Source organism: Sander vitreus, chromosome 2 (assembly GCF_031162955.1).
Source record: "Sander vitreus isolate 19-12246 chromosome 2, sanVit1, whole genome shotgun sequence".
Lineage (NCBI taxonomy): Eukaryota > Metazoa > Chordata > Actinopteri > Perciformes > Percidae > Sander > Sander vitreus.
This window is the reverse complement of record NC_135856.1, coordinates 34,141,538-34,285,716: the sequence shown is the minus strand read 5'-3', so window position 1 is coordinate 34,285,716 and position 144,179 is coordinate 34,141,538. Positions and strand designations below refer to the sequence as shown.

General features: G+C 42.0%; 4 protein-coding genes and 1 pseudogene across 5 annotated transcripts; 2 read left to right on the top strand and 3 right to left on the bottom strand.

Moving 5' to 3' along the window:
• The first annotated feature begins 15,769 nt into the window (after positions 1-15,769).
• tmem109 (transmembrane protein 109) lies at positions 15,770-19,536 on the top strand. The gene is made up of 3 exons (XM_078266840.1): positions 15,770-16,345; positions 16,783-16,885; positions 18,850-19,536. The coding sequence occupies exons 1-3, from the start codon at positions 16,145-16,147 to the stop codon at positions 19,218-19,220; spliced, it is 675 nt and encodes a 224-aa protein (XP_078122966.1). The 5' UTR covers positions 15,770-16,144; the 3' UTR covers positions 19,221-19,536.
• Positions 19,537-31,771: 12,235 nt separating this feature from the next.
• On the bottom strand, positions 31,772-53,673 carry LOC144528292 (uncharacterized). 2 transcript variants are annotated; one of them, XM_078266819.1, is made up of 15 exons: positions 53,554-53,673; positions 48,660-48,705; positions 44,760-44,907; positions 44,617-44,674; positions 43,979-44,060; positions 40,594-40,709; positions 39,438-39,606; positions 38,123-38,253; positions 37,250-37,333; positions 37,080-37,109; positions 36,865-36,933; positions 36,553-36,708; positions 35,999-36,121; positions 34,550-34,585; positions 31,772-34,188 (listed from the first exon to the last, which is right to left on the bottom strand). In XM_078266819.1, exons 2-15 carry the CDS (start codon positions 48,703-48,705, stop codon positions 34,078-34,080), a joined length of 1,359 nt encoding a protein of 452 aa, XP_078122945.1. In that variant the 5' UTR covers positions 53,554-53,673; the 3' UTR covers positions 31,772-34,077. The 2 variants fall into 2 exon arrangements, with proteins under 2 accessions (XP_078122945.1, XP_078122955.1); XM_078266829.1 differs by lacking the exon at positions 34,550-34,585 and having other exon boundaries at positions 53,554-53,672.
• Positions 53,674-81,386: 27,713 nt separating this feature from the next.
• On the top strand, positions 81,387-98,904 carry LOC144528288 (neuronal membrane glycoprotein M6-a-like). Its single transcript, XM_078266806.1, has 6 exons — positions 81,387-81,572; positions 83,596-83,752; positions 87,873-88,026; positions 91,077-91,153; positions 91,239-91,304; positions 97,817-98,904. The coding sequence occupies exons 1-6, from the start codon at positions 81,454-81,456 to the stop codon at positions 97,967-97,969; spliced, it is 726 nt and encodes a 241-aa protein (XP_078122932.1). The 5' UTR covers positions 81,387-81,453; the 3' UTR covers positions 97,970-98,904.
• A 6,465-nt stretch (positions 98,905-105,369) lies between these two features.
• On the bottom strand, positions 105,370-129,249 carry LOC144528285 (docking protein 1-like). Its single transcript, XM_078266791.1, has 7 exons — positions 129,119-129,249; positions 125,368-125,446; positions 116,014-116,153; positions 115,824-115,934; positions 113,869-113,938; positions 109,239-109,408; positions 105,370-109,058 (listed from the first exon to the last, which is right to left on the bottom strand). Exons 1-7 carry the CDS (start codon positions 129,173-129,175, stop codon positions 108,150-108,152), a joined length of 1,536 nt encoding a protein of 511 aa, XP_078122917.1. The 5' UTR covers positions 129,176-129,249; the 3' UTR covers positions 105,370-108,149.
• A 13,754-nt stretch (positions 129,250-143,003) lies between these two features.
• Positions 143,004-144,179, bottom strand: part of LOC144528985 (uncharacterized) — a 15,361-nt pseudogene continuing 14,185 nt past the window's right edge.

The window sequence follows — 144,179 nt, the reverse complement described above, 5'->3', positions numbered from 1 at the left end:
ATACTCACAAGCCCCCGGCTGAGTGCCGCTACGTTGGAGTTTAACCCGGTGGACGAGAGGGTCGCCTCCCTACGCCTGCGGGTTGTGGGGGGGAAAACTCTGACCGTTGTTTGTGCATATGCACCAAACAAGAGTTCGGAGTATTCGGCCTTCTTGGAGACCTTGAGTGGAGTCCTGCATGGGGCTCCAGTCGGGGACTCCATAGTTCTGCTGGGGGACTTCAACGCGCACGTGGGTAATGATGGAGACACATGGAGAGGCGTAATTGGGAGGAACGGCCTCCCTGATCTAAACCAGAGTGGTTGTTTGTTGTTGGACTTCTGTGCTAGTCATGCATTGTCTATAACGAACACCATGTTCGAACATAGGGATGCTCATAAGTGTACTTGGTACCAGAGCACCCTAGGCCAAAGGTCAATGATCGATTTTATAATCGTTTCATCTGATCTGAGGCCGTATGTTTTGGACACTCGGGTGAAGAGAGGGGCGGAGCTGTCAACCGATCACCATCTGGTGGTGAGTTGGGTCAGGGGGTGGGGGAAGACTTTGGACAGACCTGGTAAGCCCAAACGGGGTAGTGCGGGTAAATTGGGAACGTCTGGAGGAGGCCCTGTCCGACAGACTTTCAACTCACACCTCCGGCGGAGCTTTTTCGTGCATCCCTGTGGAGGCTGGGGGCATTGAACCCGAGTGGACAATGTTCAAAGTTTCCATTGCTGAAGCTGCGGTGAGGAGCTGTGGTCTTAGGGTCTTAGGTGCCTCAAGGGGCGGTAACCCACGAACACCGTGGTGGACAGCGGTGGTCAGGGAAGCCGTCCGACTGAAGAAGGAGTCTTTCCGGGATATGTTATCCCAGACGACTCCGGAGGCAGTTGCAAGGTACCGAAGAGCCCGAAGGGCTGCAGCCTCTGCCGTGAAAGAGGCAAAGCAAAGTGTGTGGGAGAAGTTCAGAGAAGACATGGAGAAGGACTTTCGGTCGGCACCAAGGTGCTTCTGGAAAACCGTTCGCCACCTCAGGAGGGGGAAGCGGGGAACCATCCAAGCTGTGTACAGTAAGGATGGGACGCTGTTGACCTCAACTGAGGAGGTAATAGGGCGGCGGAAGGAGCACTTTGAGGAACTCCTAAATCCGACTAATACGCCCTCTATGGTAGAGGCAGAGCTGGAGGATGAGGGGGGATTGGCATCAATTTCCCTGGTGGAGGTTGCTGAGGTAGTTAAACAACTCCACAGTGGCAAAGCCCCAGGAACTGATGAGATCCGTCCAGAAATGCTTAAAGCTCTGGGTGTGGAGGGGTTGTCTTGGTTGACACGCCTCTTCAACATTGCGTGGAAGTCTGGGACGGTGCCTAAGGAGTGGCAGACCGGGGTGGTGGTTCCCCTTTTTAAAAAGGGGGACCAGAGGGTGTGTACCAATTACAGGGGTATCACACTTAAAGTCTACTCCAAGGTGCTGGAAAGGAGGGTTCGGTCGATAGTCAAATCTCAGGTTGAAGATGAACAATGCGGATTCCGTCCTGGTCGTGGAACAACGGACCAGATCTTTACTCTCGCAAGGATCTTGGAGGGAGCCTGGGAGTATGCCCAACCAGTCTACATGTGTTTTGTGGATCTGGAGAAGGCGTATGACCGGGTGCCCCGGGAGATACTGTGGGAGGTGCTGCGGGAGTACGGGGTGAGGGGGTCCCTTCTCAGGGCTATCCAATCTCTGTACGACCAAAGCGAGAGCTGTGTCCGGGTTCTCGGCAGTAAGTCGGACTCGTTTCAGGTGAGAGTTAGCCTCCGTCAGGGCTGCGCTTTGTCACCAATCCTGTTTGTAGTATTTATGGACAGGATATCGAGGCGTAGTCGGGGTGGAGAGGGGTTGCAGTTCGGTGGGCTGGGGATCTCATCGCTGCTTTTTGCAGATGATGTGGTCCTGATGGCATCATCGGCCTGTGACCTTCAGCACTCACTGGATCGGTTCGCAGCCGAGTGTGAAGCGGCTGGGATGAGGATCAGCACCTCTAAATTGGAGGCCATGGTTCTCAGCAGGAAACCGATGGAGTGCCTTCTCCAGGTAGGGAATGAGTCCTTACCCCCAAGTGAAGGAGTTCAAGTACCTTGGGGGTCTTGTTCGCGAGTGAGGGGACAATGGAGCGGGAGATTGGTCGGAGAATCGGCACAGCAGGTGCGGTATTACATTCAATTTATCGCACCGTTATGAAGAAAGAGAGCTGAGCCAGAAGGCAAAGCTCTCAATCTACCGGTCAGTTTTTGTCTCTACCCTCACCTATGGTCATGAAGGCTTGGTCATGACCGAAAGAACAAGATCCAGGGTACAAGCGGCCGAAATGGGTTTCCTCAGGAGGGTAGCTGGCGTCTCCCTTAGAGATAGGGTGAGAAGCTCAGTTATCCGTGAGGAGCTCGGAGTAGAGCCGCTGCTCCTTTGCGTCGAAAGGAGCCAGTTGAGGTGGTTCGGGCATCTGGTAAGGATGCCCCCTGGGCGCCTCCCTAGGGAGGTGTTCCAGGCACGTCCAGCTGGGAGGAGGCCTCGGGGGAGACCCAGGACTAGGTGGAGGGATTATATCTCTAACCTGGCCTGGGAACGCCTTGGGATCCCCCAGTCAGAGCTGGTTAATGTGGCCCGGGAAAGGGAAGTTTGGGGTCCCCTGCTGGAGCTGCTACCCCCGCGACCCGACCCCGGATAAGCGGATGAAGATGGATGGATGGATGGATGTTTGTATTACAATAAATAAAAGTTAATTTCAACACGGCACTAAGCTAGAATATGTATATTACAATCAGTGGTACACATTACTATGCTAAAATAATTAACAATAAATTTAAAAAGCAATATTTAATGGAAACAAAATAAATGGTGATTTAACATGAAAATAATGGTAACCCTGCTGCCAGTTGTTTCCTGTTTTTTCAGTGATTCACAGTAAATTCCTGTTAAAAAACATTACGGGGAGTGCACTGTAAAAACACACTAACAGGAATAAACTGTTAAAATAACATGAAAATAATGGTAACCATGCTGCCAGTAATTTCCTGTTTTTTCTGTGATTTTACAGTAAAGTCCTGTTAAAAAACATTATGGGGAGTGCACTGTAAAAACATCATTAACAGGAATAAACTGTTAAAATAACATGAAAATAATGGTAACCCTGCTGCCAGTTATTTCCTGTCATTTAACAGGGAAATAATTAACAGTAGTTACCTAGCATGTGTGTCTTTGTGGTGGGAGGAAACCGGAGCACCTGGAGGAAACCCATGCAAAACACAGGGAGAACATGCAAACTCCACATAGAAAGGCCCTGCCCGGACCAGGGATCCAACTCTGCAGTGCCTACTTACTGTGAGGCAGACATGCTAACCACTGAGCCACCGTGCTGCTAACTTCACCTGGACTCCACATGTGGAGCAGGATTTGTTCTTTTCTACATCCATCCCATAGACTGTTAATATTAATAATACTAATAATATACAGTCTATGATCCATCCACAATGTCTCAGCAGGGGTGGGTCTAGAGAGGTCTAGAGCCTAAAATATGATTGCCCCCCCATTGGTGTCCCCCAATCTATTGGGCTAGAGTGCAGTCAATCTGACAAATGTGATTTCCATTGGATCAGAGTATTGTCACTTTGCTGCCTGTTCTGCAAATCGCTGCCTTTCCATTTGGTAAATCAATATATACTTTGAACACACATTGTATGGAAACTGTGTACTTTATTAAAATTTTGAGGCCAGTTTAAAAGTAGAAACATATTGAACTCACTGTAGAGCACTTGTTGCTGTAAGAAATAAATTGCATATTGCACTTTATTTTTGTTCTGTTTTCCTATTATCTGAAAACTGTGTACAGCACGGTTTTCTTTGTTGACGTTTGAGGCAAGTTTATTAAAAGTGTATTGTACTTTACTTTTTATACGGTTCTGTGAAAAAAATCTTCCCAGCCCTTGTCACATGACCAATTAATGTTTCCATGATGACTATCCACATTTTTTCCTTAAGAGTCCATAGAAAATGTGTATAGTATTTTGATACACAATTTGTTGAAAATAAAAACAAGTTAAATACAGTATTTCCTATATTTCTAAGCAGATTGTCTATGCCGTATTCTGATGAAATTCCCTGGGCCCCCCCTGACTGCTTTTTGGTCCCCCCCTGTGCCACCCCACTTAAAAAATCCTGGAATCACTTTTTTGCATTTTGAGAGAGAAGGCTGAGTCTCAGGTTTTAGTTTGCACTAGTTTAACATGCAGTTGTTCTGTGTGAAGTTTCCAACTTTATATTAAAATAAATGCTATTTGCTATGTGGAACTGGTTCACCAACCACAGTTGTATTACTCCCCATTTCTTAATCCGATTGAGGAATTATTGTCAGCTTGGCATTGGAAAGTGTACGACGGCCAACCACATGCCTGCATGCCTGTTCTGCATGCAATGCAAGGCCATAGTTCCCTGGTTTCCTGGCCAGTGTTGATATTGTCTGTGATGTGAATGAGGTGATGTTTGATGGGGGCAGACACCGTCACCACATTTAAGAGTAAACTTAAAGCCCTCCTCTTTGATAAAGCTTATAGTTAGGGAGTGAGGAGTTGCAGTGTTCGCCTAGACCGGCGGGGGGAGGGTGTGTAGCCACAGTCACAGCGCACCCCCTACCTTCTCTGCAGCTCTATGCTGTTATAGTTTTAGGGCCCTATCTTGCACCCAGTGCAATTGACTTTGTACACAGACGCATGCAGTGGCGGCTCTACATTGAATGGTGCCCTGGGCGAGACCCCCTTTGAGCCCCCCCCCCCAACAAATATTTTTTTGTTATAACAACATAAGTGTAACAAATGTTTCACACTTAAGATAATCCAGTTATTTAACTATTGCAATTACAACAGGAAACATACTTTTTAAGGTGCACAATCTCCATCTCCAACATTGCCAAAAGACAATGAACACAATTCTACACAAAATATGACAGTATAGGTTATGAGAACTTAAAATAAATATACACTATATACATAAATGTGCCAAAAATATATACAATTATAAAAAAATTAACAAGAGCAGAGAGCAACAGTAATATAAAATATTAAGAATAATATACAAATAAAATATAGAAATATTCTAAATAGCACAAATCCTTCATCACACAAATGTGAAGACACACTAAAGAGAATCTAATTATTACACTATAGCACTAAGAACAGAAAACACAAACTGAAACCTGACCTCTCTGGCCTTCCTTGACACAAAATCATCAATGATGTCATCGACAGGGACGGACTAGGACCAAAAGTCGGACCTGGCATTTTGGCCCAGAACGGTCCACCCCATAAGATCACAAATACCACCCGTCCTTGCGCTCCCCTGAATATAGCAACTCCTACTCCTTAAAACTACTAACACCATGTAACGAGTAAGCAAGAATCAGTGAGAGTTGACACATTAAATACTTTAAAAAAGTGCCATTTATTAATACAATAAAACAGTATACTCCTCATGAATCATAAAACAAGCTCTATATATACACACTTTTTTTTTTATCATTTCAAGAGGCCCTGTGTTACGCGGAAGGACAGAACGGACCCAAATGCAAAGTTCAAACAACAAAAACATTTATTAAACAAAGTGGGGAAGGAGGTGAGGGGAGGAGGACCCCAGGAACGGAGACACGTGGTCTAGGGAAGTTTGGAGAGGGATGAGAGGGCAGAGGTAGGATGGAGAGGGAAGTGGGAGCAAGGGTAGGCTGGCGAGGGAACTGGGAGCAAGGGTAGCATGGCGAAGGCAGTCAATGGCGAGGGTACTCAGGGGAGCTGAGGGAGAGACACTGGGGCAGAGGAGCAGAGGAAGCAAGGAGAGGCAGGATACTCTGGGGAGCAGGGGGGAGCCGTAGCCGAGGAGCCGAGGGAGAGACACTGGGGCTGGAGAGCAGAGGAAGTGAAGAGGGGAAGACTGGAGCGGAGGCAGGGTGGAGCAGGGAGCCGGGAGAGGGGAACCAGCCAGCCAGCCAGCCAGCTGACTGGAGGCGGGAGCGAGGTGTGGAGCTGATGACTGCGGGGAGAAACACAAGGAGAGGTAAGGACAGGCACAGGATAACGACAGGTAAGTCTACAACTATTTGAAGCGACAGCTTGTAGCGAATGTCACCAGTATGACGGCGACAACAATCCAGCGACGATAGTGAGTGGAGCCGGGGTTGAAATACTGAGCTTGATTGTAGATGACAGGCAGGTGTGCGAGGCAGGAGAGCTGATGTCGGAATGATGAACAGGTGTGCATAGTTAGCTGGCAGTCGCAGGCAGGAGGAGGGGAAAACACAGGAGGCACAGAGGCAGGTCCAACAGAAACACACAAAATAACTAGAGAACTGGAAACAAAACCCCCAAACCACAACACCCTGTGCTTTAATTTAATAGAGGTCTATCATGAGTTTTTGTCTGCCAATGCAGATAGAAAAGTTACAATTCTCGTTAAGAACGTTGTCGATGTGCAACGTTTATCTAGGCTACTAATGCAATCATACAGTAAAGCATGCCTACGTCTTTTATTGTTGTAGTGTTATCAACAGTTTGTCCACCACTCAGTTTTTGGCTCAGTTTTATCAAGGGGCAAAGTGTTTTAAGGGGAGTTCTGCTTACCGCAGGTTCTACCCTCACTCCCTCATCTCTGTCCCTCTCATTGTGCATGCCACTGCCGCCGACACCACCACCACTATCATCAACCACGGGAGCTGATGAAGGTCCTGCTACTGCCGAAAACATGTCTTTTCGCTTTTTTCTTTTATTTGAGCTGCTTGGGTAACTTTGTTTCATTTTCGCATTTAGACCATTGCCATAAAAGAAAGGTTTAGACTCGTCTTACTCTGTCTGTGTACTTCCCAGTTCTCCTGTTACCGTGTGTTTATCTTTCGCGCCCGCACCGCTACGCACTAGTCCATTTCATTTTTAAGTTCTCGTGCCGCCCCCCATGTGACATGAAAAAATGCCGCCCCGGGTGGCAGCCCGGTTCGCCCATGCCAAAAACCACCACTGGATGCATGTATCATTCCTATTTTGCACCCGACGCACAGTGGACTTTTCTCTCAACAGACTCATGTCGGTAAATTAGGGAATGAACTTGCGCTCCCGGGGGCTGTTCAGCAAAAAGAGGAGGCGTGTTCCAGCGCAAACGTTCCCTAGTGCTATTTTGCAGTTTCAGAAAACAGTTCCGCTACAGACCAGGAAAAACCTAGTCTAAAGTCAGTGGCGCGTTATTCAGATGCTATTTTAAGGGCGCATGCTTGGCTGTAATGTAGAGTGTGCACACCAGGCGTACACTTTGCTTCTCTCATCTCACGGACCCAGCAGTTCCTATTTTTGCAAACCATACATAAAAACGAGGAAAAATATGACCTTGTTTTACACATAATTTCCATGAATCATGGATGTGTTGATGACATAAATGAGGAAATATTACTGTAGAGGACTTAAGGAGATGTGATGTTGAACTGCATGTGCCGATGCCACTTAACCCAAATGCCCCAGCAGCAGCACGGGAGAGGAGAGAGCTGCATCGTCTATAGTGAGGTAATCTCGGTCTAATGTTAGACTACATTGCAAAAATATCACCGTGCATTCATAACCTCGTGATTCAGTGAGAGTGAGCCCAAAAGCGGAAATTATGTTTTTGTGACATACTTTCATATACATTTCTTTATTTACATTTTGACAAAAAGAAAAATCCATAGCAAACGTCGGTCTCCTCGGCTGTAAACCTCTCTGGCATGCGCCCATGGATGTATTAAGAGCGTGCGCCTAGCAAATCCACCATTATAATAGCAATCCACCATGGAACAAGTGCGCCTGCTTTTAAAGGGAATGTGAGATAACTCTCTGATTGGTTTATTGCACGTTACGTCCAAACCACACCTATGAGTAATGTACACTACCGGTCAAAAGTTTAGGGTCACTTAGAAATTTCCATTCCACTCCATTGAAGACAGAATACCAGCTGAGATCAGTTGGATTGTTTTTTTAATCAGGGTAGCAGTTTTCAGATTAAATTATGTGCTTACATAATTGCAAAAGGGTTCTCGACTGTTGTAGACAGAAGTGGCTGAAGAAACGCTTGAAATCCATGCTTTTTGGTCTAAACGTCATACCCAAATTAAAAGTGGTACAGCTCCCATATACTTTGACACTCTGGGGTGTGCCTGATATCATTGGAAAGGTGATTGATGTGGGTGCATTTGTGTATTTGAGAAGTATTTTGTATTTTTTTGGCTTTTTTCTTTGCAAATAAACACTTTTTTTTGGAAATAAAAAAAACGCACAGACATATCTGTAGAAAAAAAATCATATAAAATCAATTTTTGAGTCTTTTGGCTTATGGATTCTTTCTGTAGTAAGTTGAGACATGTGGCTAATGCCCTGTGTTGTCTGTCACCTGTCAGATGTGTTTACAGATGTATGACTTGGACGGAAATAAAAAAAACTCCATTCTAGCCTCTGTAACTCTGTCAGTAAGGCCTCATAATCACCCTAACACTTGTAACAAAAACTTTCCAATGATATCAGGCACACCCCAGAGTGTCAAAGTATATGGGAGCTGTACCACTTTTAATTTGGGTATGACGTTTTGACCAAAAAGCATGGAATTTCAAGCGTTTCTTCAGTCTTTTGCAATTATGTAAGCACATAATTATGTGCTTACATAATTGCAAAAGACTGAAGAAACGCTTGAAATTCCATGCACGTAATCTGAAAACTGCTGCCCTGATTAAAAAAACAACACAACTGATCTCAGCTGGTATTCTGTCTGGAATGGACATTTCTAAGTGACCCCAAACTTTTGACCGGTAGTGTAGCTACTTCAGACCAACCCATTTTAGATTTGCGTCGGGTGCAAGAGTCATTTAACCCGCCTGTATAATAGATCCGCCCACAAAGCTACTTGCGTTTGGCTTTTGATACTTGCATTTCAGATCGTTAAAATAGGGTCCTTAGTCTGCCGGGGGACTTCCTTTGACACACTGAGCTCCTCTCTCTTTCCAGATAAGAAAGTTCTCTGCGCTTCTGCAGACCACAACAATCCAGTGCAACCACTCTTTCCATCTGTGTGCAAATGCTTGTTACTAACCTAGCTCTGGGGAGCGTGTTCCCCAGAGCCCTTATGTTTTCTCGCCCCGCAGTTTTCCCTGGATTAGGGTGGCACCTAAATCATGGTTGCAGCTGTTGCCGTGGTCCTGTTAGGCGTCCTGCTACGCCTTGCAACTACTATTTCTAGTCATAGTTCCATTATCTTTATTGTGACTATAATTGCCACTGTTCATCATACTCCCAACCGGCACCGTCAGACACCGCCTACCAAGAGCCTGGGTCTGTCGGAGGTTTCTCCCTAAAAGGAAGTTTTCCTCACCACTCGAGGTTTCTGCCTCTGCTTGCTTTTGGGGGAATTACTGGAATTGTTGGGTCTTTGTAAATTATTGTGTGTCTAGACCTACTCTCTGTAAAGTGTCTTGATATAACTCTTAAGATTTAATACTATAAATAAAATTTAATTGAATGTTTCCAGACCCTAACAGAAGGCGGGATCCATAAACCATCCACCCCATCCTTTACAAAGACATTTTTGTTTTCCAATGCACTGTAACTTTACTGCAATTATTTGTATTGGTTTTTTTTATTGGTTGTTTACAGAAACATAGTATTGATAACTGTAATTCTACTTTTCTTTGTGTTTGTTGTAAAAACCTGCTATGGGGAAAAGAAAAAAAAATCAACTGTATATATTTATTTCTGATGCATTGATTGAAATGTAAGTAGATGTTCCGTACTGGAACAATCTTTCACAGAAGCTTCTATGAGAACGTATTCAGTATTAAAGAGAGCAGTGTTTTGTATTAAGTACATCAGTGTGTTGTTGCTGCTTTGAAAGAGTAATTCAAGTGATGCATGGGTTTATCATTTTGTTGCAAAAATGCCATTTTAGAAGTGAGATATTTATCTCCAAGTGTTGTTTCTTATACCTCTTTCACACCACTGACCAGGGTTGGGCCCTGGTTATCTGATCAGGGTTCAACCCTTCTTTTGGAAATGTAAACCAAGCCAGTCTACATGGGTATATCTCTGGTCATGAGAATTCAGATACGACCTGGGTCAACCTGGGAGCAATGCATAACAATTACCTTAAGTTCTAGAAATGGGCGGGGCTTTACACGTCATATTCAGTGAACAGCTAACATCACATACTCCAGTCAGCTGTACATGCCCCTGTACACCAGCAGAACTAATGTAATTTAGCTACTTGAATCTGTCATTGCACAGTAGGGAGAGAGAAATACAGCTTACTTCATGATTGTTTCGCAGCGATTACGTTCTAAAACACAAATATATAACCATCAAACACTTGCATGATGATTTTGTGCAGACGGATTTCTCCTCCTCTGCATTTCATTCATAGCAGCTGGACAAGGAAGTAGGTTACTCTAGTTGAAAAAAAACTGTGCTGATGGTGTTGGTTCACTGAACATCTGATGTGATGTGCACATTTAAACATAGGATCGAGTGCCGTTCCAAGGTTTTATTGTTGTCAATGCAGGGAAAAAGTTTACACTGGTGAATAATGAATGGTGGATGAATGGATGGATGGATGGATGATTTTGTCTAAACAAATGAATATATAAAGAAGATGTCACAGATCTAAATAGCCTTGAACAATCAATCATAACAAATTAGGTTGGATTCAGCTTGATCATTCTTGGTCATTCATCAGTAATGCATCCACAGTCTGCATTGCATCCAAAATCTGTACTTGGTTTTTCTCTTAACTTTAAACAGGATTTCACTCTGCAATCTAACATAAACCAAACAATATACATCAAACTGTCAAACATAACATTCAATGTGACCGAACATAAGTGTTATACAATGAAAAAGTCCATTAGACTCACATCACTCCTCTCTTGTTCTGCCTGCTTTGTTTGGAAGGAAAAGGAGTGTCACAGACCTGAAGGGCGGAGTTATATAAGCTTGGAAAGGGGCGTGGTTTCAGTGGTGATTGACAGTCCATGAATGAGGCAGGTCAGGTGGAAACTTGATATTTAACACTAGTATTAGTCTATATCCACGACGTTCCACTTCCGGGATTGCTCCGTTACCGCCGGAAATTCCGCCAGATGTCACTCTTTTTGGCCGGATGTCCGTTACCTTCCTCTTCCTTTGTGTTGGCATTCTAAACTCCGGTGGATTTATGAGGACTATGGTTAACTGCTCCTCAGATCTCTGCAGGGTAAATCCAGACAGCTAGCTAGACTATCTGTCCAATCTGAGTTTTCTGTTGCACGACTAAAACAACTTTTTAACGTACACGTTCCACCAAAACAAGTTCTTCCAGAGGCTATTTTGCAGAGGCACCGTTGCTTAGACGCCAAGACGTTTGTGATTGGTTTAAAGAAATGCCAGTAACCAGTGCACTTTTTCCTCCACAGCGATGTGGAGGAAGGTCTGGCAAAGCCAGACTACTCTAGTATTGATTTATGACAATTTTAAGACAAGGGGAAAACATTTCTCTTTGTTTGATTTCAATAAAAGTAAAGTTGAGCTTTGCTGTTGTTGTTCACAACTCTTTTTACGGGTGTCTCATACCAAAGAGAGGGAGTAAGAACGGTGGTGCCATTAGAATTAAACAAAACATATTTTCATAGGTTTATGTTCTTACACTGCGTGTCAAAAAGGCAGACTAGTGAACATCCAGGCACCCACTGCCAGCAGACTGTTGGGAAATGAATTGAACCGCTCCGCCCTGCTGTTGTTGAAGCTGCCCGTGAACATCCTAGTTGTATGCGAGCAAACTACAATTCTACATAAATATGAAGAACACAGACACAGTTTTACAGGCAAAACGCAATACAGTCGCTGCTTCCTAAAACAGGAAGGAAAGTTGGCAAAAAAAAGCTGACGCTGTTATGCGTAAATCACAACGCTTATCAATATCACTTCCCCATCAGTCAGACATAACATCTGACCATGATTACACTTGTCCTTTCCATAAACTGTCACTGCTTTAGCCTATTATATTATCAGTTGTAACCCTGGCAGTGGTAAGCGATCGTGAGAGAAAATAAAAAGTATAAAAACCTAATTCAAACCGATGTGCGCACTGGCAACACACGGCTCAAGAAGCCGACAAATAGCCTATATGTAATTCCCTCCGCTTTCATACCTTTCATAAAAATACCCATCGGGGAATGTTAAGAGTTGTCGGTCTCTAAATGTTTTAACTTTTATGAGCGCACCGAGCTCCACCAGATCTCCTAAAAATGGTGACGCCGTTATCAATCGAGTATTGATTGGTCAGTAGCGGTGCTTTTACACCGGTTGATCTCTAATCTCCAACATAACCTGGTCCCAAGCAGGTTCAGCGTTCAGCATAAGTTACCACAGCATTTTTAACCCGGTAACAAGTGATCCACAGTCATGATACACAAAACCCTGGGTTGAACCTGAAGTTACCTTGTTAACACCAAATCTTGCTTTGTAGTACAGGCCTCAGGTCCCTTCTCCTACCCTGATCAAACCCACCTCCCTACATGGGTTGCAAAGCCCAGTAGATGGAGGAGGATTACCCCATTCAGACACAGTCTACCTGGCTACAACCCTGGTAGAGCCCTCGGTGTGAAAGGGCTATAACTTGGCTTGTGTGAAGAGTTTTAACACAATGAGCTACATGTCGCAACATGTGTGTAAGCAATCTACAAAAAATAACCATGTTGGGCTTTGTGTGCAGCCATGGATGAAGATGAGGCATCAGTTAAAGCCATTCAAGTTTGTCTTTCACTGAATGGAAGATATGTGGGAGTTTCTGGAGGAAATTGTCAGGATTTGTAGCCAGAACCCAGAAGCAGACAAAAACACAGCTCAACGTTGAAGCAGTTTATTACTGAATCTGAGAATCTTAGCAGAATGGACTGGTGGGGAAATCCTTTCCAGGTGACAGAGCAGGTGGTGAACAAAGGCAGGGAAGGCAGTCATGCAGGGCTGGTGATTGCAGGCAGAGAGTGGCGTCAACAGGCAGGTACAGCGACAGCAGACAAAGTGGTATTTTTTTCAGGATACGAGAAAAAACAGTATTAAAGTCGGCAGGCGCCCAAAAACTCAGGACAGACACTGGCAGACCGTTCACCTACGTGACGAGACTAACTATCCGGCTCCGAACAGAGAGCAGCCACAGTTTAAGACGCTGCACTAACGAGCCACAGGTGGTTGATTAGTGATCGCCTGCAGCTGCGCGTCATCCTGAGAGCGGCCTGTCACATCCACTGCAATAAGAGAGAGGAGAAAAAGAGCAAGCAGAAGAGAGGGAGAGGAAAAGAGAGAGAGACTCCAGGAAACCCCCGCTTGTCACTTTCCACATAGTGGATTCGTGACAGAAATTGTGGTCGCTGTCCTCCTCTCTCCTCCTCTCTCCTCCTCTCTCCTTTTGTCCTCTCTCTCTCTCTCTCTCTCTCTCTCTCTCTGAGTGAATGGCGGATTGAGTGTGGCGATTGTGCTGATTTGTTTCAGCGTGTGTGAGTTTATCTTACTCTTTTTTTCTGTATTTTTGGTGTGTATGTGTATGTTTATTTCTTTTTATTAGTTAAGGGTGTGTTTAGTGTTTTGGTGTGTTGGTGGTGGTGTGACTGGTGCTTTGTTTGGCACAATGCTGGTGGCGGAAGTCGTATAGATAAAAACTCACTGGTGCATTGCTGCATTCCAAAGTAATATGATCAATGACACCGAAATGATTAAGGTGTAGTCTTCCACTAAACTAATAAGACTGTGCTAAGCTAATATAATTACAGTTTTTCTCAATTGCTAAAACACAATTTCTGAAATCATGCTCCATTTTCTAAAACATTAAACACAATACCGCATCTTCAAGCACTATTTACAAAACCTCGGACTCTTCTCGCAAAATGAAACTTTCGCCTCAAAACAGTTTTACCTGTGTTCAAAATCAAACGCTGCTCTCAAATCATAAACAAAGTGATCAAAATGATATACACTATCAAGCAGTCAGTAAACAATACACCAAAAAATAGAAAACACATTGTTCAAAACATATAGTTCTCAGGGAGAAGTAATCTCAAAACAAATTTCATATTTTTCCGTCATTGTCTTTAGATGAATGAAAACATGTTCTATCATATTAGCTCAAAATTTATCAGAAATTACTACTCTGCTTTGCTCTTTATATTTTTTGTTTGTTCTTCCTCCTCCTTGTACCCCTATTTTTACAGTACTGTACCCTGCATCTCACAAACCTATTCTTTGTCTCTGTGATACTGTAATTCTTGTTCTCTGTTGATATAAACCTGCAACCAGTAAAAATCTATTAAGCAGTCAGTACTGTTACAGTAACAAATGGAAAGCACACTGTTCAAGGCCATACAATATGTTCATTGTACAGTATACAGCCTACAATACACTGTACTACAGTATACAATACTAAAAGAGACAAAAATCAATAAACAAAGGAGTAAACATGTGATCAATGTGCTTCTTCTTGTCTTTGGGCTGGGTCAGGCCAGAGCACTTTGTCGACATCACAAGCAATATTGTCCCTCCTGAGGTAACGGGGGAAGAAGCCTCTTGTGTGGCATATCCAGCCCTGACACCTCGCATACACATGCGTCCTCGTCCTCTCACATTGTTTCTTCTATCCATTCTCAGACTTTCTCCTTCCCACCTTCAACAACCTGTTTGCTCTCTGAACTGACTTATAATGGTTGTGTCACATCATTTGAAACAAGTGAAATCAGTTTTGAGTGGTTGTGTTCAATCAGTGACATGTTGTTCTCTATTTGTATTTGATTGTTGCCACTTGTGTTTACCAGTATGGATGACGTGCATTAGAGTGCAGAATGTGTTTAGAGATTTGCTAAAAAGTCTAAGTGAGATCTGCAAATTGTGTTTGACCGTGTGAAATGGTTTAAGGTATTGACAACAGACTGCACAATTAGCTAAATGAGTTCAGGCAACTGAGAACTTGGTTCAGCCAATGGGTTTTAGTGTTTTAGCAATTGAGAAAAAACTGTAATAGTCAGTTAGAAATATTCTCTTTTCATATAACATGAAATTTAGATTTGGCATGGCGGTTAGATTTGTGTCCGACTTGATCCCGACTCGATCAACATCATACACACGTGGGCAACCTCACGAGATCAAGGCGGCCGCAGGTTTGAGACGCAGAGCAGCGCAGTTGCTTTTCACCAACTACAAGACCCAGGGCATGCTGGGAAACGCCTGTCTCTCAGCTGATCTAACAGCTGATTGGTTCAGAATCGACTCAACATGATGACGTTTTATATGAACTTTTTATTGATTTTGAATTGGAGGGATTTTAACTGCTATTTGTCTGATTTAAAGGCTTATTTTGTACAGAACACATGTTGTGTGGCTGATAGTTACACCTAGAAGTCAGAGAGACTAAATCTGTTAATATTACGGATCATCTACAGTGCGTTGTTCATTAAAATCAGCAACAGATCGCATGTAGAGCATTTTGACAGCTATTCTGTCTTAATAAAACAAACTGGAGGCTGTATACCAGCTGATATGTGGCTCTGATAACATTTTATTAAATCGGAATCGGACCTAACAGGATGTGAGTGTTTCTGTGACTTTCTGTTCAGCCTGGAGGCTGCGGCTGAAAACTGTCCGACTTGACCGCAGCTTTTTGTCTCTGCCCCCGGCCACTTTACAGGCGAGGCGCAGTTTATCTCGAACGAACCTAATGTGTGACTTCCTGTCTATGCTTTGTAGGCTGCTGCTGGAAACTGTTTGCCGCGGCTGTTCGTCTCCGCCCCCGGCTGCGGCCGTTTGCTAAGCCTAGGAGGCGGTTCCGAAAACGGCCGAAAACAGCCGAAGACTAGTCGGAACAGAACCGTCCCTGGCTGTTGGTTAGTGAGCGGGGTGAAGCCGTCATAGAGACTTGTTGCACACTGAGCCAGTGGGGGCACACTCTCTTCCATCTCCACTAACTGGACTTGGTTTTTCCACATCCTATGTGACGTCACCACCCGTCGCTGTTTAGGCTACCTGGCACGTCCACATTAACGTTAGAGTTTACTGTAAAGTTTTTTTTATCGCTCATAGTAGTCTTTTACAATACATCGCTATTGCTGCACCTACTTTTAAGATGTTTGTCCGTTCAGATGGCAGAGCTTTGAGCGGGCTGTGTGTGCTCAGCGCCTCGCTGCTGCTTGTCTCGGGGGAGGAAGTGTGGGAGAGCCGCTCCGGAATCCAGGAGCTTCGGACAGCTCTGGCCGACCTGGCCGGGGAGGGGAGGACTTACCTAAGCAGGCTGGCCGGGGAGCAGACGCTGCTCTCGGTACAGAAGGTGAGACATGGAAACAATGGAGTCAGTAAGAGAGTGCAACAGTTTACTCAAGAAGCTAATAGGCTATAGATTTGTATATGTATTTAGTGTCTGACAAGGAATCAGAAATATTTAGGCTACTTTAAGATTAAGACATAGGCTACTTTTATTGATCCCTCAAGGGAAAATTACATGTTTTAGGGTTAGGATTACATTAAATTTATCAATAAACGTTTTGACATGCAAGTTAGCTATGTGCTGGAAGATGTTCACATCCATCCATAGTTCACATGTTCACATGTATATTTGGGGTGAGTTGGGTTGGGAACGAGAGGGTTGTGTGTGTAATTCAGGCCTGTGTATAATAATAACAACAGAGTGAAAACATTGTAATTTCCCTTGCGGGATTAATAAAGTATAAATTATTATTATTTATTATTATTCCCGCCCCCCCCCAGGCTTTCTCTCAGGTCCTAGCAGTTGTGGCGGGAGCTGTGTCCGCGGCTCTGAATGTGTTCTTCCACAATGTTTCACACATCCTGCAGGCTGCTGGAGTCCAAGGTAACGTCCCACACAGCCAAGTCTCTTGTGTCCGTCACACAGGCGTGGGCGCCAGCCTCGTGGTTCCCTGTGATGCTGCAACATCAGGACAATCTGCAGTCTTAAACCAAAAGTCCAGTTTCATCATAACGGAAACGAGACACGAGCAGTCGGACTATTAGGAGGCTTTCACACCTACTTCGTTTGGTCCGGACTTTCAGACTTTTCAGTTTGATCTGAACCAAAATTACAGGTGTGAAACCTCCCCCAGACCACGGTCCGGACCAAACAGCCGAAATTTGGTCCGACCAAAAGAGGTAGTTTCGGTCCGGTCAAGCTGAACCATGGTCCGGTTTGTTTAAGACTGGGGAAGCTGCTTTAAGGAACAGCTCAGTGCTTAGTGTGTACATGAGAGAGAGAGAGAGAGACAGCTGTCGGCTATCACAGCAGATAATGAATCAGTTTACTTGTTAAGTGGTCGTAAATTTCCGGCAAATTTGAGATTTGCTCTGCAAGTCAGTCTGGACAAGAGCCCATTCAAGCACATTTTCAATTTTTCCAAATCGAGGCACCAATCACAACTGTTGAGGCGGGCTTTACACCAATCACAACCATTGATTACACGATGACGATAGCACAACGATGGCAAGCAGCATCCTAGTTTTATACAGTCTATGGTGAAAACCCAGCATGAAGCACAGTTAGATTTGTTTTTTCAAAGAGTACGGTGACCTGTGACAACTGCCCCACTGTCATTTCCAACCAATCACATCATTTGTTTGGGCGCTAAGCCCAGTAGATGGAGGAGGGTTACCCCATTCAGATACACCGGCTACCTGGGTATAACCCTGGTAGAGCCCTCGGCGTGAAAGTACCAGTGAGTACCATAACCCATAGTAATGAACTGGAGATGTTCCATAATAATACAAATAATAATTTGATTTAAGACAGACAGCTACATGGAAACAAAACCAAGAAGAAAAGCAGCAGCAGTGAGTGAGAAGGGTCCGGTCAGACAGAATCTGCTATTCTGAAATATGTGTTGAGCTGGGATTGAATGTGTGGAGGGAGTTAATTTCACAGTTGGATTGTGGGAGTTATTCTTTTACTGAGAAAACTAAAGCATTTCCTCTCCAGGGTGTCAGTGTTACCATCATGGCTCCTTGTTGTTGGTTTCAATCCAGTTGTGTGTGTGCGTGCATGTGTGCTTGTTTTACTATATTCGTGAGGTCCAAAAACCGGGGAATACAGTATACTTGTGGGGTCTGCACAGCCTTGTGGGGCCCAAAATGCTGGACCCCACAAGGTTAAAGGGCTGTTTGAGGGTTAAGACTTGGTTTTAGGATTAGAATTAGGTTAGGGTGAGGGTAAGGGTTAAGGTTAGGCATTTAGTTATGATGATTAAGGTTAGTGTAAGGGGCTAGGGAATGCATTATGTCAATGGCGGGTCCCCACAAAGATAGTGAAACAAACGTTTGTGTGTGAGAGACACCCAGGTTACAATTTATTTTAAGATACAAAATAAAAGATTGATCACAAGAAACCTAAACAAGGATTCTGTTATTTCTAACTCAGTATAATTGTTGTATGTTTTCTTTGTCTTATGTAATAATAAATAGAACTTTCTGTGTTTTTGACCAAAAGAGTCATTTAAAGATATTTACCCATTTTTTTTATAAACCAAACAATCAAGAAAGTAGTCAGCAGATTAATTGATCATGTAAATAATTGTTGGTTGCAGTCCTTTATATTTTAATATCTTCATATGAAATGTTAACGGAGACATTGTCATGTGTGGATCAGAAGTCAAAGCTGAAATCTTCCCGGGGTGGATCAGGAGGATGTTGGTTCACTTTAACACTGAGACCGTCTGTCTGACTCATTAATATGAACATGGATCCTGTTTGTCACCATTATTTGAATGAAATGATTATTTCTTTCTGATCCTGGATGAATCAGTTGTGCTGTGCGGTTTTCCTGTGCAGGTGTCCCCATCCCCAGAGTGTCCCCAGAGGGGCTGATCTTTGTGACCCAGTGGCTTCTCCTGGCTCTCATTGGCTACTGGCTGATCTCCCTTGTCTTTGGATTGGTTGCCTCGGCTCTGAGGCGAGCTCTGTGGCTGCTGAAAGTGGGCGTGGCTATACTGTGTTTTGGCATGATCGTGAGCGACCGCAGCGTGGACACAGACACCACCGCCATTCGATTGGCTGGCCTGGTGTGTGCCTGCGTGCTATTGGGCATGGGGCCGGGGTGGGGCTCTGCTGCGGCTGACAGGACGGCTCAGCTGGAGCAACAGCTGAAGATCCTGGAGAGACGGCTCGGAGACATGGAGCGCTGGAGCAGGACGGAGGAGTAATAGAGGGACTGAGACTATGTCTGTCCATTGTCTCCTGTGTCTGTCCTCCCTCATGCCACATTATGCCTTTAAGGACTTCTGGAACTTCAAGAGAGAGAGGTTTCTACAGTTTGTATGTTTTCTATAATGTCATTCATTACTCATCCCTATCTGATGACTGAGTCATTCCTGGAAGCAGTGCTTTATTAATCTACATGTTTTTATACTGTTTCTCTTCTAAGAATGTGCCACAGTGGGAATGAATAAGCATTTACGTACGTCCATGTTCTGTCCGTCCTTTACAACATTAAAGAAACATTAAGGGAACAACTCCTTACTACTCCTTCTCCGTTTCTTGAGTTAGATGAGAAGCACAGATGTGGTTAGCCTAGCTTAGCATAGAGAAACTGGGAAACAGCGTGGCTCTGTTCTTGTATCTTATCTGTTTAACCTGTGTAGAAACAAACATGAAAATGTAGAAGTGTACAGTATAACTTCTGCTAAACACAAATGACTCTTTTATACTTTCTGTATAAACCAAACCAACAGGATACAACATGTTCATTAGTAGAGGGTTCACCATTCTCCAAGGTTCCATTTGACTTTTGGTTTTAAGGTCAGGTTATTCTCTGTTCTAGATGAAGCAGGAGGGTTAGGAGCTGTGCTGCTGCCAGCGGCCCTGCTGTCTGGCTTCAGGCTACCACTAAGCTGCTCCGGTTAGGATTCCCTGTTTCCAGTGTTTAGGCTAAGCTAGGCTAACCTAGCCTGACTCCAGCTCTGTATTTAGTATGTACATCATATCAATATTGTTATTTTACTTTGGCAACAATGCATGTTCAAAACCACAAAGCTAGATTCATGGTTCCGTTTCCCTGTTGCAAATTCGGTGCATCTAATGACAGAGAAAGTGTTACCAAGGCAAAGATTTAATAATTGAAAAACTCCATTGGAGAAAGAAAATGGGTTCAGTGAGGTGAAGCTCTGCTCCTGGTGGGGGGGGACTCAGCCTCCCGCTGGGGCACCGAGCTGCCGTCTGATGCAGAGGCATCAGTCTTAAACTGAGACGGTTTCATACCCGGTTAAAAAGTCCTCGTAGTTGTGGTAAATAGCAGAACACCTCCATGTTGTGGTACAGTTGGTTTTCACACTTGCTGTGAACCGTACGGGAGAACACATGAACCATACTGAGACAGGTGGACTCAGCCCAATGAGCAAAAAGTCGTCTAGAACACGTATAATAGACGTCATTGTTTGACATCCAGAAGACGTCCTCACAGGAGCCAGAATGAAAGTTTTTTATACGTCTTTTCTAGACGTTTGTATAGACGTCAATAAAAGATGTGTTAAAGACGTAATTGTTAGACATCTAGAAGACGTCCTCACAGGAGCCAGAATGAACGTTTTTTTATATGTCTTTTCTGGACGGTGTATAGACGTCAATTAAAAATGTTTTAAAAACGTAATTGTTGGACCAGTGTGCATTTTTTTCTGGACGTTGTATAGACGTCACCCAAAAGACATCCCAAAGGCAGCCAGAATGAAAGTTGTTTTGAATGGCTTTTTTGGACGTAATATAAATGTCAATTAAAGACGCACAGACATTAAAATCCCAACTGTCCACATTTGCAAGGATTCATCTTTTAAAAAACAGTGAGTTAAAAACAAAAGAGCATTGAGAAAAAGCCAGTAATTGTAAATGAGGCTAGAGTCCCATGTCTTTACTTACTATTAGCTTTGTTGAATACCATGTTTTGGTCATCAAACCTGCATGTAGGTTATTGTTCCAATGTTGGAACACCACATGGTGTTTAATAAAACTGATTTTAGTAGGCAGTGTGCAGAAATACGTCTTTAAAACTGTACATAGAGAATTATATCCCTCAGATGCACCTGTCCAAGACATTTTAGTAGCCCTATTTACAATTGAAAATACTTGAAATCTTATCTATTAAAAATGACATTGTTTGAAATTAAGAGATAACTTTAATCTTTAATGAGGTTCTCAGCTAAATATTAACAGCTAATAAATTAAACATTCAATTATTCTAACATTCTTATAGTCAAGGTTGAAGGGACAGTTTACCCCAAAATCAAAATAAATATTTTTCCTGTAGTGCTATTTATCATAGATTGTTTTGATGCGAGTAGCCGAGTTTTGGAGATATCGGCCATAGAGATGCCTTTTTTGATTAATTACATATTTTTTGTGAGCAGTTTCGTGTACAGCATACTTTTTGTAGTTCCAACATGAAACTGCTTGCAAAGAGGTCTGCATGTAATCCTGAGTAACTGAGTCATGATTTCTGGAAAAAACATTATGAAAAAAACATTGCTGTTATGTTTTTCAACAAAACAATGTTTTTTTTTGTGCTTTAAACACCGCAAGCCGAGTGCCATATAGTGGCATTATATAAAAAAAGTCAGGCAACTCTATTGCCGATATCTCTGACGCTGGGCAACTCGCACCAAAACAATGGATACTTAAAGTAAGAGACAGAAAACATTTGTATTTTTGATTTGGGGGTGAAACATGAAGTAGAGTTATAAATTTGAAGCTTTGTAAAAGTATAATTAATGGCAGAGCTGTTGCATTTGATTGCATTACATTATCCATGTGTACCTAATGAAGTGGGTGGTTAGAGAGAGGTGTAAACAGTTTGTAAAACAGTAAGTAAAAAGTAATTAAAATGTAAAGTGACATCATTATGGTAAAGTGTCCTGTGATGAGCTCAAGAGTTCAACAGTCTTGCTTTGTCTTGGTCTGTGGGATGAAACAAGCTGAGACTGGCAGTGCAGGTCCAGATTCTGCGGTAGGCTACTGTCCCCCTGGACGGCAGCAGGCATAACAGTTTTTGACTGTGGTGATTTGGGTCTCTGATTATCCTGTTGGTTTTCTTCCTACACCACTGGATTTTGATGTCCCCCATAGATGACAGCTCCATCCTGGTGATGTGCAGTTTTAACCACCCTCTGTAGAACCTTCTGGGTGAGGGTGAAGCAACTGCCATACCAGGCAGTGATGCAGCCGGTCAGGATATTCTCGATAATGCACCTGTAGAAGTTGCAGAGTATCCTGGAGTCGATGTTGAACCTCCTCAGCCTGTGGAGTATTGCTGCACGATATTTTGTTTCATTGTCTACATCGCGATGTGTGCATGCGCAATAGTCACATCGCAGGACGTTGCGATGTTGACGCTAAAACTTTTTTGCTGCTTGATAGAAAAGTAAACTTTCACTGTTCTCACCGGCAACCCTTCCCTTTTTAAAACAGGTAGCCATGTGGGCAACGTGTGTATGTGACGTATGAGCCTAAAGAAACAAGGCGTCTATCTCAACTTAACTACAACAGCAGTCTGTGTCTGATAACGTCATTTACACTGATTAAAGTGTTCTTGGATACACAGTTTGTTGCTAGTGTGTGATATGCAGGCTCTGCATGCACAGCAAACCACCAATCACAATCAATGTTGAACAATTTATCAAATAACTAAAGCAGGCCCCGCTAGTCAACCATAACCTGAAATTTAGAGGAAGCAACATGCATGCATTATTATTAATATAATTGACTTTAGCCTGGATTGATAGTATTATATGAATACAATGGTGTCACATCAGTCAACTAGTGTATTTCTACCTAATTTCCCTCTCCAAAATCTCTTCAAAAGAGTAGTCACAGCACGTACTTGCTTTGGTTGTTTGTAAAGCGTTAAAGATCAACAACGAATGGTTCACATTAGAAACTTTCCTTTGTTAGTTTTATTTTCTATGTAGATGCACTCCCCTACAAAATCAGTAGTTGAGAATTATTTATTATTTCCAAAGAGAGCTTTTTACTGTATGTCATCTTGTGAAAATTTGTCTTTTTTCTTATCGCAGAAATGTATGTATCGCAATGTCAGTTTTTTTCCAATATCGTACAAGCCTACTGTGGAGAGGTGCTGTCTTGCAGTACAGGGACATGTAAAGTGGTCTGCCTTGGCACGGGAAATATGTTCTGCGCCCTTGCTTTCACACTTTAAGACAGCAGCTGCAATAACAAAGAAAAATGTTTCAATCAGCATTTGTTTAATCCTGACTATTATTACATACACACATCACGGATGGAAACACATGGTGTAAAAAAGTTATATACATTATTTTTTCAGTTTCTCAACAGTAATAAGTATCAAGGTCTGATTTAACCCAACTACTGTCTATTCTTAATGGTTTGTTAAATCCCTTTGACATATAAAACACATTAAGTTATATCAGTAATATTATGGTGTAACATTTCAGTGTCTGAGCACACCCTGGTACTGGTGGTAACGTTAGCTAAAATTACTAGTATTAGTTTATTATTCAGCAGGAGTTTTAATTGTATTACATAAATTTAAAGGGGACATTCTTCAAACGGTTTCTTTTCAAGATGGTAGATGGATTACACTGATAATTAAACAAGACAATGCTATCTTTATTGTTTGTAATATATATGGGTTTAATTCCCACGCCTCTAACGAGGTCTTATTTAATGAAATGGCATCCAAATTGAAAGATCTGAATATTAAGTACCAGGGTTCTTTTATAATTCTTCGTGGAGTCTTTAATGAATGTCCTGATGACGAGATGGATAGAGACCCCCCCTAGGCTTAATCATTCTTCTCAGAGCAATAACCTTGTGTCGTTTCTCTGCTCCAACCTTTCCTTGACTGATGCATGGCGTTTCTTCAATCCCAGTACCAAAGACTTCACTTGGTGTAACAGAAGACTATTTTTTTGATTTCATCATCCATCCTTCAATTTGTGAAAGAAGTTAATCATCTTTACGCCCCATTAACTGACCATGAACAAATTATTTTGAAATGAAATGCTACTCAGGAGACCTCAGGTTTTCGAGGGTATTGGAAATTCAACAACTCTCTTTTGAAGCATGATTCCTTTAATGACTCTATCAAAAAACTAGCAGAAGAATTCCTCAATGACAACCTAAACGACAACTACAGGATCAAATGGGAAAACTTTACATACAAAGTCAGATGTGTCGCTATTAAAAGAAGTAGGGAACTAAAAAAAGAAAAAAGTAAGGTAGAAGCTGAATTGATGCACAAACTTGACCTTTTACTGACAAACGTAAACATTAATTTGGAAGAAGAACTCGAAATAAGTAAGTAAGTAAATAATTTTTTGCTCTTGAGAAAAGACATTTTAAAAGAAAATCTTTATCCACCCCTTAATATTGACGGAGTTCCTTCTAAAGATCCAAAGCTAATTTCTAATTTTTTCACCAAATTTTATAGGAAATTATATGAATCACAATTTAATGCAAGTGATTGTGATAATGTACAAGCTACCATCCCTTCAATTGATGAGGAATTTAAATCACTATGTGAATCTGACCTGTCAGTCAATGAAATTAAAGATGCACTATTTTCAATGAAGAAGGGCAAATCTCCAGGAACCGACGGCCTATCTGTTGAATTGTATAAACACTTTGGGAACACATTCATAACTCTTTAATGTGTGTACAAAGAATGCATCAGTCAAGGGGCGGTGACAGCTACAATGAAGCAAGGCATTATATCTCTTATCCCCAAACCTGACAAAGACCCTCTATTAATTGATAACTGGCGTCCTATCACTCTTTTAACAATAGATTATAAGATATTGGCTTTAGCTTACTCAAACAGATTGAAGAAAGGGCTAAACTCTATTATAGCTGAAACTCAAACAGGATTTATGAAAAATCGACATATTAGTTGTAATATCAGACTCAGATCTGTTGGATTATGCAGATGCAGTTAAGTCTGAGGCACTCATTTTGTTTCTAGACTTTTATAAGGCCTTTGATACAATTGAGCACAAATTTCTTTTACAGTCCCTTAAAGCGTTTGGCTTTGGTAACAAATTTGTAGACATTGTCAGTATGTTTCTATAAAGAGATTAATAGCTCGGTTATAATTAATCTAAAAAATTTCAAATTAATAGAGGGATCAGGCAGGGGTGCCCTATCTCGCCCTTCTTATTTATTTTGGTCACCGAATTATTGTCGCTTAAAATTACATCTGACAGAAATTTTGAAGGAATCTCAATATTTGGTAAGGAGTTAAACATTTCCCAATTGGCAGATGACACTACGATCTTTTTAAAAGACAAGAACCAGTTATGTAACTCTATTCGCTTGATAGACCAATTTTCCAAGACTTCAGGTTTAAGATTGAATCTGTCCAAATGTAAAATCTTATCTCTGCATGGTTGTGATGATTGTGTAATTGGAAATATCCCAGTTAAGGATTCTGTTAAGTATCTGGGCATATTTATAACTAGAAATCTTATTGCTAGACAACATCTAAATTTTTCAAGTAGACTAAAGAAAACAAAAAATATTTTTAACATCTGGCTTCAAAGGGATTTGTCTATTTTGGGCAGAGTTCTCTCTAAAGCAGAGGGCCTATCTCGTTTTGTGTATCCATCTTTATCCTTATTTGTAAAAGATTTAACAACCACTGAAGTAAACCGAATTTTTCTGAATTTTATTTGGAAAAATAAGTCACACAGACTAAAGAAAAACGTACTTTCCAGTAGTAAAGCAGAAGGAGGTCTTGAAGTCCTAGATTTCAGTGACACTGTGAACACCTTTAAAGTCAACTGGTTAAAAAGATGTCTTAAAAACCCTGAGTCAATTTAGTATTTTATCCCATATTACATTTTTAACAAAATTGGAGGTCTTTCCTTTATTTTAAAATATTATTTTCTGCCAAATAAATTGCCAATTAAATTATCAAAATTCCATCAACAAGCCCTTCTAGCCTTTGTCCACAAGTTTTCACCGCACAAGACTTTCCCCTGGAACAATTTTAACATAGTCATTAGGAACAAATCCTTATTTTTTCTGAATTGGTTCCAAAGAGATTCACATTCTTAATCTTTTCGATGAATCTGGTGATATGCTATCCTATGAACAGTTTATGAATGTACACAGTTTTCCAATTCCTTTCAGAGAATTTCATTCTTTAACACGTGCAATCCCAAATGGTTTAATTCTACTACAAAAATTGCTTAACCTATGATGCACACGTTATATCACTGCCTTTAATATCATTGGATGGAATTGAAGTAATGCACACAAAGTGTAACAATAAGCATATTCACCACATTTTTCAGAGAAAGAATGCAGTTGTGCCAAGGGGCACGTTTGTGTGGAGATCCAGACTTGAGAAGATAAATTGGAGAAAGGCTTCTACCGTATAAGTACTGTGTTTCTAACAAAGCTAAGGAAGTACACCTCAACATTTTACATAACATATACCCTACTAATCACCTTGTTGCTACATTTACCGACATTGACTCTTCCTGTACATTTTGTAAACAGAATATTGAAACAATGTATCACCTTTTTTTTGATTGTGAAATTTCCAAAAGATTTTGGACAGATTTGGAGTCTTACTTTTTTGAACCCACCAACTTCATCTACTCCTTTAATCTTAAAGATATCATCTGTTTCTACGATCATTCAGGTAATGGTGCTCTTGAATATCTAATTAATTTTGTTATTCTGTATGCAAAATTCTATATTCAAAAGCAGACATTTTCATCAATCATTGCTTACCTGATTTTTTTTGTAAACTGCATTTTGTCAATTAAAAAAAGAAAGCAGGTGGGGTCCCCAGACCCCACCTGCTTTATGTGTTCCCCCAAAGGCAAATTCTGAGCAAGGAAAAACCCTCAAGTATAATCACAGACAGCCATAAAATATATATATATATATTGCAGAGTTAGAGAGTTAAAACAGATGAAAAGATGGAGAACCAGACAGACAATATGTACAGTGTCAACAGAGAGAAACACGGACAATCGAACAGACAGTGACAACAAAGAACAAAATACTGTAGAGAATGACAGTAACAGCATACAAACAGCATAAATAGGCAGTATGTGTAAATTAGTTATAAACGTGTGCTCTTTAAAAAGTATTAAGTATTGTTTGCCAGTTACTTACATTAAATGTTTAAAAATATGTTACATAAGGTACTGCTTATATTATTTCACTATCTGTACACAAATGTAATTAGTGAATGAACGTGTCCGTGGGTGGGGCTGCATGGGTGTGTGAATGTGGGCTGGTGTGGCTACAGTGCCAGGGCTGAGTTTTTGTCCCAGTCCGCCCCTGTCTAAACCTCCTCTATCTGTAAAGTGTCTCGAGATGTTATGATTTGATACTATAAATAAAAGTTTAATTGAATTGAAATTGAATCCGGGCCCTGATGTAAAAAAAAACTTTCTGAATTATATTATATTCCATTCTATTTTTATATTTTGAATTGTCACCTGTATTTGTGTTATGTGTGTTTTGACTTGAGGCGATTCATCAATAAAATAAACTTCTCAATGATGTCACACCGTTACAAACAGTCCGGCGTGATGTCATGGCAAGCAGTCTAGGGTTCACCGAGAGCTGTTGGCGTTGCACCGAGGCTGTTGTCATGGTGTTGGTATGATTGGGGTCACTGGCTCAGCTGGCAAAAAGAGGAGACCAACTCACACAGGGAAGCCAAGTGGACGTTTGGTGTTCCAGTTCTTGGCAGCGTCAGACTCATTTAACTGTTCGTCACAGTGACAGCCAGAGGGAAGATGCTGGAACAGGCTGGGACGGTCTGCTGTACTGCTTCCGGCCCGTTCCCTGACTATGGAGGGCAGGCTGGACTATCCTTTGTAGTCGGTTCCTGTCTTCTTTGGCGACCATTTAACTCTAGTAAGTCCTTATTAACATTCTTGTTGGGAGCTCCAGCGGCAGAGGAGAGCCATCGTAGGAGAGCATCCTGTCCAGAACGTTGAAGAAGATTCAGGAGCAGAGCCCCTAGAGTTACCCCACTGAGACTAACCCAGCCATGATGTATTCAAATCCAGACGTGTGCTAGGGCAAGATGAAGAGTCTGGTCAAAAGATTTCTTCAAGACAACCAGTTGGCAGGAGGTGTTGTTGCTCGTACATCATTATTATAACATTCTTTATCAAGTCCTGACAGTGGAAACATTAAGGCATACAACTCAAACAAAACATAGCAGGTTAGAGTTTACTGTTTTATCTGATGTTGTCTTTTCCAGCGCTCTAGTCGCCACATCATTAACTTGTGTTGACTTCGGGTCACATTGACCCGTTTTCAATTTTTGTTTTATATCAGAAAATATGGGACGTAGAAATAAGCGCTGAAAATGTGTAGAAGAAAAATTTAACAATTTAAAACGGTGGAAAAAGCAAAAACAAACTGAAAAAAAAAGGCGTAAAAAACGTAGACATTTTTTTTTGGGTCTCTCCTCAGTAGTAGGGATAGGGATCCTGATCATGGGCCTGTAGTGGCAGATATTACAGTATGGTGCATCAATGTATCTAATACTAAGGAGATGACCATCGGTTTCCCTCTCCTGTACTGATCAATGATCAGCCTGTCGAGCAGGTGCAAAAGTATAAAGATCTCGGCACTGTGATTGATAAGTGGACCTCTCTTTCAAAAACTTTGTGCTTTTACTGTGGATAACAGTTGTATGAGGATGTTCTACTTGTGTTTTATTGAATCAATCTAAACATTTTCTTTTATCAGTTGGTATTGTTCAGTCTCTTCAAAAAAAGGGAACAGGCTGCAGGCTGTAGTGAAGCCTAACCCTAAACAACCTGAGCACACTGTATCAGGCCCGGGTGCTTCATAAGGCCCAGTCCGTCCTGTCTGAACCGAGCCATCCTGTTTCTGATGTAATGAAGTTGCTTCCGTCCGGCCGCGGATACTGTCTGCCTACTTACCAGTCCCTCCAGGATTTCGCTGCCTTTTTTATAGATTGTTGCGGCCCAAAATGCCTTATTTTGCGGGAGCTTTTGTAAAAAAAAAAATTGCGATAAAAGTTGCAATGTCTGTTTGTGCAATGAAGTTGCGGGAGACAGTGAAAGTTGCAAAAAAAGTTGTGAGTTCTTTAAAAATAAAAAGGAAACTTGTTTTGGGAAGAATAAAACTACTCTGGGCTGAGTTTTCCTAGTAACCTTACCAAAAAGGCTCAGGATGCTGCAAATGTTGGTATAATATGAAAATGGCTGGTGGATTTAAGACAAAAAATAATAATTTATTTAATGAATCAAATATGTAATAACATATCTGTCAGTGGCTTGTTGATCTTTACATTGTTAATTTCCTAACCTGAGGCCTGTACTACGAATCCAGATCAACACGCCTTGGATTTATTTCAGTTACCCGGCTTCACCTAACCTAACTACCGTGGTCCCGCATAAGCTGTGTCACGACGCTGGTTCAATCAGCTCAGGGTTTCCCAATCCAGCGGCACGCGCGTTCACATAAAAGAGGCGGTGTTTGCGCACCACGACCAATCGCAAACATCTACCAGAGCCGCATATTTTAAACAAAAAGAGCAAACTATAATTCCACATAAATATGAAGAATACAAACACGTTTTACAGGCAAAATGCAGGAAGGAAAGTTTGCAAAAAAAAGCTGACGCTGTTTTACATAAATCACAACGCTTATCCTATCAATATCACTTCCAGTGGTGTAGTCTACGTGATAGTAGGCCTAAGCTCCAGGATTTCTATATAGGCTACCCACTTAAAAATGCCCAATGACACGTAACAACATAGGCTACTTTCCATTATATTTTTGATACCTTTTGAATTGTCATCCGTGCTTTTTTTCTCAACATCTATAGGCTGAATAAAGGTATTTTTTACCGTAAAATTTTTCATAAAGATACCCATCAGTGAATGTTAACGGGGTTATCGGTTTCTAAATGTTTTAACTTTTATGAGAGCACCCCTCTCTCCCTCTCTGCACGCCGAGCTCCACCTGATCTTCTAAGAACGGTGACGCCGTTATCAATTGAGTATTGATTGGTCAGTAGGCGGTGTTTTTACACCGGTTGATCTCTGATCTCCAACATAACCTGGTCCCGACCAGGTTAGGCGTTCAGCATGAGTTACCACAGCGATTGAACCCGATAACTAATCCACCTTCGTGATACACAAAACCCTGGGTTGAACCTGAAGTTAGCTCGTTAACGCCAAATCTTGCTTCGTAGTACAGGCCTCAGGCCTGGGACACACATTCGGTTTGATAAAGTACTTATTGGACTTTAACTTATCATTGCACTTACAATAACGACCGTAGCTGTCCTCAATTTAGGTCATCGTGTCGTCTCATCATTTTTCCTGCATCCACCGTGTGTGTGCGCGTCGGTAGCGGGGGGAACTGTAAGAGCAGCGCCCCCGCCCGCTGCAGACAGCCGACAGGATTGAAACAGCAGCCGCTTTTAGTGAAAAAACGTTACAGCGTACATTGATGTTAAAATGTATACAGGTTGGCAGGACGGTCTGAAATGTTTTGCACTGTCTTTCGCTGTAGGTTTTGTTGGTAAATGCGAGATGTTCGAGTCTCGTCTTCATATCGCAAACAAGCTCTCTCACTCCCGCTTGGTCAGTGGCACTCAGACGTAAAGTCTGGCACGTGGGACTGCTGGGATTGGTTGAAGTCGCGGGAAACTCTGGTTATTGGTCAAATTTGTGGAAAAGTTGCGGTGATTGGTCAAAATTGCGAGTCGCACCAAAGTCACGGTGATTGGTTGAATTTGCGTGAATTGGCGTGATCGCGACATCGCGAAATCCTGGAGGGACTGACTTACATGACCAGTAGGCTCAATAGGTCATTGGCCTTTTAAACAAAGAAAGGTAGTTTAAACAGTGTATCTATTTATGACTTGTTGAATGTTATGCTCCATTGTTTTTTTGTTCTTTACTGTCTTCCTGTGTTTTTAGGATTCTTACATTGCTTTTCTGGTGTGTGGTACTGCTGGCTGTAAATCCAATTGCCCCTCGGGGATAATAGTTTCTTTAACCTTGACAAGTACATATTATTAGATAATTAGATCTATCTATCTATCTATCTATCTATCTATCTATCTATCAGAGCCCGACTGATATATCGGTTGGCTGATATTAGGCATTTTCCAAACTATCGGTATCGGCATTTATAATGGTTGATAAATAAAAAAAATAAAATAAAATAAAAACGGACGAAACACCCGCTGACCATGTTATGAGTGTTGGCGTTGGCATAGTTTGTCTACCAGAGGGTGCTCTACAATGTCCCTGTTGGCAACACTCTTTGATTTTTGTTGTTGTTATTGTGTTTTTGTTCAGAGGACTTTAAGTTTTATATCTTAGGTTGTATTTTTATACATTTAATTTATCAGAACTTTAATATATTTTGATGTTCCTCTGTTCTGTTGTGACAATAAATCAAACAAGTTTATTTTTAAACTGCATTATCATATTATTTTAGTGAGGACTCATAAATGACTACAAATAACTAATGTTAGGGAAATCTGTTTGTTTTGAAAAAAAATATAGGAATATAGGATATATTGGAATATCAAATTTTTAAATCACCAAATATTTGTATCGATATCGATATCTGGCCGAAGTCCACTGAAAAATAATTACAATGGTGAATTTTTAGAGTAGCCAAATTCAGCTCCGAGTTGAAAATTAACTCCAGAATTTCATATTCATAAGTAGTTTCATTGACACAAAGTTGCACTTCAATATACAGGGTGTATACTATATAATGTTAGGTATAAAATGAGAGGTATGGAACCAATGCTCATTGGCAGATCCAGAGGTGGACACAACTGGAGAGACCAACAGAAGTTTTAAAAGTCTCTCCATCAACACCCACAACCATCAACTACTTCTACACTTCGTAAATATAATTTGTTACATTTACATAAAACAATCAAAGAAAACCACATTGAACATTACCATCAGATCTAGGACACAAAGGTAAAAAAAAAAAAAAAACCTTGTCTTGCTGTTCAGAATGTGTATGTCCCAGTTTATGTGACTCTAAAAACCTAGTTGCCCAGACACCAGATGCAGGACCCAGAGTGAGTCTCACCGCTCTAAGACCCTCTACATCTACATCTAGTCTGTGGAGATCAAGCTTCACTGTATTTACGGACCTCCAGAAACACAATGAAAGACTCCGTTACTATAAAAAAAGGCTTCTGTGATGCCATTTCCAGTACAATGAATGTCTGTTGGTAGTTTTAAGGTAAACATTCAAAGGTTTATGGCAGAAGTAAGAGTTCTAACTGACAAACATGAAGTTACTACACTGTCTGACCCAGAGTTTGTGAATGCTGCTACTTCCTGCTCGGCTGTAGTGGTGATAAACGGCAGGTACACAGGCAAATTGGTTTTTGCTGTAATGGTCAGGAGGCATGAGGTAGCATTCCTACAGTTAAGCTGTTAGCATTTACAATGAATGGAAGCATTACTATCAGAGGATTCAGGCAATATCAATGTGACACACACACTGCACCACTGACCAATACAAACTCGACAAGTGTTGACCTATAAAGAGGCATAGAATCCAAAAATGAGGTAGCTATTGTTTTCGCAATTGTGTTTCATACATCTCTGCTCAGGAAGATGATCTGATGTCATGATTTGAGAGTTCTGCTCGTACCTGGGCTGTACCTGGCTCTTTAAAGGGACAGTTTAAAAAGTTCAGTTTCAAAAATACATATGTTTCCTCTAACCTGTAGTGCTATTTATCAGTCTAGATAATTTAGGTGTGAGTTGCCCAGTGTTGGAGATATCAATCAAAGAGATGTCTGCCTTCTCTCTAAGATAATGGAACTATGGCCCTCTGCTTGTAGTGCTCAAAGCGCAAAGTCATGACTTCTGAAAATGTCTCTTTCCAAATGTCATGACCCGGTTACTCTAGATCAGTGGTTCCCAACCTGGGGTCCGGGGACCCCTCAGGGGGGCGGCTACTTAGTAGGCCAAACCTCCGGGACCTCTTAACCTGGGACCCTTGCTGTCATCAGGTCAGCTGCTAGCTGCTATCATCCTCATTTTTCCTGCCGCCACAGCATCACTATTTTATGAATGAAACATAGCGGAGAAACGTAAAAGTGCTGATAACTCCTCTGTGTCAAAAAAGACGTGGGGGGCTCAGCTTTTCTTAGACATAAGTAGAGGCGGCGCCAAGGAAAAAAGGTTGGGAACCACTGCTCTGGATAATCCACAGACCTGGCTGTGAGCAGTTTCATGTAGGAACTATTTTCTCTCTACCAAACTACACCCAATACTGCTAGCTACAGCTCAGCCGAGCAGGACGCCGTTCATGTTTTTATCGAGCTGTCACGAGCCTCTCGTCCATGAGGACACTTTAGTGGGTGTAGTTTGGTAGAAAGAAAATAGTTCCTCCTTGAAACTGATTGACCATTGAACAGGCCCTGTGGGTGTTCAGACCGAGTGTGAAGCTGTACAGTAACTAGACAGGGGTACATCAGACACAGACACCCAGTCAGTGCCTAGGTACAGACCTCTGCTCAGGTCCATGGTTGTGGATAGTCAGTACACAGGCTGCTTAAGTCTAATTCATTGTACAAAAGCACACCTCAAGACAACTAATTTGTCAGTGAAGCACTTTCATTTTTTGTCCGTTAGCTGTTACTATCGAGTTATTTCCCCTGCGGACTGGTTTGTATTCCTGGCTAATCACAGAAAAACAGTAGGACAGGAATCAGTGAAGATGTAGAAACCACACAACTAAACCTTTGGTAAACTGAACCCAGCCCTGGGTTTAGGATGTACTTATGGTGTTGATGTTACAATTCTATTCCACATGCTAAAACTTGAAGAAAACACCTCCTTTCATTGTCTCTGGAAATTGGATCCCCAAAATAATTGACTCCTCCTGCAAAACCTCAGCTGTCTGAGCCAGTATATTTCATACCATACATATTTGCTTATTTAGCCTAATACCACATTACCACATTAAAGAATATAATCTACTGTCCAAATGCTGTCCACTGTTTCCAGCTGCAGCCAGTCAGCATCCCTACAAGAAGCTGCTGGAGTTTTTGCCTCCGCCGATGTTGAACTGGTAGGCACCATCGGAGGAGCTGAGGATGTCGGATCCCGGGGCTACCGGACACGATGCTGCTCCAGCCTGGGGGGGGGGAGGAAGCACGTTCACTTTATTTCCACATTCATATGAATACATTTGACAAAGCCTTTTTATTTTAGTTTTATCTGTGACAGACTGGCTCAGGGAATGTGACAAAGACAAACACCATGTATTAAACTAGAGTGTAGATCAGCAATGGAAGGCGTGTGTTATAGGTGCAGGGTGGATGTCTGCTGTAGCAAGGGATAGAGATAGCAACACATGGCCCAGCTTCATAGCCTTAGCACCCAGCGGACCCCCCTCCACTGTCAGCCACCTGCTTGTTCAGGTTGATCAGGACAGCCTCCAAGACCATGGAAAGGACATCACAGATTTCTGCTCTTGAATCAAAAACAGAACTCACATTTCCTTGCCCTGAAACCAGCCTTCTGGAAGCTCTCTGCAGAAATAATTTCAAACACGTGTCATCCTGAGTCAATGAGGAAAATGAGCTTTTGGGAAATGCTGACACATGACCGTCTACCATCTTACACATGGTCAAATCCCTTCATGTAGGTAGCTCTACATTTTCAGTTAGCATTTATAAACTGTGGCTCCAAGTTAGTTTCTGTTCTTACAAACTTTGACACTGTCTCTCTTGGAACATGGTCTCAGCTGGTTTTAGCTTCTAACCCAACCATGTCTACATTACCCACAACGCAGCTAGCCCGCTGACAGTTTGGTCAAAGATTGGGCTGTGTTACCCTAGTAGCAACTAATGTAGTCTGGAGCCTCATGCATAGATGAGGAGTGGGCTACAGAGGTCTGGTCTGGAGGAATGCAGAGTAAAGGCTGATTTATGCTTCAGTGAGGCTCCATGCAGAGCTTACTCTGTAGACTACGTAAATGGCCTGAGGTTTATACTTGTGCGCTGGTGTATGGGACAATCTCTTTAAGAGAATAGCAGGGCTGGAATGTCTGTGTGTGTGGAGTGTATGTGTATGTGTGTGTGGTAGAGTGAGTGACAGAGTGATGGTGATTATCTTCAGAGTGAGTAGTGATATTTGCGTTTTTACGTGTATCGACATCGGCCGATACGCGGCTGCTGCGTTCGCCGATAGTTTTTCCCCGGCATTATTTACAGACAGGCGTCCACAGGCAGCTCTGTGTTGCTGGAGACGCTGCAGTTCACGTGCAGACCATGCACTGCCCCTCCCCCACTAGCAGAGTGCTGCACCATGGCAGTCTTAAATTACAAATCAAGCACTTTATTTCAATGGCTACTTTTCAGGTTTATTGTTTTCTTAAGCTATTTAAATGTGTTGACAAAGGACATTTTGTGATGACCTGATTATATCTGTCTTATAATATGTCAGCAAGCAATGCATCATCAAGGCTGTGTTGTAGGTGTTGATGAAAGCCTTTTACCCTTGCACAGTTAACCATATGCAGTGCACCCATCCATATGATGCACATTGCACACATAATTTGGGTGATATGAATGTAAGACGATTGCAGAAATGACACTGATCTGCGTTTTTGTTTATTATTTTTAAAGAAATGGCAGAGCAGATTCCGAAAACAAATTCAGTGTAGCAGGGTTTACATTTTTATGATGTAAACTGAGGGAGCAAAAGCAATATCGGCTCCAAATATTGGTTCAAGAAAATCGGCAGCCCGTATCGGTCATTGGCTAAGGCTGATGAAAAAAAATTGGTATCGGCATCGGCACTAAAAAAATCCATATTGGTCGATCCCTAAGAGCGAGTACTGCCTCTAGAGTCGTAGTGAGAGAAATAAAGTGTGTCCACTGTGCTTTCTGACCACGGTGGGAAATCTGTAGCAGGAAAAGTTCAATTGTGTGTATGTGTACCTGTGGTGTGGCAGTCAGCAGGGGGTCAGCAGGTGAGGAAAGCATACTCTCCATCTTGACGTCCTGATGAACAGGTTCAACGGCTGTTGCTGGAGGAGAGCTATGCACGACTGGAGCATAACCCTACGCGCACACACACACACACACACACACACACACACACACACACACACACACACACAGGTCTTGATCACAGAGCCTGCAGGCTTTAACACAGAGCTCACAGGCCTTTCTTCCCAACCTGAATCCTTCGACTAAATGTTCAAAAGGAACAGGTACACTCTGCGGCTCACCCTGAAACACACTAATTGCTGTTTGAATAGGCAAATAATCATTACTGTTTTTCTGTAAAACAGCAACATGAATCAGCCTTTTAGACCTGAAGTAAATTAAAAATGTAATCGATGTAGCACGGCAGATCCAGCTAAATTCATCACATTACAATTACTGAACTTCATTTGTGCACACATCCAACAGTAATGGTCCGTTATCAGAGGAAAGGCTACAGTATGTTGTCAAAATGAGCAGCATTGAGTTAAAGAGACGCATCGTACCATCGGCGCTACAGGTCCGGTGGGGTACTGGCCTGGTGGTGGACCGTTCCATTGTGGAGGCTGGTCAGAGGGGATCATAGCTCCACCAGCAGGAGGGTAGGCCGGGTTCTGGGGTGGGTAGGCCGGGTTCTGGGGTGGGTAGGCTGGGTTAAAACCCTGCAGACCAAGAAAATCAGGAGTTAGATTAGTTATTACGCTGAACACTAAAAAACAATCAGCGTTGAATGAAAACTAAGAGCGTTGGGTTCCATGTTGTCAGGGCATGTTAGGCTTCTGTTAGTGATGAAAGCAGGCCTGGAGTGTGGTACTAACTGGGGAGGGTGGGGGGCCGCTCCACTGTCCTGGGCCAGTGAGCTGAGGTGGGGGGTGCACCGTAGGACCCTGAATAGGAACACACATGGGCACAAGAAAAAAACGTGTCTCAGTTTAGCATGACACATGCTGTGTGTAATAAGTAATAATAATAATGTAATAAATAAGAAGTGTGTGTGTGTGTGTGTGTGTGTGTGTGTGTGTGTGTGATGTACCATGCTGGGGTCAGTGCCGTGGTAGTACACCTGCCAACACAGAAATACAGTGAATCATTGGTATAAACACACTGGGACATGCAGTCAGTTAAATGAAGACATGTTGGGAGAAGTTAGCCTATCTATAGATACACAGACAGCACGATCACATCACATCAGTATACTCTCACCACTCCTGGGGTCCCGGGGCTGCTGTAGGGAGGACACGGTCCAATAGGACCGCTGGGAGGAGGGTGGACTGTGTGTGGGGTGGCCTGGAGACACACAAAGAGAGATATTAATATATATTGATTGTTGTGCTTTGGCAACAACGGTTGATTACCATTCTGTGACCAGTCCTAAACCCCAAGATGTTCCGTTTACAACGATGTTAAACAGAACAGTCCTCACATTTCACAAGCTGGAACTATATATGGTTCTACATTCATATAATTATCATTCTGCATGAGTTAGCTGACTGAAACGTCAGTCCTTATAAACGTGTTGTCTATAGAAACAAAATGGTTTCTATACATTTGACGCTTCCTCCTGAATAGCCAATGGGGAATTGTTTGGAAGCTAAACTTGGGATTGACGTAAACAACTGAGTTGTGTATGAACTGTTTTTAGAAACAGACAGATAGATGTGTAACTGCAAATCTTTGTGCAAATCTTTTTACACCTTCTCACATATGAATGTATTCATTGTAAATGTTTCACACAATCAGATATGGTGATCCACAGCTTCAATACTTTTGACCCCATTTTGTTTCTATAGACATGTTTATAAGGACTGGCGTTTCAATCAGCTAACTCATGCAGAATGATTATTATATGAATGTAGAATATGTACAGCATTTATGTTTGGTGTCAAGGCTCTGACCTCATCTCTTCCCACAACCAAGAACCAAGCTCAGCACATTGGTTGTAAAACATGAAGTATCCCAGGCTTGTGCCTTTACACTTTGACCGAAAGTCAAACTATGGAACATTTCCTGTAAGAAATGCTGACATATCTTCCTTTATGATGTTTATGCAAAACTGTCTGTGCCTGCTGTTAGTACCTGTAGCGTTACAGTGGTGCCGGCTTGCTTCCTGAAAATCTTCTTCCGACAGCAGCAGCAGATCCCAGCTGGGATGCCCAGCAGTAAGAGCAGAGCCATGAGAGGGTTTCCCTCTGTGTACTCATGGCGGTCTACAGGCGGGAAAGAGGGGGACGGAGGTGCTTAGCCTGACTCTGTGTGTGTGTGTGTGTGTGTGTGTGTGTGTGTGTGTGTGTGTGCGTGCGCGTGTGTATATATATATATATATATATGTGTGTGTGTGTCTTTAGTAAAGGCAATTTCAATCATTTCCCAGGTAGGATTAGGCATCGAGAACCGATTCCTACTTGGAATTGTTTAAAAAATTACGATTCCAGGAGAATCGTTTCTTTATTGGAATCGTTCAGAGGATTTGGTTTCAAATCCGATCATTGCTTCCCAACTTAACATGCGCACATTTGGGTTTCCGAAGCGACTAGGCGCTTGTTGTGTTGCAGCCTTGGAGCACAGTAAGCAGCGCTCTAGTGTGGCTTTATTTCACATTGAAAAAGCCCGGTAAAAATGCAAACCACCACTGAATCAAAATAAAACGTTCCTCTTATTTGTGAAAATAGGCAGGTGACCCGTTTCAACTCCACCCCTCAAAGAATCGGAATCGAGAATCGATAAGAACTGGAATCGAAAGGAAGAATCGGAATCAGAATTGTTAAAATCCAAACGATGCCCAACCCTATTCCCAGGTTTAAGCCCATTAACGACAAACATTAGTGCATTAGGAGTAATCACGGGTCCAGAACCTTCTACCGTATCTGAAGGCACCCATGCCTGTATGGGAAGTTTTCACAGCACATTTAGAAAATTGGTTTTTTGTCCACTGGAATGCTAGATGGCTTTTAATTTGAAACAGATATAGGAAGGGTTGAGTTTGTATTAACAGCATAATGCATTAACAAATATTTACGGGGCAAACTGAGGGGAATTTAGGAATTTACAGTATATCGGGACCAGGGTTGGGTACTGAAACCCTACATGGTGTCATCCGGTCCGCTAGATACCGATCTAGCGGACCGGATGACACCCCTCTTAAATGCCTGCACTGCCCTCTGATACTCTGAAACGGACTTTACAGGCAACAGAAGCATCGCTGCACGCAACGCTAGTTAACACTACACTTGGCAGAAGGTAATGTTTAACAGCAGCTGACTGCTGGAAGAAGTTATTGTTGTTACATTATGGCTTCGGGCAGCGTTAAGGCACCGCCACCATTTTTAAATAGTTTTAGCACCAGTATTGAAAAAACAACAACAAACAATAGCCAACCCTAAGGGGGACCCACCTGTCAGTTCCATCCTGGTAATCGACACCACCCGGTTCCTGCGGTCTCTTAGGGTGTAATGGCCCACATCGCTGGTGTTAACATTCCTGATCTCGATGTTCATGGAGTGGGTCTCAACCCGGTCCCAATAATCCGGAAGGTCCTGGGACACCCGAGCACCATCACGCACCTGAGGGAGACAAACTCCTGTCAGAGCATCACTCTGGGATCACAGGCAATTGTATACTAGCTTTTAAAATATATATTAAAACAAATAGCATCCATGAGGCGTCCATCAACTACATCCACCTGAAAAGCATTCAAGAAGTAATTTATGTTTGGGAAATTATTATTCCTTAAGGTCAGCTAACGCACCACATACAACCACAATGGAAGCATAATTACTTATTGAACAAATGCATTTTCATTTTGGTTTCCTCCTCAGGAGGTGAGTGTGCGAGGTAATAGGGGAAGGACTCCAAAGCAGACAATCAAGGCAGACAGGGACAGTTCAAGGATTTATTGCCAAAGTTAAGGTATATATTGGCTTACAGGCAGCTAAAAGAGGGGTGGGGTGCATAAGGGCTGAATGTGGTCAGGAGGGGTATCAGTTCCTAAACAACGAGGCTACCCAGCACAGCTGCCATCTCTCCCTCTCTTTGGCTCAGAGACTCAACCACACACTGACTAACCTCATAACACCGGGCAGCATTCACAACCCATTCATATGGTTTTTTTCTAAGATGCAATGAATGTTCTTTTGCATTTTAACTCATGTTTATATTGACAGCTATCTCCTGTATGAAGTAAAGAAGGCTCTGTGCGGCGACACCGGCAGAGAAGGTGGAGTAACGACCGGGATGGTTGTAACACTTGGTGTCTCAGCAGCTCTAACTGGCTGAATTGTTGTTAGAGCAATCACATTTTGGCACTAAGTACCCTTATTTGTCTACTACAATTAGCAATGTTTCCAACTTCTCCAAGTATTATTTAATCACAGGATAACAGCAAACATTAAACTGTATGAAATTACAGGTTCCACATGTATGAAGTGAATCTAGTACACAGAAATACTGAGACATGAAAACACGTATGTAATCCCCTACCTCTGCACCTTTAACAATCCATCCATCCCCCTCCCTGCTCGTTATCCATCCACCCATCCCCCCCTCCTCACCAGCGTGACGTTGGCAGCCTCCCCAGAGAAGGAGAGGACAGCGTTGGCCAGGTCGATGCCCTCCAGTGAGATGTCCAGACTCTCTCCTGCTACACGCTTCACATAGTTGTGTCTGGCTGGAAGACAGAGCACGAGAGTTAAAGCAGCTACACACTGGGCCGATAATCTGGCGAGGTCAGTGACTCGAGCTGTCGGCCTTCATTTTTGCCAACCTGACATGCTCAGTCGGAGACAGGGCAGTCGGGACACACCCGGAAATGGCAAGCGGGATGACCAAAATCTGACAAAAATCTTTTAAACTGACCTTTGTCGATCTGAAATGAGACAGATTCAGCAACTGCGTGGCCTATTTCTCGCTTAAAATGTTTTCAGAAACACGTTTCGGTGAACTATTTTAGTACAATATGAGATCATATTCTGAATGAGTCGCCATTAATGGCCGTTTGAAAAATCCAAAATCCGGAAGCAACAGCCAGAACCACGTGACGCGTTCGTCCAATCAGCTGCCAGTTTTCATTTGTTGGGCGACAGTACAGATTAGTGCCACCTGTCGTTATGGAGACGTGTTACGTCTCATTGCTTTGGTGTGTTCCGAGGCATTTTTTTTGACCAACTTGGGTAGACTGATCAGTCCAACTGCCTTTTCTGCCAACGGTCGGCCGTCGGCCCAGTGTGTAGCTGCCTTAAGATTTGTCCCTCTGTCCTAAGGGTTAAAAAGCTTCTACAAGCACATGGATTCTTTTTTTTGGAGATTATTATCACAGAGAATAATTCACTTTGAGGAAACGGAAATCAATTCTCCCACTTGTAGCGTAGTGATCAGTCACATTTTTTGGCTGTGGTGGACGTGTGTAAAGCTTTAGTCATTTATAGTGTAGTCGCACGTACTTTTATAAACTTTACAAAATTCAGTTTTTATGTTTTATCTTGGTTGAACTTCTGCTATAAGTAGCAAACTAAGCTAATTGGCTAACTTGATCATTGCTACACAGCTAAGGAGTTCATTTATGATCATTAATGAAGTTCCTTTACAAAACTGTGCCCCAAATGAGTTTCACCTCTGCAGCACAGAAGGTCACGTTTCATCACAGTTTATTCAATAAACAGTTAAAAATGCAAGTGCAAGCCTAATGAAGATGAGTGATATGGGAAACCCTGCTACGCTATCTCAAGCTTCTTTGTGTTATATCAATATAGCTAGCTGACTTCCTGGTTACTATTAACACCTCTAAGCACAAAGATATTCTCTCACCTATCTAAGCATGCACAGATGTTTGGTTTTCTTTACCCGCTTTAGATGTCCCTCTCCATCCAAATACAATAAATGAATAAAATGTCCTTTTTGGGTGCTCATACCACTGAAATAATATATCTTAAAAACTACAGGTGATTGTGGTATTACTCATTTTGGCAGACCTAACAGTTTGACATTTTGTACGACATCACATCTGTTCCATGTGTCTGAGGATGTGGGTGTTATGTGCTTCATTGTTTATTACAGTGAGATTCATAATGGTCGCCGCCAAAGATGCTCACAAGTCTCTGAGCTAGAGTCTAAGTCAAGTCTCAAGTCTCTGAGCTAGAGTCCAAGTTAAGTCTCAAGTCTCTGAGCTAGAGTCCAAGTCAAATCTCAAGTCTCTGAGCTAGAGTCCAAGTCAAGTCTCAAGTCTCTGAGCTCGAGTCCAAGTCAAGTCTCAAGCCTCTGAGCTCGAGTCCAAGTCAAGTCTCAAGTCTGTGGTGGTTATAATGAGTGTTGTATTACCTGCTGCATTCCATCCAGGCTGCTCAGAACACTGCATAACTATAACTATAGCTATAACTGACTTACTTCTGGGAGGGAGCCCTGTCTTTTTTCTCACTGGTCTGACAAAGGAATTCATATTATTTCTGATACTAAAAAAGATCACAATCTCCGTACATTTCCGGATATTCAGCAGCAGTTTAATCTACCAACTCCGTCCTTTTTCTTCTACCTGCGGTTGCATTCTGTTTTAAGTGCCATGAGAATTCCCTGGTGGGAAGAACTACCTCTGCATTAATTACATTGTATATATTCCTGTATTGGTACGCAAGGTCTGGTTTCTAAATTATATTCTCTGTTGATAAAGGCAACAAATAAACCTATGCCAATTGACAATACATGGAAAAAGACTTATCGTTAATCCATTCTGATATAAATTGGCTCAGAGTCTGGTACAACATTTTCTTTTCTACAAGAAACTCAAATCATCAGATGATATATTATAATGTTGTCTGGAGAACTTATGTACATCTAGTAAACTATTTTGGATGACAGCCAGACAATCCCCTAACTGCACATTTGGCTCCAAGGGAATCCCGGTCACTTTTTGACATATGATTTGGGAATGTCCAGAGTGTTTACATTTTGGAAATGTCTGTCAGTAATCTAAAATGCACTGTACCGTTTACTCCATTGGTTTTGCTTTTGAATGATGACTCTTCATTAAGGTTTTCTTTTCAACAACGGCGAGTGTGGCAAGCCGGCCTGAAGGCAGCGAAGAAAACTGTTGTGTTACGTTGGCATGTCCCACAGTCTCTCCAGAGACAACAGTAGCTACTTGCTTTTTTGGACATTCTCTACACAGAACATTTGGTTGCAAGATTAAACAGTGCAAAACAAAAGAACTTGATTGTTGTAGTTGATGCCGCAGAAAGTGTCAAAACATTACATTAACGTGCTATCTGTCTGCAAGTCCTGTGGGTTAGAGGGGTGGGGGGGTGGATTATAGGTGTGGTTCATGTCTCTGTTGTGGTTGTTTGTATGTTATAAATTAATTTAAAAAAAGGCACCCAATGGCTGAGTCATTTCATGGACTTTATGACTCTTCTTTGCTACTGTTTTGCTACAATTTAATCTCTACCATTGTCCTGTAAGTGTGACTTTTGGTCACAGCAGCTGGTGTACAAGAAAATGTTCGAGAAACTGCAAACCTGACATTACCCAGACACTACCCAGCAGAGCTGTATGTCAGAACACAAATGTCCAAATCAGTTGGACCGGACACCAAACAGTGTTTACCCGGTGTAATCTCCAAAGACGCCCAAAGTGTGAGGATTCATGGCGAACGAGCAAGCGTGTTGATGACAATTTATGTGGCTCATGCAAAACCAGAAGAAGACAAATATCTGAGGAGGTGAAGAAGAAGAAGAGGAAGCGTGATTTACGTGAAGACGGCAACTAAAATGTCTAACTGGGGAGACAACGAGATTCAGGAGCTTCTGTCAATAAGGGGATCTACAGACACATTTATTGAATGTCCACTTGCCTAAACCAAGTAGAGGATTTCCAGTGAGTGAGAAGGCGTCTGAAAGCTATGTTCTCAAAGTTATATTATATATAAAATACAAGCCTTGGCTAACTCACGTGTGACGGCCACTTTGACAGTGGAAATCTCTTTGTTCCAATAGTCTTTCTGGATGTATGTCCCCTGGTCCTCGTAGGTCACCTGAGACAAACATACAGACCACATTAAAACACTCTACAATCTACAACCACTGGCACACTATGATCAAGTGTTTCTTTCCACCGCTGATCACACAAAGTAACACCACTGAATGGGTCTGGACACGTGCAGCAATTTCACTTAACACACAACTCCCAAGCACCTCTACTGCCTTAAGATAAGATAAGATAAGATAAGCCTCTAGAAGAAGTTTTAGAGTGGAAATTGAGTTGTGGCAGCAGCACAAAGACAGAAATGAGTACAGATAAATAGGGAAGTCAAAAAATTATTAATAATAATAATAATAATAATAATAATAATAATAATAAGAAGAAGAAGAAGAAGAAGAAGAAGAAGAAGAAGAAGAAGAAGAAGAAGAAGAAGAAGAAGAAGAAGAATAGGTAAATACCACTAGAATAAGAGCAAAAGTAAAAATAGAAACTATACAAGAGCAAATAAAGACAAAGTTACGAGGTAAAGTGACAACCATGAATTAATTGTATCAACAGAAAGTCTTGACTTTAGATTTATTAGTTTAATTAATTCAGACTTTGGTTACCTTGTCGATGTACCAGCGTCTGTCGGTGCCGGTGCCAGACACTCTGCCTTTGGACATTCTGCGGAGGACACAACAACAGTCACATGGACAGAAGCAACAGTGGAAGCAGCGGGCAGAACACGACCGTCCCTACAGTCTCTGACCTCAGCCTACCCCTCTCCCAGTAGGTGAAGGTCTTTCCGGGTTCATCAGCGGGGATGAAGTCCAGCGTGTCCACACTCTTGGGCAGGTAGATCTTCAGCTGGCGACCATGGGCCAAACGCTCATGGAGGTCTACGACAGTATAGGACTCTGAAACATAGGGAGAGAAAATCAGGCCGAATACAAACATCATTTTTTAAATATTTGGGGCAAAATGAAGAAAATTTCCTGTTCAAGTGTGGTGGTATGCATTTAGTTTATGCTTCATAAGACACAAAAATGGCAATATACAATGTCATCTTTTCAAATGGCTAAGAGAAGTTGTGCATCTGTCAAAACGGTCTTTGTAAATTATTGTAGTGTGGTCTAGACCTACTCTATCTGTAAAGTGTCTTGAGATAACTCTTGTTATGATTTGATACTATAAATAAAATTGAACTGAAATTGAATTTAAATAGTTTATACAAGTATTTGACAATTCTGGTTAAAGTCTTTTTTGATTCTCCCGCTGCGGGCGCCAGTGTTACCTTGTAGGGCAGCTGGATTCTCTATATCATGCGAAGACCCATCCCCATCCTGTCAGGCTTCAAGTAATGTGTTTGTGTGTGAACAGCAGCGGAGCAAACCAAATGCTCCGACATGAAGGGAAAAGGAGCGCTACTCATCTGTATGTCCCGCCTGCACTGTAGTGACACCAGCGGTTGAAGTTCAGAAAGGTTTCCCTTTAACTTCATTGTGTTTTGCTGCTGTGGTGGTTCACTTTTACATTGTGATCTGTATGCTTTAGCTTCTGTCTTTGTCTTTTGAACCGGTTTTTGCTGCTGAGCCACCCTGGATATCCTTCAAACACCGGCTTGGCTGGCGTGCAGCGGTGAGCGTGTTGCGTTGGCAGTTGCTTCTTTGTTGCCGCTGGTAGCGTTTCGCTTCAGCAGCTCGACGAGGTTTATTTTGTCCTATTCTTCATAACAGTGGCTGATTAACCGATTTAAATTTAAACCTACACTAGTTCACTCAAGCACTCTCTCCTAAACCCACAGTTGTTTACACGCTCTAGCTCTGTTAGCTACTTTAGTAGCACGTACAGTGTATTCTGCATGTGACTGCGTGCACTGAACCGTGAGCAACGTTAAGAATGCACCAACAGGTCTGTGTGAAGGGTGGAGTAGGGGCATGTACTATATGAGAAAGGTATTTTATCTGATAAAATAGCTGGTGGTATGCTATAAAATCATTAAAACATTTACATGTATTCATGTGGCAGGAGATATTCCATCATATTTTAGGTGAGTAAGTTCTTGAGAAAGAGGCAGGTCTTCAATCGATTTTTAAAGACAGAATAACCCCCCACTCCTAGGATTGGGCTTCGAGAACCGATTCCTACTTGGAAAATTGGCTTCCCAATATGCGCAAGTTGTGGTTTCCGAAGCGACCAGGCGCTCGTTGTGTTGCAGCCTTGGAGCACAGTAAGCAGAGCTCTAGTTTGGCTTTATTTTACATTGAAAAAGCCCTGTAAAACAGCAAACCACCATTGCATCAAAATAAAACGTTCCTCTTATTTGTGAAAATAGGCATGTGACCCGTTTCAACTCCACCCCTCAAAGAATCGGAGTCAAGAATCTATAAGAACCGGAATCGAAAGGAAGAATCGGAATTGGAATCAGAATTGTTAAAGTCAAAACGATATTACACACACAAAAAAAAACCCGGACGCACGAGATAAAGCTGTTTTCACACAGACCGGCAATTCACTTCTCGTTCCTCGCCTACATTGCAGCATAACGTATGCGGAGCGGATGTTCCCACACTACACTTCCACTATGATCAATGAAACTGGCGACACCGGGCATGAGAGCCGGGCGTAGTGGGACATATGCTCCGTCGAGATCAGCTCTAAAAACGTAACAATAGGACAGTCTTCTATTTATATTTTTTATGCGAGGTGTGTGCGGCCCTTTTACAAAGAAATGGATCATCATGTGTCATTGTTTCTTTTAAATTAAACTACAGATATACAGGAAACGACTTAATGACTGTCAATGAGCGTATTGGCAGTTTCGTTTTGAGAGTTTCTGTTTTTATTTCTTGTTTCCCTTCCCCTGCGTCCTCTGATAACAGCTGACAGTAGATTGATGTATCACAGCGCTGTGCCGGCTCCAAAAACTGAAGAAACAACAATCCCAAAGCAAAAGCTCTCCGTCTCGCCTGTGACTCACACAATCCTACGCCGTGTGTGCGCAGCTGGCGTAGCCAGTTAAAACGTACATACGCTCCACTAATACGCATTCAATGTAGCCAAAGTCTTGCCCCTATTTTCAACTGTTGCTCAATAGTTGTGTGATGTGTAAATCAATGTTGTTTTTATTTATTCAGCAACAACACCACCCCCCCCTGGAAAAAAATCCTAGGGGAAACACTTTAATATATTTTTTACTTTTAAAGATGCTCTTACAACATTATATCACAGCTTTGTGTCTTCAATTCCAGCAGATATATCAATACTAGGGGTGGAACGGTACACGGAAGTCACGGTTTGGTTCATACCTCGGTTCAGTCATCACGGTTCGGTTCAATACAATGGAGGGAAAAGCATAACAAAAATGCAGAAGGCAAATTTTTTTTTTATGTGCATGTCTCAGGCTGTACCACCTAGTGTCATACAGTCTATCCCCTGAGCTAGCTGCAACAGCCTTTAGTGTGTAAAGTAAGATGTAAACAGTAAACAAAGAGTACCCCACATCATCTCCAGACTCCATCTGTAACTTGTAAACAAAATAAGACAATCAGCTATATTACTGGAAATATAGCATCTCTTTTTTATGAAAGTGCAAATTACATATATAACCAATAATAACAACAACAACAAACATGTGGACGGGATGGCATGCTGTAACGAGGAGGTTCGAGCACAGGCAGCAAATACTTGAAGTCCTATTTGTATTTGTATTTAAAGGCTGGTTAAGCACTGTAGGGGGGAGAAGTTGGACAGTTTTCTTTTGTCTCGTTCCGGTGATTGGCACATCTGGGTGATGGCGTCGGATATGTGTTAGCATGTTAGATGTATTTCCACTCACATACCCGACAACTGCTGAACAACGCCGACACACAGTCCTCGTCTTATCCACCACTCTCTTGCCTGTACTACTGTAACTGATCCGAAGACCGAAGTGTTCGAGGCCGGGACGGCACCAGGTGGGAGGGCATGACACGGGAGGCTCCGGGCTTCATCCATACAGTCTCGAAGTTTTCCCAAACTTGCGATCTTAAAGAGGCCGGCGGGTCCTCTAAATCTTGTGGGTCGCCACCACTCGCCATACTCGTCCTTTAGTGCTGCTATCTCTGACTCACTCACTGGACCGTCGACCTGCAAAAAACTGCACGTAGGTGGAGCTTGGCTAGCTTCAGAGCTAAGGCGGTTCTACGGATTAGGTGTCCCTAGAACCCGCGTATCTAACAGTAGTTCTGCATTGCATTAGTTCCGCATTACATTAATTAACTTGCACGCAAGTTTTATTTATTTTTATACCGTGTATTCTCCGTGTAAATTCATGTACCAAACCGAGACGCCCGTACCGTTTCGGTTCAATACGAATATATGTACCGTTCCACCCCTAATCAATACAGTGCTTCACACTCACTCAGTTCAACAGCCACCCAGAAGGGTTAAAAGAAGGAAAAAGTCCATTAAATCATAGAGGAAGTAATTGTGGACTGTAAAGAATGCAAATTAACCTGTTTGGTTTCATTCTTATAGTGTAACCTTTGCAAAACCAGCAATCTGGCAGCTACTTGTCAAACTGGCTGAGTGCATACTTACATTAAATCTAGATCCCATCTCATACAGGCTACGATAAACAGAATAGAATGTGTCAAGTAGAACAGACAGAGAGCTTTCAGAGACTCACCCACAGGGAGGGCAGCAGCCAGCAGCAGCACAACGCTCCACATCATCTGCAGGGCCACACACACATTATTATTATTTACACATATCACAGCATTCAATTGTTTGCTCTGTAAAATCACATGAACAAAGCAGATTCAGAAGAGCTTTGAATGTTTCATCCCTAGATGTATTCACAAATAAAAGAGTTGTGGACAGGGTGGGAAATTAGCACGGGTACTTTTTCAAAGTGGCGGGTGACTTTGCCTTGTATACCAGCCACAGTGGCGGGTGGATTGTAAAACATTCCTTGTACTTTATCAAACCGTATGAATGTGTGTCCCAGGCCAGGATAGAAAATTAACTAACAATGTAAAGATCAACAAGCCACTGACAGTGACAGACAAATTTGATTCATTCAATAAATTATTATTTTTTGTCTTAAATCCACCAGCCATTTTCATATTATACCAACATTTGCAGCATCCTGAGCCTTTTTGGTAAGGTGACTAGGAAAACTCAGCCCAGAGTAATTTTATTCTCCCCAAAATACATTTCCTTTTTATTTTTAAAGAACTATACAAAAAAGCAACTTTCACTGTCTCTCGCAACTTCATTGCAACAAAAATACAAAAGACATCGCAACTTTTATCGCAATTTTTTACAAAAGCTCCCGCAAAATCAGGCATTTTGGGCCGCAACAATCTCAAAAAAAGGGCTGCGAAATCCTGGAGGGACTGATTAATGCTATGTTACTGAGAGATGGGCCAATATTTCTTTTTGTTCATTAAACATGTAGGCCTACAATTACTGTAGAATATGACCAAACTGACCAAACACAATTTTATCATGGTCTCGCAGGCTTTTTTTTCACATCACTTTTTATTTGCCTATATTAATAAAATATGTATTAATAATAAAAAAAAATAATGTATTGAAGCAATTCAAAATATGCTAGTGCACTTTCTTTTATAAATTTGAATTCTGGAAAAAGTGGCTGGTAAGAAATATAAGTGGCTGGTAAAATTGAGCATCCACCAGCCACAGTGGCTACTGTACTGTACTACGGTTGGTATGTTCTGACCCGTCTTATATGTTGCCGTCGAGGGGGGGGACAGTAGTTTCACGCATACACAGCCTGTACGATACGGAGAAAGCAGCCCAAATGGAACTGCTGCAAAGTGCAAACGCTGTCTCATTAACCGGTGATCACTGGACTTCAGTGAGTAATCAACATTATTTAGAAGTTACTAAACACTATATTGACTCTGGTAAGGATAGGGATTTTTAGTTTTTTAGTTAGGTACTTGGAGGAATTGTGCAATAATAACCGATTACACATTTTTCTTTTGTTTACAGTAAATAAATAATAAACAAACACAAATCTTAAAGTCAAGTTCATAAAGTCACTTTCTTTGCATTCATTTGATTCCCAATCAAGATACACTGGTAATAAATGCTTTCCATTGTTAATATGTACTTAAAAACAGTTCTGAAATGCAAAATAATAGAATTTTAATCATGTGATAAAACATGCGATTAATCGCGATTAACTATAGAAAGTCTGTATAAATATATATGAATATGTCAATTATTATTTCAATAGTTTAGTATTGTATGCACCATGTGTAAAGGCTTTAGGTCTCCCACACGTTACTGTAGGCCCAGTTTATGATGCAACTTAATTTTATACAATATATGTATTAGGAGTCCCTGCTCTTTCTCTCTCAGTTAAGGGGTCCTTGCCTAAACAACTTAAAAGACCTCTACACTAACACAACCAGCCACAGAGGAAGCAACAAACAACAGGCCACACTCACATGACTGAGGACAGTGATTTCCTTTATGTCCATAAGGGAATAAACCAGAGGTGTAGCTCATTTACATAGTCTACAGTTATTGCAGTTTGATTACAAACTGCTACTTCAACATGCGACTGCCAAATAAACTTGACAAGGAGTAGGAAAAATGTTTTTTAGTTGACTTCACTAACAAATGTTTTATAATGTGCATACCTAAGAGTATAGTTATTTTTGTCACTTGTCCAGTGTGAACATATTATATAGTCAAAAGTTGCTGTGGATTAGTGTAGCCTGTCATCTGATTTACATCTTCTTCACACTGTATTCTGACATCACATATACGTTTCCTCCAGTGCAGTAGGTCTGTTTTTCTGTGATGTAAATATGATCTGAACTCAAACTGATGAACTAACTACCAACCACTCACTATAATCCACTTAAATACGCTGGTTTATCTTACTGGAGCAAATGGCACAATTATCAGTAGTGATGTAATGAGCTGTGTGTGCAGTCAGGCTGCAGCTGTCTCTGCTGCCTTTCTATTTTGAGGGGGCCTGGCTCTTAAATTAGTACAACTGCACCTATGTTATTCCTAAACTATGCTGCTCTTTGTACAACAGTTTCATCTGATGAAGATAAAGGACAAGCTCAAGTCTGAGATGAAGTCAAATACAAAATGAACAACGGGCTAGAAGAAATAGTGATCACGTACATTTATAATGCATAAACTAATAATAAACTAACAAATCACAGCAGCTGTTAACTCTGTCTCTGAGGGCAACTAGCTGCTGTCAATGTCTCAAAGGATTTCTGGTTTTAAAGTCTAGTATGTAAAACTCTTTCAGGCTCCATTACCTTGTACCTCACGTTATAGCTCCGTAGCAGGCGTTTTTGTAAAAACAGGCTAACGACTGTGTCATAACCAAGCGACTTACTGTCACATAGTAGAGGAATTACCGTATAGTACAGGAGAAGCTCGCAGGCAGTTTTGATGTACATTAGCTGTTTAAGTTTAATTACTAATGTTAGTGCAATACTAGTGCATTTTAGTTAGCAATAATTAGCCTGTGCCTATGTTATCTCCTTACATATACCTACGCTCTCCGTCTCTGGAAAATAGGGAATGATTGAGATTTCTCTTGGCACAGCTACCAGAAGACTTACAACTTTCAGACAGGTTGCTCACGTCATATTTACGTTGTCTCTCTCAGTTGGAGGCTGCGCAGTAACGCTCAGCGCTCACCGGAAAAGTGCTTCTAATATCCAACGGGGTAAGCCTCTCCCCAGAACGCGTAGCTCCTATGGCGCCATTTTGATGCTACCAAGCCATCACCTCCCATTAGCATTAAATTGACTGCCATTCATTTTGGCGCCACTTTGACAGCAAATAACTTTACATCTGAATCGTTTAAAGACTCTATTTGTCCATTGTTTATTTCTAAAGAAACACGACAATGTATAAAAGGCTCCATTACCTTGCACCTCACATTATGGCTCCATAGTAGACGTTTTTGTAAAAATAGGCTAACGATTGTGTCATAACCACGCGACATAGTAGAGGAATTACTGTATAGTACAGGAGAAACTCGCAGGCAGTTTCGACTTACATTAGCTGTTTAAGTTTAATTACTAATGTTAACTAGCATTTTAGTTAGCAATAATTAGCCTGTGTCCATGTTATCTCCTTACATATACCTACGCTCTCCGTCTCTGCAAGATTGGGAATGATTGAGATTTCTCTTGGCACAGCTACCAGAAGACTTACAACTTTCAGACAGGTTGCTCACGTCACATCTACGTCGTCTCTCTCAGTTGGAGGCTGCGCAGTAACGCTCAACCATCACCGTAAAAGTGCTTCTAATATCTTTCACTGGTCTTCGTCCAGAGCAACGGGATCTGTTGGTCCAGTTTACATACTGTGTCTATGTTTCCTTCACATGAATGCTGCGTTCATAGACATCGGAAAAACATTTTTCCGAGTGAAAACGTCATCATTCACGTCACATCCTGTGGGAATCAGAGGTGGGAAACTCAGGCTAGATTTTGCTAACCGAGTTTCCCAGTTGGTGACGCGTTGTTGACAACTGACGTTTGATGTAGGCGACTTTGGTTCACTGAATATGTATAAACAGTTTATTTCAATGACAATAAACTGTTTATTGTGGACAAATGCCTCTGCCAAGAAACATAACATGTTTCAAATTATTCATAAATAGGCCCATGTATAAAAAAACAACACCTTATCCATGTCCTTTCCCGTTCGTTGTCCTGCAGATAACACAAACAAACACCTGTCCATGTGCTGTTTCTATGCCCGTATAAGAAAACAGCAGCAAATCTTTTGTTATTGTGGCCTCCATGTTTTCACACACCTGATGCTCTAGGCTACGGCCCACCGTTGGTGGCAGTCATGCAACAAGTTGTTATGCCAAACGCCAATATAACAGAAGAAGAAGAACACGCATCCCGACCGATCCCGACCATGTGAACGCTAGCAGTCGGTAAAACAACGTAATCACGGGGGGCGGTCCCTGTTATTCCCAGGCATGAACGCAGTAGAAGACAACAAAGGATTCCCACCCTCTTATGTTAGGCGTGGCTCGGCCGTGCTCCGCGGAGGCAGGGGTGTGGCAGAAAAACACTGCAACACAAGTCAGACGACCCCCACCTCCCGCATTTGCAAACCCTGTCAAGTTATCCCACCGAGCGCGCGCTGACGTTGGGGAGAAAAAGCTTCAAGTGCCTTTAAAACGAGCTCACTCATTCCGAAACTTTGGAGCCATGTTGTTTTAATGAGAAGCAGAGGGGCAGCCACACAGGCACACAGGAAGGCAGGGCGGTGTCTCATTAGGACCATACTAACCCTAACACACAACATCACAACATGTGGAAAAATACTCATTATTTGTTGTTTCTTAACTAAATTCTCTCTTTTTTGCCAAAACTAGTCTCATAATGCCTCCCCTAAAAGAGCTGGAGTTTGGAGCGAAATATGCATTTGTCTGAATATGAGTCACGCCATTAATTATAGTGGACGTTTAGGAAACACGAATTCAGTGTGTTGCAGTCACCCCCACCCTACTCCATGATGGGACTGGAGCCTGGAATCCGTCTTACCTTCCAGTGTCGGTCTGTCTGCTCATGCCAGGCCGCGGTTTTGGCTCAGTATCCGGGGCTCCTTGCCGCAGCTGCCGGTCGGACTGGAAAGGAGATGGCTGGGGACGGGCCAAGACGTGCTGCCTTCAGGGTACTGTCGGAAATATTATAGTGCCAGGAGGTAAATCCAATAATGATGTAGGCTATAAACTGTATCACTACGACAACACTGTTATAATCTATTTATTTAAACATATTATTCTTGTGGTAAAATAAAATAACATGGCCCTTTGCAACAGGAATTCCTGAGAATACGGGTGCTGAGAATGCGGAGCCCCCTGGGATCCCCTGATTATATATAATCTTAACATAACATCTAAGTATAACATAATTTAACAGCGTGAATCGTGATATATCACGATGTAGTCTGCCTGTTACAAACACCTTCATCAGGGACATTAGTGATTTATACTGCTTTTATTGCTTATTTACTGCATTTCTAGGCAAAATTCATACCAAATAACAAACACAAGCCAAGCCATAGCCTACACTCCACACAAACTCATGATCTACACACATTTTATTATTACTGTTATTAATGCATATTGTAGGAACTGCAGGGATTACATTTCACTGAAGTTGTATTTATGATTTCATATGACAAATACAACTTAATTGATTGATTTACTCGAGTATTTTCATTTTTTGCTTGAAACATCTACTCCACTAGCCTACATGTCAAGAAATACTTTTTATCCACTACATTTATTTGACACTTATAGTTACTTTTTACATAAGAAAACATCTGATATGCTTAAATGATATGATGCAATACTTTACTACCCAGTAGTATACAGAGTATCTAAAACTGGCTCCACATTGACAAACCTCAACATAAGCCTCTTTCCGACCAAGTAGTTACAGGAACGTAGTTATAGAACAGTCCACTTCTAAACAGTTCTACTAACTATTCTCCCCCAAAACCGTTTTTTTTTTCGGAAAGGGACTATTAAAACACTAAAAACAGCACCATATAATATTCTATAGGCCTAATAATAGAACACTTTAAAAAAGGAGCAATTCTGCATAATGAGTAGCCTTTTTTGATACTTCAAGTACATTTTGCTGTACAATACTTCTGTACTTTTACTTCAGTAACATTTTGAATACATACATTATTGTATTCCACAACTGGTCACCATTTACTCTCAGAGCGTTTCTCAGTCTGTGTTCTTGTCTGTACTTTTTGTTTTCGTGAACCAAGAACTGTTCCAACTCAATAGTCCACATCTAGCCAAGTACAGTCAAACGCCCCGATGGGACTTGCTCTGCCCATTTTGTCAGAGGTGACCTGTGTGTACTTTGGACAGCCAGGTATCCCTGAATGCATTTAGCACTAACCTGCACCAAAGACTTGGAGAAAACACACAGCTGTGAGTTATCATTTTGGAAACACTGTTGTGTCATGTGGCGGGGGCATATCATAGTGGGGGGGTCTGGGTGGCCTCCCCCAGGAAGATTTTGAGCGTCAAAGACTTCATTTCATGCATTCTGATACACTTGTTTGCACCAGTTTACGGTGGAAATACCTTTATTTAGCCTATGCGAAGAAAAAAAACACAGATGACAATTCAAAATATATCAAAATTATAATGGGAAGTATATTGTTGCATGTCATTGTGCATTTTTAAGTGGGTATATGGAAATCCTGGAGCTTTCTTAGTGGGTATGCTACGTGATACGTGATACTGCCTGCGTATCACGTAGACTACACCACTGCTGGAAAGGCAGGGTGGCTATAATCTGAGAGGAACACAACTTTAAAAAGCTCAAAATAAGACTCTAAAATGTATTTAGCCTACATCACGATCTGTGGGCTGAGTTTGTGGAATGGTTTGGAGCAGTTGCTAAAACGTTGTACAAACATAATAAAGTTTAAAACGTTTTATAAAATCACTTTATTAAAAGGATATGAGGATGAAGAGAGATGATTGTGAGGGTGGGTTATTATACTGATCGTACTGGGGTGGGTGAGTAGGGTAATGGGTTGTTTGGTGCAAAATGTAAAACATGTTTTGTAGAAATAATAATATAAAATATATGATACATACATATACAAAATGTACAATATACAGGCACTGTTTAAAGTTGAACGAGGGGTGGGGAAAAATAACAAGCTTTGGCTTCGTCCCGCCTCCTTTTCTTTATAGATATTGTTTTTCTTTTGGTGTGTTGTTACGCACTTATTGTGTTTTTATATTTTATTGTATTGTTATTTTTATTTCAAAATAAAAAAAAATAAATAAATAGAAAGAAAGTAGTTAAAGGCGGGACCTCATTGAGTGGCGGGCAGCTAACGAGAGCCTTTTCATCGGGAGATGAAATTCAAGTAAAACTGAATGGGAGTGAGTATTAATTATCTTTTTTTAATTTTTTTTTAATAATTTTATAATAATATAATACTTTTTTAGCCTTTTTCGATAGGACAGCAAAAGAGGGGAGGGGGAAGACATGCAGCAAAGGGCTGTGGGTCGGATTTTTGCAGTCTATAATGGGATGTCTAGGGATGTCTATAACGGTTAATGGTTAATGTCTGATTAAAGTAGCAGTGTTTGGCTTTATGTTTCTGTTTAGTTTTGCTCAGGGAATGTGTTACCACTTCAGGCCTGGCAGTAACTGCCAAACTGGCCAAAAAGAAATGGAACAACCACAAAGACAAATACAAGGTGATCTGCCTGTTTCTCTGCTTTGTATTCATTCTGAGAGCTCCTTCCTTTTTTTAGAGAAAATACTTAGCTTTAATTGGACAGGCCATATATGAAAACTAACACGGATTAAAACACAGATGCAGTGGCCCTTGAAATAGTGTATTTTGGGACTGGGAATACATTCAAACAATCAGTTTCACAGTGTAGTAATTATAGCCTATTTTCAGGAGCTTAGGGACCCACCTACAGGCAAAGGGATAGCTGCTGGTAGTAAGTAAGTAAAGTCAGTAAAATATATTTATACAGCGCTTTCCACTGATACAAATAAAAAGGCTGGTTTTAAAACGTAAGGAACGACACCTGTTTCAACAGCCAATAGAGAAGTCAGCAGTGGCGGCTGGTGATAAAAAAAACTGGGCGCAGTTGTTTTGTTTGGGAGGGGGGGGGGCAAAGCTCAGCAAAACAACCAGCACTAGTTTATTTAAACAACTATGTATTTAAGAAGAGGAAGACAATACCATACACAATTCAATTTACAAACATAACTTTTTTTAACTAGAGATGAGCCGATACCGATACCAATATCGGTATCGGCTCTGATACTGCCTAAAACGCTGGTATCGGTATCGGGAAGTACTGGAGTTTATGCACCGATCCGATACCACACTAATAAAGCCCTAGAGAAAATCTACGTTAAAGTAGTTTATTTATGTTCTTTTTCCGTTATAACTGACTGTCAAACTGGATAATAGAAGAAAGTTCTGTGGCGTTCATTGTTTGTGTTTGTTCATGTTTCACAAAGAGTTTAACCTGAGCCAGGCCGACAACGAAGATAGAAATAATATCACATCCATACAGGGATAGTAGTATACAGTTGTTAAAACATAATAAAATATATGACACACTGGTATCGGATCAGTACTTGGTATCGGCCGATACGCAAGTTCAGGAATCTCTATCGGGAAGCAAAAAATGGTATCGGACCATCTCTAGTTTTAACTATATCCTTCCACCCACTACCAAAAAGCATGTTAACTATACTTGAACATACATTTTGCTCTCCTTTCTTTTTGGCCAGCAAATTTCGTAGTGACTCTCTGATTAAAGTCAGTCATCGCAGTAACAAGTCTCTTTTCCATGGACAACATGGTCAATGCATTTAGCCTCTCCTGGGTCATTGTGTTTCTGAAAAAAGTTTTGATTCTTTTCAAGGTTGAGAAGCACCTCTCAGCTTCAGCCGTGGTCATGGGTGTGGTTATGACAACTTTTAGGAGAGTCACAGTTTCGTAAAAGACTTCTTCGAGATTATTCTCCATAAACAGCACCACGGCAGGCTTTGAACTCTTCCCTGCTGTAGTTGAGACTGAGCTCTGTCTTCAGCTTGCTTCCACTGATCCATCGCGTACACCTTCAAGGTGTTGCTCAGTGCATCTTTACTCCTCAAACCTGTCCCCCTGCAACAAGGTGGTCTGTGAAGATGAAGCGCTCCCTAGTGTGTCCCAGGATGGTGTCACAGACCTAGAGAGAGAAAATTAAAAAAGATCATGCAAATGTAATGTAGTAGCCTGGAGTAGGCCACTAGGCGTCACTGTTGCACTGGCTTTCAAAAGAAAAATACAGCCATTTGAGTTTTTTGTCCACGTAGTTTTGCGATTTCTTTTCCATCTGTGTCGCCATGTTGTTAGACTGTATTTTTCACTGTTACATGAAGGTCAGCAGTATAAGCGGTGGCCTACTTTATTTTATTAAATCTGTTTTAAACAACATATTCAGTTTATTTGTTGACACTATAAGTTTGTTTGGGTGTCAGTGGTTTCATTTAATGTTAAAGAGGTTTTTCAATGTCAGATGATTGTGGCTAGCAAGTAGTTGAGTGGATCATTTATTTTTATGTTGCCAATTTATTCTTTGCCGTTTTTAATTTAACCAGGTAGAAATATTTAACAGTATATGTATTATTTTTTATGTATTATTTTCAGTAATAGTTTTTTGTCTGTGTAAGAGATTTATTTTTAAGGTTTATTTTTAAAAGAAATAAGACTGCAGACTGTATTTTTCACTGTTTCATGACGGTATTAAAGCTAGCAGACATTGAGAAAATCAAAGCCAGTCAGGTCTCAACCACAATCCAGAACCCTGCGTCCAGTGCTTCCTTCTCTCTGCACTAAACCCACAACACATCCAACAGAGGCCCGGGGGGGGGGGACAGAGGTACCAGAGGTACCATGGGGGGACAGAGGTACCATGGGGGGACAGAGGTACCAGAGGTACCATGGGGGGACAGAGGTACCATGGGGGGACAGAGGTACCAGGTGGTGGATGAGCAGAGGAAGTGGGTTACATAAACATGACAAAATGCCCATTTCACCCACATTACCTTAAGTTCCCAAAAGGAAACATTTCCATTTCAAAATAAAGTACTAAAAAGTAATTTTACTGCCACTGTCACATTCTATTGGGGCTGCATGATTTTGAAAAAGATCTAATTGCAATTATTTTGACTGATATTGCAAATGTGAAATGATTTGAGATATTATAAGGAATTTAACGACTAAAACCTTTGAACGTACACACGTTCCACCAAAACAAGTTCCTTCCCGAGGCTATTTTGCAGAGGCTGCGTGGCTCCGTGCGGCGCTCGGCGCCGCCCAAGACGATTGTGATTGGTTTAAAGAAATGCCAATAAACCAGAGCACGTTGTTCTCCCATCCCAGAATGCTGTGTGGACTAGCCAGACCTTCCTCTGCAGCGCTGTGGAGAAAGGTCTGGCAATGCGAGACTAATTTGTACCAAGCAACAAAAAAATTCTTAAGTCTGTAGAATATGATTTGTAGGCAGGACATCTGTGCAGCACAATAATAATGTAAAATGGTATTTTGACTGATTTCTATAACAACCTCACCTCTGCTGCAATCCTTTCACGGTTTTCTAGACTGAGTGTCCGACGCCTCTTTGTTGGCCAAGAGCCACTGCTTTGCTCACTAATGAAATGGAGAGTTTCTGCAAAGAACAAAGAGAATGTATAATAATATTGGAAAAAGAAAGAGAGTTAATAATGAAAGAGAAAGCAAATAATGATCACAGGAATACAGTTACCTGATCTTTTGTATTTCCTGTTGGAACTGCTGGATGCTCCCTTTCACATGGACAGAATCAATGTTCTTCTTCTGGAGCTTGGCATAGAGGAAGTCTACATATGGCATGATGTGGTGATAAAGTTCCAGAAAGAACTTAAAATCCTGATCTTCCGGTACCATGGCAAAGGCTCCTGCTTCTCTAACGGTATTGGGGTCAAAGTCACCTGAGTATGCTCTCAAAATAGCGAACGAGATCCTCTCTGTGCTCAAAAACGGCATTGATGGCACGGCTATAAAGGTACCCTTTGACCTCTTCAATTTCCTCTATAGTCAAATCTGCATCAAGGAGTTCTCTCTGCTCTTCTGTAAGTTTGGAAATAGCATTATGTTATTTTTTCACCAAGTCAGCTTACCCTTGTTTCTTACTGCATGCAGCACCAAGTCCGTCTGAGAAACTTCGCCAGTATGGGTCTGGGTCTGCCTGGGCTGGCCAGTCTGCGTGCACATGATATTGCATTTCCCCCTCTATCTCCAGTTAATTCCTGTATCACCTCCGCTAAAAACTTTACTGCATCTCTTTCTTTGCCCTCAGGAATGCCCACATAATAGCGTCTCGAACGATTCTCCATTTCTTCTTTCTTTTCCTAGAGCCCTTTACCTCTTTCTTGCTAGCTGCTGGATCAGCTTGTCCTTTCTCGGCTGCTTCCAGGTTCTCCTCACGCTCCTCATCTATTCTGGTGATTAAGGTGGAAAGCTTTGTCTCCATCAAAACAATAAGAGAGGAGAATTTCTTACAAACCTTCCAAGTCGGGTGTGATCTTGGTTAGTGCTGCAAAATTTTTACCAATGTCTGGCGTCATGTTATGAGACTGCTGCCTGTTAGATCCAGGCACAGGGCCGCCATCTTGTGCTTGCATAGCTTCAGGTCCACCTGAGTGCATATGCTTCTTAACATCCCCACAGGCCGTTGACTTCTTGCCTTTCGACATTCTTGGCCTCCGCGATGTTGCTTCTCCCAGCTGACCACAAATGTTCCTGGTTATGTATCTTTTAAAGGATAAATGCAGCAGTGCCATGCAGAGCTCTTTTTTCAGCAGCATTCTCTTGGCATTACGTCATGTGACGCCGCCCGACGACAGTTGTGACAGTAAGGAAGAATTCATCAGAATCAGAGCATACTGGGTAGGTGCGTCCAGCAGGTCTATCATCAAAAACAACAATCCTGGTTGAACTTGGAACGCGGGAAGAGAACAATGTTGTCTGATGGTCCAATGCAAGTTGGATACATAATTACCAGTAAGTTAGTAGTAGTAGCTGATTAACCTAACGTCTAGAACATGGAGGACCGAGTGTATGCACAGGTTTTCATTCCAGCACCAGAAGATTCCACTGATGAGCACATCATCCAGAAAAGGGGGAACTAGCTTAATCAGTAATGTAAATAACACTAGGGGCTTTTACAAATGAAACCCGTGAAATTAGATGATGAACTACATAAACCTCACCTGTTAACGTTATGTTTTTTATGTGTCACGTTACCATGCACATAACACCGTATTGCTCTTCCCTTTAGCGTTAACTTGCTCCCTGTTGTCATTTCATGGAATGCATCACAGTACAAATTGAAACGGAGACATTTAACATTGAGGCCCAATGTTTTAAATGTCTCAATGCCTCATTCACCCAACCGTTCTTACGAAGAAATGTGTTCTTAAACCCCACTTTCGCACTTTTTACATAGATTCTGACATTCACTAATGTTATCTTATCTTGGATTTGTTCTAAGCTAAGAACAAAATCTACTCACACTCAAGAGCACTCTTACCCACATTTGAGTGATGACAGTTTGCTCCAAATAATTGGTTACTGCATTTTATTTAATTCTACAGTCACTTACAATGATAGTATTGTACTGTAATGTATTTATGCTCATTTGTTGGAAAAAGAATCATAGTATGCAAAGAAACACTAACACTGCAATTTACATCAGCAATTAAACTGATTAAATCCTGTGTTATTTGGTGATTGATTGCGCTATTTATAGGGCCAAAATGCAGTGGTGGAATGTAACTGTACAAATACTTCGTTACTGTACTTAAGTACATTTTTCACGTATCTGTACTTAAGTAGAATCAATAGTGCATACTTTTGACTTTTATTTCGTTACATTTTGCAGCAATTATCTATACTTTCTACTCCACTACATTTCTACAAGTTCCATTACATTTTTGTTACATTTTCTGATCAGTTTTTCCCCCTGCCAAAACATCTTCCTGACCGTCACACGTTTGTCTCACCAGTGAAGTTTGGTTGCCATAGATATATGGGGCACCGCCGATCCTTCATCAGCTTCCAAGCTGGCTCCGGTGCTTCAGAGCACTGGCACAGCGCCGCTGACCCTCGGTAATACAGCCTGAGTGAAAATGAAAATGTTTGTTTTTTATTATTCCCGATTTTAAATCATAGTTGCCATCTATTTCTTTTCACAGCGTCGTTTACTTCTCCGCCAGGCTGCATAAGACGCGTTCATATCATGTATTTGGCTGGACCTTTTCAAATCTGCCTCCCCATTTTCGCTGCTTCAAACACTTTATTTGCTTACGCTCCCATGGTTAAAGGAAATAAAACCGCCTTAAAATACATCCATGAATAAAGCCAACCGCATTCCGATTCTAACAACATATTTCCGTTTTATGCTGGTTAGGATAGGAACTTTTTTTTAAAGCCAGGCCTTGTTTGTGGTAGTGAACATATTACCATTTAAAATGGTAATATGCAAATAAGATTAAGAGAATAAATCGTTATGCAAGTACTTTTACTTTTAATACTTAAAGTACATTTAAAATCAGGTACTTTTTACTTTTACTTATGTAGGATTGTCATTGTGGTGCTTCTACTTTTACTAAAGTAAATATGTCTCTGGTTATTTGTACTTTTACTTAAACAGCAGAATTGTTCGCAGGTTTGTTCTTAGGATTGATGAATCCCACGTCTTCATAATCGAAAGCGCGTGCCAGTTGTTCTTAATTAGCATAAGAAAATGCCCCACAAATTCCCATATAAAGACATGACACTTCCTGTGCACCTCCTGGGAAGCAGGAAGAGATGGTTGTCGGAGGCGCAGATGACTTGTACATTGCAGTGGTGGAGGAAGTACTGAATCTCAGTACTTAAGAACACGTCATGAATCAGACGTAGGGCGTTTCTCAATCTGTGTTCTTCTATTGACTTGTGTTCTTGTGTCCCTGTGAAACGTCCTCTCGTGTTGCCAAAGTACTGTCCCAATACACAAATTCGCATTTCAACAACAACAGTTAAGATTCCCGGAAATGTTCTTGACACGCACATTTTACCGAGGATGCATTGGTTGGTAACTTGTATAAACTTCGCAGCACCCGTATCCCAACATTCATTTCGGCATTCAATGATGGTCGCATTTCCGGTACATTACCGGTACATTCCGGACAGACCAAAAACGGGACTATTTTTACAATTTTCGCCATCTTATTCACCACTAAATTCACTTCTGAGAACGTTTTAAGCGAGAAATGAACGGTTTAGATTTCGAATATAGGCAGTCTACGGTCCACGTAGAGTCTAAGGACTAAAGACTCACAAACTTAATTGATCTCAGGTGCTACAGTGGGGCAAAAAAGTATTTAGTCAGCCACCAATTGTGCAAGTTCTCCCACTTAAAAAGATGAGAGAGGCCTGTAATTTTTATCATAGATACACTTCAACTATGAGAGACAAAATGAGAAAAAGAAATCCAGAAAATCACATTGTAGGATTTTTAATGAATTTATTTGCAAATTCCTCGGGATAATAAGTATTTTTCAGTATTGGTCACCTACAAACAAGCAAGATTTCTGGCTCTCACAGACCTGTAACTTCTTCTTTAAGAGGCTCCTCTGTCCTCCACTCGTTACCTGTATTAATGGCACCTGTTTGAACTTGTTATCAGTATAAAAGACACCTGTCCCCTCAAACAGTCACACTCCAAACTCCACTATGGCCAAGACCAAAGAGCTGTCAAAGGACACCAGAAACAAAATTGTAGACCTGCACCAGGCTGGGAAGACTGAATCTGCAATAGGTAAGCAGCTTGGTATGAAGAAATCAACTGTGGGAGCAATTATAAGAAAATGGAAGACATACAAGACCACTAATAATCTCCCTTGATCCGGGGCTCCATGCAAGATCTCACCCCATGGGGTCAAAATGATCACAAGAACGGTGAGCAAAAATCCCAGAACCACACGGGGGGACCTAGTGAATGACCTGCAGAGAGCTGGGACCAAAGTAACAAAGGCTACCATCAGTAACACACTACGCTGACAGGGACTCAAATCCTGCAGTGCCAGATGTGTCCCCCTGCTTAAGCCAGTCCATGTCCAGGCCCATCTGGAGTTTGCTAGAGAGCATTTGGATGATCCAGAAGAGGATTGGGAGAATGTCATATTGTCAGATGAAACCAAAATAAAACTTTTTGGTAAAAACTCAACTCATCGTGTTTGGAGGGGAAAGAATGCTGAGTTGCATCCAAAGAACACCATACCTACTGTGAAGCATAGGGGTGGAAAAATCATGCTTTGGGGCTGTTTTTCTGCGAAGGGACCAGGACAACAGATCCGTGTAAAGGAAAGAATGAATGGGGCCATGTATCGTGAGATTTGAGTGAAAACCTCCTTCCATCAGCAAGGGCATTGAAGATGAAACGTGGCTGGGTCTTTCAGCATGACAATGATCCCAAACACACCGCCCGGGCAACGAAGGAGTGGCTTTGTAAGAAGCATTTCAAGGTCCTGGAGTGGCCTAGCCAGTCTCCAGATCTCAACCCCATAGAAAATCTTTGGAGGGAGTTGAAAGTCCATGTTGCCCAGCGAAAGCCCCAAAACATCACTGCTCTAGAGGAGATCTGCATGGAGGAATGGGCCAAAATGCCAGCAACAGTGTGTGAAAACCTTACAGACTTACAGAAAACTTTTGACCTCTGTCATTGCCAACAGATATTGAGATGAACTTTTGTTATTGACCAAATACTTATTTTCCACCATAATTTGCAAATAAATTCATTAAAAATCCTACAATGTGATTTTCTGGATTTTTTTGTCTCTCATAGTTGAAGTGTACCTATGATGAAAATTACAGGCCTCTCTCATCTTTTTAAGTGGGAGAACTTGCACAATTGGTGGCTGACTAAATACTTTTTTGCCCCACTGTAAGTGAGTGAGTGTGTGAGGCCACATGGGCTATAAATGGGATTGGGACAGCACTTCACGAGAGCACTTGTTACCTTGGCGACGTTTAATAACAAAGATGTTGCTGACACTTGCCGGTTTGGGAATTTTCATTTTAAGTTTGTTGCTTTCCACACGGCCAAGGCACAGGAGACTGCTGCCTGATTCCAAATTTTTTCAAACTCTTGTTTTACAAGCTGGACAACAGGTTGGTCTGTGGTCGTGTGTCGTCAAAAATTCCGAAATTCTATTTTGAGACATTGCTAAGTAGCGCTGATAGATATAGTAGAAACTCATTCGTCGTTGTGTGTGGCTGTGAGTGTGCGTGCATTCTATGCGTAGGCTGAATCGTAATCGCGTCAAGACAAATCTTATTGGCCAATACACACTGAAGATAAATTTAATAATTTGAATATTACTAAAATTATCCTTCTCTTCATTCCACACCCCAAACATGACATACAAAATGTCTGGAACAGAAACAACAACCAGAGATATTTATAAGCTATCATTTTATTGTCATCGCAGTTTTAAAGCTTCGCAATCAGGGGGTTCCCGCGCCTATGAACAATACAGCAGTTAAGGATATGACCGTAGCTGCAAATTAATTTAGTGATTTCTTTGTTGGAGTTGGTCCCGGGTTAACTGAGGTGCTTGCAAAGGCTGGCAGTATGATTGATGTGGTAAGCAAAGTGTAAATATTAATGAATCTATGTTTGTTAAGGGAACTGATGAAATACATTTTGACATTGTTAAAACATTTAAAGGTGCAATATGTAATATATTTACTGTCATCAGATATTAAGGAAACATGCTAAGTTGAAATACTATCTTTTCTGACAACAATGCTAATGCCAGTATTTTCTCCTTTTGAAATTTTCGTTCTGTGACGGAATTTCTGTTTGTGTTTTGGCCTGTGTGTTCTTATCAACTGCCCAGTTTGACAGCCAGGCCGGGTTGCCAGATATACCTGTAAAAACGTAAACCCAGCGCACTACAGCTGTAGTACAGCCATGGAAGCAGCAAACAAACAAACGGGATCAACGGAGATAGATTCATTCTACCTGCCCTAAAAACAATTCTTGCCATCTTTCTAAACGGTTGTATAACCAGAGATGACATAAAACACGGGTAAATATTGGAGATGTATTTAAAAGATGGAGACTGCTTAGAGCCCAAAAGGATGCAGAGTTGACTGATTTCCTCCTTTATATCACAGCTAACATAGGGATAGTCATTTTCATTCATTTCAACATTTATGTGCTTGCATTCAATTATATAGAGTACTCCAGTTAGTTACTAAAAAAAAACAATGTGCAAAGTGTGCAGCGAACATAGGTGGCGACCTGTGACGACTGCCCCACTGTCATTTCCAAACAATCACATGATTTATCCCGCCCTGGCTGTTAGTGACCCGGGTTGTGCTCAATTCACACTGAAATGGACCCTAGTCTACCCTGATCCAACCCACCTGCTACCTGGGTCGCTAAGCCCAGTAGATGGAGGAGGGTTACCCCATTCAGACACACAGGGCTCTATCTTGCACCCGGCGCAGCTCAGCGCAGCGCAAAGCCCGATGCAAGTGTCTTTGCTAGTTTAAGACCGACGCAGTTGTCAATTTCCCGTCCAGCGGCCACGTCATTTAAATAGTAAATGCACCTGCGCCCATCTTTGTGCCCATGGGCGTGCTGGTCTTACAGGGAGGTGTGTTCAGGTGAATTATTGGCATATTGCTATCTTGAGGAAGCGGAGAAGTGATTGCACCATTGACCAACAAAAACCTGGTCTAAAGTCAATAACGCAGCATTTCATTTTTATTTTAACAGCGAATTAGCAAAATGTGCCTAGGCTTATGCACAGCACGCGCACACTATGCTTGTTACACACACACAGGGAAGCGCAGCAGCACACAAACATGCAAAAGATTACAAATAAAAATATTACGGTGCAAATCCGCCATCATAATAGCAATGCGCCAAGGTACAAACGTGCCTGGCTTTTAAAGGGAATGGGAGATGACTCTCTGATTGGTTTATTGCATGTTATGCCCAAAACACACCTATGAATTAATGAAGACACTAAGTACAACCCGTTTAAACCACGTGCCCGGCGCACGGACCCTTAACTAGCATAAGTGGATTTGGTAAACGCACCTGCGCCATGCGCTTCACGCCGTGTGCTTAGATCGTTAAAATAGGGCGCACAGTCTACCTGGGTATAACCCTGGTAGAGCCATCGGTGTGAAAGAGTTACCAGGGTGATATCTTGAACCCTTTCTTTACTTTTAGAGCTTCAGGTTAAAAACAGAATGAATTTAGCCTGCTCAGAGCTTTCTATCTCTCACAATGTATTGCTGTGTGAAGTGTGAGAAACTTACACTCATGATAACTGTTTTCATCACGTAATTTCAAATCTTTGTCATGTGATTGTGTAGAGCTGCCTTGTTTGATGGGTCCTCTTTGTCGGTGTCTTCCAGTGTGCTTTGCTCCGACCATGTCCCGTAACTTAAGGATGCTTTCAAGGTATTGCTAGTTTACCTTTATGTGTAATTATTTTCTAGGATCTTATCAGAGTGCCTTGTTGTCACGCTCACAGAGGCAATGGACCCACAAAAGCATGACTCCGGCTTTATTTGAAGCACAAATAAACACACGGGCAGCAGTTTCAAAATCGACAGGCAAAGGGGAAGTTCAATGGGAATCAGGAACTCAGGAACACAGAAAACAGGGAAAAACGCTTGAAGGCTGCACACAAGGAAAACAGACAATCTCGCACAGGAGTAAGGGGAAGACAATGAGACGCAGGTGCAAAACATAGGGACGGGGACAGGTAATCACACAGGCGGGAAAGCAGAAGACAGGAAGTAAAACAGGACATAACATGGGAGAGCAGAGAAACTACAAAATAAAACAGTAAACAACTACAACAGAAACCCACAATTGTGACACTTGTTCACTGAATGAAGACTGAAATCAACTTGTTGAAATCATTTGTTTTTATATTAAATGAAAGGGTTTCCTCTGTCATGGCTCATTAGCATACCTTGTATTTGACACTATTGTTTTGTTTCTAATAATGTCCCATCCCAATAATAAAGATTTAATTCGACTGAGTGTAAAACTAGCTTTGTCACAGGTCTGTGACCTCAGGATTTCCTTGTGTTTTCTGTCTGTTTTTCCCTGTCTCCTCCCCTGTGTGCATGTGTGGTGTGTGAGTGTGTACTCATCAGTGGAGGCGTGGCTCTCAGGCTTAACCAGACACACCTGAAATCCATTTACAATCAAGCACTGTTCAAGAAACCCAGCTCTTCTGCCACTCATCGCCAGATTGTTTTTCCACTCTCATGTGGCAACTCTAGTGGTATTCTCAGTGTCTAGTCCTCTAGAGAAGAACTTAACTTTGGATCATTTTCGTACTCCACTGAATCTAACCTCACTCGTCTCTCTCTCGTCACCAGCACCTGTTGAAGCTGAGCCTGCCTGTAAGCTGATCTACTGCTGTTACCTGCCTCATTTCCCACCTGAAACTATCTGCTCACTACCAGGATTGTCAACTCATCACCTTTTCCTCTCCCTGTCTTGCAAGAACAGCTAAGAAATAAAACAGAAACCATTGAGTTGTTGTCTGAATCTGCTACTGGGGTCCACACTAGGAGCTAGCCGTAACAAGCTTCATCCTTAGAAAACATTATATAATTTGTGGTTTTTATTCAGGTTTTCTATTTTAGATACATACACTATTGAAATCAATATGTGTATAGAAAGCTATAGATACAGAGTGCAGATGCTAGAGAAGCCCAAATAGGCAGAGAGAGAGAGAGAGAGAGAGAGAGAGAGAGAGAGCGAGCGCAGAGCATTGGAACAGGGACTTCCCTGAGCCTCCATCATCTACAGAGAGAAAAAAACACTCTCTCACACACACAGCCTCCCAAGCACACACACACACACACACACGCGCACACACGCACACTGTGCTGAGAGCTAGCAAGGGCTTTAAACAGCTTTACACTAAACAGAGACAAAGGGACTGTAAGTTGCCACAATGGAGGAAAACATGGATGAATCACAAAGCCAGAAAGGTAAGACGGAGGAGTAAATTGTTCATTTTTATCTTTAATCAACTGTGCCATTGTTCTGTTCAGCCATTCCTGTCAGTACCATGGGCTTCCTTTGTGTGTGGTGTGGGCAGAGGGAAAGAAGACAACATACGTGTCCTGCAGAAATATTTTTTTGTTTTGTTTTACTGGTAGCACATTTAATTTGCACAGTTCAAACAGACTGTTGTCCTCATCGTTTCATCCCAGCAGGAATGTAACAATAGGCTGTGAATTTTAATAATGCTGTCTATATGTCTGCTCGGATTATATAATCCATGTTTGTTGTGTGTTTTGATGAATGGATGCATAAATCAGCATATTGTTTGGGTTGAAGATGAGAAGAGATGGCAGACACTGGGAGGTTTGTGTTGTTTTGGAGGCTGGACAGACAGATGGACAGACAGATGGATGGATGGATGGAGGAGGTGGGAGTGGCAGGGGGGAGGAAAGGGGTAGAAGAGTGTGAGAGTGTGGGGCAAAACCTAGCAATAAAGCCCAAAATGTGAGGGAGGAGGGATAAGTGGAGCAGTGATTGATGCCTCCGTGGGGATTTTCTTTGTTAGCCTCCATTGTTGATGCTTCACGCTTGTCTGAACGCCTTCTCCTCTCCTCTTCCCTCGCTCTCTGCATGTCTCCCTGTCTTTCTGCTGTCTGTCTGTCGCTCCCACCCTGGCCCTCCATTTTCTTCATATCTCTCCATCACTAGCCCTCTCCTTTTATCTTTGGTTTCTGACTCACTGGATTTTCGGACTCCATCTGTCTCTCTGGGCCTTTGCAGCTCTCTATCTCTCTCTTTTTCTTTCTCTCTCTCTCCCTAACCCTCTCTTTTGACTCATCTCTCGCTCACCTCCATCCCTCCCTTTCTTCCTCCATCTAATTTTGCCTATTTCTAATCTTACACATTCTATTAAAACAATTGTCTAGCCCTCCATGTGTTTTTTTTTTGCATTCATATTTTTTATCACATCCTCCCATATTATTGTTGTTGTTGCTGTCGGTGGTGAAAATGGGCGTGTCCATTTTCTCCATTGCACCTTCTCCAGTCTGAAACAGACCTGAGCCGTGCTTCGTGCACGCAGTCAGACATGCAAACTTTGTTCCAGCAATTATTTGCTTTTATCACCGTATTAACGTTTATTAACACTGTATCTATGGAGACACCGTTATGGAATTGTCTTCTGTTGTGTGATAGGCGGATTCATGTATATTTTCTGGAAGGAACCTGTTTTAGCCAATCAGAAAGCTCGATGTGGAGGCATGATGTTTGAAGCAAACATGATTTTTCATTTCAGACATTTTCTTTTCTTTTCTAGCTGTCACCCCCACTCCTTCTGTTCATCCTTTTAGCTCCCATCCCACATTGGCTTCATTTTTTCCACTCCTTGTGTTTTTCTCACTGACCTCCCTGGGATGCACAGCTTCTTATTTTAAGAGTATGTCAGAGACCTGCTCAGGGTCCTACATCAGTTTAAATCAAGGATACCTGTCTGTTTCTTTGCTTATTATGCTGAACTTGGCTGAACAGATGACTGTGTGTTGCTCGCTAATATAATAATATATAATTATATTAATAACAAACCACTCCTCTGTGAAAAATTTAAGATTGATTGTAGTAGGATTGGTTACAACCTCTGGTTAGAGGCTACTAATTATTATACAGCATGCATACCCATTGAGTATGTCCAGCCTATCATGCCCATTTCATAATAGAAATTGATTAAATAAATGATGTTGAACGAGTTAATCAATTGAAAATTAAATGATGCAACACAATTAGAATAAAAGTGAGTCCCAGCCAGTGTGAAAATGATCACATGACCAGGTGTTATTTACCACGTTACTTTGAGTTTCTATTGGTTACTGGCAAATACATCACACCCTGTATGTTTGCTAGCTGTTCCACATGTGGTGAAGAGCTATCTTCATGTGTACTGCTGCTGTGACATGCATCTATCTATCTATCTATCTATCTATCTATGTCTGTCTGTCTGTCTACAATGGTATGTATGCTACTGTAATTCTCATGATGGACATTCAGCATGTTTCCCAAACTTTCAGTAATAACAGGGAGAGCAGCATCTCAGCCGCGCGACAGGCACAACATAATGTATTACATATGCTGAATTAACAACAAGGCAGGAATAATTATGAATTTGTTGTAGACAGTGTTTTACAAAGTTATAAAGTGTCCGCCATCTCAACAACTCGTGAAACAGCTTGATTTACGGCAGAAATCCAAGAATAGTCTACGTAATCCCCGTGCTTACTGTAATGATCCATTTACGAGTCAGAAACCAGAGTAAAGTTCGCACACTAACCGGTTTATTAAACCAGTCAAAATGGTGTTGATAAAACTTGAAATGAATTCCTCCAAGGGAACAAAAAACGTCTGCCGGCACCATTGACAGAAACAACTTCATGTGTTACGTTTACCAAATTTACAACACGGCACGAAGTTTATAGTCTTACCCCTAACTCAACAAGTCACACTATTGTGGACGGGAAGGGAGTCTTGGGACAAGTGAGCCTAAAGTGTGGACAGTCTGGTCAGTCAGAGCAAGAGATCAGAGATTGCCAGTGCCTGGAATCTGGCTTATTATTATTAATACACTCTAAAATTGATTGATTGATTGTCTCTCTGGCTTCAGCAATGTCCCTAGACAGCCTCAAACTGTCCCAGCGGCATCTAACGGGCCATGGTCGATGAGCTGACGTGATTATTTGAACCTTTTATTGAACTGTCGCAAATTTGCATCGCTGCCGGATTGAATAGTTTTGATATGAAATAATTGCAGGTGAGTAGTTCACATTTTCATGTTTATTCGTCACGCCCCTTACATGGTTCAGATGAACTGATGACCATGACATGACATGGTTTCAGTACTCCACACCACTTATTCAGTCTGTATATTTACCATTGGAAGTAATGGAGCAGGACTAATACAGAGAGGTGAACACAGCTGTCATCATTATTCACCTCACAACTCCTGCTAATTATTCAGTTACTGTTGTAACTTCGTTTAGTCATCAGGAGACAGAACACATCACTTCATGTGTGTAAGATGCTTTCACTGCTGGCTGTTTCACAGAGAAAACGCTGAGGCTTTAAAGAACTGGCTATTCTACTACTAACTAACTGTTGAATACATCAGCAATAAGAACCGTTGGTGGTATATACTGGTATGTGAGTTGGTGGTTTATCCATCAATACGTCATGTGGACACTTCCCAAACCCTGCGAAATATGTGTGTGTGTGTATATGTGTGTGTGTATATATATATATATATATATATATATATATATATATATATATATATATATATATATTACAGTAATGTAAACAAATTAGGACACCCATGCTAAAAGTTGACTAAAAGAGAAATAAAAATAATCATCTTTAGGAAATTGATCTTAATGCCTTAAAATCCAATCTTTAAGGACACCAATTTTCTTTGTGAATGAATAATGTATGGTAAATAAATAAATGTTCTTCCTTAAAATACAGGGGACATAAGTAAGTACACCCCTATGTTAAATTCCCATAGAGGCAGGCAGATTTTTATTTTGAAAGGCCAGTTATTTCATGGATCCAGGATACTATGATCCTGATAAAGTTCCCTTGGCCTTTGGAATTAAAATAGCCCCACATCATCACACATACCCTTCACCATACCTAGAGATTGGCATGGTCTTATTTCAGTTAGCCTAATAGCGGTATGTGATGATGTGGGGCTATTTTAATTCCAAAAGCCAAGGGAACTTCATCAGGATGCATAGTATCCTGGATCCATGAAATAACTGGCCTTTCAAAATAAAAATTTGCCTGCCTCTATGGGAATTTAACATAGGGGTGTACTTACTTATGTCCCATGTATTTTAAGGAAGAACATTTATTTATTTACGATACATTATTCATTCACAAAGAAAATTGGTGTCCTTAAAGATTGGATTTTTCTTAATTTTTTTAATTAAGGCATTAAGATCAATTTCCTAAAGATGATTTTTTTATTCCTCTTTTTAGTCCACTTTAGCATTGGTGTCCTAATTTTTTCACATGACTGTGTGTGTGTGTGTGTGTGTATATGTATATGTATATATATGTGTGTGTGTGTGTGTGTGTGTGTGTGTGTGTAGATATATATATATATATATATATATATATATATGTATGTGTGTGTGTATGTAGTATATATATATATATATATATATATATATATATATATATATATATATATATATATATATATATTTATTACTGACAGGACAATCAATAATACAATAATTTCTGATTTCTTGTAGCGGTCAGTGGAAAATCTGACAGGAGTCATACAACTGAAAGTGGACTTTGTGTATTTGCCTCATATCCATTTCATTATTATGACCACTAATAGAAAGCAACTTCATGGAGAGAGGGATAGGTCAATACAAATTGATTTAGCAGGCCCACAGAGGGTGAGAGAGCAGGGGAGGAGGGGGGGAGAGAGAACATAATGGAGAGGAGGAAATCTCTGAATGTAATTCCCTTACCTCCCATTGGCATAAGAAATTAAAATAATTAGAATTGACCCATTTTTGACCCACCTGGTACACCATGAACATACTGGTTTTATTAAATCTCGCCTTGCTTCAGATAATGTCCGTGGTCTCCTGCCTATCATTGAAGGTATTACTAAAGTGTCGTCACCATGTGCTGTTATATTTTAGATGCTGAGAAGGCCTTTGACAGCCTTGAATGGCACTACATTTGGCAGGTTCTGGAACACATTGGTTTTGGCCCACAGTATATTTCAATGATTAAAGTATTAGGGCGCTTTCACACCTATAGTTCAGTGAATTCAGTGCGATTCTGGGGTGAAGTTGCATTTTTCATTTGGTTGGGTTTGCTTTCACATTGCACTTTGTCAAACGCACCAAACACTGTAAACACATGTCACGCGGTCCAAACGGTCGCTTGTTTATTAGACAGAATATCTGAAACTCGCCGACACTTCTGGTCTCAGAAATAATGGAGCAACACCATGTGTGTAATGTCTTGGTTTTTCTGGTTCTGCTTTAGTGTTTCTATTATTTTAGAAGAAGGCGCTGATGTCACACAGATGACCAGTGATTTGGGGTCAGAATAGCTTATGGATCTGAAAGTTATCACCCCAAAACCATTTGTAAGTCCGTAAATTGTGTGCAAGGTTGAAATTGCAGGCTAGTAAATGCTCTGTTTTTCATTCACTTCCTGTGTTTGGCTTGGATCGCGTTCTCACCTAAATTGAACTCTAGTTGACTTGGAAGCGAACCAAAACACCCGTTTTCAACCGGTCCAGAGTTTGTTTGTTTGATCCGCACCAGAGTTCGGATGAGTTTTCACACCGCCCCAAACCAATCGGACTATCAGACTAAATGCTCCAGGGTTTGTTTTAAACAGACCAAACGAGGCAGGTGTGAAAACAACTTTACGTGCATATCCCACTGCCATGGTCTTGGTTGGTAGCACATTCTCCGATCATTTTCCATAAGTTTTCTTAGTCCTTTTCTGTTGCTCTGTCTCTGGCCCAGTTGATTCGCCAAAGTCATGATCTGGTCACCATCTACAATACTAATCACCACTTATCTTTGTATGCAGATGACATTCTTCTTTATGTTAGTGCCACTTCCACTCAGCTCTCCGTTCTCTTAGAGACTTTCTCTAAATTTAAGGACATCTCAGGCTACAAAATAAATTGGTCCATGACTGCTTTGCCCCCTCTGAATGAGGCTTCCAAAGCTGTTCATCTTTGTAGTACCATCATTCCCTCAAACAATTCCGCTATCTTGGCTTGAATAATTCTTCCTCTACTGCTAAAATCATTACCGATAACTATGGTGCTGTATTCAACACATATCCAGACAAACCTTTATTATAATGTGTAGTCATAATCAGGCATGTCAAACCCACAACAGGAACAGAGTTTGACTCCTGAAACGACAGACTGCTTCCTTACACACACACACACACACACACACACAGTCATTCTGTCATTCTTCATTCTGCACAACAAATGTATCTGAACAATAAGCGCCCAAGAATAAGTTTGGCTATTCTCCAACAATCGAAAAACACAGGTGGTCAAAATGTACCAAACTTGAAATTTGGTATATGGTATATATGGCAAACCACATTGTTAGAAAATGTTCCAATAATACTCCAATATAGCACAAAAAATAAGTTTGGTTAAGTCTGGGTCCATCAGCGCTCATCTAATGTTGTTTTGGCGATCCATAGGAAAAATGATAGTGTCTCATAAATATCATTTGCATGTTCCTTTGTTTAATAACTACTCCATTACACTGGGTGGTAAGACTATTTGTTTCCTCGCTGGGCAGAAAAGCTATACACGTGTTATCTGACAACACAGGGCAAAAGAAGCATTCCAGGACTTAAAGCATAATTAAAGTCTTTCTGGCTCGACAGTTTTCTTTTGTTTACAACTTAGAGAGGCTCTCAATGCCTATGGAGTGCCCTGGGGCTCTAATATGGACAGTCATCCAATACACAGACTTTATACCTCCAGCACTCAGTTTAGACTTGTAACTTGTAACTCCAAACTTAACTCTCTAATTACTCCGTCCACAGCACAACAATTGGCAGTTTGTAGAAGTCAGAAAAAGGATTTAGGTCTTCCCAACACCAAATGGTCCAGGGTATGGTCTAAAATTAAATTTGCATCTAGAAACCAGATCATCAAATGATCCACTATAATTTTGTCATGAGGACTTACTTCACCCCACAGAAGCTCACCAAGTTCTCACCAAATCACTCCCATTCTGTCCCTACCGTACTCCTGGCACATTTTCATATAATGTGGGAATGTACAGCGGTCTATACATTGTGGCGTTCTGTGTCATCAGCACCATCAACAATTGTTGGAAAGAATGTGACTTCTTCCAATGCATTTCTTTTTTCCAAAAGTGTACCCTTTCACATTATCAGCTGATGAATGACTATCCTAGTTTTTGGGGTTTGCTTCCATCACTGAATGTGGTTGGTCTCTCTGGAGCTTCCTCCTTCTCCTCTCTCTGTCATTGCTGCTCGTCCTCTCTCTCTCATAATCAGCGTAACGCCTGAGACGTTTGCAGAGGTACGGTGATCATGAGAGAGAGGATCGTGCTGTAGCAGACACACAGCTGCTGAGATACTACTTTATCCTACATGTTAGCTCAGCCTTGTGCCCAGATGAGGACAGATTGGGGATGCTTACATGTAGGGGATAGTGCTGTGTTCCTTGACACAAACGTCTAACAGAATGAAGTGCAGAAAGCCTTGCAGGTAGTGCACTAGGACATAGTTTACAGAACAAAAGCCTTTTGTAATCAATAGTTTTTAATAAGTATCAATACAGAATGAGTAGCTTGTGTATATTTGCTGGGTTATTTTCTTCTCTATGTGATTTCAGAGGCAACTGAACAATTTGTTGGTGATGAATAGGGTTGGGTACTGAAACGCGGTGACAATAGGGCACCGGTGCCGATGTAAATGGTAGTAACGAGACCGACTAAGAACGAAAATTACGGTGCCTCATTTCAGTGCCTGACTTTACACTACACTCGACAGCAGGTAACGTTAGCCTACCTTTAGCTAGCAGCTGGATTAAACACGGTTAAAATGCTGACAGCATACAGTGTGACTGTATTTCACTGTAGAGGATTCCAACACTGGGATGTAACAGTCTGCTCTGCAGCTGTCATTGTCAGAAAAACAACACAGACGGTGCGTTCACTTGAAACAGGTAGCCTCGTGGTACATTCAAAGTTATTGTAAAATACAATAACAGCAATTTACTGGTGAAATAAGTTAGTGTTATAAGTTATAGTTATTACATTATTATTAAATCTTTAATTGTGACCAAATGGCCTTAGCAATAAACAAGCCATTCTTTAATGTCGCCGACTGTTGTTTAGTACCCTTCTTTTTTTTTCTTTTTTTTAACTTTATTAAAAAGTATCGGTTCAGGCACCGTTTAGGCACCGGCACAGTTTTAAAAGTATCGCTTTAGCACCGGTATCGGAAAAAACCCAAACGATACCCAACCCTAGTGATGAACCCTTTCTTCATCTAGTCAGCAGCTACTGTGGCTCAACGAAGGGGAAAAGCATCCAGTACAACAACTCATATCCAGACAAACCTTTATTATAATGAGTAGTCATAATCTGGCATGTCAAACCCACAACAGGAACAGAGTTTGACTCCTGAAACGACCGACTGCTTCCTTACACACACACACACACACACAGCTCAGACTGTGAGTGATGGACAGAGGAATTGTGGACCAACAGACAATTTGATTGGCAGCTAGGAGAATCATTTGTGTATGTGTGTGTGTGTGTGTGTGTGTGTGTATTCATTCTGATGATTTGGTCCTATAGATGCTGCAGGAAAGATCAGTGATTACTGTAAAGTCAAAAAAAATAACAAAGCTGTGTACATTTGGGATTTTAATTTAGATCTCTTAAATCCTAGTCTGGAACGACGAAGGTGCATTTACCGGATACTTCCTGATTGGCTCTTGATCATGTGGCCAGACAGATTGGATAACATGGGCGCCGAAATGAAAAGAGTTCCGCTTCACGCTGCTTCTATGTCTTGTGTGTTTAGGCCGTTAATCTAACTGATGTTAATGGTGCTCGTTTTGTTGTTCTTTCTTTTCTTAATAGCCTGATAGATTATCAGGTAAACTGGAATAGTATTTTTGTATTATTGAAAATGGTCTGTTCAGTTTATCTTATTGGATTGTGATTTCATTCATGGTAAAGATCTGAAAGCCCATGTCTTCTACCCATCCCTGAATTTTTATCTTTTATTCATTTTGTTTTGTTGTTCTTTTATTCATTTTATATATATATATATATATTATTTTTAATTGTTTGAACTAAATATCTCATTCATTCATCCATTCAAGTCAAAATGATTGATCCACTTGAATGCAGCTTGTTAACTGCGTAAACTTGATCACATTCCTTGGAGTTAGTTATGATCTTGTGAATAAGAATGGTGTCCTGGTGTTGGGGGGATACTGGATTAAAGTTATCCTCTGGGAACAATGAACACTCAATCTAATGTCAGTAACCTGTGCAGGACCCATGTGTGGGACGGACGGTATGAGCATCATTAGGCAAGAGCCTGGGCTGTATTAACATCACAGTTCACTTCCAGTTGTTTTGTGCACAGAAAGCAGCAGGAATGTATCCATGATCCAGGATGCTCCCATTCAAAAACCATGAAGCCAATATAAACCATGTCTTAGATGTGTGATATAAACATCTGATCTATGTCAATATGAAACATTAACTACAACAATGTGTCAGGGAGGAGATTTTATCTAAAAAAATTAAGCCTGAAATAAATGAACAACAGAAATTAAAAATAATACGTTGTTTGAACAAACTTGGCTTGGCCTTTTCCATTGGAAAAAATGCTAAATGCTAAAAACAAACCAAATATATCCTCATCTATTATTAACTGTCATTTCACTATATATTTACCAGTAAAGGTTATATTTTGAAATGTAAAGACATTTACTAACAATAACATTTGCCACAAATTACAACATCTTCAAGCATCCTGTTCATTTTCTATGAATTATTATTTATTTATTCATGATCATATATATACACACACACACACACACCGCCAGTATATGACACCAATCATATCCATCTTTGAAACACAACATATGAGACCTGGCCAGGGACTCTGGTGTCCCTGGTGTTTTCACAGTCCACCTGCCTGTGTAAAGATGGAGGAAGGTGTTTAATGAATACATTTATGAATGATTAAAACATAATAGAAACCTCAATCATACTGTATGAGCATTCAATTCTTTGTTCCCATGAAGAATACAAGGTAAAAAAGAAAAGTGTTGTATGACATATTTCAAGATGCAAATTTTCATTAATGAAATAGTGAAATATCAGGACAGCCAATAGATGCTCGCTGTCGTTTCACGTCTGTAAATCTTCCTTAACAAAGAAAAGAGCCAACCGTACAGTGAGGCAGTACACAGCCGTGTGTGTTCAGCCTGTCCCACTTTTTAGCAGGTCAGCGGGTCTTTCCTGCGCTTACAGCCCAAATATGGAAATATGACCAGGATTATAACATGGCTGCCACACATTCACCAACACACACAGTGTCAAGGTGCACAGTCCTGCACATACAGGTGTGTCAGAAACACATTCACACATGCTCCTAACACTTGGATCACACTGCTCAGCACCAATCACAGTCTTTATGTAAGGCTTCCATGGCTTTATAAACATAAACTGACATGAAATGACTCAGCTGTGTGTATACAGAGCAACATTAGCATGTAGCACAGCATGTAACAATCTTTTAATAAATGGATTCAGTCAGTGTAAAATGGTAGCTTTCTACTGGGCAGCAGCCATCTTTGTTTTTCTGTTCCTTCAGGAAGCTGAACACTGACCGTGTGTGTGTGTGTGTGTGTGTGTGTGTGTGTGTGTGTGTGTGTGTGTGTGTGTGTGAGAAAGTGTGCATTAGTGTGACTGTAATACTTGCAGAGCCACACTGTTGCCATGACAACGCTACAGGCAAAGTGGGTCAGCAGGCTCCTGCCACACCCCGGTTGGCATGGCAACAAGGCTGGTCAATTAAACCTGCACGATGACTCACACACACACACACACACACACACACACACACACACACTTAAAAAGTCTAATAGATTAAAAGTTGATAATAGAATGTTCTGGTGTTTTATGTTTGGTGAAATAATTACGGCTCAGAGCAATGGCGGTGTGTGTGTGTGTGTGTTTGTGTGTGTGTGTGTGTGATACAGGTATCCTAACTAGAGACTTTGAGTCCATTCATCCCCAGACATTATGTGACCAACAGCTGCTGTGCGTTCACACTACAGTTATCATCCATCAATATGACAGCTAGTTAGTTTCACCTCCACCCCAATATAGTTTTATTATCCTAGGCCTGTAGCGTTCACATATAAATATCAATCCACCCTGTGTTTTCTTACTTCACTGACCCAGTCAGAGCTGGGCTTTGGGAAGGGAAGAGATGGATAGGATGAGGAGAAAGAGACCTGTAGGTTCACCTAGCATCATCATAGTGTTATTATATAGTATGATGTGCTAATGTACACCACATTTGCTCATTTTTATTTGATGTTTGAGAAACATTTCCTTAATTCAACTCCAACGTGATGCAAATAAAAGAGGGTATATAATATAATATTATTTCACTGAATCATTTTTGGCAGGAGGGACAGGTGAGACGCGCTGAGGAGACAGATGGTCAGGATTAGGTTTCAGTGGTGACTGTAGGGTGAACTTCCCTTTACTTGAACTAAACTTCAATTAAACATTATTGACAACATTCATTTTCAGATGGTTCGTGATAATTTTAGCCTCTTCTGTATTTCCAGATTGATGTCACCTGATTGACAGATCATTCATGCTACTGCCCACTGACATGGTTATAGCTATGGTTATCTAATTTTTGTTCTCCAACATCTTAATCTAAATACTGTTGTTTGAAAAGATGTCATATAAACGGTTTGCTAGATTGGATGTCTACACTAGAAAATGGGAAAAGTACCTGAGCTTTCTGGAAGACTCCTAGGAAGCTTTGTGCTGAAGAGAGACGTGTATGATAGGCTTATTGTGTTATTACATTTACATAATATGTTTATTTGGTTTACAGTTGTCTATTTTGTTGTTATTTTATTGTTTTGTATGTACTGTATTGTATTCAATATAATACAGGGTGCTTTTTTCCTGGGGGGGTGGATACGTGGTATTTCCCCCTTTCTACATATCCCTGCCTCTGCTGAATAATTTTTATCCCCAGTGACAAAATGTATCCCACCTCAAAGTGATTAATGCTACTTCACCAATAGACCATATATTACATACATACATACATACATACATACATACATACATACATACATACATACATACATACATACATACATACGAGCAGCAGTTGCTGGTTGTATTTAGCCGCTCCTGAGCTCCGGGACACCAGCTACCAGCGGCAGTTGTTTAGCCGCCAATAGATGACTGTGAGCCGGCTACAGGCACCGCCAGATGACGGTCCTTTCAGGGGCCGTGGTAGTGGAGTTTAGCCAGAAAAAGTAAATGTCATGCCACGATGATGATGAAGTTCAGGCACAAAAATGACTTGAATTCAGGAAAAAGATGGTGGTTTGGATTAAAACACTCCCGAGGAACCAACAAGCGTTTCCTGAATTAAAGTATTTTGTTTTTGCCATGAAGTGAACTCTGCTCCGGCTTGAAAGCGCTGTGTTTTATGTTGACACCACATTGTGCTATTTCATTTTGAAATTATTTTCCATTAAATATTGAAGCTCATAAACAAGTGTTTTGGCATGGCTGGCCGAGTGGCTCTATATCCATGTATTGGTATGGGGGTATAGTTCTTGCATGTCTTGTTTTGTTATGCATCATCAAAAAACGAGATGCAGTCTATTCCCTCTCATTGACGGGTTGATTAGTTCACTTTGAGTGTTAACCCTACAGAACTGTGTGTGCCTCATATCATCATGTCCATGGTGTGTATACGTGCTTTAAAACTTTCTGAATTATCTTATTCGTACACATGAACATTCTGTGGCCTGCTGTACTCATTTATAGATTCAACTTTATTTATTTCATCATACTGAATATGTGAAAGATGAATTCTGTTTGTTTGTGTGTGTTAAGGTTGTAAGGAGTGCTGTGAGCGCTGCGTGGGCAGTCTGCCCTGGGCCTCCCTCATCGCTACGGTCCTCCTCTACATGGGCGTGGCCTTGTTTTGTGGGTGTGGCCACGAGGCTTTGAGCGGCACCGTCACCATCCTTCAGAACTATTTTGAAGTCATCAGAGCCCCAGGAGAAACACTGGATGTGTTCACCATGTGAGTGACTTGTTTTTACCTCCAAGGACCCTAACCCTACTTGTGGGTTTTCATGTTTTGGCATAATAACTATAAATTGCAATCCCCTTACATTCTACTCATGCCACAAGTTTCTCATAACAGTAGGGATAGACTGATCACAGGAAAAACCTTTACTTTTGAGCTACATTACTGGGAAGGCTCTAGCATTTCTCCATCACTTTTACAAAGACCATTGCAGCCTTTAGTCTTTGTCATAGGCGCCGATTTAGTGGTGCTCGAGCACCCACGGAAAATACTGAGCACCCACGTGTGCCAGACTGCCAGTAGGCTAATTAAATTTAAACATTTTTAATGTTTAAAATTAAACATTGCAGTTGGTGCTAAGTGGAGCGTCTGTCATAGTGTGATTGGTTATGTTGCTGTCAGTCCCCTGCTCCATATCCTGTCCACCAATCACAGCGCCTCTCGGATGAAAATGCCTCTTTAGTGACCCTCCCTCCATCCCCCCAATATACAGTCGTGCATGTGCATTAGGTAATCGGAGTGAGACTAAAATGGACAGATTTGTTATTAAAAAAGCAAAATCTAATGATGCAAGTGCATCGACAACATCCACCACCAGTGCCGAGAGATTCTTAATTTCCCATGAAGCTTATCGCGGTTACGTGTCTGTTAAACTTTTCATCTCCAATCCTATCTGTATTTGTGAGAAGTGGCGCTGTCCTGAGTTGAAAGATTATTATCAAGTTAATAGGCATGTGTTCATGTCGGCCGCTGTCCATTTCCTAAGCTTCTGAAATGCAAACATTTTTTGACTACTTCTTTTTTAAAGGGCGTGCACCCGTGAGCCCCCACGGAGGAAAACATAAATCGGCGCCTTTAGTCTTTAGTCCTTTAGACTTGTTGGTTTGTCAGCTGATGTCAGGGCCAAATGTGGTCCAACCATAGACTGTATAAAAGAAGTGGGCGTGGCTACCGTGAGCATGGGCGTAACTTTTCATCTAAGAGATGGGGGGGGGTACTTGTACTATAGGATATGTGTAGTTGTGAAACTCCAGTAAATAGGCAGGAAGGCTGTTTTATCACTTTAAACATCAGATGAAGTTATTCTTTTCTCTAATACAGATGATGCTGAACTGAGAACTGCCTTCTAGCTAGCTCACTAACTAGCCAGCCAGCCGGCCACTAAATTAGTAAAGTTTAACAACTTAATGTTTCATTCACACACTCTTCTCAAAGCACAGAAAATCACAAGGCTTTCGCCAGATGAGCGACTTTGTTTGTCTCGTTTTCTATCCATTGTGTAGCATGAAAACACGGTGGGTGAAATTAGCAAGCTAGCTAACTAACTATCCATCAATCTACCAAACAAGCTAAGTAATAATTGCAAACATAGCAGACTTTTCGAATAAAAAAAAAAAATGTTGTCATGACTTTATGAATTTATTAGTGCTGTCAGTTAAACGCGTTATTAACGGCGTTAACGCAAACCCATTTTAACGGCGTACATTTTTTTAGTGCGAGATTAACGTTCTTTTTGGCATAGCAAACTTGTCCCTTGTCACATGACTGTGGAAATATGTGACAGAACCATAGTGCGCACTGCGCAGCCGCGACCAATTCCGCATGAAACATGTGAGAGAGAGGGAAAGAATGGAAGAAGCGCAAAAACAACAGCGGAAAAAAAGAGAGGCGGAGAAAAAAAAAGGGTGGAGAAAGATAAAAATAAAACGTAGTGTTGTGTGGTGCTATTTTTCTTCTGTCGATAAAAATATGGCAACATGCACCATTTTTTTCCTCATAATTGTTACACATGGAAATAAAAAGAAAGGACTCAGACAAATGTGAATGTGAGTGATCTGAGCATGCACTTTTTCCACTCATTAGTAGAGGAAAAGTGCTGGTAGCCCCCCATCCCACATCCAGACTCATCCTCCATCTTCACTTCTTATCTCTGACTGTGTGTGTGTGTGTGTGTGTGTGTGTGTGTGTGTGTGTGCGTGCGTGCGTGTGTGTGTGTGTGTGTGTGTTCTCTGCACAGTATCGACATCCTGAAGTACATCATCTACGGCCTGGCAGCTGGATTCTTTGTGTTTGGAGTGCTGTTGCTAGTGGAGGGCTTCTTCACCACCGGAGCCATCAGGGATCTCTATGGAGAGTTCAAAATCACCGCGTGTGGACGCTGCCTCACTGCATTCGTATGTCATACACGGACATTCTACATTCCACTGTGACTCTCTCAGAAAGGGTTCTTCTAGGAAGCTGTTTTGGCTAGTTGGCAGTCACTGATTGTGTAGTTAATGATAAGTCTAATAATATGATATTTCATCACAAAAACACACACACACACACACACACACACACACACACACACACACACACACACACACACACTCACACACACATAATTGAATATAAATGAGTCTACTTTGCATACTAAATGCAGTATAGAATGTAAAAGTAATTTGGTCACACATTTGATAATCTTAGACTGATATCTATATTAAGATTACTTTATTGATCCCGCAAGGGGAAATTCCATTTTTTCACTCTTTTGTTTTTTTTATTACACGCATGCCCAGACCTATACATGTACTTATGGAGACCTTTCATGTCACCGCTGAAGGGCACTAAACGACCAAACTCTAGTTTGTTTTTCATTGCTTGACCACAGTTTTCGAAAGTTTACACACTTATCCCATGACTTATCCCACAACCTGCACAGCACTGTGGATCTACAGCACTTTGTTCAAATGCTAACACACTGCTGTCAAAACCATGCATCCAAAACAGATTGGATTTCAGCCATTTCAAACACTGCTGATTGCAATTTCAGCTGAAAGCCTAAGCAGCTGTCTTGTTTTGGACTTGTTAGTGAACATATACGGCATTTACAGTTGTTTTTTTTATTGCTAAACGAGAGTGGGCACAACTGAAGCCACATGTGCAAAACGCAAACTACAGTCTGCATTACCAACAGTCACCTGAACTAAACAGTTCACATCTCCTGCAAAACTCACTCCAAGCAACACAACTCTTAACACGCGTCTCAGAACAGGCTCAGTGCAGCCAAACACTCAGAACAATCCTCACTGAGACAACACACACTGTCACTCAGAACACACAGAGTAAAAACACCAAGAAACTAAATACAGACTTTTCATCTTTACAGTTTGAGTGACTTCACACTACTCAATAGTTTATTTAAAGAAAAGATTTAGATTTTATAATATACCAATTTTACGTAAGGTAAACAAGAAGGAATGAAAATCAGCAATTTGCATCAATATAGTATAGTATAATATATTTTGTCTCTAGTAATTTATGGAATTACTGGAAAAAAAAACTGAAGGTACATAACAGTAACAAAGAATGGTGTGACTAATCCTGCCTCTCTCCAGCATCATGCGGCAAGTTTTCTTCATCACATTGGATGTCTGCATCATCTCTAAGTACAAATGAATGTGGTGTTTCCATTACTTTCTGAAAAACAGTAAGAACGCAGTTTTACTATACTAAAGATATAGTGTTTTTCACATTTTTTATAGCTGTGTATGTAACCTCAGACATCTTACCAGGACAAATTGGTATATTTGCTCTTTTACCTGTTTATAGTTTTTCTCGATTGTTTACACACATTTTCTGAAAGCATGCCTCATACTCTCAGAACTCTACACACAAATCAAAAAACACACACACAATAGGCAAAACCCCTCAATTCTCCTGCAAAATGAAACTTTACATTCTAAACAATGTTATTTCTTCTCAAAATGGTATTTTGTTTTCAAATGACACACACAAACCATCATATGAATAGACATTTATAAGAACCAGTTGAACACTGATGTGCTCAATGTAAAACACTGTGATGAATGGAAAACACTTCTTCTCCATTCATTATAATAACTTAGGCCTTTTTTTTTGTTCAGTGTTACACTTACTATAGACAGTACATACATAAGTGTGTTGTAAAATATTTGAGAATATTGTTTTTATACTCAGAACACACAAATACACGGTAACAAATATATTTTATTTTGCCCACAAAAACAATGTACAATGTACATCCCAACCAACACAAAGTTGCACATACAGTGGTCTACATACAAAACAACAGAATAATTTACTGTAAAAAAATAAAAAATAAAAAATAAAAATAAAAAACTATGCTGCATCCTCATTTCTGTCCTTTTCCATGAAAAGCATCAACTGCTATATCTCCACATGCGTCTTCCATAGCTTGGAGAAGGGGTATACACGTTTGTGGATTTCGGTCATACACTTTCCATCTCCAGATAGAAAAAAATTCTCCAAAACAGAAGAGCTCACATGTTGCCCTTTTATGCTAAAGCTCTGATTGCTAATTGTAAAACTGTGTAACAGGTGTTTGCCCATGTGATGAGTCAGTGTGCATATTTGAATGGCATTGTGTTCCTTGTGAAAAGAAGAGCTTTTTCGTCATGAAAATTGTGCCAAATGCAGAGAATTGTGTGTAGTGTTTTGAAAAAAATGTGTTTTAGAACTGCAATTTGAGTGTAAAGCAGGAATTGTGCTTGTAGTTTAGCAGAATTGGTTCAGGGGGTTGGTGCATGAGTTACATGTTGTGGTCATTGTGTCTCAAGTACCAGTATTTGTGTGTAAACAATTGAGAAAAACTGTAATGTTTCTCTCAAATGGAGCAGTGTATAATTGTTTCATTCTTAGTTGGTGTTTGAATACAAAAAAAAAAGGCTTTCTGAGCTTTCTCTGTATAAATACCGTATATGTTCACTAACTAGTCTAAAACAGGACACCTGCTCAGGCTTTCAGCTAAAATTGCAATCAGCAGTGTTTGATAGGCGCCAGACTGAAATCTATTCTGTTTTGAATGTGTAGTTAACAGTTTTGACAGCAGTGTGTTAGCATTTGAACAAAGTGCTGTAAATCCACAGTGTTGTGCACTTTGTGGGATAAGTCATGGGATAAGTGTGTAGTGAGTTTTTAAAACTGTGTTCAAGCAATGAAAAACGAACTAGAGATTGGTCCACATGAATGCTGCTGTGCAGACTCTAGTTAGAGTTTTGCACGTTACTCCAGTTGTGCCCACTGTCGTTTAGAAATCGAAAAAAACTGTATATAGAGAAAGGTCAAAAAGCCTTTCTTTTGTATACAAACAGCAAATAAGAATGAAACAGTTATTCATTGTACTGTTTGAGAGAAACAGTAAACGGGTAAAAGAGCAAAGATACCAATATGTCCAGGTAAGATGTCTGAGGTTACATACACAGCTATTACAGTTTTTTTCAACTGCTTACACACAAAATCTTTTCATGTCACACGATTTTTGAAACCTCTCACTCAAAGTGCAAAACTACACAGCAAATCTCCAAAACCATAAGCTATTTCTCAGCCGTTCACTCAGTTTTCTATCGCATAAAACACTTTTTTCAAAACACTACACACAATTCTCTACCTAAGACACGGAAATCTAACAGGAAGTGACTTGCTTTCCTTTTCTAAACACAACCAATCAAAATGCTACACTTATTTAACAAGGCACACACACACCCCTCACATGTGCAAACACATTATGTCATTACTGAACACTAACCAATCACTGCTTTAGTATAGGCCTATACAGAGGTCAAAGGTCAGATTACCTGTTTGAACAATGGATGCCAACAATAGACAGAGAGCAAGGGGAGGAGAAGGAGGAGGAGGAGGAGGAGGAGGAGGAGGAGGAGGAGGAGGAGGAGGGAGAGACAGGGGACGACAACGAGGAAGAGGAAGAGGAGGAGGAGGAGGAGGAGGGAAGAAGGGAAAGGAGAGCCATCTCTGATGAGATCAGGGCCACACTTATTCATCATGTGGTCAACCACAGATTGACCATGAGAGAAGCCCATCTTGAGTAGCTTTACAATGGCGTCCATACTGCATGCAACTATCTAATGACTATTTCAGCATTACAAATCAATCAGACTTTGTTTGTGCATACAACCCCCCCCAACGCGTGTGAAGAGTTGTGTTGCTTGGAATGAGTTTTGCAGGAGATGTGAACTGTTTAGTTCAGGTGACTGTTTGTAATGCAGACTACAGTTTGAGTTTTGCACATGTGGCTTCAGTTGTGACCACTGTCGTTTTAGCAATCGAAAAAAACTGTAAACATGAGACTAAAACACGATGTATCTTTGGAATTAGTGGGTTTTTATTACTTTTTTAACAATGTTTTATACATTTTTCATTGCAATTACAACTTTTAACAAAAATTGGTTTCCACTGAATGGCGTGACCCGTCTCTCCTGTCTGTCCCCTGCTGATGTGGTGTCTCTGTGCTCTCAGCTCATTTTCCTGGCCTACCTGTTCTTCCTGATTTGGCTCGGAGTGACGGCATTCACCAGCCTGCCCGTCTTTATGTACTTCAATGTTTGGTCCATGTGTCAGAACACCAGCTTGGTGGAGGGAGCCAACCTCTGCCTGGACCTGCGTCAGTTCGGTATGTGCCATGGTAACATCACATATATTTAAATATTAATATATTATTAAAATAGATATCCATCTCTTGAAATAAAAATAGTTATCATCTCTGCTTTATCTTATGCAATGTTCTTTAAAGTTAAGGCAGCAGACAACCTTTGCCTACAGTATGTTGGGCAAATTCACAAGTCCTGTAGCAGAAAAGTAAAAAAAGAAGGCATCTGATAAGAGAGACACCTATCTTCTATGTTCATATGCCGCAGGGCTTAAAGACTGCTTTTTACGGTACAGTCAACTTTCAACACTGGTATTCCACTCACTTGAATTTAAACCATGGAGACGACAGAGGAAAGCTTCTATCTGTCTAGGCTTTCTGAGTCTAAATCCTTCCATGCTGCTCTGGCCTGAGGAGAACTGCTGTCCGTACTGACCATTCAGATCACAACTCTAAATAATACAGTTTGAAAGAAACATCTCTTTTTCCACCCTTTGGGATTTATCAAAGTAGAAACGGGTTTCTTCTTGTCCACAGAAGGTGTTGGTCAGCTTTTGAATACAGTCTGCCATTCATTTTGTGCTAAAATACATGTTCTCATACTCCTTGACTGCAAATTCTCCCTGCACTGCCTAATTACTGACAAAACACATACTGTGTGCATCCTCCCACTTTGTGCAGGCAAGTAACTGGCACACACGATGGAAAAACCTGTGTGTGTGCGACAACATTGCCAAATTACCAGTAGAAAGCCCACAGTGTACCATGTGCCACAATGGAGCCCAGAATCTTCTCCCTACTCAAAAGGACTGATGAAGCTGAACTAACCTGGACTCTATTAGTGGTTGAACAACCCCAGCCTGTGCCTCTGAGTTTATCAGACGATGTTGCTAGACGGCCTTTGGACTTGGACATGTGTTTGTCTCAGTTGGTGGTCGTGCTATTCCAGGGATCGCACAAGTGGCTTAAAACGGTCAAAGTTGACTTTTGGCTTCACATGTTTTAGCGATCCACCACCTCAATCTTCTTCCTTATGCAGAGTCTTGGGTTCTTATAACTGGTGGATGCTAGATCGGATCCACTAGACGCGTCGACGAAAGGAACCCTAACCCTTACGCCGACATAACAACATCCTGGGCAAATTTTTCTCCATGCAGCAGCCATTCTGTTTATATCTCTATAGCCCTCAGATGAGAGGACACTGAAAGAGAATGAGTCGCTCTAGTCTCTCCGCCATTTTTTTTCTACTCGCTTCCAACACTTTCAACGGTGTAGTATGACGTCCACTGGTGGCGCATTTCGTATTACGGAGCTGATTTCAAGTGCCAGTGTGAAGGCAACGTTATTCTGCCTTATTCTGCCTTATTCTGCCTCTGATAGGCTTACACTGGTATTCTTACCCTAATCTTAACCAATCCTCACTCCCCATGCCCAAACCAAACCAAAGATCCTCTCTGACCTAACTACGTCAATCATGGTAGCAGATCCGATTTAGGATCTACCCTTATGACTATGTTGCCTTACTTCCTTATTTGCTCCCTCAATAATTACTACGGCTACTAGAGGTCGCCGGCCAACAACAAGCTGAAATATGGGTTAGAAGCGGATTGCACAATCGGCCAATTCGTCAATTTTCTGGGTGAGGATGGTGCGACTATTAAGGTGGCACTGGCACTTCTCTGACTTTGTCGTTTTACATATTTGTCTGTTTTAGGACAAAATCTATTTTCTGCTTGGATATGAGGATTGTGTGAAAGAACATACAGGTAGCAAAAAAACAAAGTAAAAACCCTAAAACAAAGGATCAACTAAGTTAAATACAATCATTTAGTCTAATATTACAAAGACTGTAGAAAGAAATGCCAGAAGATGCATATCAAATCTACCAATACAGAGGTTTATACAGTATAAAGTTCCATGTTTAGCTGTGGGCACAGTTAAGAATAATGGACGTAGCAGCAGTGACCCACCCATTGGTTTGTGGTGTGGTTGTTTCGAAGCCATGAGGTTGGCCTCTGTCCTGATTGACAGCTCGGCGTGTAGCCACGCCGTGAAGCACGTGCTTTATCGTCTATTTTGTTCAAATTGTGTTTATTAGGATAACCCCCTTGAGATGTATCATCTCGTTTTCAAGGGGGTCCCAACATATAACGCAATCACTACATACCAACACAGGAGTGACAGAAAAAATAAAAAATAATAAAAATAATTAGAAATACAATTATCAATATGACAACATCAGCACAATAGTCAAGAATCAGAAGTATAAGTTGAGAGGCAAGTTTCATACGAACACTGCGTGTGAAGCGATTTCGAGATAGATGTAAGACATTGATTCCAAAGTTGACTTTACACATCACATGATCAGTGTGTAATTTGAATGAGAGTTCAGAATCAAGCCATACACCAAGATGGCATGGAGCGTATCTAAAAGCAAATAGCGGTCAACAAAATTAAAAGCTGTAGGTAAATCAATAAAGATGGCTCCTGTGAGTTCACCATTATCAGGAGCATGGGACACATCATTGGTGATTTAAAGAAGGGCAGTAGTTGTGGAGTCATTAGACCTGAAGTCAGATTGAAATGGTGATAGGATATTATTGGTACTGAGATCATGTGAAAATTGAATATGAATATTTCATTTTTCAAAGACTTTAGCAACAGAACAGAACATATAATGGATATAGGTCTATAATTATTTGATTAACCAAAGACACACACCAAGAGGCATTGTGCAGTCTCTGGCAGCACTCCCATGTGCTGTCCACTTTAAAGTGCAGATTGGCCTGCTGTCAGCAGACTCATTACTGCATCTAATTTCTCATAGGGAATAATTACAACATTTCACTGGTTCTTGAAAGTTTGGATAATATTGAGGTCAGTGTGCATTGTCCCCAGCAGCACACTGTGCTCACACAGGACACTTCCCAGGGGCCAACAGTGCAGCACCAGCAATCTCTGCCAATCTAATTCAATAACTACAGAGACATTTTCAGAGCTGCAGGAAAGTTCTTCAGTTGATTTATCAGCATTAAATAGATGGCTAGAGTAATGAGGAGTTTGTGTTTCATCAGGAGCGGTGGCCATCTCTGAGGAGAGAAAGGTGTGTACAGGATCTGAGAAGTTCTTCAAGATGTGTGAATCCAACGAGGTGAGAAGAGCCAGCTGATAGAATGTGTGACCTGTTTAAAGACTAAGAGCAGAACAATGTAAACTCTGAATTTCTTGTGTTACAGCTGGACTTGACCTTCCATCTGTTCGTGTGCACACTGGCAGGAGCAGGAGCTGCTGTTATCGCCATGGTGAGGACCATTATACTCATATCTGGTTGGCCATGGGCGGTGGGTACTAATTGGCACTAATAGGCATGGCCTCCAACCCGTGGATCTACTTTACAGTAGGAATGAAATGGACACACCTACAGTGCTATATACTCAAAAGTCTAGTATTGTACAAAATCTCTTTAAAAAAAAAGACAATGTTCTGTCTTTGAAGGGTTTGCATTAGTTTTTGTCCTTAGAAGTGCAAATGATAGAAACCATTCTCAAAGCACCTATTTGTAGTTTTCACGTCACGGCACTATGGGAACGCCCACCTGGAGAGCAAAAAGAAGCTGCCCTCCACTGTCCGCCAACGAGTCAGCTCAGCTTTAGCCAAAATGTCAGATAGTTGTTGGTTAATTGGATGCACAAACTGAAAGGAGGCCAGCCTAGGTTGTGTTTCTAAAGAATCCCATCTCAGAACAAAAACCCAGAGAGGAGGACATTGTTGATTTGTGTAATTATACGTGCCACACTAGCGGACTGACCACCCATGCAACAAACGCCTGTGGTCAAGCTAAACGTATCTCCCATCTCCATGGTCAAACCAGCTCATTTCATTTTAATACTTTGTGGCCGAGGCTGCCATACAAGGAGCCACCTGCTCATCAGATAAACAGTTTCTCCTTATCACTGTTGCACCAAATGCTTGCACGAGGGAAAATGTTGGGTCTCTGTAAATTATAGCGTGTGGTCTGGACCTACTCTATCTGTAAAGTGTTCTGAGATAACTCCTGATGATTTGACACTATGAATAAAATTGAATACAGAGCTTTATAGCATATTTCAGCTCATCGTTTTTGAGCATCAGCAGCTGTGTTGTGTTATCTTGTTGAACTCTGGTGCACCCTAGTGACCACATACAGGACAGCACTTTTTTTCTTTGTGCCTTGTTTTCCCCAGGTGAATTATTTTATTGTATTACATTGCCAATAGAACAAACCTGTATTCTGAATGTTTTCTCTTCCACAAATCCCTTTTGCCTGCTCTACATACTCCATGTAAATAATTAGTACTTTTAGTGTGTATAAAACCAGCATATTGTCACATGTAAATGGGTGAATTAAGGATTTATTTCAACCAAACCAGAGTGGTGACTGTTGGAATAGTGGAAAGAGAAACCAAGACCAAGACGGCCTTTGGTAGTTTTATTTTGTTCATGTCGACTTTGAAAGAAGTCTTACAGTGATAATTTTTACGATGATAAAAGTATTGTTTATTTACATGGAGTCTGGTGGGTTTGGTGATTTCGGGGCTGTTTGATGTTAAGCGTAGATTCCCTCCTGGTTTCATAGCTGAGATCAAGGTGTTGTACAGTGAGGTTGAGAGTGTCCTGAAGTTTAAGGGCAGTCTGTGTGCTCCTTTTAGTGTGTAGAGGCGTCCGGCACGGCTGCGCTCTGTCCGGGATGCACTACGCACTCTCCCTGGAACCCCTCCTCAACAAAATACGCTCCAACCTACAAGGTTCTTCTTCCTCAAAGCCTGGCATGGAGATAAGATGGTTTAAAATACCTGGGAGTGTTTCTGGGGAAAGAAACCATAGTCCAGAAGAACTGGGAGAATGTCACAGAAAATATGTCAAGGGGGAAACTTTCCGAATGGAAATGGATGCTCCCTAGAGTGTTGGTTTGAAACAACCTTGTGGCATCCCAACTGGTTGCAGCGTTTAACTTGTGTAACCCTCCCTCAGGCCTACTGGCCCACATCAGGGGTGTTTGTAGGACTTGAGGAGGTTCGGGGCTTAGCCCGGACACATTTACATAAACTGAGGGCAACGCACACAGATCAGATCACAAAAACAGTGATTGGCTTGCTCAGCTTGTTACAGCCAGTGTTGGTTCATTTTAGCTGCTCAGTATGTAGATGCTAGTTAGATGGCTCAAACATTTGACCTCATCACACCTGGCTGGGAAACCCATAGCCATAGATATTCAGATTTGTGGGGTGATGTATGATGTGGTTGGGTCTGGGGGTCCTCCCCCAGCAAAGATTTGAGCATGTAACCCTTGGACACTGAATTTTCATGCACCTATTTCTACCTTTTTCTGCATCAATTTATGCAGGAAATATCTATATATTATTATATATATATATATCTATTATATTATGTAAAGCGAAACGTAGTGTTGACAATTCAGAATATAAAAACATAATGAACAGGTAGATGGCTTAGCTGAAGAAATCTTTAGCGTTAATTGGTGAAGGTCGATAGGAGAAAAGCAATCTAAATATTAGTGTATATTCAGGTCTTACAGCTGTTTCTAGGGTTCCTGCATTTGAAGATGAACAGGAACAGGTTGCGGTCAGGAGGTGATGAATTACATCTCTAATAGTTATCATTAAAGAAGGTCATGAAGTCGTCACTACTGAGAGCTATAGGAATACATTAAGTTGCAGATTCTGAGCCGCAACACAGAGATTCACACAGGAGCCACTGAGAAGCAGGTTTAAAGAGTTTGAATGAGGATCTGTTCCTATGGCAGTAGAGAATGAAGGGACCAAGGCCGTGGGTTTAGACGGCAGGCAGGCAGTGGTGATCCAAACCAGTTTCCCTCAGATCCAAACGTGGGGGTGGCAAGTTAGTCACTTCATTGAAGCAGTAACAAGACTGGGAACAAGCAAAGCTTAAACACTGTGGGCCGATTTACCACAGTAGTGGAGAGAAAGATCTGGCGATGGTGGTGAAATTAACCTGGGCTTTAGTACTGGAGAGGTGAGCAGGTTGGCAGTAGCTGCGCTGGATGAGTGGCTGATTGAACGGCCACGCCCCTCAACCTACATACACACACTGGGAGACAGACAGATACACAAGGGAAAGGGGGAAACACCATAGACAGTTAAAGAAGTGGACAAAGTGACACCGTTGTTTTCTACGAAGACCAGTGAAGTATATTAGAAGCACTTTTCCGGTGATAGCTGAGCGTTACTGCAGCCTCCAAATGAGCTTGATGACGTAGATGTGACGTGAGCAACCTGTCTGAAAGTTGGAAGTCTTCTGGTAGCTGTGCCAAGAGAAATCTCAATCATTCCGAATCTTGCAGAGACGGAGAGCGTAGGTGTAACATCTTATATACTGTCTATGGTAACATCCTTGGAACTTCCTGTTCTGTCCTGTTCTGTTTTACGGATGTCATTGAAGTGCGCACCAGTGTAAACCGGAGGTAAATAAAGAGTAGTTGATGAGTAGTCCAGTCGTATCTTTTATTCAAAGATAACAGTAAACATTACAGTAGGTATATGTAAGGAGATAACATAGGCACAGGCTAATTACTGCTAACTAAAATGCTAGTTAATATTAGTAATTAAACATGAGTCGAAACTGCCTGCGCGCTTCTCCTGTACTATACGGTAATCCCTTTACTATGCGACAGTAAGTCGCGTGGTTATGACACAATTGTTAGCCTATTTTTACAAAAAACGTCTGCTACGGAGCCATAACGTGAGATACAAGGTAATGGAGCCTTTTATGCATTGTCGTATTTCTTTAGAAATAAACAACGGACAAATAGAGTCTTTAAACGCTTCAGATGTAAAGTTATTCGCTGTCAAAGTGGCGCCAAAATGAATGGCAGTCAATGGGATGCTACAGCGGGTGATGGCTTGATAGCAACAAAATGGCTCCATAGGAGCTACGCTTTGTGGACACTCGCTTACCCCCTTGGGAAACACACACAAGGAACAGGGAAACACTGCAGCTGCCCCATAACAGACTTGGCTCAATAGAGCTGTGTCTCTCTGTCAGCCTGGCTACAGGCTGGGTTGTTCTTATTTTCTTCTAGTGATGAGTAATAGGCTGCTCTGGCATTTCTGAGGGCCTTCCTTTATGTTTTCAGACTATCTTGCCAGTCTAATCGCAATTCTTCCAGATTGGTGGAACGCCATTTACTTTCAAGTTTTCTCGAGGTTTGTTTTAATTTGCGGGTTTGGGAGTTATACCGAGGTGCTAGTTATCTTTGTTTCATCATCTTCTTTTTGAGAGGAGGAACAGAGTCTATTGTCGTCCGTAGCGAGGCCGCAGCACCGTCTACAAAATTATCAATTTGGGAGGGACTAAAGTTAACATAAGAGTCCTCTGTTATATTAAGGCATGGTATTAAATGAAATGCTGTTGGAATAACGTCCTTAAATGTAGCTATAGCAGATAGGCATCTAGTGTAGAAGCTTTTATCTAATGGCATATAGTCGGGTAATACGAATTTGAAAGTTATTAAAGAATGAATGTGAGAGTAAATCCTACATGCATCTGATGCAACCACGCCCATCTACAGCCTTAGTCAGCCTTCATCTGTCTGCCTGCCTGTCTGCCTGCCTGTCTGGCTGTCTGGCTGTCTGGCTTGGGGGCACCTTTTGGACTAACGGTGCCACTTTACATGAAATACGGTACATAACATTGAAAGACAAAATATTAAAATATTGGAATTACATTTTTGTCCGATTGCTTAAGCATTACTTTGAAAACAGGGACCAGTTTTTCAAAACACTAAACACAATTAGCATAACCACACACCCAATTAACAGAACACCTCAGACCCTTTGCAAAATGAAACACTCTTGCAAAAACTATACACTAAGATGTAGATGTCCAGCTGGCCTGGTCATACCCAAGGGCATATAGTGTATTGTAGTGTGTGATGCATGTTCTTTATGTTATGTCTGTCGGTGTCTGATGTAGGGACTATTTGTTTGTGTCATATGTCTGATGTCCTGTCATGAAGTGCCTTGCGACTGTGCCGCAAACCCAACTGTCCCACGGGGACAATAAATGTATCTACTACTACTAATTTATAAAAAACATATTTTGTTACCATATGAAACACACACGTTTCATATGACTTAATTCTGTTTGAACCAGTTACACACTGCTGTTGCTAACCTAAAACACTTTTAGCAATTCTACTTCTTAGTGATGAGTACTGTAAATTACGTACACAGAGAAAGTGCAAACTGCAAAATACCTCATATATCCTGAAAAATGAAGCACTGCAACCAAAACTACATATAGCATTATCAAAATCAAACTTTTGCACCAAATGGCACACACTTCATTCATATTACCAGATTTTTGTCTAACCAGCTACACACTGTTGGGCATAATGAAAAGCACTCTCATCTTTAGTATGTTTTGCCATAATACTAAAATAGTTGAAATTCTTCAGATTGTTCACATGCACAGAAATATTTGCAGATTTTATAATTTATTTTTCACCAGACAAGTCAGTCTGGCAGATATATTTACATTGGACTGAACAAAAATATGCCAGAGCATTTAACCATTGAGGTGTTTGGTTAGGTGGCACATATATTGGCCAATTAGCTCATGTAGTGTCATTTTGAATGGCAGTGTTTTGAAATGGCAAACATGTGACTTTCAGTCACAGGACAGTGTTCAGTGCATTTAAAAAGTGCCATTTTTATTTGCAAAATGTGTGTAAAGCAGAAAATGTGTTTAGACTTTTGGAGACTTGAGAAGAGGTTTTGCTCTCTGTGTGTCAGTTTAAATATTTGTGTTATGCATGTCATTTTAGTATGTTAGCAATTGGAAAAAAAACTGTAAGTTCACCAAACACTACACAAGACCAATTCTGCAGACTGAGGAACATGTCCCAGTTTCCATGCTACAACAGTAGTGTGCATTAGACTGTTGGCTCAGCAAACAACAGACAACTATAAAATACTGTATCCAGTACAGGTTACAATTACAGAAAAAAAACAAAAGAAAGATCTAAAAACAACTGAAAATACAGTACAGAAAAGACTTACCTGCTGCATTTTTATAGTGCTTAAACCTGATTGGCGTGTCTACAATTAAGCAATCATGTGTTTGCGCACCTGATGGCTGTGTTTCACAGATTGGCTCATAGGTGTGGTCATTTGACAGTCAGTCAACACACACACACACACACACACACACACACACACACACACACACATACACTAATAAAATGCCTGATAGAATAGTAAGGTTTTGAGCTTGCTTGTGAATGTGGACAGTTGTGATGGAGCTCAGGTCACCAGGCAGCTTGTTCCAGAGAGCAGGACCCCCCTTCCCCCGACCTGAATCTGGTTCTGGGTCCAGCTAGAAGGCCTCTGCCTGATGACCTGGGAGGCCTGATGGGGTAATGATCAGTGAGAAAGTCAGAGATGTTCTGAGGAGATGAACCAATCAGTGCTTTATAGACTAACAGCAGCATTTACAAAGTGATTCTGTATTGTACTGGGAGCCATACAAGTGATTTGAGTACCGGAGTAATGTGTTCAAATGATAATGTGTTTAATGAGTTGTTTGGATAATCTTGCAAATAGAGCGTTACAGTAGTCAATCCTGCTCGAGATGAATGAATGAAGCAGTTTCTGAGTCAGTTTGAGAAATGAATGCTTTAAGATTTGTTATATTGTTAAGTTATGAAACACTGTTCTGGTGATACTGGTTATGTGCATTTTCCAAGTTGAGATGTGTACTTTGATTAAGCCTGGCTTCTCCTCTCCTTGCTCAGGTCCACTTCCTGATGGCGCTGGCGGCTAACTGGGGCTACCTGAAGGACGCCAGCCGGATGCAGAAGTACGAGGACATCAAGTCCAAGGAGGAGCAGGAGCTGCACGACATCCACTCCACACGCTCCAAAGAACGTCTCAATGCCTACACATAAACACACACACACACACACACACACACACACACACACACACACACACACACACACACACACAAATACATGAGTGAAGAAAAAAACAACAAAAACATACATTCAAAGACAGGAGAAGGCAGGGATGACATAACAATTATAAAACACAGACACCATGCAGTAGATCATTGGCTCAGGTGATCTATGCTAACACCTTAGCATCCGCTATGTTGCTTTGCTCCACTTTGATTAAGCCACACTTTTAGCTTACCCTTCAGAGTGGAAACAAGCGAGAGCACGGTGCTGCTGATGGCAGACTGCTTAAACTCCATCATTGCATAATTTCTCAATTTAAATGGTTCCAGAAAGGAAATCTGGCTGAATCAACTTTAAGGAGTTCATAATATTTCACTCTGAAGATTTCTTCATATGAAGGCCTAAATGGACCAGGCCCGGCCTCAGCCTTTTTGGGCCCTAAGCTTTCCTTCCCCTTCAACTCCCGAGAGTAGCTTTGCACTGTGTCAGTGTGCAGAAACAGCCGCTGAAACTAGCCTGACATCACAGACAGAAGCTCAAATAACCATGGAAAAGGTAACAAACTAACAAAACTGTACAGCGCATGTATAAAAAAAAAAGCACACAAAACATACAAGATGATAAGGGTTTAAGAAAGAGAAGCAGTAAACAGAAGAACCCAGAGAACTGTTCCAAATGTTAATGTAGTTTGTGGCCCCTGGGGGCCCTCAGCATCTGATTGGTTTGATACGTTTTGGCAGGCTGTGCTTTTTCCTTCTAAAAATGCCAAGATTACCCAAAAAGTTTGGTCTTTTGTTTGTGTCAGTTTTCCTGGCTTACCATTGGTCACCGTGCTAAACTGTGACATCACAGCTGTTAGCATGGCATGCTGCAGTCAACGATCTACAGCAGACACACACACACACACACACACACACACACACACGCACACATACGCACACACACGCACACACACACCCACACACACGCACACACACACACACACACACACACACGGTCGGTGTTGTGCAGCCAGTGTTCTATGGTGGTGTTATGTCGTGTCACCACATTATGATAAGGTGTATTGCAGAGAAAGACGCTCTCCAAGGAAACGTGTACCCAGGTACTGATGGGTAGCTTTGATAACCCCCCCCCAACCCTTCCTCTTTCTCTGCTACGGTACCTCTTCATCCTGAACTCAGTTTCATTAGCTGTTCCACATATTCCTGTTCCACAGACGGCCGGCTTCTGGAAATGAAACGCAGGCTTAATAGTTTCATGTAATAATGATAATGAAAGTGTATTTTGATTCAGAAAAGACGCAGATGAAGATGATGTCAGAAATGATCTTATTTTCCAAAAATAGCTCTATTTGTACTCTATATCACACGTCGGGCTCTTTAAGCATAAAAGCAGCTGAGATGCCTGCGGGAACTGAAACGGCTAATGAAACGGGGCTTCATCCCGTCGGTGGAAACTGGGGCTCTGTCCTCAGAAACAGCACATCTTTTCAGCACAAAGTCTTTTTTACACGTGTCATGTTCTCATCAGTCTGATAAATAATGTCTCCCTTTTTGGAATTTTGCCACATTTTTATCAGTATTATTTATGTGTAATTTTAACATTGGGGTATTTATATAGGGCTTGGGTAACATCACTTTCACATTTTCATGTTATGATACTGTATTTCAGTGGTTCTGCACACACACACACGCACACACGCACACACACACACAGTATACATCAATCACCTTTCTAATCTCCGATTGTCATGTTTTCTTTTTTTATAACTTTCTTTCAACCAGCCCTAATGTGACCAAAATGAGCACTTCTTAGTAAGTTGTGTTTGTCATTGGTGACATGCCCAGATGCATTGTGGGTGCTGTGTTGGTAGTGCAGGTTGTAAAGGCTGAGTTGGTTGTCCCTCTCATGAAGAGTTGAGTTGAGTTGCTGGGGTGTTTGATATGAGAGATGGGAACAGTGTATCAGAGGCGCTGAAGGAACCAGGTCCCTATTCAGCATGTCACATCTAAAAGATGTGAATCCTCAGTGGCCAGGGAGAACGCCCAGGATGTTTGTGTCATCCGTGAAGTTGTGTTGAGCCAGCATTAGAGGGAGTGGATTGGTCCAGCTTTGGAGTGAAGGGAAGGGAAGACTCTCTATCTGCCAGTAGAGACGCCTGACAGTCATTACTGTACTGAGGAAGACATTAGTCATTACACACACACACACACACACACACACACACACCGCCATTGCTCTGAGTCGTAATTATTTCAGCAAGAACATTTCACTATTTTATTATCAACTTTTAATCTATGAGACTTTTTAAATGTGAAATTATTGATTATTAGGGGGAAAAGTAAATGTTCTTTTTTTCTTTTTTTCCTTTTTGTGGGCAGTATTAAGCACTGTACCTACATGAACTCTGTAAAAAGATATACATATATATGTGAAACAGTGGAGGTGAGCAGCCGGAGAAGGATGACCTGTTGGTGAGCGAGTCTGGAGGAGCCCAACATGCACACACACACACACACACACACACACACACACACACACACACACACACACACACACACACACACACACACACACGTATACATCAATATAGAGGGAATATAGAGGTCTGAGTCTGTGCCAGATGATTCCCACATGGCAGTAATCAATTGGCTGACTATCTAAAACTAATGGTTTACCTTGGAAAAGGTTCTGCAGCTGTGCACCTGTATGGTCCTAACAGGCAAACATGGCGCCTCAGCCACTATGTGACCACATCTCTCTGTTTGATACTTGACTTCGTCTTGGTCAGGCAGAAGCCGTGAGGTTTCACCCTTCTAGAAGACCTTGAGTGGCTGCGTGTCCATGCAGGCACTAAGCTTTGGCTTGTCTGGCCTTTCTCCCAAACCATTGGTTCCAAGCTTATTTTGTTTAAATCTGGTTCTTTACACAACGTAAATGCAGCTCTGACAGAATGAAAGACGCTCCGATGAGTGTGGACTCCAGCAGACTCGTGTCCTGTTCAGGTGTGTCTCGGCTGCTCACTCAGTATTTTTAAGGGTCTAGTTTTACAGTAACAGTATTCTATCATTTCATTGCCTGACAATGGATGTCTTGTCAGTGTTTTTAACTTCAGATAAATGAAAAAAATAGTTTTTGTGCACTTATTTTATTGACCATTGTGAGCTCTCTCTCGCTCTCTCTCTCTCTCTCTCTCTCTCTCTCTCTCTCTCTCTCTCTCTCTCTTCTCTCTTCTCTCTCTCTCTCTCTCTCTCTTCTCTCTTCTCTCTCTCTCTCTCTTCTCTCTTCTCTCTCTCTCTCTCTCTCTCTCTCTCCTCTCTCATTCTTGGTGTGTAAGTGCATTTAGATCCCATTGTGGGATCTGTGTATAGTCTTGCAGCATTGGTTATAATCTGAAGAAAACAAATGAATTGATAAAAATGACGATAATCTTATACTAGGTAAAAAAAGACAGTGAATCTAGTTGTTGTTTGTGGCATGGTTATGCATTCAATGGTCATCATTTCAATGATTAAAACTATACAAAAAAAAAAATCCTTATTTTCCACTGGTGCTGTTCTGCTGTTTGGATTTGTTTTCCACGTTTCAGTGTGCAGTATTGTGGTTCCTGTTGCTAATGGTGTTGCTAAGCTAGCTTGCTTGCTCAGTTGTTTACCACCAGAGCAATATATTGTAGCAGTTTGATGAAATCAAGACGTAAACAAGAAATCCATAGCCGTACATTTCTGGCATACTGGTGCATGAATCTATGATTGCAAGTCTTAAGTGATATGATCATGGTGTTTTTGATTGTTTCTCCTAATAAAGCACATTTGCAGATGTGGTGTAATGTATTGCTCTGGCCAGCTATCATCCTGCTCACATCGTCTTCCTCATTCTGGCCCTGCAGGCTAAAATCTGGGTGTCCAATTCACATTTGTGACCATATTTGAATTTAAATTTGACCCATGTCTGATTTGCGTTTCAAGAGTCAGTGATGCATGAGGAAAGCTACGTGTAACCTAGTAACACACAGCCAGATCACCATCTGTAATGGACAGTGGCAACAAGGGGTAATATACAAATAACAAATAACATTTCAGGTTACTTCCAAAGCATATTAGAGCTGCACAATCCCATTTGAAGGTGAAGAAGAGTTCAGCCTGGTTGCAGGCTGCAGTGACTGAACCCTGGCACATACATTCCTCTTAAATTGGATCTCCGCATATAAATAGATTTTATTTGAGCAAAAATGTCAAATTGGGTCATGTTTGCCAGGTGGTGTAAAGGTAGCCTGAATGAAATCTGATATTTACTGCCTGCTGTTGGAATCAGTGAGAGGATGTGAGCTGCCCGCACTCCATTGTTTAAGTCTCCTCAATTAACCCACGTCTCCTAGTAAAGATGAATGTGTCCTAATCCTGCATCCTAATCCTGCGTCCTTCATGTCCACCCCTGGCCACATCTTATTGTGATAGGATTCAGACAACTGACAATGTCAGCTTATTAAAGCATGGATTTCAAAACATGAAATCTGATATCTAACCCTCTGTGAAAAAGATTTGATCTGTTTTCGCATCTATAAACCCTCCACTCTGTCTCACAGGAGGAAAGCTAGGATCCTCTACAGCCCAGATCTAAAGCTTATAATGTCAGTCTGTGATCATCACATGTTCCAGACCCATGCTTAATGTCAGGTTGGACATCTTGGACAATGGGAGTATTGTTTTTCTGTTTCACCATAGTATTCTAGACTTTTTGTACTTCACTCTGGTTGCTTAGTAGCAGGCTTTCTCTGATTCACTCCTCCATTTTTGTACATATGTGTGCCAACAGCCTGGGCAGACAGTGGCTTTTTTATTTGTAAAGACATAAACTTGCTTGCATATATAAATAAAAGAAAATAATACACTTGTGTACTTGTTAATAAGGGAATGTTTGCGTCTTTATTTTACATTATAGCATGTTTGTGCTCGTCTAAAAGGCTTTGTAGATCATTTTAATTTTATAGAATTCTTTTGATTTGTTACTGTTATTATAACAAATAATAACAACCAGGTAAGTGTAACCTATGTGATGCTGTTGTGTGGGCAGTAATACATGTAAAGACACATAATTACAGTTACAAAGCTCCATCTCAGCAACAGAGCAGAGCTCACGGACAGACAGCGGAGGGAAATGCTGCTCTGAAGACACATTCTGCTCTGAGGAGACATTCTGCTCTGAAGACACATGCTGCTCTGAGGAGACATTCTGCTCTGAGGACTCATTATGCTCTGAAGACACATTCTGCTCTGAAGACACATGCTGCTCTGAGGAGACATTCTGTTCTGAAGACACATGCTGCTCTGAGGACACATTCTGCTCTGAAGACACATTCTGCTCTGAAGACACATGCTGCTCTGAAGAGACATTCTGCTCTGAAGACGCATGCTGCTCTGAGGAGACATTCTGCTCTGAAGACGCATGCTGCTCTGAAGACACATTCTGTTCTGAAGACACATGCTGCTCTGAGGAGACATTCTGCTCTGAAGACGCATGCTGCTCTGAGGACACATACTGCTCTGAAGACACATTCTGCTCTGAAGACACATTCTGCTCTGAAGACACATGCTGCTCTGAGGACCCATTCTGCTCTGAAGACACATTCTGCTCTGAAGACACATTCTGCTCTGAGGACACTGCTCTGAGGAGACATTTTGCTCTGAGGATACATGCTGCTCTGAGGACACTGCTCTGAGGAGACATTTTGCTCTGAAGATACATGCTGCTCTGAGGACACTGCTCTGAGGAGACATTCTGCTCTGAGGACACATTCTTCTCTGAGGAGACATTCTGTTCTGAAGACACATTCTGCTCTGAAGACACATTCTGCTCTGAAGACACATGCTGCTCTGAGGAGACATTCTGTTCTGAAGACACATGCTGCTCTGAGGAGACATTCTGCTCTGAAGACGCATGCTGCTCTGAAGACACATTCTGCTCTGAAGACACATTCTGCTCTGAAGACACATGCTGCACCCATTCTGCTCTGAAGACACATTCTGCTCTGAAGACACATTCTGCTCTGAGGACACTGCTCTGAGGAGACATTTTGCTCTGAGGATACATGCTGCTCTGAGGACACTGCTCTGAGGAGACATTCTGCTCTGAGGACACATTCTTCTCTGAGGACACATTCTGCTCTGAGGAGACATTCTGCTCTGAGGACACATTCTGCTCTTAGGACACATTGTCAACGCTCTCAGAATATTCTGTCTGCCTGCCTTTATCCTACTATAGACATCATTTTACTAGATAAACAGCCCCATCTGGTGGGAAATTTAAAACAATACATTCAAATAATTATAAAAAATGTAATTTATACTTTTTCTTGATCTCCACTGGGGAAATTACAAATGTTTCACTCTGTTGTTAGAACACACAGGCCTGAAATACACACACATGCTCAGGTCCTACATGCACTAATGGGGACAAGCACCCCGTGCAGTTGGGGGTTTGGCGCCTTGCTCAAGAGTACCTTGGCAGTGCCCAGGAGGTGAACTGGCATCTCTCAAGCTACCAGTCCACACTCCAGTGGACACGGGGACTTGAACCAGCGACTCTGTGGTTCTCAACCCAACTCCCTACAAATTACTGCCACCCTTTATTGTGAGTATAACCATAATTGTTCAATGATTATATACATGACTAGTGTAATGAAAAAGGAGAGAAGTGCAGAGGGGAAAATGATCCCATTGTGGTGTAAATTACACGATATTTATATAATTTACTATTAATATTACATACAAAAGGTAAATGAGACAATAACCCAGTGAATGGGTAATATTTAACACAGCAATAGAGTTAATTCCAATCAGTAGGTTGGGTCAAATAAAATAACCCAGCATTTGGGTTGACCTGGGTTAACCAAGCAAACCCAGTGTGTATAACGTCCCATAGGTGATCAGCAGTTCGGTTAAGGTTGGGTTATTTTTCAACCCAGGATTATTAACAGTGCTCTACTGCAGTGAAAAGATCCCAACCTGACCACAGAATGATATTCATATGTGAGAAACAGATGGCATGTTAAAAGTTGTAAATGCAATTCAAAAATCAATAAAAACATTGTTTAAAAAAAGTAATGAAAGCTCCATTTAGAGAGAAATGTGTTTTTTTTGTAATTTCTACATCTAGAAGACAGGAAAAATCTAAAAAAAAACAATAGCAGAGAGCATAATAGAGACTCTTTGATGACAGCTGTTTTAAGTGCTGACAGTTCATTTTATTGTTCATAACCTTTTCATTTTTATGAATTTTATTTTTTATTTTTTTATTTATATAGTCTTGCTTTAATTACACACTGCAAAAAAATGGTTTGGTTGTGTGAAATCGCTTTGACCAACAAGAAAACATGACATCCACAGTGGTTACAGAATTGGTAGAATTTATGCTGGGACAGAACTTAGAAAGCACAACTTAGAACACTTTATACATACAGCACTCTGTTTAAGTAACAAACACTAATTTCATCTTCACTATTTATACATCACTATACACATTTTAATAAAAAAATAATCTTAAATGAAAGGACTATAGGATAGTTATACAGCAGAAGAACATCATATGCAAACATGCATGTAACATTTTAAGATATTGTCAACTTTATGGCATTAAAAAAAGTTTCTATCATGTATCACTGGGTGTAGTAGACATGGGAAAAATCTGAGACTTGCTATTGGTGCGGTAGCCTTTTAATTAAAAGGGAAACTCCATCGATTTTACACATAAAAGCCTGTTCAGTGGTGTTGGGAAGTGTTACTGTAATATGTGAAAAAGGTTGTCTAAAGCCGTTAGTGTTTCAAAGAGAATGATGGCCCTTGAGTCAGCATCGGTTGGGGCTGAAGACTACATCACCTCTGCTCGAAGCTATGCCGAGGCTACATTAGCTGCTACTAGCATAACACACAGCAAAACCCCCCACCATCAGCGGTCGAGTTGTATTGTGGGTAATGTCGGCACCATGTTTTGAAAAGGAAGAAGAATTGTGAAATTTAACACAATATTTCTGGTTCTGCTTTTTAATCGTTTTTACCCGTTCACCATGAGTCCAGAAATGCTAATCGAGTGCAATGCTAAGCATGATGATGCTATCTAGGAAGTGTTAGTGAGCACACCATGTTTGTTGCAAGTTCTACTTTATTGGTAACTTGCTTTATTAATAAATAGCCAGTCACACAGCCCTGTTTTCTTCAGAACTAATGAACAATAGTTTGTATACAGATATACACTCACCTAAAGGATTATTAGGAACACCCTACTAATACCGTGTTTTACCCCATTTCGCCTTGAGAACTGCCTTAATTCTTCGTGGCATTGATTCAACAAGGTGCTGGAAGCATTCTTTAGAAATGTTGGCCCATATTGATAAGATAGCATCTTGCAGTTGATGGAGATTTGTGGGATGCACATCCAGGGCACAAAGCTCCCGTTCCACCACATCCCAAAGATGTTCTATTGGGTTGAGATCTGATGACTGTGGAGGCCATTTTAGTACAGTGAACTCATTGTCATGTTCAAGAAACCAATCTGAAATGATTCGAGCTTTGTGACATGGTGCATTATCCTGCTGGAAGTAGCCATCAGAGGATGGGTACATGGTGGTCATAAAAGGATGGACATGGTCAGAACAATGCTCAGGTAGGCTGTGGCATTTAAATGATGCCCAATTGCTACTAAGGGGCCTAAAGTGTGCCAAGAAAACAGCCTGTCCAGTGGTAACAAGGCATGATGGATCCATGTTCTCATTCTGTTTACGCCAAATACTGACTCTACCATCTGAATGTCTTAACAGAAATCAAGACTCATCAGAGCAGGCAACATTTTTACAGTCTTCAACTGTCCAATTTTGCTCGTGCAAATTGTAGCCTCATTTTCCTATTTTTAGTGGAGATGAGTGGTGTAGTCCATCCGCCTCAAGGTTGTTCGTGTTGTGGCTTCACAAATGCTTTGCTGCATACCTCGGTTGTAACGAGTGGTTATTTGAGTCAAAGATCTCTGATCTTCTATCAGCTGGAATCAGTCGGCCCATTCTCCTCTGACCTCTAGCATCAACAAGGCATTTTCACCCAGAGGACTGCCGCATACTGGATGTTTTTCCTTTTTCAGACCATTCTTTGTAAAGCCTAGAAATGGTTGTGCGTGAAAATCCCAGTAACTGAGCAGATTGGGAAATACTCAAACCAGCCCATCTAGCACCAACAACAATGCCACGCTCAAAGTTGCTTAGATCACCTTTCGTTCCCATTCTGACATTAAGTTTGGAGTTCAGGAGATTGTATAGACCTGGACGACACCCAGCATTGAAGCAGCTGCCATGTGATTGGTTGATTAGATAATTGCATTAACGAGAAATCTTACAGGTGTTCCTAATAATCCTTTAGGTGAGTGTACAACAGAAAGCCCATCCATACAGGAGATGTGCTTACTCTATTTCTTCTTTACAGTCATTGTACAAAAATATACAACACAGTCTCATGGCAGTTCGTGAAATTGTCACGTTATTTTTAGTTTATTAATTTGTGTACAAGAACACGTTTATCTCGTTTTTTTCGTGGTGGCCAGCGTGAAATGGGAACCATCTATACGGAGGTTGGGTTTAGGAAAAGAAGAACGGGAAAAGGATGCGTCACACGCTGGGAGAAGGCCGCGGGGGACGCGCGACAATAACGGGATGGCTGAGGTTGGGTTTAGGAAAAGAAGAACGGGGAAAGGACACCTCACACGTCGGGAGACGGCCGCGGGGGACGCACGACAATAACGGGACGGTTGTGATTAAGAAAACAACAACGGGGAAACAAAACGCCACACGCAGGCCACAATCCCTGGTCTCTGGGGTGAAAGTCCTGTGTTGTTTGACCCATCCACCACCCCAACCAACCTCCTTACGCGGATTTTCGGCATTTCATACTACTTGCTACCATAGTCGTGCTGTGATCACGACATATGCTTCCCACTGAAATACATTAGTTTACATTTTCGTGCTGGCCACCACGAAAAAAACAAGAAAAACGTGCCTGTGTACACGAATCAATAGATTAAATAACGTGACCATTTCACGAACTGCCGTGAGACTGGGTTGAAATATATGTCAGGCTCTGCATAGACTTGGTTTAGGCATTGTAGCATTAAGCTACACTTGACAACTAAATTATATGGTGCCTAGGTTTTCGTAGATGACATCATCAAGAGACTGGGTCGTGGCTTTAGTTGTGCTCATGCTGGCAGTCATAGCGGGAGAGGAAGCCGAGCAGGAAGGGATGGTGTTAGAGGACGACGATAGGCTAAATGATGGGGTTGTTTTGCAGACTTGAGCATAAAGGTGTGCAAACAGGTCTGCTTTGCTTTCTTTTTTATCAGACTTCTCCTCCTTGCTTATGGGCTCAGTATAAATGGGTTCGTCATCTGCGACGTGTTTATTCTGAGCCGGACTGATTTTGTCGTACACCTCTGCGTAGATTGAATCTGGCTGATCGGAGGGGAAGCAGGGATGTGAAGTAGAGGAGTTAGGAGACAGAGTGACAGAGTCTCTGGAGCTGGGGGGTTTGAGCGGGAGAACACTTGCAGGGTCTACATACAGAGCCATGGTCGGTGGCGCGTTTGGTACAGGTTGGATGCAATCAGCTGGGTCAGCATATACAGCTTCTGATTGGCCATCGAGATGTCCTCCGGAGTGGCTGCCATGTGTGGGCACCAGTGGAAGAGGCATGAGGGTGATTGGAGCTGGCTGCACTGATGCACTCTCTGATGAACCAACCAAATATTCCTGGGCATGTGCACTATCTTCTAAAGCAGCACATTTACTGTCCTGTGTCCTCAGTTTGTTTTCCAGAATCGCAGCAATACTGGTCACATCTGGTATTCTGGGTAGCGGGGAACGAGCCTGTATGTTGGTTACCAGAACTTTCTGACCCTCTTTTTTTTGGTTGCCTACAGTAAGAGTCTTCCGTTTGATGGTACTCTGAATTAAGGCGAATATCTTCTCAGCTTGCTGTGTCTCAAAGGTAAATGTTCCAGGACCAGAGTCACAGCGTCGCCCTGCTTCGATGGTTAAGGCCAACTGGTGATAAAACACAAAGAGGCACATAAGCATAGCAATTTCAAGAATGGAAAGCTATCCAAGGCAACACCCCAGTCATAATACCTACCCTTGTAAAAATGTTATAATTCAGTTTAAATTGACATAGTATGTATGAGCAGTTAAAAGGGAAGTTGGATTGTTTGATAGTGAAAACCTTACCTTATCGTTCCCATATCGTCTCAGCCATTCATACGGCCACTCTCTAACAATGTTCTTCTGTGTTTCTCTCAGCAGCAGCGCCTCTTGCCCCACCTGCAGCCAGTATGACCCCTGCAGGCCGCAGCGTGTCGCTGCGTCAGTCTTTTGAACCATTACCCAGAACTCTGAGGCTGGACAGAAGATAGGCGTTATTGTTGCAGTTTGATCAAGCCAAACACGGTTTGATCCTGTAGAGCAGGACTATTAAATTAATTTGGAATTGGGGCAGGTTCATTAAACTGAGGCAAAATAAGGGGCCGGAGAATATGAGTAATTATAGTAACAAATAAAGAAATTACAACAACATGCTGAAGGAGTCAATATATTCTATTTTGTAAAAACAACATATGCACATTGTGATGCACTAAGACACATAGGCCCAAGGCACTGTTACATTCAAATGGCAATACAATGTTGAAAATCAGAGACACAGACCATTAGAGAAATGCAATTAAGTAACAGAAAACATCCACTTATTGCACATAACTGTACCAACTTTACAGCTCGTTATCCTCAATTGACAATGAGGAGATACATTTCAGTGTTACAAGTAAAGAGGGAAATAATTCTCAGAAACAACAAACTGTCCCCCTTCTCCACTGGCTAAAAACAGAAATGCAGCTAAATGGTAACTCACACTTTTTTCCTTCTAAAAAAATAAAATAGACTGCCCCATAAATCCTCACATGGACTACTACTGTACTCACTTTTGTCCAGTTTGAAAATAAATCAGACATCTTAACAATCAGTCTAGGTCAGCCATGTTACAGATATTTAAGATTGCACTCATTTGAGTGACAGGCAACAATGTATCTCCAACAACAAAAAGTGCATAGCGTGGTACAGAATATAATTAAAACAACATAACAGTGCATGGCACTTTATGAAGGCAAAACATTTCAAACTGCATTCAACAATAATACCACATCAAGAAAAACATTAAGTGCATATATGGGGTGAATAACATGTTAATTGCATCATACTGTTAAAAAATCAATCCTCATTTCTTGCTTGACTAGTTGTGCCTGTTACCTTGCATGTAGTTTGCCAACATTTGCCATCTAATGAGAGAAATGGCATTTTTTTGACTTGGCAAGAGCCGTGAAGTCAGGTGTATATGTTGTCAGGGCAATGCGCAAGCAGTGTCGCAGATGCTGGTCAGTGAGGGATATGCGATTGTGAGTTTTAATGGCATTCATGTGTGAGAATGATGACTCACAAATGTATGTTGAACCAAACATTGTCAGAAGAAAAAGTGCAAGACCCCTTGAATGTGGAAATTTCTCTCGGCTGACTTCATGGGTCCAGAATTTTTCAAAACCTGCCTGCTGCAATGACTGTCGCAAGTCATCTGACGACTGAATGCCAATGAGTTCCAGTTGTAAAGACCCTTCATCCTCATCCAATGACGATACCAGCTCCTTCCCTTTCAATGCAAAGTCTGCCTCAACATTCACACAGAAAGGGTCCTTCACAAATCTCATCACTTCACTGGAGCTGCTGAAATCCTCAAACCTAGTGGCAAAGTTGTTTTTCAATGAGTCAATAAACCCTGACATCACCTCGATCGACAAAGATCAGCAGAGAAGAGTGAGAGCTTTCTTTGAAAACCATGAAGTTTCTCCACAAGTTCTGCGCCTGTTTTATCTCTGCCCTGCAACTCCATGTTGAGTTGGTTCAAATGATGGAAAACGTCACTCAAAAAGCAAACAGCGGCATTAAACTCATCATTTTCTATCAGAGACAGAAACTTGCCAGCTTTTTTCAATTTTGAAGACCGGAGAAACACCAGAATCTCCTCTCTTAGTTCACAAAAACGTTTCAAAGCGTTTCCTTTGCTAAGCCATCTAATGTCATTGTGAATGAGCAAATCTTTATATTCAGCAGACATGTCAGTCAACAGCTTGCGGAAAAGGCGGTGCTGTAAACTGGAGGTACAACGGATGAAGTTTATAATTGCCATAACAGAGTACATGGTCTCTTTTAACTCACCACTGAGCTTGGCACACAGGAGGCTTTGGTGGATGAGGCAATGCAAGCTGCCATCCTCCCAGCGAGCCCCTGATCCCTGCCCGCCATCGAGGGCGCACCATCCGTCACCAACATGTTGACACGTGCCAAATCCAAGTTGTTCTCCTCAAAGAATGACGCAATTTTGGTGAAGAGAATCTCACCGGTAGTGTGCCCCTTCTTGGCAATTAATCCAAGCAGATCCTCACAAAAACATTCCCCATCAAAAAATTGCACATAGAGGCCCAGCTGTTCCAATATCACTGTTATCAGTCGACTCATCCACGGCCAAAGACATCACCTCGGCCTTCCTCAGCTTGTCCAAAAGCGTCTCAAAAATGTCTAATGCAAGGGATTTGACTCTCCTCATATTTGACGTGTCAGAAATTGGAATTTGCTTGATTGAATCGATAATGTTTTTTTGGGGTTTTCTCATCTGATGCCAGCATACACTCCTTGACCGTCTCTGAGTCTGTAAACGGCTTTTTCTTTTTGCCCAATATCCATGCCACTCGTAACGATGCCGCAGTTGCTCTCTCTTGGTCTGTACAGGCCCGAAACAAAACGCGACATCTTTGCTCATAACAAGATGTAAGCCCTGTTATCTTCTGCCTCTGAGCAGCTGAGCCCAGTAGGAAAGTAGCATCAAAGTTAGCATGCGTTGTCTTGAAATGCCTTCTCAAATTATACTCTTTGCACACAGCGAGGCACTCGTTGCAGATTAAGCACACAGGATTCGCATCAACGGCAATAAGCGTGTATTTCTCTGTCCATTCATTGTTGAACTGCCTGTTCTCTGAGTCAACTTTTCTTTTTTTTAAGGTAGAGAGAGACATTTTTTCTTGTTAGCCAAACTTTGTGCTTGGCTTGAAAGAAAGTCAGAGTGGTCAGAGCTAGAGTGCGAATGGGCGACTTTGATTGGTTATGTGTGGTCCCCCAAAATATATGTCCGATATTCTACCTGTTTTGCCATCATGGCTAAAAGGGGTGCATACCACCTCCTACTGCACGAAAGAATGTACAATTAACCATAGTCATGCACTGTATGAGACTACCCATATGTAATAACTACACTTCACTCCAAGGGCCGGTACAAAATCCCTCAGGGGCCGGACCCGGCCCTGGGGCCGCCAATTGAATAGCCCTGCTGTAGAGTATACTAAATAGAGTGACATTATTTTTTAATTTTTTTAAAATTTATTTTAACAAAATGATCCTTAAAAATTCAGGAATAACGGGTAGAATGTGGGACTGCAAAGTGTGTACCACATACACAAAGAAGACTGAAAATATTTGTATGAGGATGGTAATGCATTCAACAATTAGACCGAAAGGACGCATTTTGGTGAGAAACTGTGAACATAAGCACATCTTTGCACAGGGAACCTTTAGATTTACCTCAAGTTGTGGTGATTGATGAGTTACAGATATTGATTAGATTTCTAGATATTGATAGATCATTTCTTGATAATTATGCCTTTAAAAACCACCTCTCAACTTCAACGGAGAGTGTGTGCTAGCTGTGTGCCAATGATGAACACAGCTTCAGAACTTGAGTGGCGTGGACACTACGTGTCCAACCACTCTCCTTAAACCACTACAACAGTTTTAATGGAACATCCAAAATATGGCTTCAAAACAGAGAAAATGATCATGAAAAAAAAAATAATAATAATAGCAGAGTCCATAGTTCGGGCCTTATAGATGCTGATTGAATTATATCATATTGTTCTTTAAATTAGTTGCATGTATGATTTATGATTAAACTAAAGCTGTTGGCCTCCACCAGCCAGTGGTTGGGTTCCACTGATTTAAAAAATAAAGCGTTAGTGTTATTAAATATTTGACTGTGCTGTAACGTTAGTTGATAGGAATGTCTGTTAATGCTAGTGTCATGCGGTATCCGGATTAAAGTTACCTTACATTTGTTTTGTTTTTATGTCGTGACACAGGTTGTATTTACCCTCCAGTACGTGACTGGTCATACTAACGTTACACACAAGTTCAATTAAGATAAGAGATAAGATAAGATAAACCTTTCCTGTCATTTCCCAGAGTCCCATACAATGAAATTGTGAGTGCCACAACTGAAGGTGCATTAGAGATAATAAACAAGATAGACAGTTGATCGTATGTGTAGATGACATGGCTCTGTGGGAATCCTACCTGATGAGGAAACGTTCAGGCTTGTTAGCTACAGTATGTAACGTGAGAGTAACATTAACGTTAATCAATGAATCTGGGGCCTGCCTCTAACACAAGCATGCTTCAAATAAAAGCCTGTTACCTTCTGCAGTTGAGGTAAATAAAAGGCCCTGGTTTTTACTTGAGAAATTACCAATTACGGTAGTAAAAAAACTTCTTACTAACCAGTTTTTAACATCTTTTCACCGTTGACCATAGCCATTTTTTTACGTCTTTTCCACGAAAATATGCTCACTTGGCAATTACTTTTCAAACATTCAAACAAATCCATTCAAAACAGAAAGCGGTTAAGGGATATTTTATTATTTAAATGATAAGTGTTACAATAACAGAGGAGAGGAGAAAGAAGATAAAAGCATAGTAACAAAAGATTTACCTTCATCTGCTGATGCATAGATCTGGTTCTCCTCCATGTGAAGCTGAGTAGAGCCAGAGGCTACACCTCTCTGAGGAGGGGGGTTATTATTATTGTTATTGTCCCTCCTGTCCTGACCTTTCCATAATACCTATTTCACACATTCCTATATTGTCAAATTGATAGAATAACATTTAGAAAACCAAGTATTTTGTAGGGGTGGGAAAAACAACGATTCAAGTATGTATCATGATGTTTTTAGCGACAATTTTTTATCCCTAGAATCAATATTTTCTTTACCAATGATTGAGCTAAATATTTTCAGTTTATATGGTACTGCCGACGGCGACTACATCATATCTGTTTCCAGCGGAAAAACAGAAAAAGCAGAAAATCCATGTTATGTTCTTTACAAAGTAAATAAATGTCAGACTGACTGACGGACATGTGATGTCATTCTTCTTAGAATCATCAGTTTTTAGAAATCTGTCATGATGTATTGTCTCTAGAAGTGTATTAACCCTCCTGCTGTCCTCGGGTCAAATTTGACCCATATTCAAAAAGTTTCTATATCACAAATTTGGGTTTCTTTTAACCAAATTCTCAAAAAATATAACGTGGATGGTTCCATACAACCAACTTGTAAAATAAATGATCAGTTTACTACATTCTTTGAATTTGGGTGTTTTATTCAATTTTATAGCAGCCGAATTGAAGCGTTTGCATGATGGCCAACCCAGTCTCACGACATTAAACTAATGTATTTCAATTGGAAGCATCTTTCGTGACAGTAGTTTTCAGCAACTGGGCTTCATCCAGCCTGCCCGGCCCACCTCAGCTCCAACCACGCCCCACTTCCTGATGTCAGCACTAACAACATGGCGACGGCAGGAGCCGCCCACTTTGAGCTTCAATTAGGCTCTTCAGAAACCAATGGGTGACGTCACGGACAGGCTGTCCATATATATATATATACAGTCTATAGTCCGGATCTTAGCACCAGCCAAAACGGTTGTGATTGGTTTAAACCTACATTGTGTCATATTTTTAGTTGATTCTTAGCAAAAACCCCTTTGTTCTTTCACAAATATGTGCTCATTCATGTGTAATTACATCCACCAACTAATCAAAGTATTCTTGTACGCGTAAAATCTGCCATTCAGAATCATTCAGAATACATACGAGCAACTTGCTTGAATGACGGCCGCCATGTAGCGCCTCCATCTTTAAAATACATTAGCCAAAGAGGGACATACACTACCGGTCAAAAGTTTGGAGTCACTTAGACATTTCCATTCCACTCCATTATAGACAGAATACCAGCTGATCTGAGTGGGTGGCTGATCTTTAATGCAATATCTACATTGCCAATTATCAGCAACCATTCATCCAATGTTCCAAAGGCACATTCTGTTTACTAATCTGATATCATTTTAAAAACTAACTGAGAACACTGGAGAACCCTTTTGCAATTATGTAAGCACAAAATGTAATCTGAAAACTGCTGCCCTGGTTAAAAAAAACAATGCAACTGATCTCAGCTGGTATTCTGTCTGTAATGGAGTGGAATGGAAATTTCTAAGTGACCCCAAACTTTTGACCGGTAGTGTACCTACCTCGCGCTTTTACACTCAGTGGCACCGTGACGAATGCCAGGGAGGGAGGGGGAGAAGATTACTAGCCAAGGAAGTTAAAAAGAGAGTTAAAATGACAACGCGACAGTTAAATAGAAAGTAATATTCAGTTGGTTGTCATATACAATTTCACCGCTAGATGGGAAAAATTCTTACACAATGTAGCTTTAAAGAAATGCAAACAACCCAGAGTTTTTTCTCCTATCCCAGAATGCATCTGTTGTGTAGTCAGACCTATCTTGACAGCGCTGTGGAGATAGGTCTGGCTATGTGAGACTAACCAGTCATTGTATACAAACTGATTCATTAACACTATTGATGTAAATGCTGTTTTCCTCTCACCTGAAACGTGCGGAGACACAGTTTTTCTACCCACTCCACACAGTCGTCTTTTAGTGCAGCGAACACCATGGTTCTGTCCCGGGTCTCCACACAAAACGCTGACATGTTCTCCTGCAAACAGCAAAGCTTGTAGTCAGGCCAACTGTCACTGGTGACTGATGCAAACATGAGAAGCAGCAGAAAGGCTGACCATAGGACAGGCTTCTGCGTTCGGGGGGAGTCTGAGGACGCTGATCAGTTCGGACAGTCGCAGCACCTTCAGCTTCCTGTCCACATGAGGCTGGCAGTGTCTCCTGATCCCCGACACATAATCACCTTCAGCACCAGCACCTGGAGGACACAGCATGGACACAGGACTGTTAGATTAAGACCATTTATTGAGTAAACCCAACACATAATCTTGAACCCCACAAAAGAGACAGGAAAGGAAGAGGGAAGAGAAGGGAGATTTCCTGAAATTACTAATACATAGTTTTAAACCTACTAAGTCTTAAAAAAAAAAATCAATCCTTAAAAAATTTAAATCGACGAGGAGACAACTCTCTGGAACAAAATCTTCAAGAAAAAGATCATATAAGGCAAGAAAAGTGAAGCGAGAGAAGCCAACTTGGCTAACCCGACAGCTAATGACACAGAAGACAAAGCTAAGCTATGCTACGCTAAGCTGAGGACAAACATATTCCAAACCAAAGAAGAAGAACACAAAACTGTAGCACATTTTTCTTCCCACTGAAGAGCTTTTTTTTCTTAGTACACGTGGCGCACGCTCAACCAGGTGAGCCACCAGGGATCTCCGTCTTCCGCCCACCTAAGACAAGCTGTAGAGTATTAGAATAAGATTTCTTCATATCCACCATTGTCAACTTTCAACTTTCTACCTCAAGATACAATGTCTCTGATTGGTGGGCTTGCTGTTACCATAGAAATGTTTACTGCAACTCTGAGTCCGCTTACGGCTAACCATTGTTCTCCCACAGAGGCCCGGCTGGACAGCGTGCAAGCGGCAGCGAGTGGCTGGCGATCAGCCAGACAGTAAGACATGAACAATGGGAGAGGAAACCCAGGTCAGCAAATACAGTAGCCAATAAAATCATTTTTTTAAATAAATATTGTTTGACAAATCATCATTTCTTTTGACAATAGCATTATAATAAACGGGATTATGTAGAGGGAGCCTGTCATTATTCCTCAGTATAGGCTATTTCACAATCTAGTGATGTGATTGTCAGAAATGATAAGGTTAGTCTATTCATACATATGCAGTCTGACGGATTAAACACAGCAATTTTTTACATTTTTATGTTAGAAGTAGAACTTTTGATGCGTGCGCACATTATCGAGTTCAGTTGTATTGTTTAACTTCATGATGTCACGAAAACGAATACTGGACTGCTTTTGAAAATCCCTCTGAGCCAGATAAACGCCTGAGAGGCACAGAAATGACAGCAGATGACAAGTTGTCACCTGCACCTCCCAGATCATCTGTGCCAGTAGGCCGACAGCAACAGGACCAGCTGTCCTCACTCGGTAGGCCTACTCCTTCTTCCCCGCCTCCTGAGAATAGGCTTACTCAAAGGCCAGGTGCTGTGTTCTTCAGACCACCACAAAATTATACATTCCCTGTCCGAAAATTCACTGGAGAGACGTTCACTCGCTCCTGGAAGGCCGCCTGGTTCAAAGAGTGGCAGTGGCTGGAATACATTCCAGGCGGTGACAGCTCTGTGTGCGGTGTGTGCAGGTCAGCTATAAAGAGCAAGTTGGTGGCATTTTCAAATTAGAGAAAAGAAGACAAAAGAAAAGATTCAGGACCATGATAAGTCCCTCACTCATTTAGATGCGACTCAAAGCCGCACTAAAAAAAACAAAAAACATAATGTGCTACTATCTGAAGCCGCAGCAAAAAAACAGCTGAGCGCCTGGAAGATGCTGGAGCTTCTTTTCAGCTGCATTTGATTCCTGGGGCGTCAGGGACTCCCACTGAGATGGGCTGCAAATTGGGATGGGGTGTTATGGCAGGTGATGACGGAAAGGTACGCATTGATACTGACCTGAGCAATTGGCTCAAAAGGAGAGACAGCTGGATGTCTAAAGCCCCTGACACACCAACCGGACGGCTGACCGTCGGCAGAAAAGGCAGTCGGACTGATCAGTCGGCTCCCCGAGGTCCAAAAAGTGCCTTGGAACACACCGAAGCGACGCCGTCTTGAGCGTACATTCTGCGCGTGTGTTCTTAGCTTAACTGCTGACGAGACTACTGACATCGCTGGCAGAACAGATTTTGTGTAATATACAGTTTGCTGATGACGGCATGGAAGTGCAGAAATTCTTTCTGGGCTTTTAAAACGCACCAGACACAACAGCTGAGATGCTGTTTTTGTGCATAAAGGACGTATTTGCGCGCCTCAACCTGCCCATAGAGAGGCTGAAAGGCTATTGTTTTGATGGAGCCAGCAATATGTCTGAGAGGCTCAAGTGGGTACAGGCTAGACTAAAGGAAATATGTCCCGACTCTGTGTTTGTCAACTGTGCAAATTGCTCCCTGGATTTAGCGTTGCAAGAGAGGTGCGCCTGGTAGCTGATGCACTAAACTTTGTGCGAGAGGTTACAGTTTTAGTAAATGAGTCGGCAAAGGGAAAGGAAAGGTGGTAGGCCTGCTTGCGCTGTGCCCAACTCGATGGTGTGTCAGAGTTATGGCATTGTGGCATCTGCTCGCCTGCTATGGGGAAATGTTACTGACCTTCAGGCCCTTGGAGAGCGACATGACTGTCAAGGGGGAGACACGTGCCAAAGTAGCGGGGCCACTCAGTAAAGCAACCAGCATGCACACAGTCTTCGCTTTGCTTACCTGCATGTGAAGCAGTGGCACGGTCTCTGCAGGGCACCAGAGTCCCAGCCCTGGGGTCAGTGGAGTCAGCCAAACTCCTTAACCAAAGGTTGAGATGTATAGTAACGAAGTAGAACTACTTCACTACTGTACTTAAGTACTAAAAGGCTGTATCTGTACTCTACTGGAGTATTATTCTTTTCTCCTACTTCCACTTTTCCTTCAGTACTGTCTTATAAGAAGACTGCGCGTGCTCCCGTTCTGCCTTTCGCTCTGCTGCCTGCCTGCATTGAGAACACTTGAGCTTTGTTAGTTTGTTTCGAGATGGAAGAACCAGAAACACCACCTTCAACACCTTCAACTTCGAGTGATCGTGGCGGTGAGGGTGAGGAAGGAGACCACCCCTGGTCCTACTTAAAGTCCATGTTTTCATTTGTCGGATAGAATGAAGTGCCTACTCTGCCTCCCGAAAGATTGCGAAATAATGGCCTTTAAAAATTCACCGTTGAATTTGAAGAAACATATCAAGGTAAGTTACAAATATAATACACAAATGGCACACCAGCTTGAGCTATCGGTAAGCGCTAAAACATTTGAAATAATATAAACAATATGATATTCAAACATTTCCCTGCTTTCTTTAATAACTACATAACACAATACCTGTACTTTTACTTCAGTACTACTTGGAATACTTAAGTACAACCAATTTTGAATACTTTAGTACTTCCACTTAAGTGTGGTGCTTAAAGAGCACTTCTACTCAAGTCTGGGTCTCTAGTACTTTATACATGTCTGGCCAAAGGTTGAGCACACTGCGACAGGATGCCACCATCGACGACCTTGTGGCGAAGACGAAGGAATACACCAATCGCTACAACCTAATGACGCACCATCGACTGAATCACCAAGACCCCGGCACGCTTTCGCCATACAGAGGTAGGCCTAATAATAATAATAACTAAACTAACTAATAAAATAATAAACCTATTATATGACCTTTCATACAAGAAATGCAGCTCAATGTGCTTTACAAATAAAATTACATGCATCCAAATTGACATAATCAGGCTAGAATGCCATAATAGTGACATTAAAAGTGAAAAAAGAATGCATAATACTAATAATTATTATTAATACTAATACTTATTATTAATACTAATACTAATAATAATAAAATCAAAGTTACGAAAATAGTAACAACAAGGATAACTGACATGAGATGCAAAATAAAACCCACTTAAAACTATTTCAGTAAATTCCAATGAAACTGGGACAAAATACAACAAAATAATATCACTCCACATAATACAGAGAAGGGCTTTATCCATTTATCATCACTACATATTGTCAGGATATTTATTAGAAGGACAACTGAGAGAACTATGAGAGACGAAGTGAGAGAGTAGCCCAATAGAGTATGTTCTGTTTCACACTATTTGTGTTGTATATAAACACGTTCAATAGGCTACACATATTTACATGTTCAGGGGCCTATGATTTGCCTACATGCATTCAATGTTTTATGGTGTTTAATCTTACTGTATGGTGTTTAATGAGCATGCAGGACTCTCTGGAACTATTTTGTTGTTATGATAATGAAGATGCTTTGTGAACATTTTCTTAAAAGCTGCATAGTTTTTAAATTATTTGAAACTAAAGCCTTGTGGTCGGGCTCATTAATAGCTCAGTCCAATCAGCACTGCACTCATATGTTTCACCCCCTACACCAGATTCAATAACTTTGTAGAATAGACCACTGTGCCGAATAGAGTCGAATGCCTTTTTGAAATCTATGAAACATGAAAGGTTTTGTCTTTGTTTTGGTGAACATGTTTGTCTATCAGGGTGTGTAGGATGTAAATATGATCTGAAGTGCGGTGTTTGGGTATGAATCCAATCTGACTTCTACTCAAGACATTGGCCCTCATTTATCAACCTAACGTAGAAACCAGCGCAGATATGAGCGCAGAAATCATTTTACGACAGGCTTCACGTGTGATTCATGAAACGTTCGTATCACACCAATCAGAGCGTAAGAATGGTCGTACATTGATAAATGCAGCCGCTGGAAACGATCGTAATTTAAATATCATACCCCAATATATTCTGTATATATTCAATTTACGACATGGCGAGACGTAATCCGGCTAAGAAGCAGCACTTTTCAGAGGTGGAGATTGAAACCCTGATGTCTCAGGTTCATTTTCACTAACGTGTGTACTATTTGGCAGCCTGAAAACTGGTATTAAAGGCTGTAGAAAGAATGAGGAATGGAAAGAGAAGCAGCTGAAGTTTATTTAATTTATACATCCTTGACATATAGTCCCTAATAGTAATATACATGATTATATTGCAATCTATTAGGCCTACATGTAGGTGTACCTATATTTAAATAAACACACAGTAGCAGAGTGTCTTTTATTTTACTCATGTTTTTTTCATGAGTCAGAGCCAGGCAACAGCTGTGAGGGACCACCACCTCGACCCTGTCTCCTGACAGCAGAGGGGCTGGAAAAACAAGCCGAAATATGTCGGTCAATGGCAGAAATAAATCGTTCACTTGTGGCCATTAACGACACTTTAAAAGAGAAACAAAAACTTGAAGAATAAATAAAAATGTTATGCATCGTCATGTTTCTGTATTGAGTATCATTGCCAAACATAACACTATACCTTTAAAAAAATATAGTGTAGGAATAATATCCTGTCTCATTCATATAGCCCCAGTTGGGGCTGTGCTGGACACTGGTCTCTGGACATCGGGTCATCTGGCTCCATCTCTACATTTATGGCACCCTGTTTTACTTCAAGATGTTGTGCAGAACCCCACATGCTAAAACAATGTTGCAGACTTTTTCTGCCGTGTATAGTAGGCTGATGCAAGACCATGAGCCATCTGCCCTTAATCAATCCAATGGAGCGCTCCACTGTGGCCCGTGCGCGTACATGTGCACTGTTGTACCGGCACATAGAGGTCTTCTAAAAGAGCCAGATCTGCCATTGCTGATAAGTGATCAACTGATGACTTCTCCTTCTCCTGTTAAATTGATTATATGCTGCACCGCAAGTCCACACTGACTCGAAAACTTGTGTACACCAGTTCAGACCAGACGTGAGATTTTATCACAGCCTACGCCCACGTTCAAATTGATAAATGCCTTGCTTTGCGTAGGAAACCTGTTTTAGGTCATACGCACATTTCATAAATGAGGCACTGTGTTTGGTAAGGAAGTTTATGAGTCTGCAGTTGATAATGCTACAAAGGAACTTCCCCAGATTACTGTTCACACAGATGCGTTGGTAATTATTTGTGTCAAATTAATTTTTTTCTGATATTCTTTTACTGCTAATTCTAGCTCATTTAGTTTTGATATTATTTGGTTGTGATTTGGGTCTGGGTTGCTTGTTAAAAACTCATAGAGTGTTTCAAATGAGCAACCATATGGCTCCATTCTGTATTGCCAGTTCTACACGTTTAGGTTTTACCATTTTTCCCAGAATCGGTTTGTGTTTGTGAACTCCCGAATGAATGTCAGTTGTTTGTGTGTGTATTGCGCCTCTTTGATTTGAGTGTACGTTTGTACTGTTTAATGGAAACACGTTTACATCAATGATGCTCAAACTGAGTCAAAGTTGATGGACAATGTTTCCTGATGTAGAATTTTTTATGTTAAAGTGGCCATATTATGCTCGTTTTCAGGTTCATAATTGTAATTTGAGATTGTATCAGAATAGGTTTACATGGTTTAATTTTCAAAAAACACCATATTTTTGTTGTACTGCACATTGTTGCAGATCCTCTTTTCACCCTGTGTCAGTTCTCTGTTTTAGCTACAGAATGAGACCTCTCAACTTCTGTAAGATCTTTGTTGTCAGTCGCACATGCTCAGTAACTAGGTAAGGATTACAAGAGCTAGCTAGCTGTTTCTCCAACTTCGGCCTGTACAAGGCAGGATTAGCCAGGAGACTTCTTCTAAACGAGGGCGCACTTCCAACTTTGCGTGGAATACCTGCAGAACAGGGACATGTAAGTAGTACAATGTCCCTATATACAATTTATTTTGTAGATTAGGGTGAATTTGTGTGTTGTAGCAGTGTTTTTCCATTGAGAACGAGCTAGCACGCTAGCGCTAGTATGCTAACGGTTAGCCCCCTAGGCCCCTCGTCTCAGCTAGTTACGTAGAAAGCCGTGCAGATTTTGAACAGCTCACTCAGAGACTAAAGGCAGGCCACATTCAGAAACCCGTATCTCACTCAAAACAGCATGGATGTTTTTTTTCAAAGTTTGTATGCGTGTGGAAGCACCAGAGACACAAAATAACACCACAAATCCCAGAAAAAAGTGATTTTTTCATAATATGGGCACTTTAAGCCATATTATCTGTTTTTGTTGCTGCTGTTTACCTTCCTACTCATGCACATTTCTATAAAGACAACACCAGAAAAGAGAAGGCATGGAGTTTAACTGTAGGAGTGCTTGGAGTGGAAGGTAGATACAACCTTAATAAACACAGGATTGTTCTGTAAAGTACTTGTAGAGACAATAAAATCTGTGAGTTGGGCAGCAAGATGCTCCGCTTCTGAGACTAACCCGTGGTGGAGGACGGAACTAAACCAGAACGCAGCACAGATGCGCCCAGTGGAAAATCGGGGTAACGGATGCACAATAGGTGAAATGTTTGGATGGAGTTTGGTATCATTTGCAATTTCATGGGACTATATTCCTATTGGCTGTTCTGCATGTTGCCAGGCTGTAGGTAGGAGGGGCACGTAGAGTCTAAAGATACTATGTTACACAGGCTCTGTATTCTACAGACTACTCACGGCGGATTTCAATACTTCAATACCAACCAGGTCCGTATTTGTTGCGGAGCGGCTGCAGCCATAACTGACAGCTGAAGTCACTAGGACCCACGAGATCTCGTGAATTCACGTATGATCCCGCGATATAACAGGATGTAGTTTCACCAGTTTATTTCCATTCCGACTTCAGGCTGCGGAACGCCAGAGCTGGGATGGAGTCGGAACGCAGCCATTCCGCAGTCAGTGAAAATACACACATTGACTTTAATGGAAACCTATTGTCTCTGCCGCCGTTCCGGAGTGGATCCGCAGCCGTTCCGCAGTTGGTGGAAATTGGGGGTCACTTGCCCTTCCCCTCCATGAAGTACAGCTCAGCTGATGGTGTACAAACTATATCCCAACATACGGCCTACTGCACAGCAAACTCCAAAAACCAGTGATGAAAAAAGTAGGCCTATCTAAATCTGTGTGAATTGTTGTCGTTATGACGTGAGGCGCACACACACACACACACACACACACACACACACACACACACACACACACACACACACACACACAGCCTCCCTTCCTGAGAGTCCCTGTTAATTTGCCTACTCCTTACCACGTCGTGGTCACTCTCCTCCTCGGCTTCTTTCCTGTCATGATGTTGTTTCTGCTTCTCTGTATAACCAGCCACCCCTCCTCCTTCCTCTACTTCAGGTAATGCTGATGTTGAAGCAGCTACTACAGCCCCAAACATGTCAGAAATTTTGGCACATTTTGAGGCATCCGCCTGTAGATTCTTCATCTTTTTCTCCCGTAATTTCTCGGCACCTCCCTTGCGCTTTGGTGGTCGTTTGTCCATTTTAACATGGATGCTAAACTTCCAGCAAATGCATAACTATTACAGCTCGTGTCTCAGGGCTGGGAGTGGGGAAGGGGGTTCCTGGATTTGATTGGGTCAGGCCAGTGCAAGTTCTTTGACTGAGTGGAATGCTTGTTGTTTCAAAATTGCTAAAATTATCCCTCTCTTCATCCCACACACCCCAAACATGACATACAAAATGTTGTGGAACAGAAACAACAACCAGAGATATTTACAAGCTATCATTTTATTGTCATCGCAGTTTAAAAGCTTCGCCACCAGGGGGTGCTGCAGCACCCCCACTTCCCGCGCCTATACGGGCAGTCAAACTCTGGAAGTCCTAGACAAGTAATGATAGTATCCAGTTTTCCCAGGGTTGACAGCAGCATATCCCTCATTCAGCTGAAAAACACTTTTAAAAAGCACCTTTCTGCTGTCTCCTATGCAATAAGGGATCACTACTTGCATTATGGTCCCGGCTTAAGCCATAAAGTGACAGAGCCTTTTCTGTTGCTGGCCCTCAGTTGTGGAACCAACTGGCACCTGACATCAGAAATGCCCGTTCCATTGCAATATTCAACACCAGGCTCAAAACTCACCTATTTACATTGGCCTTCCTGTGTTTTAACTGTCTTACCCTGTTATGTCTGTAATTGAGTGTTTGTCTCTTGATGTCGTCTTAGCTTAAATCACTGATCTGTAAGTGTATTTATTGTATTTCATTTTATTTTATTCTTCTGTGGTTAATGCACCATGTACAGCACTTTGGTCAGTGTGAGCTGTTTTTAAATGTGCTATAAAAATTAATTTTACTTACTTACTTACATTTCAGATGTGCCAACTTTCAGTTTGACCTCCATGCAAAGAATCAATGGTGTGTCCCTTTTAGCCTCTGTCTGACCCTGTGACTGCTTGTGTTAGCGTGTTAAGCCATGTCACAATGCCACCACATCTCAATTACATAAAAAATAACTTTGTACTTAAATGAGACTAAAGTGTTGATGTCCTGTAACTTTCTTTCCCCACACTGGGACAAATAGTGATAGAAGTAGAAAAGGTCAGTGTACCTCCCATGTCCTGGATCTCCAGTCGCCCCGCTGCACTGTCACTGGGGGGGAACAGAGACAAGCACACTGGCTTCCATTTCTGCCAAGAGAGAGCGACACACATGGTTAATGTTGCTATGATAACTCAGGATTACACTGGCTACAGTCGAGTGTAAGGAACTGTGTCACCAGCATGTCAGTATACAGTATCTCTGTGTCTCTCACACACACACACACACACACACACACACACACACACACACACACACACACACACACACACACACACACACACACACACACACACACAGTAACAGTGTAAATTGATAAGACTGATCACCTCTGTAAGTGGTCCGAGTGGTCGGATCACCACGCACTTTGACTCAACACTGGTGATCTGATTGATCACTTTATAACCAATTGTACACAGTATTATTGTAACGACTTCTTCTATAAGTATTTTAAAATATTTGTATTGTTTTATTCTATATGTTGCTGTTAAAAACCATCTTCTACATAGAAAGCATTTTTAATGGTTAAGTGAATTGTGCTTTCAGTGTTCTAGTCTTTTAAGCTGTTCTGAACAAAAGCCATGGAAAACCCTTTCATTAATGTTTATACACTGAAGGTATCCACTTCCATGAATGTTACAGAAAGAGGAAGAACCCTTGTAAAAAAAACAATCAACATGTTAATTTAGTTTTTGTTCAGTTATTGTGGTAAATGTATTGCTTCCTGTTGTAGCAGTTTAACACACTAGAACATTAAATTGGTCTTGTGACCATAGCAGCCATTGTATCATAGCATTGTTTGAGTTTCAAAAATACAATATTTATCAGAAAACTGAGTCTACATCTGACAGTACAGGCTTTTATGTTTAAACTTTGAAGAAATTGAAATAGAAATAGAATAGAAAGTGTACAGATTGTATTATTAAAATTAAAGCTGTGCTGTGATTTTACAGAATTTCCCATTTTTGGATTAACAGAAGTGTGTAAACTAAACGGAAGAGATACTGGTAATTTTCTGGCAGGATATATATATATATATATTTTTATTTTTTTTTACAGATTTTGTTCTTACAGTGTTGAAATACCTCGAAAATGTTTACACAGTTAAAACACATTTAGGGCAGGAGCACCGACAACATCAGCGAAGGCCCTATTTAAGTAATATTATTATTAAGTATTATTATTATGTGCAATGAATCACATTTTTTAGGGGCTAGATGCTCAAAACGTGTCAATGTTGTGTCCGCGTCTTGAATGTGAACTATCAAGTGTCAGGCTGGTCCGAAGAGAAGAGCAGAACGACGCCCTGCTACGCTAAAGGTAGGCTTCTCATCCTTACCTTCAGTCTGGCAGACTTGCGCTAGTTTCTGTAATTTCAAATGCACAACTAAAGCCAAACCCTGTTAAAGCTCCTAGACATAAAGATAGTAGTATGTTTGTCCAAGGCTGTGGTTATGCTGTGATATTAAATACAAAAAAATACACTTCCTGATGAGAGACCCACCCTGGTATAGTATTGAGCAATCTGTTCTTGCCTTTTTATCGCCCCTACAAAGCATGTTTGTTAAACTGTATGGTGAGGCAAAAACACATCTGATAATCTCTCAGTTAAATGTCATTTGGACCAAAGTGGCCCGGCAGTTTGAACTGGATCCATATCTAAATACCTCATCAAGTATTTGGCTAATAGTTATGTATTGGAAGATCTCCCTTTTTTGAAGGGATTGGTTGAAAAAGGAACTTTTGATGATTTTGTACAGCAATTTGGAATCCCTAGGTCTCAATTAGAGTATTACACTGGATGATGAGGAGTAGGACAGAATCTGTAGGAATATTCAAACTATGTCACGCGATGTGAGGGTGCGCCTCATTCCGTTCAAGATTATGCATCGCTTCTATTGGACTCCCTCCAGATTGTTTAGAATTGGTCTGAAAGGCACTCTAAATTGTTGCCGATGTAAGATAGAAGACAGCCAATTACTTCATGTCCTATGGTCCTGTGATAAGGTCCAGGAATTTTGGACTGGCATACATGATAACTTACATCGGATTGAAGGGACCCAGGTTCCATTCAGCCCAAGATTATTTGTTCTGGGAGATGGATCAATCCTAAGAGGGATGGATAAACACATAAGAAGCTGGGTCCAGACTAGTCTAATGATAGCCAGACAGATTATTTTAAGAGGATGGAAGAATGAAGGGGTGCCTTCAATCCAGGAGTGGGCTTGTGAGATGGCTAGGGTGGGGGTGTTTGAAAAGATGTCATATAAACGGTTTGCTAGATTGGATGTCTACACTAGAAAATGGGAAAAGTACCTGAGCTTTCTGGAAGACTCCTAGGAAGCTTTGTGCTGAAGAGAGACGTGTATGATAGGCTTATTGTGTTATCACATTTACATAATATGTTTATTTGGTTTACAGTTGTCTATTTTGTTGTTATATTGTTGTACTGTATTGAATATTATGGTCGTTATTTCATCTTGTTTAAATTGTTGTCAAAGTAAGTGGTGATGATGGGGGGAGGGTCAGGAGTGGATGTGTTCATGTTGTGAGCTGGATGTTCTGTGTTTTGTACTCCACAACTTTTGGTGATAAAACTACAGATCCTGAATTTCTAAATATCTATTTGGGGCAATCTTAACCTGCCCTCAAACTCCTCCTATTACACTGAGGAGAGTTTTCAAGAACTCCAAAATGAAATAATTAATTTCCACTCATTGGGTCACATCTTAATATGTGGAGATCTCAACGCAAGAACTGGCAAAAAGAAGGACCACATCAAAGTAGATAGAACAAACACATATTTGGCCAAATCCCCCCAGTCCCAGCACACACAAAACCACAAGAGCAACATTTTAATACTGTTGTAATCAACAATGGTAAACAAGTTCTGCAGATATGTAAAACCCTTGGCTTATACATCGTTAATGGAAGGACCCGTGGTGACTCTCTTGGTAGAATGACCTATTACTCTGTTTTAGGTAACAGTGTGGTGGATTATACCATTACAGATTTCGACCCAGAGGATATCAGTGCCTTTATAGTTTTACCACAACTTCTATTTTCAGATCACTGCCAGACAACACTAGTAGCAGAATATCTCAAAACAACAAAGACCAAGGAAAAACATTTTTTTTACCAAATTCAGAGTCAGTGACTGATGAGCTGGAAATAGAAAAAGCCATTTAAAATTGTGGAGACCAAGAGAAGTACTTGTCCGTACACACTGCCACCAGAAATGCATTTCATATGTCCCAAATACAAAGACATAAAAATCACATATTACATTTCAAAATATGCTATACTGTATATATATATATAATCTATATAAATCAGAGTGAGAGCGGGAGAGAGAGTGAGAGAGAGAGAGAGAGAGAGAGAGAGAGAGAGAGAGAGAGAGAGAGAGAGAGAGAGAGAGAGAGAGAGAAAGAAAGAGCTGCACAGGAATGTGGTAACTCTGTTGTGTTTCAACTTGTTTATTTGGATTCCTGCTCTGGAGTCTCCTGTGAGCCAAGCACAGAATTAAGGCTGAGAGCTTTTTCTACCAAAATGATGGCTCACATTTCATTCCCTCATCTGACTGTGAAACCTGAATGAAACTAAGATAAAATTAAATGTACAGGTGTTTTGATATGATTACAATTGTATTCCTGTAATCGTAGCAGAAAGCAAGTACTATCCCCTGCTCGAAAACGAGGCTGTATGTTCCATCCTATGTCATATCCCAGGCTCATAAATGTTCAAATTTGCTATGTACTCACTTTGCCGGCTCTGTGTGGTTGGAGGTAAACCTTCCCTGTTTTGGTCGGAGAGTCCATCTGGGAAGCAAATGTACTTCAGTTCTGACCTTTGGATTCAGAATGACATGTGTGCGTTCCTGTGGTGAATAGTAATGTAGGGGCGTGCCCACAGTGAGACATTTTTGAAATATGATCCTCACCTGATCACAAAGGTGTAGCCGTGATTCAGGCACAGAGAGTGAACACACTCACACGATTTTATGATAGTAAGGACAGAAATACAAACACCTTACTGTGCAAATACATCTGATGCTACTGGACACATCTTCAGTGATGTTCCTGGAATCATTGGATGTTTCGGGTCTTTCAACATCATACACCCTCCTCCAGGCGACCCAGCTGAGGCTGATCAGACCCCAGCTTGTGTCCAGTTGGCGAATCTAGCTGCTCTGCCCCCAAGGATCTCCTCTCTTTAGCCATAGCCATCTTGAGGCTTTCTCTGCTGCTTCGGTGGTATTGTAGATGGCTCTTCTCCTTCTCAGTCCATTGATGCCTAACACGCTGAAGGCTCTGAACAGTGATCGGGCTGCAAAGCCCCTACTTCCAACCTCTATTGGGAGACACCTTGCTCTCCATCCGGCTTGTTGACACTCGCTAACCAGTCCCTCGTACTTGGCGAGCTTCCTTTCAAAGGCCTCTTCCAAACGGTCTTCCCAAGGGACTGTTAGCTCCAACAGAACCACTTGTTTGGTGGATTCAGACAAGAGAACAACATCTGGTCTTAAGGTGGTTGTCACAATGTGGTTGGGGAACTTGAGTTGCTGCTCCAAGTCCACCAACAGCTGCCAGTCTCTCGCAGTGGCCAGGATTCCTGCAGATATTTTTGCAGCTGGTCTTGGTTGCTCTCCAGCTCTAATGAAGGTGATGGCTTGTATGGAGGGGCGGGAACGTTTGGCCCACTCGACTCCTGCAGCAATGGCTTCAGCAATGGCCTTCAGCACCTGGTCATGTCTCCACCTGTACCTTCCCTCTCCCAGTGCCTTTGAGCAGCTGCTCAGAATGTGCTCTAGGGTTCCACACTTGGAGCACAGTGTACATGCTGGTGACTCCACTTTGCCCGATATGTGAAGGTTTGATGGGCTGGGAAGCACATCATATACCGCCTGGACCGTTATAAAATATAATGTAATACAGTTAGGGATGCACCGAATCCACATTTTTTCACTTCCGATACGATCCCGATACCTGAATTAGGATATCGGCCGATACCGATACTATTCCAATACCAGAGCTATGTTTGCTTTAATATTATTATTATCATTATTGTTGATTTTATATGATGCTGAAATAAACTCCTCAACAGGCAAGTATATGTACGTATGTATGCATGTATGTCCCAAAAGGCAACTTGAGGTAAGTATAAGGAAAGTATAAGGAAAATAAAAGGAAGTCAGAAAAACAGGAAATCCGGTTAACAGGACAAATCCCATTCTGAAAACAAATATGCAAGGGTTTCAAATTGATTGTCATGTCAATATTTATTACATTCTCAAAATGTCAAATACTTGAAATATAAGAAAAGTGCAAGTGTAAACATCTTACACACACACTATCAATAAAACAGTGTGCATCTGAACAACACAAATCAAGTACACTGGCCCTTGTAGCATCAACAAATCAAGGTTTTACAATGTCAAATATTTGAAATATAAGAAAAGTGCAATAACTGTAAACATCTTACACACACACACTTACACACACACACACACACACACACACACACACACACACACACACACACACACACACTCCCACACACACACACACACACACACACACACACACACACACACACACACACACACACACACACACACACACACACACACACACACACACACACACACATTCACACTATCAATAAAACAGTGTGCATCTGAACAGCCCAAATCAAGTACAGTAGGAGGTTTGGCACTGAAGATGAGCTGGATTAAGTTTAAAGCCAGAGTCTAACTATTCTTCAAAAGAAAACAATAAAAAGTAAATGACTCCTCAAAAAGTTAACACTGAGGGAGTGATGTAGTGTTCAACAAATCTCACTTAAACATTGGCAGGTTCTTTTTGAGGAATAAGAGCATTTCTGCTCTCTCTGCTGTCAGACAATTCCTCTTTTCATCCACGATATTGGATGCCGTGCTAAACAGTCTTTTACTTTCCTAACTGGTTGAAGGGGCACTCAGGAACTTTACCGCAACAGCAGAAAGGAGAGGAAAGCGAGCATGGTTGTTTGCCCAGTACTGGAAAGGGCTGTCTTTCTCGCCCATCGTTGGTTCTTTTAAATACATTTGCATTTGGATAACCGCTGCCTGGGTACCTCCTGCAGGTTCAGCATGCTCCTCCAGAATTCTGTCGTACAGACTGCTGAAGCTGCTCTTACTTGTGCTTGTAGGAGAACCAGTACTTGGACCAGCTTCCATGCGAGCGACCTTCTCTGCTGGCTCTGCCTCCGTTGCCCCTGCTTCATCAGCTGATGCCCTGAGCAGTGCTTGCTCCATCTTCTCATGCTCTTGTGTCAGGAGAGCCTTCGCTGTCCTGGCAGTTTCTTCACCCATAAAGAATCTGACACAAAAATTAAATAGGTTGAGTACAACTTATTTGTTGCACGTTGCACAACAGCACGTATCTCCGGGAACCATCACCTTATCGTGGTGGAGAGGTTTGTGTGTCCCTATGAACCTGAGGGCTGTGTTGTCTGGAGCTTTGTGCTCCTGGTAGGGTCTCCCAAGGCAAAGTGGTCTCAGGTGAGGGGCCAGACAAAGAATGGTTCAAAAATCCTATGAAAAATTGAGGAAGGGATGAAGTGACCCTGCCCGGAGGAAGCCCGGGGCCCCCGTCTGGAGCCAGGCCCAGATAGAGGGCTCGACAGCGAGCGTCTGGTGGCTGGGTTTGCCACGGAGCCCGGCCGGGCACAGCCCAAAAAACTACGTGGCGGACATCTCTCCATCCCATGGGTCCACCACCTGTGGGAGGAACTGCTGGGGTTGGGTGCGCTGCGACATGGGTGGCAGTGAAGGTCAGGGGCCTCGACGGACCAGACCCGGTCAGCAGAGGCTGGCTCTGGGGACGTGGAATGTCACCTCTCTGTGGGGGAAGGAGCCGGAACTTGTGAGGTGGAGCGCTACCGGTTAGATCTGGTGGGGCTTACCTCTACGCACAGTCTTGGTTCTGGAACCATACTCCTGGATACGGGTTGGACTCTTTTCTTCTCCGGAGTTGCCCAGGGTGTGAGGCGCCGGGCGGGTGTGGGGATACTCACAAGCCCCTGGCTGAGCGCCGCTACGTTGGAGTTTAACCCGGTGGACGAGAGGGTCGCCTCCCTACGCCTGCGGGTTGTGGGGGGGAAAACTCTGACTGTTGTTTGTGCATATGCACCAAACAAGAGTTCGGAGTATTCGGCCTTCTTGGAGACCTTGAGTGGAGTCCTGCATGGGGCTCCAGTCGGGGACTCCATAGTTCTGCTGGTGGACTTCAACGCGCACATGGGTAATGATGGAGACACATGGAGAGGCGTGATTGGGAGGAACGGCCTCCCTGATCTAAACCAGAGTGGTTGTTTGTTGTTGGACTTCTGTGCTAGTCATGGATTGTCTATAACGAACACCATGTTCGAACATAGGGATGCTCATAAGTGTACTTGGTACCAGAGCACCCTAGGCCAAAGGTCAATGATCAATTTTATAATCGTTTCATCTGATCTGAGGCCGTATGTTTTGGACACTCGAGTGAAGAGAGGGGCGGAGCTGTCAACCGATCACCATCTGGTGGTGAGTTGGGTCAGGGGGTGGGGGAAGACTCTGGACAGACCTGGTAAGCCCAAACGGGTAGTGCGGGTAAATTGGGAACGTCTGGAGGAGGCCCCTGTCCAACAGACTTTCAACTCACACCTCCGGCAGAGCTTTTCGTGCATCCCTGTGTAGGCAATGTTCAAAGTTTCCATTGCTGAAGCTGCGGTGAGGAGCTGTGGTCTTAGGGTCTTAGGTGCCTCAAGGGGCGGTAACCCACGAACACCGTGGTGGACACCGGTGGTCAGGGAAGCCGTCCGACTGAAGAAGGAGTCTTTCCGGGATATGTTATCCCAGAGGACTCCGGAGGCAGTTGCAAGGTACCGAAGGGCCCGAAGGGCTGCAGCCTCTGCCGTGAAAGAGGCAAAGCAGCGTGTGTGGGAGAAGTTCGGGGAAGACATGGAGAAGGACTTTCGGTCGGCACCAAGGTACTTCTTGAAAACCATTCGCCACCTCAGGAGGGGGAAGTGGGGAACCATCCAAGCTGTGTACAGTAAGGATGGGACGCTGTTGACCTCAACTGAGGAGGTAATAGGGCGGTGGAAGGAGCACTTTGAGGAACTCCTAAATCCGACTAATACGCCCTCTATGGTAGAGGCAGAGCTGGAGGATGAGAGGGGATTGGCATCAATTTCCCTGGTGGAGGTTGCTGAGGTAGTTAAACAACTCCACAGTGGCAAAGCCCCAGGAATTGATGAGATCCGTCCAGAAATGCTTAAAGCTCTGGGTGTGGAGGGGTTGTCTTGGTTGACACGCCTCTTCAACATTGCGTGGAAGTCTGGGACGGTGCCTAAGGAGTGGCAGACGGGGGTGGTGGTTCCCCTTTTTAAAAAGGGGGACCAGAGGGTGTGTGCCAATTACAGGGGTATCACACTTCTCAGCCTCCCCGGTAAAGTCTACTCCAAGGTGCTGGAAAGGAGGGTTCGGTCGATAGTCGAATCTCAGGTTGAAGAGGAACAATGCGGATTCCGTCCCTGGTCGTGGAACAACGGACCAGATCTTTACTCTCGCAAGGATCCTGGAGGGAGCCTGGGAGTATGCCCAACCAGTCTACATGTGTTTTGTGGATCTGGAGAAGGCGTATGACCGGGTGCCCCGGGAGATACTGTGGGAGGTGCTGCGGGAGTACGGGGTGAGGGGGTCCCTTCTCAGGGCCATCCAATCTCTGTACGACCAAAGCGAGAGCTGTGTCCGGGTTCTCGGCAGTAAGTCGGACTCGTTTCAGGTGAGAGTTGGCCTCCGCCAGGGCTGCGCTTTGTCACCAATCCTGTTTGTAGTATTTATGGACAGGATATCGAGGCGTAGTCGGGGTGGAGAGGGGTTGCATTTCGGTGGGCTGGGGATCTCATCGCTGCTTTTTGCAGATGATGTGGTCCTGATGGCATCATCGGCCTGTGACCTTCAGCACTCACTCACGCCATGGTTCTCAGCAGGAAACCGATGGAGTGCCTTCTCCAGGTAGGGAATGAGTCCTTACCCCAAGTGAAGGAGTTCAAGTACCTTGGGGTCTTGTTCGCGAGTGAGGGGACAATGGAGCGGGAGATTGGTCGGAGAATCGGCACAGCAGGTGCGGTATTACATTCAATTTATCGCACCGTTGTGACGAAAAGAGAGCTGAGCCAGAAGGCAAAGCTCTCAATCTACCGGTCAGTTTTTGTTCCTACCCTCACCTATGGTCATGAAGGCTGGGTCATGACCGAAAGAACAAGATCCAGGGTACAAGCGGCCGAAATGGGTTTCCTCAGGTGGGTAGCTGGCGTCTCCCTTAGAGATAGGGTGAGAAGCTCAGTTATCCGTGAGGAGCTCGGAGTAGAGCCGCTGCTCCTTTGCGTCGAAAGGAGCCAGTTGAGGTGGTTCGGGCATCTGGTAAGGATGCCCCCTGGGCGCCTCCCTAGGGAGGTGTTCCAGGCACGTCCAGGTAGGAGGAGGCCTCAGGGGAGACCCAGGACTAGGTGGAGGGATTATATCTCTAACCTGGCCTGGGAACGCCTCGGGATCCCCCAGTCGGAGCTGGTTAATGTGGCCCGGGAAAGGGAAGTTTGGGGTCCCCTGCTGGAGCTGCTACTCCCGCGACCCGACCCCGGATAAGCAGATGAAGATGGATGGATGGATGGAGCACGTATATAATTGTACTGCAAATCCCACTGTTGCTCGCTTTCTCAGCTCGTTTCTCTGGTAAAAAAAATAATTATGCATAAATAATAAGTAAATAATATTTAGTTATAACGATAAAGCACAATCGGTATAAACACCATGCGATCCTTACTAGACTAACATTAGGCTAACACTACTGTCATAAGGTCACACCACAAGAGATTCCTGCATAATGTTAATATAGTGTTAAATATTTAACGTGCAGTAAAGCCAGGTAAACCAGCCAGAAGACCCCCACAGACTAAATTGCAAATCATCTCTAAATTAAGCTAGTAAAAAAAAAAGCTAGCGAATGTTAGTTAACTTAAAGTTAGTCAAAAATGTCACAGCATAACATCTACTAACCCTGATACCAGATTGTATGTTTACAGGGAAATGAGCTTAAGATTGTGCCGTAAAGAATTAATTTATATATATATATATATATATATATATATATATATATATATATATATATATATATATATATATATAAGTTTGCAGTACCCCAAACATCCCAGAATTAAGACCCAGCATAATGAACTCATAGCATAATTGTGTTTACAGACACCCAGCACTTTTTGTGTGTAGGCTGAACATACAGTTTGGACGTTATCTGACCTATAAACTTACTGTTTAATAGTACACATGGTCAAAGTGGAGTCGAGTGAAGTTCCAGGGCTGTTAAGAATGAGGAAGTGACGTCCTAACTGAAGACCTTTCTTGATGAAAGGACTAACATTTTTACATTTCCATTTGAATTTTGACACCAAAATGTGGTGAGCAAGTAAATGTAACTGCTGTTTTCCACCGGGTGTGTCTGCGCTGCGTTCCAGAGTTGCCGCGGCCCCTGCGAGCAATTGCAGCCATTCCACCAAATGTTTGATATTCTACCAGCGCATACAAGAAGCTCCACTTCACTAAGATGGCGCCACAGACGGTCGACTCGGTGTGTCTGTGCGCGTTGTTTTGTTTTGTTTTGTGTTTTAACTTTGTTTTTTGCGATGGTACCCGGATCTCTTTCTCCAGAGAAGAGCTCTTGAACATCAGGGGAACAACGCCAGAGGATTTATTTCCTACTTTTCTTCTCCCTACACCTAATTTTGGACATTCTAGTCAAAGGTGCGCTCACCTTTGCTCACACAGTGAAACGTCGGAGGAGAGGGAAATGGGCCGGTGCGCTGGTGCGTCTCCGCCAGCGAGGATTACGCACACCGTTACCGAGCATATTTCTCTCTAACGTGCGTTCACTGCCCAACAAACTGGAAGAATTACAACTGCTGTTGGGGGGAAACAGAGACTTTTCTTCATCTACTGTTTTGTGCTTCACGGAGACGTGGCTCTGTGGATTAACTGAACTCATGTTCTTCCCCACACTATGACTTCTGAAGTAATGATTACATGATGGTGACAAATTGAATAACAATTTTGTCGCAAACAGACTACTGCTACTGTTTTGTTTGGGTGCACCATGACCATCCTTAATATTACACTGATAACTCATCCAGAACTGCTACCAAAACCCTGCTTGGAACCAGGGCAAAACATATCATTACACACTAGTTCCCTCATATAATGAATCGCTTCATACTTGTACTGCCTGTCTGGGCCCTTTGCTCCAGTTGAGCTTGCAGATGGTAGGTCTTTCTCCTTAACTTCCCTCCTCTCACGGAGTGGTCTGTGGTCTGTCTACCTATCTTAAGGAATCACCCACAGTTTCTATTTTTAAAATCAGGCTCAAAGCATTGCTTACATAATTGTGACCATCATAATTCCTCTATTCAACGCTACATGACCTTGCTTTCCTGGCCATGCCATCAGAGGCACGGGAACTAGGGGTAATACCGGACTCTGCGCTGCAGCTGGCAGGCTTCCAACTCTACAGAGCGGACAGAGACACGGACCTCTCCGGCAAAACTAAAGGTGGAGGAATCTGTTTCTACATCAACAGCGGTTGGTGCAACGACGTGACAGTGATCCAGCAGCATTGTTCTCCTGACCTGGAATCTTTCATCATAAACTGTAAGCCTTTTTATTCACCCCATGAGTTCCATTCATTCATTCTGGTCGGTGTTTACATGCCGCCGCAGGCCAACGTGCAGAACGCACAGCGCATGATTGCCGACCAGATACTGTGTCTGGAGCGGACCAACCCGGACTCCCTAGTTATTGTCCTTGGAGACTTTAACAAAGGAAACCTCACTCATGTACTACTAAATGCCCGACCAGAGAGGAGAACATTCTGGATCACTGTTACACCACAGTCAGGGATGCTTATCACACCGTCCCCCGTGCTGCACTGGGACTATCTGACCACGTCATGGTCCACCTGATCCCCGCCTACAGGCAGAAACTTAAGCTCTGCAAACCTGTAGTGAGGACATCAAGGAAGTGGACCAGTGTAGCTGTGGAGGATCTCCAGTCGTGTTTGGACTCCACTGACTGGGATGTGTTCAGGACTGCAACCAACAGTCTGGATGAGTACACAGAGGCTGTGACGTCATACATCAGCTTCTGTGAGGACTGCTGTGTTCCATCATGCACCAGGGTGAGTTTCAACAATGACAAACCCTGGTTCACAGCCAAACTCAGAAGGCTAAGGTTGGATAAGGCAGACGCGTTCAGGAGTGGGGACAAAGACAGACTTAAAGAAGCAAAGTACAAGTTTAGCAAGGCGGTGAAAGAGGCTAAACAACGGTACTCTGAGAAACTCCAACACCAGTTCTCAGCGAACGACTTTGCTTCTGTCTGGAGAGGGCTCAAACAGATCACCAGCTTCAAGCCCAAAGTCTCCCACTCCACCAACAACCGACGCCTAGCCAACGACCTGAACGACTTCTACTGTTGCTTTGATGGACAATGGGTCGGTCCTGACACCATCCCCCTCAACCTCCCAATAAAGGGTCTTCCCTGACACCATCCCCCGCGACACCTCTCAACAGCTCCAGCTACAGTGCGTCCCCCCCTCCACCTCCCCACCCACCTCAGTGACGACTCTCTCCATCAATGAGGAAGACGTCAATAGACTGTTCAGGAGACAGAACCCCAGGAAAGCTGCTGGACTGGATGCTGTCTCCCCATCTAGCTTGAAGCACTGCGCTGACCAGCTGTCTCCAGTGTTCACAGACATTTTTAACACCTCACTGGAGACATGTCACGTGCCAGCCTGTTTCAAGACCTCAACAATCACCGCTGTTCCCAAGAAGCCAAGGACAACAGGACTTAATGACTTCAGACCCGTCGCCCTGACCTCTGTGGTTATGAAGTCCTTTGAGCGCCTTGTGCTTTCTCACCTCAAAGCCATCACCGACCCCCTCCTGGACCCGCTGCAGTTTGTCTACAGAGCCAATAGGTCTGTAGACGATGCAGTCAACCTGGCCCTACACTACATCCTCCGGCACCTGGACTCCGCAGGAACCTACGCCAGGATCCTGTTTGTGGACTTCAGCTCTGCCTTTAACACCATCATCCCCACTCTGCTTCAGGAGAAACGCTCCCAGCTTGGTGTGCCTGACTCCACCTGCAGGTGGATCACTGACTTCCTGTCTGACAGGAAGCAGCATGTGAAGCTGGGGAAAGACTTCTCCGACTCACAGACCATCAGCACCGGATCCCCTCAGGGCTGCGTTCTTTCTCCTCTGCTCTTCTCCCTGTACACTAACAGCGACACCTCCAGTCACCAGTCTGTCAAGCTTCTGAAGTTTGCGGACGACACCTCCCTCATCGGACTCATCTCTGATGGAGACGAGTCCGCCTACAGGTCGGAGGTTGACCACCTGGTGAAGTGGTGCAAGCAAAACAACCTAGAGCTCAATGCTCTAAAGACAGTGGAGATGGTTGTGGACTTCAGGAGGAACTCAGCCCCACCTGCCCCCATCACCCTCTGTGGCTCCACAATTAACATTGTGGAGTCTTTCCGCTTCCTGGGAACTATCATCTCCCAGGATCTCAAGTGGGAGCTGAACATCAGCTCCCTCGTCAAGAAAGCACAACAGAGGATGTACTTCCTGCGGCAGCTGAAGAAATTCAACCTGCCAAAGACAATGATGGTGCACTTCTACACAGCCATCATTGAGTCCATCCTCACATCGTCCATCACCATGTGGTACGCTGCTAGCACAGCCAAGGACAAGGGCAGACTGCAACGTGTCATTCAGTCAGCTGAGAAGGTGATTGGCTGCAATCTGCCGCTGCTCCAGGACCTTTACGCCACCAGGACTCTGAAGCATGCTGGAAAGATTGTGGCTGACCCTTCCCACCCCAGGCACAAACTCTTTGAGCCACTCCCCTCTGGCAGGAGGCTGAAGTCCATCAGGACCAAAACCTCACGTCACAAGGACAGTTTTTTCCCCTCTGCCACTAGCCTTATCAACAAGGCCCGGAAACCACCCTGACTCTCTCCACACCCCCCCTCTGGCTCTACATGCCACTGTACTTAATCTGCTCTTTTTATCTTAACTATTACTCTCTTATTTTTAATACATTCTGTGTGTGTGTGTATATATATATATATACATATATTTATACTTATATTGTTTGTTCTGTTTAACCTGCTTGTTTAACTTATTTTAGAGAATGTGTGACGTGCACCTACAACACCAAAACAAATTCCTTGTATGTGTAAAAAACGTACTTGGCAATAAAGCTTTTCTGATTCTGATTCTGATTCTGATTCTAAAGATACGCGCCAGGTCTATTTTCAGGCGAGACGTGGGGCATTCAGACAGCCGGGCAGAGGGTGAAACAGTGAGAGTATCCAGTCAATTTGTCAAAATACAAATAAATAAATGTAGTTTTCCTACAGTATTTATATTTGTACCATAACATGGAAAAAGACAGACAACATTTAAAAGTGATATTAAGCAAATAATACAAGCTATTAGAACTGGTGTACATACTAGGGATGTAACAATCTCGAGATATCGTGATAAGAAAATGTCCCGATACCGTCGGACTGACATAATCTACTACGATATTACATGCTTATTATTTTACCAGTATAGCTGCTTCTACTCTCCCTAATCCTAACATAAAGGCTGCTTTGCCTAGCTGTAAGCAAATGGCACATTACTTTACTGTAAAAATTGCATACACAGTTGCAGTTTAAAATATATATTTTAAGCTGCAGTTTCCTGACCCAAAACATAGACTAAATCTGCAACGTGGTGTTTTTAATGTATAAAGTAAATATTCAAGGTTAAATGTGCAGCAGAGAGTTACTGGAGGGAAGCTGTCTGGCTTCAAGACTGATTCTGAGGTCCAGCGAGCAGACAGGCAGTGATGAGGAGAGTATGCAGTACTAACCTCACAGTCATTTCTGTATCATTGGTTTTGAAATGATTTTGAGTTGAAGTGTTGAGTTGTCATGGGACACTCTTGACTAGTTTTTGATCCCCTCTGGGCTCCCAATTTAAAAAAATCCTAGATTTAGCCAGATGAGACTCCGGCAACCCTGCTCTCAAAAGGCATCAATACCACCATCAACAGATAATGTACAACCTCTACAAAGGTGACAAGGAGAGAAGAGAAAACCAATAGGTAAGCTTTAGAATTCATAAAGGTTGATTTGTGTTGCTTTATAAATTAACGAAGCTGCTCAATAAATTGCAGATTAGTCTCAACCAAGGTAAATGTACTGGTTTTTGTGTTTTAGGATACTCCACCACAGTGGTGGATTCACAATATGAAAAGTACAGTATATTGATCTAAATACTGTACATACCAGCTGTACCTGAAACTGTGTTAAGTTGATGAATTACTACATGATTTAAATTTTGATTCAACATTATTTATTTGTTTACATATATATTGCATAAATAACGTGTGTCTTCATCTATCCCAGCAAGCATTGTTCCGTTGAAAAGACAGGTGAGACAGTCCAAGGGTTGTAGCTGCTGCCTTCAGTGCTGCACTACAGTTGCACTGTGATGAAAGTACAGGTGTAGTTCCTGCAGGTGGTAACGGAAGGTCACCATGTATTTCATTTGCTGCGTCCTTACAGGCAAGGGCGATAATCATGGGGCAGCTGTGGGTCAGCTGCTTAGCAACCTCATTAACAGCCCTTTGTTTACATCTCATGAGGCCGCAATGCCAGCAGGGTTGTCCAAATATACAGTATGGTCATACCTGATGTGCAGATCAAGCTGACGAAGCACGGAAATATCTGTGCTTTAACCAAGCTCAAGGCTGATGGCTTGGGATTTTCTCATCTCCCCGATGACCTGGGAAATGATTTCTAGCATTTCATCAATTGTGTGATGAGAGCGGTTGTTTCTGCGATCAACCTTGATATCATGAACAAAATGCCATATTTTTTCTAAGAATTACGAGTTATACAGCAATGTATCAGGGTTCAGACTGATCTCATTAAGTGGCGTATGTATGACACGCCAATCCGTATGCCATTTTTGCGTGTTATGAAGACGCATAATCGCTTTTTAGCGTGTTTATCAACGCCATTTGGCCTCCATTGACCTACATTACATGTGAATTGTCGCCATAGCGAGTAGTATGAAAGGTCGGAAGTCCACGAAAGTTGGTTTGGGTGGTGGATGTTTATATCTGCTGTATACAGCGTAGACATACAGGTGGATAGCTCAAAATGCGTACAGATAACACGCCATTTGGCTTTAGGAAAGTGGCGTGTATGTTTACGCAAAGTCACGATGCCATGTTGCAGGGCTGAACGAATTCAAGTTTTTAATATTTAAGTATTTACTATAAGCTTGAGGAAATAGTCACAGCCCAGAATCTGGGCCAGGCTCAGCAGCGTGCCGTAGTTGGTCTGGTGGGCTATCTCATTTTTGACAAACCAATACAGGGACTTGCACCCCGTAATTACAGCATCATGCTCCATAATGATGACCGACTCGAAGGTCCCTCTATGAAAACATTTAAAGATTAAGTGACAACTAATTCTAGCCACCCTGAACACTACCCATTCAATTGCATCTGAAACTTCTGGGATTGGGATTTGAATGGGTTGATGATTGACTGGAGAAAAGACCTGATACACCTAATGCATGGCATTCATGCTCTGTTGGTGGTGCTTAGTATGGATGCAGTGCTCCAGATAGTCCTTCCTGTAATGCACAGCCCCAACCTTTACAAAGGGTCTGACTTTAGGACCATTTTTACAAGAAGCCTGTGCTGCCTGCAAACATGATAAAACATCCCTAAAAAGTAGAAAGAAGATTAACTTTTATTAATCCCTGTATGGAGATTCAGGTGTCATTTCAGTAACAGCAATGAGAACACAAGACAGGCACAGGTGGGAGTAAGAGTAAGAACTAAACCAAGATAAATACAAATAACAACTAAAGATAAGTAAAACACTGAGCAGCTAGTCTACGTCTATCAGTCTATGTGTATCAAGAGATATCAATGTACATACACAAATATGAATATGAATACATTGATGACTCCATGTGCAGGTGTGTCAGAGTCTATGCAGGATACAGTAAATAAAGGTCAAAATTTAGAAGAACAATCCAATAAGTTGCTAACCATCTTATATCTTATATACTCTGATCTGAAAGGTCAAGTTGGAAAAGAATGCACCTACTACTACAGCAAAAATACTTTAGAAGTCAACAGTCCTACTACTAAAGCAAAAATACTTTAGAAGTCAACAGTACTAACTCCAAAGCATCTAAACATCAAACTGTACCTCTGCAGGGGAGAAGCTTACCCCTTTCGTGTGACTGACCTACATTAATGTTGTAGATGGTGGTCCGCACAGTTGTGAGATGCCAAACACATAATGTGCTTTAACAAGTTCTTTAGAGGCTGAAAGGGTTAACGTTAAACCTAACCTTCGGCTGCTCTGAACCAGAGCGCTCCTTGCAACATAACAAGTTCTAACATACACCGTCTACTTGGACACGTCATCACTGATGAACCCAAGGTCAACAGGTGTTTCGGGTCTTTAATCAACAGACACCCTCGCTCTGGCTACCCTGCTGGGGGTGATCAGTCCCTGGCCTGTGTCCAAGTGGTGTGCTACTCCAAGGATCCCCCCTCCGGATCCACAGCCATCATGAGGCTTTTTCCGCAGCCTCAGAGATGTTCTTTATGGCTTGTCTGCACAGTTGTCCTTTAACTCCAAGGAGTTTGAGTGTTTGGAGCAATGACTGTCCAGCAAAGCCCCGGCAACTGACCTCCACTGGCTCACTTCGTGCTTTCCAGCCGCTGCTCCTGCACTCCTCCACCAGCTCTGCATACTTGGCTCTCTTGCGCTCATTTGCCTCCTCCAATCTGTCTTCTCAGGGGACAGTACGCTCCACTATGACAACCTGCCTGGTCAACTCTGATGTTATTACCACGTCTGGGCGGAGTGAAGTGGCCATGATGGGATCCAGGAACTTGAGATGCCTTCCCAGGTCCACTTGAAGTTGCCAGTTTCTTGCATTGGCGAGGAGCCCACCTGGGGAGCGTGGCTGCTGTTGTGCCTTCTCCCCAGCTCTGACAAAGGCGATGGTATGCATGGAGGGATGCTGATTCTTACTGCTCTGAATCGCTGCGGTGATTGTATCTGCCAGAGCCCTGAGGACCTGATCATGGCGCCAGCGATACCGCCCATCCCCCAAAGCCTTTGGACAGCAGCTGAGGATATGCTCCAGTGTGCCACTCCTTTGGCACAGTTGGCATGCTGGAGAGTCTACCAAGCCCCAGTGGTGTAGGTTGGATGGGCTAGGTAGAAGGTTGTACACTGAACTGATGAGGAACTTGATGCGCAGTGGTTCAGAGCTCCACAGCTCTTCCTAGGTGATCTCACGCTTCTCGGTATTCTCCCACCTAGTCCAGTGCTTTGCTGTTGCATACCGACCATCTCGGTCAGGCGCTCTTCCTCCACCTCTGCCTGCACCTCGTCCTGCACCAACTGACGCTTCTCCCTCCCTCTTGCTTTGTCATAGTGTGGCTTGGGAAAACTACCCAGGCCTGCACGTCCCACGGCCACGTTGCCAACCAAGACGCCATGCCTCAGCCATGGCTCCGCTCTGTTCACAGCTTCCTATGTCTGCCACTTCCTTCCCGTTGTAACGCAGATTCCAGCTGAGGAGACTTTGGCATCAGAGGAATCTCGGTACATCAAGACCTCCCGGGCA

Coding starts and splice junctions, on each gene's coding strand:
- tmem109 (XM_078266840.1), top strand. CDS start 16,145: ATGTTTGTCCGTTCAGATGGCAGAGCTTTGAGCGGGCTGTGTGTGCTC. Junction 16,346..16,782: donor CGCTGCTCTCGGTACAGAAG/GTGAGACATGGA, acceptor GCCCCCCCCCAG/GCTTTCTCTCAGGTCCTAGC. Junction 16,886..18,849: donor GCAGGCTGCTGGAGTCCAAG/GTAACGTCCCAC, acceptor TTTCCTGTGCAG/GTGTCCCCATCCCCAGAGTG.
- LOC144528292 (XM_078266819.1), bottom strand. CDS start 48,705: ATGATGTGGAGCGTTGTGCTGCTGCTGGCTGCTGCCCTCCCTGTGG. Junction 44,061..44,616: donor GACGCTGGTACATCGACAAG/GTAACCAAAGTC, acceptor TGTTTGTCTCAG/GTGACCTACGAGGACCAGGG. Junction 36,709..36,864: donor GCGGCCCCCCACCCTCCCCA/GTTAGTACCACA, acceptor CTTGGTCTGCAG/GGTTTTAACCCAGCCTACCC.
- LOC144528288 (XM_078266806.1), top strand. CDS start 81,454: ATGGGCGTGGCCTTGTTTTGTGGGTGTGGCCACGAGGCTTTGAGCGGC. Junction 83,753..87,872: donor GACGCTGCCTCACTGCATTC/GTATGTCATACA, acceptor CTGTGCTCTCAG/CTCATTTTCCTGGCCTACCT. Junction 91,154..91,238: donor AGATGTGTGAATCCAACGAG/GTGAGAAGAGCC, acceptor CTTGTGTTACAG/CTGGACTTGACCTTCCATCT.
- LOC144528285 (XM_078266791.1), bottom strand. CDS start 129,175: ATGGACTCTCCGACCAAAACAGGGAAGGTTTACCTCCAACCACACAGA. Junction 125,447..129,118: donor AACCACACAGAGCCGGCAAA/GTGAGTACATAG, acceptor CTCTCTTGGCAG/AAATGGAAGCCAGTGTGCTT. Junction 113,939..115,823: donor TGTGTCTCCGCACGTTTCAG/GTGAGAGGAAAA, acceptor CCCCCTCCTCAG/AGAGGTGTAGCCTCTGGCTC.